A 117883-nucleotide genomic window follows, 5' to 3' on the forward strand; every position below is an offset into this window, starting at 1 on the left:
TAAGTGGTTAAGTGCAGGGACAGCTAATGTATGTATAAGCTCTTAATACAGATACATTTTGACTTTATAAAATTGATAAAATCAGGACTCAGTTCAGAAGGGTATAATCTAATATTTTAAGCTCAAGGAGTTACTGAAGACCTCATGTTGGGATATGGCACATAGCAAGATGAAAGTGTGGTCTGGCTCTGTTAGATACTTAACTCCAATCCTGAGGTTTGTGTGAATGTAGTTATGGTGTCTCGGGGCATTGTCTACGAGAGGGGTTGACATGATAGGAATGTGTTGCAAGGAATACTCATCACCTGTGCGGAAGCCCTGGAATACATGGGAAATGATCACTACTGATAGTTGATCTAAAACCAAGTTTATAGAAAAGTCTAGTTTCCAAACAAGGATAATTAACATCCACCTTGAATAATTTCCAGTTTTGAGGAAAAAAGATGTTGGCAAGATTCAAATTTAAACTCCACAGTTAATTTTAAGTTAATGCTTTTGCTGGGCCAAGTTTTGCTTTTTGCAGGGAGAAGGAGGTGATGTTTTCATGAATATAAAATCCATTGAAGGCCTGACCAGTGTGATTAAGTGATTAAGCATCGACCCATGAACCAGGAGGTCATGATTTGATTCCTGGTCAGGACATATGCCCAGGTTTTGGGCTCGATCCCCACCTAGCAGGAGATGTGCAGGAGGCAGCCGATTGATGATTGATTCTCATCATTGATGTTTCTAACTCTCCCTCTCCCTTCCTCTCTGAAATCAATAAAAACATTTCTAAAAAATGGAAAAGAAAAAAAAGAAAAAGAAAAACCCCTTGAAATAATGTGTGAAAATATTTTGGGATAATTAGGACATTAACATTTAAACAGTAAGTGTGTGAGATCTTTTTTTTTTTAACTTGAATTTTTGTTTTATTGCTTAAAATATTACGAAGTGTAGTACATATGTCTCCTTTTTTTCCCCCCCGCTTGACCTTCCCCTGGCCTCCCCTACCCCCCAGTGTCTTGTGTCCATTGGTTATGCTTATATGTATGCATACAAGTCCTTCAGTTGGTCTCTAACCCCCCCACCCCCAACCCTCCCCGGCCTTCCTGCTGTAGTTTGACAGTCTGTACAATGCTGCTCTGCCTCTTTATTTTTGTCCATCAGTTTATAATGGTCTTTATTATCCATAAATGAGTGAGATCATGTGGTATTTTTCTTTCATTGACTGGCTTATTTTACTTAGCATAATGCTCTCCAGTTCCATCCATGCTGTTGCAAATGGTAAGAATTCCTTCTTTTTTAAGTGTGTTAGATTTTCTTTTTTTTAAATATATTTTATTGATTTTTTACAGAGAGGAAGGGAGAGGGACAGAGAGTTAGAAGCATCGATGAGAGAGAAACATCGACCAGCTGCCTCCTGCACACCTCCCACTGGGGATGTGCCCACAACCAAGGTATATGCCCCTGACCGGAATCGAACCCGGGACCCTTCAGTCCGCAGGCCGATGCTCTATCCACTGAGCCAAACCGGTTTTGGCTAGATCTTGATATGCATTTTATTAGCGAGTACACAAATACATAGCTGCTGACATAAGTATGTGCCGAGAGTACAAGAATAGAGATTCAACTAGTTCTATGTGGTTATGGGATTTTAGGACATCATACAATTCTAGAACATTTTCAGATGATAAATTATCATATTGCTAGAAGGATTCAAATCCAGGTTAGGTTTAAGAAAATTATGTTTTGCCCTAGCTGGTTTGCTTCAGTGGCTAGAGCATTGGCCTGTGGACTGAAGGGTCTGGGGTTTGATTCCAATCAAGGGCACATTGCCCAGCTTGCTTCGAGCTGGAGCCCCTGGTAGGGGGCATGCCGGAGGTGGCCAAGCAGTGATTTTTCATCATTGATGTTTCTATCTCTCTCCCTTTCTGAAATCAATAAAAATATATTAAAAAAAGAAAATTATGTTTTTAAATGTAACATCTATTATTTATAGTACAACTATAATAGTTTCTAAAGTTAAAAAGTTTTAAAATTAATAAAGAATTTATTTAAAGACTTTATATTGAGCCCTGGCTAGTTTGGCTCAGTGGATAGAGCATCAGCCTGCGGTCTGAAGGGTGCCCATTTGATTCCGTTCAAGGGTGTGTATCACAGTTGCAGACTTGATTCCTGGAGCCATGTGGGGAAGGCAACCAATCTATGTGACATTGATGTTTGTCTCTCCCCCTCCCTTCCATTCTCTCAAAATCAATGGAAAAAATTCCTGGGGTGTGGACTTGCAACAACAAAAAAAGACTATGTGGAACTAGAAACTAATCACAAGGAAGTTGTATCTAGAAAAGTTAATTAAGGGATGTTTATAGTTTGATGTGAGCATTGCTTTGGATATAAATTGGAAAGTTGATACATTTGTATTGAACAACTATCTTACAACTTAGATGAATGGGAGTTGAAAAGTATATCACCTCTGTATTTTCAAAAATTAATTTCTTAGGCCTGGCTGGTATGGCTCAGTGGTTGAGTATCATCCCATGAACTAGGAGGTCAGTTTCGATTCCTGGTCAGGTCACATTCCCAGGTTTCTGGGCTCGATCCCCAGTAGGGGGCATGCAGGAGGTAGCCAAACAATGACTCTCACTGATATTGCTCTCCCTTCCTCTCTGAAATCAATAAAAACAAGTTTTTAAAAGTTATTTTCTTAGGAGAAAGGCACTTGTCCCAAAGACACTTGTCCTTTTTCTTAAAATAGAGTTGGATGTATTTTGCATCTTATGTGCAATAACGTCCAATTACTAATCCAAAGGAAAGTCCGTATGTGCTATTAAAAGTCCTGCCTGGGTAGCTTGGATTCCTGCTAGAGCTGTTTTATGGAAGTACAGAGGTTCACAGAACCATAGGTTTGCATATTCTTAAATTGGCCTTGTATCGTTATTGCTGGAGGAAACTTTACTACTATATCCCTCTTGATAATAAAAAACATGCACAGTCTGGGTTTTGTTTCTGATGCAAAAATTTACTAGAGACAATTTTTTTTTCAACCAGTAAACAGAATTCTCACATGTTACTTGGAAACAAAATTTTCCCAAATGGTATTAAGATATCTTCAAAAAAAGTATATCATGGCAATACTATTTTTAGTAATTGTTGCTTGATGCCAAGTTTTTTTGAGAAGGAGAAACTGAGGTGTTTTGTTTTTTTTTAAAGAACAGTTGAGAAAACCTCATTCCATTAAAAGGAACTCTTAGAAAACGGGAAACTAGTGTTTAAGATTCACCCATAATGAAGGTCCTATAATTCACATCACTTCAGCAATGAAAACCCAAAACAAATAATGCTCTTGACTTACACCAATGGCATTGTGATGATCAATGTAGCTTTCTCTTTGATAAATTTTGCTGTAGTCATTTCAGTATCCACAGATTCTGGAAGATTCAGATGCAATCTGTACTTCTCAGAGACCTCAATCAATAAATCATTCTAAGAATAATAAACCAAGAGAGATGTTAAAAGATAAAAATAGGAAAGCATTTCCTGATTAAAATGAGTGTTGTTGGATTTCTGTTCTCCGTTATTTACTCCTTTTCCATAAGAAGAGGATCCCAACTTATTGCCATTAACTTGCAGTGGGCAATAACGTTACTGTTGTAAATCCCTGAGCTTTTGAGATTTGTTATTGCTGTCGAATACATCAAAAGTTAACTGAGCAATACCAGAAGATGGGTGTTGTCATCCCAAATTACATGAATTTATTTTGGGGCAGACAGCAAACAGCAAGGAAACATGAGACTGGAAAGATGGTTGACCCATGTTTTATAGTGATAAAGCCCTTAGTAAAACTATCACTGTAATTTGGAAGACAAATTACCTAGTAAATTTGTGACTTTAGGTAAAGAAGTGGTAAAATAAAATTTTGGTGGCATGCATTGGTTTTATGGGCTACGTTTAACAAGGTATGACAAAAAGAGATGAACTTAAGACTAGAATTCACCAGTTTGCAGAGTTGAAAGGGAATATACAGAGCCAAGAAGTTCTAAGACTTGACAGAAATGCAAATAATTTTTTTTTCAACCAGTAAAGGATAAAATTGAGGTTATTATTATTATTATTATTTTTTAACCAATGAAGGCTGATTAAAATGCCTAGAGGCAAAGACTAAATCACAAATCTTTACACTTTTGTTAAAATTTCTACCTGGGTTAAGGTGGATCTCAATAAATCCTTACATTTGACTCAAATGACAGCTATTAAGTAAAAAAGGACAAGCCATTGGGAAATGGACATGTCTAAAAAAGACTTGTTGGGTATAGCACTGAGTGGAATTAAATATTACCAACCTGGACTAAAATTAATTAAAAATAATCTTTGGGCCCCAAACATTCTATGGGTATGAAGCAGGCTGAGTAAATTGCTCAGTATCTAAGGACGGCATATTCTACACTGTCCATTCTACATGAACCTCCCAAATAATGGAACTGAAGGTAATGGAAAACAATGGGGCTAGGCCAGTGGTCGGCAAACTCATTAGTCAGCGGAGCCAAATATCAACAGTACAACAGTTGAAATTCCTTTTGAGAGCCAAATTTTTTAAACTTAAATTATATAGGTAGGTACATTGTTATTAACTTAATTAGGGTATCCTAAGGCTTAGGAAGAGCCACACTCAAGGGGCCAAAGAGCCACATGTGGGTCGTGAGCCGCAGTTTGCCGACCACAGGGCTAGGCAATACAGGTATCCGTAATGGCCCTAAAGCGAGAACATCCTCTACATGCAGATAAAGAGACCCTCAAAATACCTTCTACCAGGATGTCAGCATTGCTGTGTACCAGTAACTGCTGTGGGCCTCATATTTTTACCATTCCTGAATTGAGACTGTTAATAGTGGCTATCTTCTCCCCATTTAACTTTGTATGGGATTATGGGAACAGATAACGTGCTTGCAATTCATAGGTCTGGTTCAAGAGGCGCAAAATGCAGACTATGATGGCAAAATCCTGTACTTTGGAGTCTGATACTAAAATTGGAGGTGTCTTTCTTGGGGAAAGATAGACATATTTGTGAGGAAGTGAGTGGACTGTGGTAGACTATGGGATTGTTGCCAATTATTTGAACTCTGAAAGGGGATTATATGGATATCCCTGTGACGACTCTTGAGAATAGTCTTCCCTGCCCTATCAATGTAGGACTTGGCCGAGTGACTTACTTTAGCCAATAGGATGTGAATAAAAGTGATATGTACCATGTCTGAGAGGAAGTTTTAGGATCCATTGCATGGTTTGGCCATTTCTCTTTTCCTCTGCCAGGAGAATGAAATAGGCCAGATAGGAATTGCTTCTTCATCTGTATCTTAAAATGTGTAAGATCTATCAAGCAGAGCCCTAGCCAGTTTCACTCAGTGGATAGAGTGTTAGCCCTCGGACTGAACGATCCCAGGTTCGATTCTGGTTAAGGGCACCTGCTGCTGTTGCAGGCTCCATCCCCAGCCCTGGTCAGGGCGCATGCGGAGGCAACCAATCCATGTGTCTCTCTTACATCAATGTTTCTCCCTGTCTCCCCCTCCTTTTCACTCTCTCTAAAAAAATCAATGGAAAAATATCCTTGGGTGAGGATTAACAACAACAAAAAAAAAGGTTGTTGAGCAGAGCAGGCCTACCTGACATGTAACCTGAGCAAATTACTGTAAGTTCCTGCGATTGTGGAGTTAGCTACTACAGCATAACGTAGTGACTTGACTGATAAACATTTACAATAGTATCTATGCAACTTACCTCAGAAACACTAAGGTCACAGAGAGATACTGAATTAATACCAGGTAATTCAACTTTTAATTCAATTTTCAGTGGTTTCTCATTCTGATCTGCCACAATTTTTAATTCATAGGCTGGTCTCTTCATCTCCACCTGGATCTCTGTACTGGAAATCTCTTCTATCAGGCACCCCTTTTTGCTTGAAACTTGGTCTTTTGGTAGTAAAAGTTGAGGGAAGTGATCTGAATCGCTCAGAGTACTGCTTCTTATCTGCTCAAGGGTTGGTTCTTTATGGAACAAAAAGGGGGGGATAAAATCACAAAATTAATCAACAACATAAACAACTATCAGTACTATCAGGGTACTAGCTGCAATATATGTAGTGCTAGCCAAGATGGCAGATAAAGCTGCAGCTAATTGAGTTTGGGAATCTTAAAAGAATCTTAAACCAAAAAGATTTAAAAGTTTGCAGGATTTAAAAATCTTTAAGGACATGCTAATATTTCTAATATCTAATCTTTATCTTTTTCTATTTTAAGTTATTCATCTTTTAAAATTGAGATTTCCAGTTTGCAAAATGCACACAGGATACAAAAATTTTAAATCAGTATAATTTTCCATTTACATTCATTAACTTACCTTTTCTCATTTTCTCTTTTAAATCTGTGGGGCCAGTTTGGATTCCCATCAGGTTTTGTTTCATCCTTTGAATGCTTCCTTTTATTTTAAATTTGGTAATATGGTAAACGTGTGAGAGAGTGACCTGGAGTTGTTCCTCAATGCATTTCATGGCCATCTGTATTAACTGATCTTTTTTCACTTGGTCCTTTTCTGCTGCCTGGAGAACATCAGGATTGTAGGCAACATCGATGACCGTGTAAACATCTGCATGTGTAAAAAAGAAAAGAAAAAAAGATAAACATTTGTGCGTGAGATTCAGAGGGTGTGAAATGAAGACAACCTGTTTCACTAATGATATTGTCAGGTAATATATTAAGCCATAATCCTGATAAACCTAGAAGGTATAAATTCTATTCTTAAAGTTTTCAGAAGCAATCATAAAGATGCTATGTACAAAATTTCAATGAGGGCATTTCTTGGCATTTTATATGGGTTAAAAACAGTTTATATTATTAGGCAAACAGTAATAAAAACTTTTTAAATGAGTAGCTTTGTTTTTTTCTAAATATATTTTTATTGATTTCAAAGAGGAAGGAAGTGGGAGAGACATATATAAACATCAGTGATGAGAGAGAATCATTGATCAGCTGCCTCCTTCACACCCCACACTGGGGATTGAGCCTGCAACCCAGGCATGTGCCCTGACCGGAATGGAACCATGACCTCCTGGTTCATAGGTCAATGCTCAACCACTGAGCTATGCTGGCCAGGCAACAGTATTCATTTTATATAAAGGTATATTTATTAGTCATTAGCTACATTATAACCAAATAAAATATTTTACATGTATTGTCTTTTACCAAGTAAAATCTGGTTCATGCCATTCCCAATAATATTTTTTAAATGTGTTTTCTGTCCCATAATTCTATGTACCTGATGTTTCAGACATATCTTCTGGTCTGCCAACACTCAGAGGTACTGGATGAGTGACTGATTGGGGAGCTGGAATCCTTTTCCATTGACATAGGTTGATAAAAAGTGTTTTTTCTTTAGGTTTCTAGAAATCAAATAATTTTGCATATCAAATATATTTCAAAATAATTTCCTAAAAGCAACACCTCACAGAATTTGAAGAGTGATAATTTTAGGCTCCAAGTAAGTTATTACTTGTATTAAAACTGTGTTTGAGAAATTATACTGTTACCTGATTTTCCCAAAGCTCTTCATCAAGAATCCAGTTACTACTCCCAGAGGAATTGGGAGAAGGTAGGGGGAATTGATCTAAGCAGCTGTTCCTTTTTTTTTCTACCGTCTTTCACCACTTTCTCCCCCGCCAAGCTCTCTTTATTTGAAAAATCTCCAATTCTATGATTCTGTATTAAATCATTACATTACTTTTATTTTCATTCTAGCCAAAAAATGGCTCATTTTGATATCTCCAAAATATATAAAATATGAACTTCCCATTTTTACTCCTTCAATGCAATCTTCTGCATTACATTTCACTTTCCATTTAGAGTGGCAGTTTCCGTCAGTGTTAAAGTAACAATAGCTAGAGGCAAGCTATTCTCTGGTTATTGCAGGATCATTTCATTCAGGACCTTCCATCCAAGGGCACCAACTCTACGTACCAGGATTCTTGTTTGTAGACAGAGCTGTGGTTCTGGGGCAGCACAAAGCTGTTTGCCCTCTTTCAGCTGCTGTTGAATGAAGTTCTTGTAGCTCTCAGGGTTACTTTCAGCCAGATCATCTAGTAGGTTCCAGAATTGAGTAATTTGGGTAAGCAGACCGTTTGAGGATGACTCCATGATTGAGGTGAATAGGCCTCTTAAGTCTGAGGAAAGACATGACTTAAGTAAAAATAATCTGTGTAGCTGTTGATTCATTTCTTCTTTTGGGAGTGGAGGAGCAGGTCAGGAATTGTTTTGGTGGAGTTAGCTGTTATCCTTAACTGTTCCTAAAACACCGTGGATCAGCGCCACTTTATCTTTTCCTTATTCTTGAATTACCTAGTATCACTTTTTAGAATTTATCTCAAGCTGTCCTCTCAGATCATACGGCCTTACCTCCCCTAGACCCTTACAAGCCCTGAGGAGCCAGAGTACTCACTGAAGTCTGTGTGTCTAGGTAGTTTCCCTTTTCCAGCACCTGGGTTTTGGTTGACTGGTGCCGGAACCAGTCTGGAAATTGCCAGACTTCCTCAATCCTCAGCATAGCTTAGTAGTTAAAAGCATGGACTTGCCCTGGCTGGCGTGCGTCAGTTGATTGAGTAGTGTCCCAGGCACCAAAAGGTTGCAGGGCCCTAGCTGGGTTGGCTCAGTGGATAGAGCCTCGGCCTGTGGACTCAAGGGTCTCGGGTTCGGTTCCAGTCAAAGGGCACATGCCCGGGTTGCTGGCTCGATCCCCAGTAGGGGGCGTGCGGGCGGCAGCCCATCGATGATTCTCTCTCATAATGTTTCTATCTCTCCTCCCGTCCCCTCTGAAATCAATAAAAATATATTTTTAAAAAACCCTCAAAAAACCAAAAGGTTGTAGGTTCGATTCTCCGTTAGTACACAGGCAGGAGGCGGCTGATAAACATTTCTCTCTCACGTCGATGGTTCTCTCCCTCCCTCCTCCTTCCTGTCTCTCTGAAATCAATAAAAACATAAAAAAAAAAAAAAAAAAGGCATGGACTCTGCCTAGATTCCAATCTTAGCTCTCTCACTAACTGGCTGTGTGACCATGAGCAATTAATGTATGTCTGTGCCTCAGTTTATTCTCCTCAAGATGAAGACGATAGCACCAATCTCCTGGGGTTACGGTGAGGATTAAGGAAGCTAATGTAGAGAGGCTGGAACACTCGGTCAGTGCTATGTGACAGTAATAATATCCTCTCTGTCTTCAGACAAGTTCCCTCGCACCTTCCTCCCCAACTAAAAGGAGTCCCAGAGCACCCACCGAGTGAGGAGGAGGAGGTTTGGCTTCTTCGAACACTACATTAGGGTGAGACTAAAGGGAAACTTAACGAATGGGCAACCAGTCCAGAGGTCTGCGAACCCACCTCTCCGTTTCTTGACAAACCGCGACTCCTGTTACCAGGGTAACCAGACTGGGTAGCACCTAATTGAGTCCGGAGAGCTCCCGGCAGAAGGTCCTTCCACTTCCAGTTCCGGAGTCTCCCCGTTCCGCCGCGGACCTCGCTTCCCAGCGGAGCCCGACCCCCTTCTCCAGGAAGGCGCCCGCCGCCCTTCGGCACCGGTCGACCTCTGGAGAGGCCTGGAAACCCTCCCTGTGGACGTCTCCGAGCTCCTGTGGGTGGGAAGGATTTCCCGGGAGCACGACTTCCGGCCTGAACGGGAAGCTCGCTCCCTATTCTCCCAGTCCTCTTCCTTCCCCCACCCCCGCCACGCGAGGCCGCGGTGCACGGTATGGGTGTGTTTGTGTGTGTTTGTGTGGGGAGGGCGTGTGGAGGGAAGGTTACCGGGAGCTTTTTGGCCGCTGGGGAGCGGGGGTCCCGGTGACAAAGATGGGGGTGTTTTCTCTGTCTTCCCCTTGGAAGCCTCAGCTCCCCCTTGAGGCACTTTAGATACTTCTTGGGGCCCAGCCCACAGCGTCCCCCTTGGGAGCGAGACCCCGTCCCCGGGCCCACCCCCGAGGAGCGTGAGCGGGGAATGCCCCAGCCGCCCCGGGCGCCCGGCCTCCGCGCCGGCGCAGCCCCGGCCTCCGGCCGCACGGGTCCCGGGCGTGGGTCCGGCCCGAGCGAAAGGCCGCCGGGGCCCGGGGCGCGGGCGAGGGCAGAATAACCGGTGGGAAGGCTGCGTTTTCACCAAGGACTCGGGTGAAGCTGCAGAGCTGCCTTTGAGCCCTGACTCCTGGGCCGCCTGGGTCGGAGGAGATCTTGTAATGGAGTGGTTCTTCGTCTCACACTAACAAGATGCCCGATTTCCTCAGGATCGAGGGGTGAGTGAGCGGTGGGGTGGTCGCACAAAGCCCCTGCTAGCCACACAGGGAGTAGCCCTGTCGTCTGTTTTTTTGGAGGCTTCTCTACAAAGTAGAAAGTAAACTTTCCCCGAGTGGAGGAATTAGGGCGTCTCTGTATTGGATGTTTTTGTTACTGTTGACATTTGTGGCCCCCGATAGTCTCACATCCAGATAATAGCTTCATCGCCAACTAACTGTGAGATTGGAGAGTTGATTTTTAACCTGGACCTCGTTTGCATTGGACTGTGTGGCCTGAGATAAGTTACGGCTTTAAGGGAATTTTATCTACTAATTAGAAATGAAGATACTCACATACAACACAGAGTTATTTTGAGGAGTAAATAGTGTCATTCCAAAGAATTCCATTGTGCACTATCTCCTTTCATCCTCCTATTTCTGTGATCAGGAATTTCCCCCTTTTGATGCTGAAGAAAAAACTATTACCCAAGACTTCTGAGTTCTAAGTGATCTTTTCTTTACCTCATGCTTCTTTATAGTATTATAATAAAAATATAAGGTAATAAAGGGAATTTTTATTTTTAAATGTGTATTGATTCATTTCAGATTGAAGAATGTCCCGGGTTCCACTGGGGAAAGTCCTCCTAAGGAATGTCATCCGGCATACAGATGCTCACAATAAGGTGAGAGGGACAACCCTGTTACCCCTCAACACTTAATGAGGGCACACAGCGTGGCAGGCGTCATTTTGGTACTGTTGGGAGATACAAAGATGAATAAAATAGATAATTGCCATATAGTTTGATAATTACTAAACAGAGACATGTAAAATGTTTTAGTGCACTAAGGAAGGAATAATGAAATCTGCCTTGGGGAATTAGGAAAGGCTTCTCAGAATGGGTGGTATTTGAGGCACTGATATTTGAACTAGTTCTTTTTTTTTTTTTTTAAATATATTTTATTGATTTTTTGCATGCATAGAAGCATAACCAGTGGACATAAGACATTGGGGGATAGGGGAGGCTAGGGGACTGTCTAGGGCGGGGGGATAAAATGGACACATATGTAATACCCTTTGTAATACTTTAAGCAATAAAAAAAAAATATTTTATTGATTTTTTACAGAGAGGAAGGGAGAGAGATAGAGAGTTAGAAACATCGATGAGAGAGAAACATCGATCAGTTGCCTCCTGCACATCTCCTACTGGGGATGTGCCCGCAACCCAGGTCCATGCCCTTGACTGGAATCGAACCTGGGACCTTTCAGTCCGCAGGCCGACGCTCTATCCACTGAGCCAAACCGGTTTCGGCTTGAACTAGTTCTTGATGAACAGGTTCAAGATTTCCAGGTGTAAAAAATCATTCTGTACAGAGAGAAAATCATGTGCTAACATATGGCAGTAAGAAAGTGCATGGAGAATGGCAAGAAGTTGTGTGCATCCAGAAAGTAGTGAATGTGGGGGCTAGTGACAGAAGATGAGGCCAGTGTGGATTATGGTGGTTGGAGATTAGATTTCTTTCCTCTAGGCAATAAATAAACCATCAAATATATTTTTATTTTTAAAATACGTTTTTATTGATTTCAGAGGAAGGAAGGGAGAAGGAGAGCTAAAAACATCTATGGGAAACATGGATGGGCTGACTCTTGCACCCCTCCTGCTGGGGATTGAGCCTGCAACTTGGGCAGGTGCCCTGACTGGGAATTGAACAGGTGACCTGGTGCATGGGACAACGCTCAACCAACTGAGTCACACTGGCTGGGAAACCATCAAATGTTTTTAAGCTGAGTGTGACTTGATTATATTTTAGAAATATGATTTTTTAATTGGATAGGTGATAGATCAAATGGGGTGAACAGTAGAGAGACCAATTAGAAAGCAATTGCAGTTTTCCAGGTGAGAGATGATGAGGGGGGTTCATATGAAAGCACTGACAGTAGGGATGAAGATGAGGAATTTAGGAGATAGAATCCAAAGAACTTGGTGACTGATTGGATGGTGGTGATAATTATGGAATCAAATATTACTATCTTGGGTGATTAGGAGAATGATGATGATAGGAAACAAAAGAAAGGGACAAGTAAGCAGGTGGAAGTTGGCAGGTGGGGAGGCAGGTTGGGAGGGGCAGTGAGGGGGAGGAGGCGGAAGAGCTGTCGGAGCAGGAGGAAGAGAGAACTGGGCAGAGCAGAGCATTGAGCCAAAGGGGAGATGAGTTTGTCCTGGGATGAGGCTTCGGCCTGGCCTAAGGACCTGGGAGCTCGGGTTGGAGCGACACCCACACCCGTGGAAGTGGGAGGAGGTGGCTCTGGGACCTTAACCCCTTGTGAGCTCTGCGGCAGGGGATTTAACCCTTTGTGGGTCCAGCCCCTCAGAGGCAGCATCATCGGGTAGTTTTAACCCCTTTGGGGCTGGGTTTAACCCACTGGACTTAACCTCATCTAGCCCACCAATTCCTCCATCGTGGGGGGCGCTCTGCGGGGAGGCTTGAGGCGACCCCCTGCGTACATTCCGGGCTGTTCCTGCTGCTGCACCCCTTTGGACCTGCTTAGCTGATCCCCGTGGCGGCACTTAACCCTTTACTGACTTGAGCTCCCCCAAGTTGCAATTGGAGTTTGCTGACAGGACCGGCTGAAGGCATCACTGTAGGAATTACCGAGGTGGAATCTGTTGGGCATTTTTTTTCTTCAAGAAAAGAAAGACCTTTTTTCTTCAAGGACTTGCAGTCAAAATTTTCCAAACTTTGAGGACTCTTGTTGCCATGGCCGAGCCAGTCGTTTCAGCACCAGCCTCAAACTGGCAACTGTGCAGGTGCTGATGCTGTCCACGAAGAGCGGAACCCCGCCCCGCCCCTGGGCGCAGAGGAGCCCGTGCCCGAGGACGACAGTAGGTGGCAAGCAAGAGCGCTCCCCCAGCCGGGGGGCCGTCCAGGGCCAGAGGGGAAGGGAGCCTGGACCCCCAGCCGTCTCCTTTGCCAACCCAGGTCTGTCCAGAACCTCGCTGCCTGGAAGCGGACGAAATGGGCCAGAATGGAGATGACTTGTCCGCTGGCGGAACCGCCCCGTCGCCAGCGGGAGGGGAACAGAGGCCCGAGACCGAGCCGCTCACCCAACCGTGTCATGGCTCCGAAGCCAACAAGTTGGGGGCTCCTGCCGCTGGAGGCGAGGAGTTCTGGAAACAGCAGCAGAGACAGCTGGGCAAGAAGAAACACAGGCGACGCCCTTCCAAGGAGAAGCCGCACTGGAAGCCGTACTGCAAGCTGACTTGGGAGGAGAAGAGAAAGTTCGACGAGAAACAGCGTCTTCGAGCTTCGAGGGTTCGAGCCGAGATGTTCGCCAAGGGCCAGCCGGTGGCGCCCTATAACACCACGCAGTTCCTCATGGATGATCACGACCAGGAGGAGCCGGACCTCAAAACCGGCTTCTACCCCAAGCGGGCTGCGGCCAAGTCGGACACCAGCGACGAAGAGTTTATGGAAGAGGCGGGTGGGGAGGATGGGGGCAGCGACGGGATGGGCGGCGACGGCAGCGAGTTTCTGCAGCGGGACTTCTCAGAGAGGGACGAGCGGTTCCACGCGGAAAGCCTGCAGAACATGAGCAAGCAGGAGCTCATCAGGGAGTACCTGGAGCTGGAGACGTGTCTCTCTCACATGGAGGACGAGAACAACCGGTTGCGGCTGGAAAGCAAGCAGCTGGGCGCGGCGATGACGGCGCGCGTCCGGGAGCTGGAGCTGGAGCTAGACCGGCTGCGCGCCGAGAACCTGCAGCAGCTGATGGAGAACGGGCGCCGCCGTCCAAGTTTGGGGACTAGACTGAAACTTTCTGGAGGGGAGGCACAAAGGGGACTTTTTACAGTGATGGAATGTAACATTATATACATGTGTGTATAAGACAGGGGACGTTTTTATGACACATAATCAGAAGAGAAAAATCCCCCCGGCTTTGGTTGGTTTGGTAAATTTAGCTATGCTGTAGCTTGCATGCTTTCTCCTGTTCTTTAATTATGTGAAACTGAGGGATGCATTACTTTTCTTTATAGTTTTTTTTTATGTGTAATTTGACCAAGTTACAATGCATTTTCTGTTAAAAATCCTCTCAAACTGATCTATAAGGTGGCCAAATCTGAGAACCATTAAATTCATTCTAATTATAATAAATTTAATATTTGTAAATGTAAAAAAAAAAAAAAAAAGAAAGGGACAAGTATGATGGGAAATGTAGTTAGTTTGGTTTGAAGATGTTGACGGTGAGGAGCTTATAGGATGTCCAAACAGTTGGGAATTCAGACTTGGAGCAAAGGAGAAATGTTGATTCTTGGTTTGAGGATTATTGGTATATAGGGAATGACATAGGTCATGAGAGTAGGTAGATGAGGTCACCTAGGAGAACACATATAATGAAAAGAGGGCCAAGGACCCCTGTTTGGTTTTCTTTGGTGAACTGTGTAATTCCTAGTTTGATCTTAAAAGGTATTACTCTAATGTCACCTGATAATTTGATTGTGAGTGAGGTTATAACTTATCTAAGTGGCCTCTGCAATTGCCTTAAATCACCCCTAGTTGAAAGGTGAACTTAGATTTGAAAGTGGTGGCTAAAAAAGATAATGTAGCACAGATTTAACAAAATATTATAGGAGGATTACTTATTTTTAAATACTTTGTTAAGGCAATTTATGAAACTTTATTTATTATTATTATTTTTAATTCTCATCTCTGAGGATATTTTTCCATTGATTTTCAGAGAGAGTGGAAGAGAGAGAGAAAGACAGAGAGAAATATTGATGTGAGAGAAACACATTGATTGGTTGCCTCCTGCTCGTGCCCTGACCAGGGCTGGGACTGGGGAGGAGCTATAGCCAAGGTATATGCCTGAGAATGGAATCAAACCTGGGACCCTTTGGTCCGCAGGCCATTGCTCTATGCATTGAGCCAAACTGGCTAGGGCAATAGGAGGATTTAGAAATAAAACATATTCTTATTTTTTGGTCAGTTGTAATCTGACTCTCTAGAAATTCCCTAGCAATTCTCATGTCTTTTTATTTTGTTTTTAGTAAAAATTAGAATGTTGTGAAAAGGAACTTAGCCTGAAAGTTTAAAGGCCTGTCTTTACTAGCTTTTTGACTTTGGTAAAATTTCTGAGCTTTTGTTTCTTCTCAGTAGAATATAATAATGGCATCTTGCTTTGCTTTCCTCATAAGATTGCTTAACGTTCAATTGAGATGATACATTTAAAATGATAAAGCATTTTAGAAACATAAAGGATTATCATTTGGTAATTGCAACATAATTATAAAATTGATAAGATTCTAAGTGTGTCTATGCAAGGGTTAAAAAATTCTGTTGTTGCAGAATTCTACATATTTGATTTACTGGGTTGGATTGTTTAATCACATTGAAAAACCAGAATTTCCCAGGTTCTTGATCATAACCCAGTCTAAAATCCCATAATTAGTGCAGTCTATATTTTTAGTTACTTTTTTGTGATGTAAAGTGTTATTTTCAGTAACTTATTTTAATTTCTTTCTTTTAAAAAAAAAATCTAGATTCAGGAGGAATCAGATATGTGGAAAATAAGAGAACTGGAGAAACAGATGGAAGATGCTTACCGGGGGAACAAAAGGAAAATGTTGCCCAGCAGTTCAAGGTGAAGTGGAGCTCTGAGAACCAAAATAATTCTCATCTTATTCAAAATCATCAACTTTTTGTTTAAAATCATTTTGGTATGCTAAAGATACATGGATTCAGTTTTGTGAGTCCTTAAGCATTCCCTCTTTCATAAACCTAGACCCAAGTATAAAGGTAATAATGGCTATCATACATATGGTCCCACTTTTTGTACTCATTTGCAATAGAGAATTTTAAAAGTCTACCTTGAACAATTGTAAACATTAAGGATTCTATGGATTCTGACCTTATCTGATACCTTTTAATCTTAGATTTTCTACTTGTATCTATGGTCGCTTAGCTGATCATATACTCCTTTCCATTATTAGTCTTTCATTCTCTCTCCCAGCCTTTTTTTAATTTTTAAACTTTTTTCTCTAAGCCTCCTCTTTACCCCATCTACTCTCTATCTTCGCCAAATCACAGTCTTTCACATTACCTTCTTATTAATTTGAGAGTTAATATAAGGGATTGTGCAGGCTTAATTGTCATACCTGTAGTGGTATAGGAATGTCTGAGTATTATGAACATCTGTTGGGCCTCCTGTGCCTATTGGTGTACAGCTGTGTGTATGAAAAATGACTCAAAGTAGTAATGCTGATTCTAAAGCCACCATGGGAATAGTTACCACATTGCGGATGGATCACGAGAATTCTCGTGTTTTCTGTTCTAAGGCTTGTGGCCAATCACGTTATTAAAAAGATATTAGCTTGTAAGAACCTTTAATTAATAACTTCAAAATGCAATGGGTATTTAATTTTAAAGTGTGCCTTTAACATTTATGTAAAATGTTTTTTTTTGTACTTGTTCAAGAGAAACTTATCTGGCCACTGGGTAAAGCTAGCAATAAAACTACTGGTCCGCAATGTGTTAATAGTGAGATATTTAAGGAGAGTGAATGTGTCTGCAGAGTACGTGGAGTTTGTGGCTTTGTGTAAATGGCTTTAGACAAGAAAGTATGCAGAGTATCCATGGTAAAGAAAGCAGAGTTTCAACATAAAAATAAATGTATTTTTCAGTTTGTTTTTTCTCTGATGGTTCTTTGAGAATTTAGAAGTACTGTTAGTGCAGATGATGACTTATTTTGTGTTGGTTGGTCAGTTTCCAGTGGTACCTCCAGGAACAAAATATTGTTCTTTTTTGTTTTTTGTTAATCCTCACCCCAAGGATATTTTTTCCATTGATTTATAGAGAGTGGAAGGGAGGGGGAGAGACACACAGAGAGAAACAGCGATGTGAGAGAGACACATTGGTTGCGTCCCCCACACACCCTAACCAATGCTGGGGATCGAACCTGCAATCAAGGTACTTGCCCTTGACCGGAATTGAACCAACCACCCTTGTCTGTGGGTCAGTGATCTAACCACAGACCAACCGGCCAGGGCCAGAATATTGTTCTTTTTTGAAAAAATTAAAAAATACATATATTTTTATTGATTTCAGAGAGGAAGGGAGAGGGAGAGAGAGAGAGAAACATCAATGATGAGAGAGAATCATTGATCGGCTGCCTCCTCCATGCCCCCTACTGGGGATCAAGTCCACAACCCGGGCATGTACCCTTGACTGGAAGCGAACCCTGGACCCTTCCATCTGCCCCTTCCATCTGCAGGCTGATGCTCTATTCACTGAGCCAAACCAGCCAGAGCTTGTTTTTCTTGAGTGGACTATTATTAATACCTTTCATGGTGAGTAAATCTTCAAACACAATCTCTTTAAGGGCAGGGATTCTGATTGTCTCATTTGCATTATATTCTCAGTGGCTAGAACAGTACCTGACACATAGGAACCCTGAAACATTTTTGATAACCAATTAGCTAGCTTTAGTGACTGGTTAGTGGATATTGTAAGTACGGGCTGAGTCAATTGTTTTCAACTGATTTTCTACCCCAACGTACTCATGGGTTAGGGACTTATTCCCATTGTTACTGTGACCTCACTACAGCAAGGTGCTGGTTCTCCAGGAAGGGAGTGTATATATAGAATCTAGGATAGTTTGCAATGTCCCCAGCTGTGATTATGCTCTGCTTCCCACTTTGCATGCCCTCCTAGTTGAGAATTAGTGAGTGAGCTACAGCGTACCACAGTCCAGAAGTTCAATAGGGTGGGTAATAATGGTCAAATTTTCATTGGACAACTGTACAAATTTACAGAGAGGAATAGATCATGTCTTTTTACATGATTTAAAAAAATAGTATCAGGTTGTTTTCTCCCTCTTGCCAGTAGCTTGTTCAATGAGATTTGTGCATGATGTTTCATAAAGTAGCTTCACAGATTGCTTCTAAATCTAAAAATCCTTCTGTTTCCTCATCTAGCCGGATGCGTAGTGACGGTTTTGATGAAGAAAGTCAAAGAGACAATTGGAGGCCAAGGAATGAAATTTCTGAGGCACTGGAAGATGATTTTCTTAAGGCTAAATCCTGGAACAAGAAGTTATATGATTATGAAGCTAACATGCCAGACAGGTTTGTGACTAAATTCTTGTGGCCATTAATGATATTTGGCATGAGAATGTGAACTTTACAAACTTAATTATCTCTACAAAAACTTGTACACAAATGTTCACAGCATAATTATTCAGTGTGGCAAAAAAAGTGGAAACCCAAATGTCTATTAGCTGACGAATGAATAAACAAAATGTGGTATATGGAACAAGTAATGGAATGTTATCTGGCTGTAAAAGGCATAAAGTACTGAAAACATACTACAATATGGATGAACCTTGAAAATATGATGGTAGGTGAAAAGAGCCAGACATAAAAGGCCATTTGTTATATGATCCTATTTATATATGTCTAGAATAGGCAAAGCCATAGAGACAGAAAGTAGATAAGTGGTTGTTATGAGCTACAGGAGAGGGAGGAATGGAGAGTGACTGCTAATGCAGTTTCTTTTTGGGGTGATGAAAATGTTCTGAAGGAAGATAATGGTGATGGTTGTACAACTCTGATTATACTAAAAGCCACTGACTTGCACACTTTATGAATTATATTTCAATAGTTATTACTATTTTTTAAAGATATATTTTTATTGATTTCAGAGAATAAGGGAGAGATAGAAACATCAATGATGAGAATTATTTATCGGCTGCCTCCTGCACGCCCCCTACTGGGGATCGAGCCCACAACCTGGGCATGTGCCCTTGACCGGAATTGAACCTGGGACCTTTCAGTCCACAGGCCGATGCTCTATCCACTGAGCCAAACCAGCTAGGGCTCAATAGTTATTTTTAAAAAATTGTATCAGGGTAGACATTATGTTATGAAGTGTTTTTGGAGAAGTACTCCACAGCTAAAGAGAGCAGATTCTAAGTTTTCTTAAGGAAGAGAATGGCAAGTTTTCTTACAAATGGACAAAGGAATTCTTTGTGTCTGAAATAATAGTGTGCAGCACAGAAAAATAGCCAGCTAAGATTACTGGGCTGTGTGGGGTTGGCTTTACCATATCTCTATTTTTTTTGTTCTGTGTGTATGTCTGTGTGCATGCATTCCTAAGTCTGTCTGATTTAATTTTCAAAAGCATATGCACTGCTTTAACAATATGTATAATAAAATGTCATCTTACAGATGGGGTCACAGTGGTTATAAAGAGTTATACCCTGAAGAATTTGAAACAGACAGGTAAGACAAATAGGCTTTCTGGAAAAGTTAGAAACTAAGCTTAGTACAAAGTCTGAACTGTAATTTGAGTTTAAGCGCAGTTTTTACAAAGCATGTAACATTTGCCATTAAAAATGTAACCAAAGAATAATTGGCAATTTAGATGGAAGGTGATAGGTATTTTGCCTTTCCCTGATTGATGTTTGACATATCTATAGCACTTGTTTTTTTTAAAAATATGTTTTTATTGATTTGAGAGAGAGAGGAAGGGAAAGGAGAGAAACATCCATCAGCTGCCTCCTGCATGCCCTGTACTGGGGATCAAGCCCGCAACCCTGGGCATGTGCCCTGACTGGGAATCAAACCGGTAACCTCTTGGTGCATGAGAGGGCGCCCAACCAACTGAGTCACACTGGCCAGGAGTATAGCTCTTAGGTCTTTATATCTAGTGTCCCATACAGTAATTCAGTATGGCAGATTAGAATTTTTTCAAATTAAAAATTCTTATATAATTTTAAACAAAAGTTTTCTACCTATCGGATTGGCAAAAAAATATTTTTTATAATGCCCAGTGTTGCTAATACTAGTGATAAGCAGATCTTAATATGCTCTTTTTTTTCCCTGAGTCCAGTGATTTTTAATGGTTTTAGTGTTGTTTTACAGATTAGAATTTTTATCTTCATTTTAAAGATGAGGAAAAACTCAGAGTTATTAAGTCTCATAGTAACCCTATGTCAAAGCTGTTTTAAAATTTAGATGTTAACCATAACTTTTTATCTGGAATGTAGAATATTAAAATATTTTTATTTTCTATAGTAAAGGTGTTTCTCTTTTTTATTAGTGATCATCAAGATATTACCAATGGGAAAAAAAGATCTCCCCAGGTAAAATCATCTACCCATGAATCTCACAAACACAAGAAATCAAAGAAATCTCACAAAAAAAAGCAGAAAAAGAAGTCACACAAAAAACAGAAGAAAAGCAAAAAGGAAGTCACAGATATAACAGCAGATTCCTCAAACGAGTTCTCAGAAGAAACTGGGGCTTCTAGTACCAGGAAACAACCACATAAGCGTAAGAAAAAATCAAGGAAAAAGTCTCTCAAAAAGTCTGCTCTAGTTTTAGAGGCAGAAAGTGACACTTCTCAGTCTGATGACTCAGCATCCAGCAGTTCTGAGGAAAGAGACACTAAGAAAACCAAAAGGGAAAAAAAAGATAAAGTCAGTATCCCTGTAGTTAGCAATGAAATACAGGAGAGGACAAAAACAAACAAACGCACAAATTGGAAAGTGGCTACAGATGAAAGGTCTGCTGAGAGTTCGGAGGATGACTAAATGAGAAACAGTCTTCAGTTCCCACTGACTTGGATGTTGACAGCTCTTGCACCTTGGGGCTTTGACGATGACTCGAGCAGCACAGGGGGCCTGAGGGTGGAGTTGTCCTTTGCCGTCTGTGTACATCTGACAGACTTGTCTTCTATTTTGGCCTGTTAAACTTGATCCTCTTATTGTTAATAGGGAATCTGGTATTTTGTTATGAAGGTTTCTTGAAGAGATTATTTTTTGCAGTTAATTACATTTAGCCTAGAGTGTATATACAGCAAATTAAAGGACCCAGGAGGCAGAATCCAATGACCTGGGTATACCAGTTAGAATGTTGAGTTTGGGGAAAGTGAAGGCTAGGATCACGAGGTAGATTGGAACCAGTGCTGTGCGGAATGTACGCTAAGGGAACATCCAGTTGCTCTTGTTTGGTTTATATTGCAGGTGCCACTTTGTCTCAGCCTTGGTGCTTTGATCTTTCTGTATTTTGGCCCCATTGGTCTGGTCTTTTATTTAATGGGGAAATGAGCATAAGAACCAATATTTCACCAACACCCACAGACAGCTGTTATCAGCAGAGACTAGCGTTTTTTGTTAAGTTTTCCTGCTGGACAGGGACTGTAGCTATATTCAGTATACCCATAAACATGGTAATTGGATAGTAAATGCCTTTTTTCTTTTTAAATTCTTTATGGATAGTAAATGGTTTTCTAGTTCCATTGCTGTATATTGCCTAAATGGACTTGTGTTCAAAAATTACTTCTTTTCGGTTACATCCTTAACAAATGGGGAAGAATTAGGAGTCAGTCACTTAATGGTGCTCTGAACGGGCTTCAGAGCAGCATCTGCCATTTAAGTGTCTTCCTTGTTCATTTTGAAATCTATTAATGAACTTTAGATTTTCCCTGAAACTAGGTTGAATCAAATCCAAAATGAAAGACTTCTCAGGGACATATCTACTTCTTTTCCAGCTTGCCTTTGGATTAAAGCACTAAGCAGAGACCATATTATTCCCTTTTGCTATATGTGTAATCCCCATGTTAATTCATGAGAAAATAACACTGAAAGGCTGGCAGAACACATTGATTTTTTCATTATGGCAGAAGATTAAGTGACATATTGTTTTTCCTAGTTGTCACTTCATGGGCTGAGTAAAAAGCTTGAAAACTCGTCTTGGTTCTGCCACTAATTGGTTGTGTGGTCTGGAGAAGGTAAGTTAACCTCTCTGGCCTTCCTTTGAACCCCATATGTAATATGCAAATACTTCATGGCGATATGACATTATAGGACACCAGCAATAGAATATAACTATGACATCATTCCACGAGGTGGTAAATTTTATAGTTCTGCTAAATCTGTCTTTACAGACAGTTGCTCACAAAATATTTAGTCATGAAGTACATGGTTGGCTAGAGGTTCCTGATCCCAATTACAAGCAGGTGCTACCTTTGGGGCTATTTATTTGAAATATTAACACTTTGGTACTCAACTGTCAATGTTCAATGGTGTATATTTTTACCTTTGGGATTAGTAGGGACCCAAGAGAGGAAGAGCAGTCTATAATTACTACCTCTTAACCTAAAGCAGTTTTGTTCTTGGAGCAAGTGAAATCTTTGTTGGAGGGAGTGTTCACTTTTTTTTTTGGTTTTAAACATTGTTTCTGTGCTATAAAAGTACTGAGTCTCAGCAGACTCAGGAGAATGGGTGAGTGGGACAAGGCATCTCCAGGAAGTTGGTTCTGTTTGGGTCTTGACCTTCCCTTCCTCCCACAGTAGCAGACTTCTCTTTCCCAATGAATACACATCTTGCTTGTTTTGTTTTTTGCCATGTTTACCTTTTCTTGGTCATGTATAAGCAATAAAGCTGTTTTCTGTTCTTCACCTTTCTCAACCCTAAATTTTCTTCTCTGCCTTAGGCTAAGGCTCTGATGTTTCTTCCAGCCCCTTAAATACCATTTGCACTACTAGCCCTGGAACATATTCAGTCCTAGTGTTTCTGCCAATCAGAGATCTTATTAAATCCTAAAATGGGATTTTAAAAATAGAGTCGGAGAACTCACATTTATTGAATAATTGTTGTGATACAATGTGGAGTTTCTGAATTCCAAATAAATAAATTTCACTTTTGAATTTTCGATCTGTTACTTTTTAGCACCAACATGCTTGATAATAGCCTGAAGTTGACCTGACAGTGGGTTGACAACTTTCCCTTACTGGCCCTTCAATCTGCTTAATAACAAGTCCTTTGCTGCTTCTGTCATTCTCCTAGGGAATGGCCTACTGCCCTCCTTTCTGTACAATCTGGGCAAAACGACTGGTGATGGCGAGAGTAGTGTCAATGAAGCGGTCCACACAGCTAGAGAGACAATTTTCAGTACGAGAGTCTAGGCGATTCCCTGGCTTTTCCACACATTTATCCCAACATAGCTCCATGAAGTGGTGCACCTGAGAGGAAAGAAAAGCAGTAACCATTAGGGCCTGTATATAGGTCTACCTGCCAATTTTCTTATTTCCTTCCCATTTTCATTTTCTGTCACCTAATTAAAACATTCTTTCAATCAACAAACCATGGGCTCTCCTCTTTCCTCACTTCCTACTGTCCCCAATATGGTCCAGACCCTCAGCCCTACATTGCAACAATTTTTTTATCCTCTCTTTTTCTATTTTTCTCTTCAGTAATTACAAAATACTTTCCATCAAGTCACCTGTGTTTGCTTAATCATCAGTTTCTCTGTTAGCTACTCAGAGCACTCCCTTATTTAACCCCCACCCCTACGGTTTCAATGAGGCCCACACAGTATACCCAACTTGACTCTTTTTTTGTTGTTAATCCTCACCTGACGATATTTTTTTCCATTAGAGAGACTGGAAGTGGGGGTTGCCTCCCCCACTATTCCCGACTGGGCTGGGGATCAAACCTACAACCCAGGTACCAGGAATCGAACGTTCTGTGTGAGGGCTGAGGCTCTGAGCTACACTGGCTAGGGCTCAACTTGACTCAATATTCTTGAAGGCCCTCCCTAAAGATTTCACCAATTCTTCAAAACAGTTCGCACTCTTACTTGCCTGAAGGCCACTGTCTATTATTTTCTACTTGTGTCAAGTCCTCAATCAGAATGTAAATTTTCAGGCAGGATTACTTACCTTTTTTTTTTAAAAAAATCCCAAACTAGCACCAGTGTAAGCTGAGAAGGTATGGTACCAATTAATTCCCCAAACCACTGCACCCGTACCATTCTAAATCTATCCCTTCTTGGGTTCTTAACCTTTCTGAGAATCCAATGGATCCACTCTCCAGAAAAATGCACATACAGGCACAGAAGATGTATGCACTTTCATAACGTTCAGGACTCAAAGATTTCTAACCAGGGTGGTGGTGGGGGGGTGGCGGAGAGGAGAGGAAAATACCATTTACCAAGAGTTCACTATTTGGGGAGGCTGAGAACTAGGCACTCAGTCAATCCTTTCTGCGGTAATAGAAGATGACTTGTCACCTTCGCTGAAGAGGCGGTAGGTAATCAGCCCTAAGTAACGCGGCTAATGCGGCACCGGGCCGGGTTCCGGGCCGAACGAGCTCCACAGCTCTTGCAGGCTGATTACCCCCCAATAAGGTTCTGCCGTTTCCAAATACATTATCGCGCCTGGTCCTCACAGTGCAGTAAGGGACCGGGCGACCGCGAAACCGAGACGCGCAGTGGCTGGGTGTCCGCCTGGAGGCACGTGGCGCGTCAGCGGCAGAGGCACGATTAGAACCTGCATCTCCCGAACGTCAGCCCAGGGGGCTCGCCGCCCAGCTCGGCTCCCGGACCCTCGCGCCGCCCAAACCTTTCTTTTCTGCTTCACACCTACTTTCCCCAACGGGGCTTGCTTAACGGCCCCTGGGCACCGCCGCGCCCCAGCGGCAGGGGTGCCGCGACTCGTTTCTCTTGCGAGGGAACCGGGCCTGGCAGGGACATCGGGCGACCTCCCCGCGGCCGCCTGGCCTGGACTGCAGCCGCGTTTCTCTTCACCCTGGTCCCTGTCCCGCACCTGTGCGGTGAACTGCGCCTTCTGCTGCTCGGCCGCCACCAGGCGCTGCAATTCCGCTTCGTCGGCCTCTCCCAGCTCCGCCATTGTCCGCCTCTGGGCTCCGGACTTCCGGTCACGTGTGCGCGCATGTGCGGCGGCCGCACACTGACTCCCGGCTCCCAATTCCCGACTTCCGGTTCACCAAGCATTTTCCTTTTCCTTGTTCCCCTTCGTGTGGTGTGGTGGGCGGTGCCTGTGACTGTTTCCGGGTTACTGCATGACCTTGAACCTCCAGGAGCGAGATGGCGAGCGTGTGGAGGCTGAGTGTCCTCTGTGGTGCCCGAGGAGGCCGAGGTGAGGGTCCGGCGGCCGGGGCTCCCAGCGCGGCTTCCCGCTGGGCAGGGAGGCGGGAGGAGTCCTCTGCGGGTGGCGTGGCCTCTGGAGCGCGGCGGTCCTCCTCTCCTCCTTCCCAATGGCCGCTCTGGCTCCGGTCGAAACCACAGCAGCGACCCCCGCGCTGCGGGCCCAGCTATTCCCGGAGCGCGTCTCTCCCGGCCTGGGCCGACGTGGTGAGCGGGCACATCTGCAAGATCTATCTGCCTCTGGGAGCCAGCCCCGCCGAGGCTGCTCAGAGGAGCTCGCCCCCTCCGCACCGCTGTCCTACCCGAGCTCCCACCCCGACTCCGAAAAGAGGATCCGAATTCCCGTGCCGGGTCTTGCTCCTCGAGGGGGTGTACGGGACCGCTCCGGTAGACATCGAACGGGGCATGTGTGTTATGCCCGGCACTGCAGTAAGCTTGGGATTCAGGTGTGAATAAAACACAGTTCTTGCCCGCAAAGACTTTTCCTTTTTATAGGGAAACACGTGTAAGCATAATTTAACACCAAACAACGGTTGTGCCGTCCACACGTTGTCCCAGCAGTCCAGAGGGAGGATGTACTCAGCGCCCGGGTTGGAAGGATTACTTTGTCTCCGTTCCCGAAGGAGGTGTGCCTGACCCGCAAGGCCACGGGATAAGGTCATTACAGTTAGGGCTCCTGGGGTGAACAGGTGCAGCGATGAAGGAAGGAGTAGAGAGTAGAGACTGGTTGTTAGGTGAGGAAACAAAACAAATCGGTTGTTATTAAAGCTGAAGCTCGAGGTCAGGAATGAGCACTGAACCTGGGAAGGGGATCTGGAGTCAAATCATACAAGAACTTGCCTTGATAAGGGGTATGCATTTTACCTGGTGTGAAGGGGAGTCATTGAAAAATTTGACATAGATTTGCAGTTTATTTATTTTTTAAATATGTTTTTATTGATTTCAGAGAGGAAGGAAGAGAGAGATAGAAACATTCATGATGAGAGAGAATCATGGATTGGCTGCCTCCTGCAAATCTCCCACTGGGGATGAACCTAAAACCCTGGCATGTGCCCTTGACTGGAATTGAACCTGGGACCTTTCAGTTCTCAGGCCAACGCTCTATCCAATGAGCAAAACCGGCTAGGGCTAGATTGCAGTTTAGATGGACCACTTTGGTAGCAGGGTGGCAGATGGGCCATCAGGGGAGATGGTCGGGCTAAGACACAAGTCAGGGAGATGAGGTAGGGCACTGGTACAGGCAAGGATGATGAGGTCCTGAACTTGAAGAGAAGTACAGAAAACATTGTCTCAAGAGATGTTTGGGTACATCAGCGCGATTTGGCAATTGACTGAATTTAGGGAGAAAATCCTACATGACTTCCAGGTTTCTGGGTTAGGCTGGGATGTCCTTAAAGTGGGGAACATGCAAATGGGAGACAGTTTTGAATGAGAAAGTGAGTTGAAGGATGATTTTAGTTTTTGGCATGGTGAGTGTGAAGACCATGTAGGATATGTCAGGGGAGAGGCCCAGCAGGCACTTAAACTTCTGAAACTGGAGAGATATCAGGGCTGGAGATACAGAATTGGGGTGTCGTCAACTTAGTAGAAGCTGAATAGACAGAATGACCAGGGGTGGGCAGAGGAAGGGAGGAGAGCAATGGGCAGATGATGGAGTCTGGGAAAACATTTAAGAGTGAATGCAGGAGGTCTGGCCCATGTGGCTCAGCGGTTGAGTGTGGACTCAGGAACCAAGAGGTCGCTGGTTCGATTTCCAGTCAAGGCACAGGCCTGGGTTGCGGGCTCGATCCCCAATAGGGGGTGTGCAGGAGGCAGCTGATCGATGATGCTCCCCTGTTTCTATCCATCTCCCTCTCTCTAAAAATCAATTAAAAGTGTATTTTTAAAAAAAGAATGGATGCAGGAGGAGACTAACATAGAATAATCAGAGAATCAAAGAGAGAATTAGAAGAGAGTTCTGTCAGGAAAGAAGGGAGGAAAGAGCATGATGCCAGGTGGTGACGAAAGGCCCAATAAGATGAAGACTGACAGTACCTGTTGGATATGGCTACTTGAGACCATTGGCAACTTAACAAAGCAGCTTTGGTGGGGATAAAAATAAGTTTCTGAGTTAAAGAATCATAGGGAAGCTGAGATGATTTATTTTTTTTTAAATTTTACTTTATTGATTTTAGAGAGAGGAAAAGAAACATCGATGTGAGAGAGAAACATCAATCGGTTGCCTCCTGTACGTGGCCCCACCAGGATCAAACCTGAAACCTGGGTATGTGCCCTGACCAGGAATCGAACCTGTCACTTTTTGGTGTATGGGATGATGCTTCAACCCACTGAGCCACACCAGCCAGGATGATTTAAATAACACTTTAAAGAAGCATGGGTGGAAGGAGGAGAAAGAGAACAGGGAAGAGCACATGGGCCTTGTAGGAATTAGTATCAAGGGAAGTATGTTACATCAGTGGGGGGAAAGTGGCCAATTGGAAGGAGAGGTTAAAGATACAGGAGAAAAATGACCTTTTATTGACTGCTTATAACTTCCTGGAGTTATACTGAACACTTTGCATATATTATTTAAATTTTCAACAGTATTATAAAGTAAGTGCTATTATTTACTTTCTACAGTTGAGGACATTGAGGTTAGGAGGCCTGTCTTACTTAATTGCTGATGGTCTCACAGCTCGTAAGTAGTGGAGTTGGGTTTACTAAGGTCTGCCTATTTTTTAAAAAATATATTTTATTGATTTTTCACAGAGAGGAAGAGAGGGTGATAAAGAGTTAGAAACATCGATGAGAGAGAAGCATCGATCAGCTGCCTCCTGCACACCCACTACTGGGGATGTGCCTGCAACCAAGGTACATGCCCTTGACCGGAATTGAACCTGGGACCCTTCAGTCCCCAGGTGATGCTCTATCCAGTGAGCCAAACCAGCTAGGGCAGGTCTGCCTATTTTTTAACCAAGATACAGGATCCCAAACAGGACAGAAAGAGATGGGTTCAGGGGTACAAGTGGAGAAATTGATCTTGAAAAGGAGGATGCTAATAGATGAACTTGCCAAACTAGACTGAATTCCTTGAGAACAAAGACTGTATCTTGTATCTCTTACTCCACTGCCAGGCGGATGAGTAAATGGAAGGAGAAAACTATAATTTACTTTTTAAAATTAGTAAAAGTGAAGCCTTTTTATGTAAGTGGTTTGTTGATTTTTCAGTCTTCCAGTGGTTACTCAGTCTGACCTCACAGCAACCCAGTGAAATAGATGTTATCTTTTTATTTTTTATTTGTGTTGATTTCAGAGAAGAAAGTAGAGGGAGACAGAGATAGAAACATCAATGATGAGAGAGAATCACTGATCGGCTGCATACCCCTCACTGGAGATCAAGCCCATACCCAGGCATGTGCCCTGACCAGGAATTGAAACGTGACCTCTTGGTTCATAGGTCGATACTCAACCACTGAGCCAAGCCGGCCGGGCAAAGTAGATGCTATCTTTTTTTTATAGATGAGATGTTATCCTCTTTTAGGGTTGAAGTAGCTTACCTATGGTCATTTAGAAAGTCTGTCAATCCTGTTACAAGAGAGGTGCTTATGATCCTCCTAATGTCTCTTTCCTTAGCTCTCTTCCTCCGAACCCCAGTGGTCAGACCTCAAATCTCGGCATTTCTCCAGGACCAACCTACCCCAGGATGGTGTGGAATACAGCACATTCACCTGTCACCCAGCCACCATTGTATGTTTTCTCCATTGCTGCTGCTTTCTGGGCTCTGGCCATCTTCATCTTAGCTAATTACCATGTCTTTGGGAGGACTTGTTGTCTGTGGGGGGAGCTTTTGTGTCCAGCTCTGTCAAATGAAGACCTAGCCTACACCTTTGGGCAGACAACACCACCATGGTTGAATGATGCCATTTACACTCAGAGAATCTTCTGGTATAAGTCTTTTTCAAAATGTTTAATTTTTTAAACAAGAATATAGCTTTAGGAAGAGTCTGTTCAGTAGTTTAGTTATTCTTATTTAGTTTATGGAGAGGAGCCAAATATGAATAACTTAAAATAGTGGACAGTTTTTGAGAAGTTATGCATATTTATAGTTGTAATTAACTTGTTTGTTTTTATATAGATTGATACTAAAATCATGGCATTTCTTGGATGAATACTGTTTAGACATTATTAAAGTTAGTCTTAGAAAGCCTGTAGGTGAATAATGAGTTGACTGTAATTCCATTTTTGAAGCCTGGAAAGATCAAATAAAGACTTCTCTTGACTCTTAGATCAGCCACTTAGATATAGTTGCATCTGAGTTATGAGAAATTATACAGTGTAATCTTTTGCTTTTTAGACTAACTTTATGTTTGAAAAGTTTTTGTTTCTGCATTTTGTTGCTTAGTTAGATTTAGAAGAGTAGTTTTAACTTGGGATGCATGGGACTGAAAATCCTGAAGTTGTATACATAGTTTTAATGTATGTGTTTGTGTGCATTTTTTCTGGAAAATCGCTCTATCGTTTTATTAGATTCTCAAAGGGGGTCTGTAACAAAAAAAAGATAGAGGCTCTCAAGGAAATGTTTATAGCCCATTTGGTTTTTCACTTGCTTATTGTTCCATTTCTGTTTATGAGCAATGGGACAGAACAAGGACCATGGTCCTAAAAGTTGAAATCAGAACTTTGCTTCTCTGAGTTGGCTGTTTTCATTTAAAAAAAAAAAAAATGTTTTAAAGGAATTTCTCAAGTATCCCTAACTTGTATTCATTAGGTATTTGTCCATTATACTGAAGTCCAAGGTTGGTAATTCTGCAAATATATTTTGTCCATTTCTTGCCTATAAGTAAAGTGGATCTGTCTTCTAATCAACATGTGTAGGTGTTGAGACAACCTGTACTAAAAAAGGGCAGGGGGGTGGGGGGGCAGGAAGCATCTCTTTCAATTACCTCCTTTATCTTACCCTCTTTTATGCTCAGTGTTAAGTCTTATATGCATATTGTTTGCTCTTCTGTCAATTTGAGTTATTGTGTGGCAGATACTGAATGTGAGAGATAGGTTTACCCTTTCAACTCTTATGAATCTGGTTCCTCCTTTCTATAGCTGGCTCCAAGGCTGCGTCTCTCCACTGGACTGGTGAGAGGGTTGTCAGTGTTTTGCTCTTGGGCCTACTTCCAGCTGCGTATTTGAATCCTTCTTCTGCGATGGACTACTCCCTGGCTGCGGTCCTCTCTCTCCATAGTCATTGGTAAGTACAGCAGTGCATTCAGTATTATGTTGTTAGTTCAGCTTGTTTCCTGCGAGCTTGTTTCATTATCTATATTATAAAAATCCAGTGGCCCTAAGGCTGTAACGACCGAAGACTGGTCACCAGGAGGCTGCGTGCGCGGCAAGGCGCACATGCAGGTGGGTGGGACTTGACTCTGGGTCTCGCAGCATGGTGGGACTCGGGGGAGTCCCGCAATGCTGCGGGGTCTGGTCTCACATGATTTTGTGCGCTGGGTCACTAGTTGCATATAAGGGAGAAATTGAAATACTCAAGACCTGTAGAAAACATAATGTAAGGTATTTCTATGCCCAGATTTATATATTCACATGCTCATTCGATGTCTTCATTCCCATATCTAATAGACTTTTTAAAAAATATATTTGTATTGATTTTAGAGAAAAAGGGAGAGGGAGATAGAAACATCAATGATGAGAGAGAATCACCGATTGGCTGCCTTCTGCACCCCCCATGCTGGGGATTGAGCTGGCAACTCAGGCATGTGCCCTGACTGGGAATAGAACCATGACCTCCTGGTTCATAGGTCGACGCTCAACCCCTAGCCACGTCAACTGGGATCTAATAGACATTTTTCATGTAGCATGCTATAGAACTAAGTTGCTGATGTCCCCCCAGATCGCTTCCTCTAGCACTCTCACCCACCTGAATTAATAGCATTTCTGTTCTGTTTGTTCAAGCCCCAAACTTGGTCATTATCTTCTATTCCAGTAGTAGTCTCTTAACTGGTCCTCCTTCTGTCTATTCCCAACACAGCTGCCCCCTGATTCTGTTAAAATATTAAGTCAGGTCAAGACATTCCCCTTCTCAAAACTCTTTGTTGTATCAGCTGATGAATAGCTAAACAAAATGTGCTATATGTGACTATAGGCACACCTCGGGGATAGTACGGGGTTCAGTTCCAGACCACTGCAATAAAACAAGTATTGCAATAAAGTGAGCCACAGGAGTTCTTTGCTTTCCCAGTGCATATAAAAGTTATTTACACTGTATATACTATAGTCTATTAAGTGTGCAGTAGCGTTATGTCTAAAAAAAGTCTAGTGTTAGCCGTTTTGGCTCAGTGCATAGAGTGTCGGCCTGTGGACCAAAGGTTCCCAGGTTTGATTCCGGTCAAGGGCATGAACCTTAGTTGCAGGCTCCTCCGTAGCCCAGGCCCTGGTTGGGGCATGTGCAGGAGGCAACTAGTCCGTGTGTTTCTCTCACATCGATATTTCTCTCTGTCATTCCCCTCTCTCTCCCACTCTCCCTAAAAATTAATGGGAAAATATATCTTTGGGTGATGATTAAAAAAAAAATTAAAAATTAGAAAAGTACATACCTTAATTTAAAAATACATTTTGCTGGAAAATTCTAACCATCATCTGAGCCTTCAGCAAGTCATAATTTTTTTTCTGGTGAAGGGTTTTTCCCAAGTAATATAAAAAATCACTATAATAAATATAATAGTAATAGAATGTTTGAAATATTTTGAGAATTATCAAAATGTGACGGAGATGCCCAGCTGGCATAGCTGAGTTGTTGAGCGTTGACGTATGATGCAGGAGGTCATGGTTTGATTCCCGGTCAGGGCATATGCCTTGGTTGTGGGCTCGATCCCCAGTAGGGGGTGTGCAGGAGGCAGCTGATCAATGATTTTCTCTATCTCTCACCCTTGTTCTCTGAAATCAATAAAAATATATTTTTAAAAAATGTGACAGAGAGATGAAGTGAGCAAATGCTGTTGGAAAAATGTCACCAATATACATGCTCGATGCAGGGTTGCCACAGACTGCAATATCTGCAAAATGTAGTGAAGTGCAATAAAATGAGGTATGCCTGTGTTATTTGGCCAAAGAATGGAAGCACTGATACAAGTCACAACATGGATGAACCTTGAAAACATTAAGCTAAGTGAAAGAAACTGGACACAAAAGGCCACATGTATGATTGCATTTATATAAAATGTCCAGAATAGGCAAATCCATTGAGATGGAAAACAAATTAGTGGTTGCATAATAGGCTGTTAGGTACAGGTTTGTTTTTTGTTTTGTTTTTGTTTTTTAATATATTTTTATTGATTTCAGAGAGGAAGGGAGAGGGAGAGAGAAACATCAATGATGAGAATCATTGATTGGTTGCCTCCTGCAACCCAAAGAGGATCACACCAAGACACATCATAATTAAAATGCCAAGGGCTAAAGACAAAGAGAATCTTAAAAGCAGCAAGAGAAAAACAGCTAGTTATCTACAAGGGAGCGCCCATACAATTGTCAGCTGATTTCTCAACAGAAACTTTACAGGTCAGAAGGGAGTGGCAAGAAATATTCAAAGTAATGAATAGCAAGGACCTAAAACCAAGATTACCCAGCAAAGCTCTCATTTAGAATTGAGGGTCAGATAAAGGGTTTCACAGACAAAGCTAAAGGAGTTCATCACCAAACATTTCAGTATTACATGAAATGTGGAAGGTATTCTTTAAGAAGAGAAAGAAGAAGAAGAAGATAAAAAATAAAAACAATAAAGTAATAAATACATATCTATCAACAATTGAATCTAAAAATCAAAATAAATGAACAAGAAATCTAATGAACAAAATAAACTGTAGAATAAAATAGAATCAGAGGCATGGAAACTGGAACAGATTGGTGAATCTCAGAGGGAAGCGGGATGGGAGCAGGAAGAGATTAACCAAAGGTCTTACCTATGGACTGTAGGGTGGTGAAGGCCTGGGGTGGGGTGGGAACCGGGTGGAGGGGGGCAATGGGAAAAAAGGGGGACATCTGTAATACTCTCGACATTAAAGATTTTAAAAAATGAAGTAAAATTAGGTCGCTTCCCACTTAAAGCACATCTGTGGTTTCTCATTATCCTATCTAATAATAGAGAAACATGGTAATTAACCGTAACTTCGCTACCCTTCCCATTGGCTAATCAGCGAGATATGCAAATTAACTGCCAACCAAGATGGTGGCCAGGCAGCTGAAGCGAACAGGAGGCTTGCTTGCTCCAGTGAAGGAGGAAGCCAAGGTTTCCCGCCTGCCACTGCTGGCCTCTGAGCTTGCACTCTAAGCAACTATGTTGCAGTTATAGAACCTAAACAAACCCCAGAAAACCCAGAAACCTGCTTTCAGCCGTCAGAGCTGGAGCGAGCAGGACCACAAGTGTGTTACAATTATAGAACCCAAACAAACCCAGATACCTGCTTTCAGCAGCCGAGGTCTCAGAGCTGGAGCCGAGCCTCAGAGCTAAAGCCGGCTCTCAGCTCCAATGACAGCCATAGAAGGTAAATAAATCCCAGAATAAAAGAAAAAAAAGGAGTGGTTGGGAGCTTCAGTCACCCGCCAGCCTGTAAACAGCTCTCCTCCCCTCATCCAGGCTGGCCAGGCACCCAAGCGGGACCCCCACCCTGATCCGGGACACCCTTCAGGGCAAACCAGCTGGCCCCCACCCGTGCACCAGGCCTCTATCCTATATAGTAAAAGGGTAATATGCGAACTGACCCTAACAGCAGAATGACTGGTCACTATGACACACACTGACCACCAGGGGGCAGACTCTCAATGCAGGAGCTGCCCTCTGGTGGTCAGGTCGCTCTCACATGGGAGGAGCTCTGTTCAGCCACAAGCCAGGCTGATGGCTGCCAGTACAGCGGTGGTGGTGGGAGCCTCTCCTGCTTCCTCAGCAGCGCTAAGGATGTCCGACTGCAATTTAGGCCTGCTCCCCGCTGGCAAGTGGACATCCCCCGAGGGCTGCTGGGCTGCTAGAGGGATGTCTGATTGCCATCTTAGGCCCAATCCCCCGGGGAGCAGGCCTAAGCCAGCAGGTGGTCATTTCCCGAGGGGTCCCAGACTGTGAGAGAGCACAGGCCGGGCTGAGGGACCCGCCTCTCCTCCTGAGTGCACAAATTTTTGTGCACTGGGCCTCTAGTCCTATCTAATAATAGAGAAACATGGTAATTAGCGTACGACCGCTACCCTTCCCATTGGCTAATCGAGGAGATATGCAAATTAACTGCCAACTAAGATGGCGGTTAACCGCCAACAAAGATGGCGGTTAATTTGCATATGTAGGCACAATGCTGGGAGGCGAAAGGGGAAGGACGGAAGAAGCCCCCTGCCACTGACGGTGATCCGAAACCCAGGGGGAGCTAAGAGCCCTGCCCCCCAGCCGTGATCAGAGAACCGGGCGCCTTTGTCATCCCCGACCAGTGATCGCGGGAAGCAGGGGTGGAGCCCGCAATGGGAGCTGGGCAGGGGCGGAGCCGGCAGTCCGGGGAGCTAGGGGTCCCTTGCCCAGGCCTAAAGCCTTGGCCAAAGACGTTAGGCCTGGGCAGGGGTGGAGCCTGCAATCCGGGGAGCTGGGGGTCCCCTGCACAGACCTAAGCCTTGGCCAGAGGCATTAGGCCTGGGCAGAGGCGGAGCCTGCAACCGCGGGGAGCTGGGGGTCCCCTGCCCAGGCCTAATGCCTCAGCCAGAAGTGTTAGGCCTGGGCAGGGGCAGAACCAGCCATCGCGGGGCAGAGTCAGCGATCCTGGGCAGCTGGGGGTCCCCTGCCCAGGCCTAATGCCTTGGCCAGAGGCATTAGGTCTAGGCCGGGGCAGAGCAGGAGATCGCGGAGAGCTGGGGGTCTCCTTCCCAGGACTAATGCCTCCACCAGAGGCCTTAGGTCTGGGCAGGGGCGGTGCCAGAGATCGTAGGAAGCAGGGGAGGAGCCGGGGATGGTGGGAGCTGGGGGTCCCCTGCCCAGGCCTGACACCTCTGCCGGAGGCCTCAGGCCTGGGCAAGGGGCCGATCCGGGGATCGGAGGGTGATGAGGGTCAACTCCTCTGGCAGAGGCATCAGGCCTGGGCGGGGGGCGGAGCCAGCAATCGGAAGGGGCTGGGGGTCCCCTGCCCAGGTCTGAATCCTGGGCCAGAGGCATCAGGCCTGGGCGGGGGGCAGAGCCAGTGATGGGGGGAAATGAGGGTCCAATGCCCAGGCCTGACGCCTCTGGCAGAGGCGTCAGGCCTGGGCAAGGGGCTGATCCTGAATTGGAGGGTGATGGGGGTCAACGCCTTTGGCCCAGGCGTCAGGCCTGGGCGGGGGGTGGAGCTGTCAATCGGAGGGGTGTGCAGGTCCCCTGCTCAGGCCTGATACCTGGGCCAGAGGCGTCAAGCCTGGGCGGGGGTGGGTGGAGTGCCAAGCCGCAGATTGGTGTGAACTACAGAGGAAGCACCTTTTCTGACCGCTCATTGGTTAAGCTCCCTGTATGCCACTGGTAATATTCTTAGTAATTTGGGTAATAAGAATCCAAAACTGTGATCTAGGGTTTCTCACCACACTCCTGGTGAAAAAAACGAAGGTCCGCTGCTGGAGGGCTAAGAAATGTCATATCCTGCCCTAGCCACTTTGGCTCAGTGGATAATGCCTTGGCCTGCCGATGGCAGGGTCTGGGTTCAATTCTGACCAAGGGCATGTACCTAGGTTGCAGGCTCCTCCCTGGCCGGGGCCCAGGTCAGGGCTCATGCAGGTGGCAACCAATCAAAGTGTTCCTCTCATTTTGATGTTTCTCTCTGTCTTTCCTTTTCTCGTCCACATTCTTTAAAAATCAATGGAAACATATCCTCAGGTGAGGATAAAAAAATAATAAAGAAATTATTATTATATGAAAGACACATCTTGAAAATGCCTAAAAAAAGTTGTCATTTTTTCATGGTGACGGGACTGGAGTCCGCGTTGATGAAAAAACCTTGCTGGCTGCGGTGACTGGCAGTAGCTGCAGCAGCGGGGCGATGGGGCTGGTGCCTTCCCCTGATCAGCCCGGTCACCTCCCACAAAGGGAGGCCAGACTGCGGCTTGGGCCCGCTCCCCAAGGGGAGCTGGGAGCGGGCCTAAGCCGTCAATAGGACATCCCCTGAGGGCTCCCAGTATGTGAGAGGGGGCAGGCTGGGCTGAGGGACACTCCCCCCCCCCCCCCCCGTGCACGAATTTCGTGCACCGGGCCCCTAGTATTTCACATAAAATTCAAACTGTTTTTCATGACCTTCAAGGCCCTATGTGATCTGTCTTTGCTTTCTAATCTCCCCGTTTTCCAGCCATACTAACCTTTTTACTGTTCTTCAAAGATGCCAAGGTCATTGTCACTTCTGCTTGGATTATTCTTCTCATTCAGGTCATCCTTTCTAGAATATTACTTCATAGCACAAAGGTTCTCTTTCCTTCTCCTTCACTAGAGTGAATAATCCGTATGGGGAGGGATGTGGTCTTATTTGCTGTGCTCTCAATGTCTATAACAGGTTCTGACATATCACATCTGTTTAATACATTCTTTTTGAATTAATGAAAAACTGTAGAACATTGCTTTAATTTAAAAAAACACACCAAAATTTTGTAGGTAGTAATTAATTACTGTTTCTGATATAAGTAACTCTGGAAAATTGAATCTGAAGAATAGGAAGATGTCTTTATTATATTATTAGGAAACACTTGATTCCTTTACTTTGGTTTTTGACTGGTTGTGTTTTGAACCTGATTGTCTTTTTGCAACCAAGTTATCTGTGTGGCCTTCTAGTGTCATTTGTGATGTTTCATTTGTGCTGTGATTTTTTTTTCCTTAGGGGCCTTGGACAAGTTGTTACTGACTATGTTCAAAAGGATGCATTGCAGAAAGCTGCCAAGGCAGGCCTCTTGGCACTCTCGGCTTTCACCTTTGCTGGGCTTTGTTATTTCAACCATCACAATGTGGACATCTGCAAAGCTGTTGCCATGCTGTGGAACCTCTGACCTTGACTTACTACCTTGAAAATTGATTGTACACCTCTTTGCCTCTGCTTTGTCATGCCATTCATCTCACAATAAGGAGGAAATAACAGATAAGTCCACTGGTGAGATAAATCTCTTCTAATCATCTGGCTAGTTTTAGAATTTAATCTGTGAGGAAAAGGTTTGAGAGGAATTGTATCCAAGAAATTGTGAGACAGAATTCCACATTCTGGCGAGTGAATGAGGTTGTCCTCCAGCTTCTCAAGACTCACAATGTAACTGAACATTATATATGAGCTTTCGCATTATAATTTACCGAACTCTTAAAGGGAATTCTGCTTTATTACTATCAATACCTAATCAAACTGCTATATTTGTCCTAGGAGTTAAGGAGAACGGAAGAACTATTAATTCATAAGTAAAGACTGCAGAAACTTATGCATCACTTAATGTTTGAAAACTTTCCCCCTTTATTTAGTTGATACCAGTCACTGATGGTTATATGTCTTTGGGAAACTTAAAGTTAGGAAATGCTCATATTTCACATTACTAATTTCTAAAGCCTGGATAAAAGAGCCTGAAGAACTTCTGAATATAGAGAAGTTCCATGCAGGGAAGAGGTACCCTTGTAGAGGTATCAAAATATTACATGTTCTAAACTGAGACTTAACTCCTCAAATACGTTCATTTTACTTGTCCCAAAATAATATCCACAAATATAAAGCTTTAAATAACAAATTGTTATTTTTCTCCCTGTGAGAATCTTTAATGTGAAATGTATTCTGTGAAAATAAAGATTTTTTTAAAATAAAATTCTGAATAATAAAAATGTATTTTGCTCTTTTATGTATTATCTGTCCCTAGTTTTATTTATTAGAACCGAGTGTCCATTGCATCTATAGCAATAAAACAGGATTGAGTCTTTAAATTTCCTTCTGGGGCTTAGCAGTTAGGTAAATCGGACACAAAGCACTGTAACACAGAAAGATGTAATAGGCAGAAATATACTGAGTATAAGTAGTTTGGTATGAGGAGAGTATTAGAAAGAATTAGAATTAGGTCCAGATTATGGTGTTTTGTGAATATCAGCCTTTGGAATTCAAACTATATTCTGTATGCTGTTAGCCTGGTCTGCAGGATGAGTATAAGGCACGATGGTTAGTTAGTTTCTCCTAGCAGCATAGAGGGACTGGGACTTGGCTCATTTCACTTATGAAGTACCTTACTGGGCAGCTGAGGCCAACTGTTGATGGGAAGCTGGCCAGAAGGGGGCGTGTGTTCATCAATGTCCATACTGGTTACTAGTAAAGATAAGCTCCCCTTAACATGCTATGGCCTTGCAGGAGATTCAGATGTGCATTAAGGGTTTAGGAAAAGGTGCTTAATTCAGTTTTACATGGGTTAAAGGTTTCAAAAGGGAATGGTGCCTGAATAGCAGTGGTTTACTAAGGAGTGGTGGTGCTGGGCCAGGCCTCCCTGGCAGGGGGGAGAATTTTATTACTGACATTATTTAGAATTGCTGTTATGTGGTGGTGAATAAAAAGTAGACTCACCCTTAGTCAATTTCATTATTGTTTTAAAATTCTCTAGACAGTGGTCCCCTTAGTGTTGTTCATCCCCTCACAGCAGCCCTCAGTGCACCATTACTGTAAAACTGAGTGATGAAGTAGAGTTTTCCCTGTAGTCCAAATAGGGAAGGCTGCCACTGGGTAATACGGGAATGCTATAGCTATCACCAGTACCATCAGATTCTAGTTGGGATTTGGAAGGGTATCTAATGCTAGTAAGCTTTATCAGACGGTGACTGAGACATTTAAGTGGAGGCTGGCTGGGTGCTGTCTGACTCCTTATTGGTTTTGTAATTAGGATAGAGCTGAGCTGTCACTTTGGAAAAATTGGTTTGCTGTGAGCTGCTAGAGGAGCAGGGAAAGTAAGGCAGGAAGGAGCGAACAGCAGAGGGAGGCTTCTGAGGTTAAGCAGGGCATGATCAGAATTGTGCTTCAGAAAGAATTTAGGAATTAGGAAGGTTGATAAACTGGAGGCAGAAGGACTTGTAAGAGGATAGAGGCAGAAGGAAAGGCTTGGACTTTGATAGTGGCAATTTTATAAACTCTTGAGGGAGTCATAAACATTCATTCATTGATAGGTATTAAGTACCTCATGTAATTGGCACTGTGCCTAAGTATCGTGGGTGGCGATAATAACTACTTGGCCTTTAAAAGGAATTTATAGTCTAATTGGAACAGCAGGTATATGATTGCAATTCAGTGTGGTAAGTGCAATAATAGTTAAGCACATCAATCAGTGATGTCACAAAGGGTGGAGTAAGGATTTGCTTGCAAGTTTCCTGGAAGAGAGGAGTCTTGACCTGGGTTCTGAAAGATAAGGAGCTGACAGTTGGCCAAGGAAGCTGGGGTGAGGTGTGAGGCTGACTGGAGTATGCTAGGTCAAGCAGAAGATTGCACATAGTTTGGTATGAATGCAGCACAGAAAGGGCTGATTGTAGAGGACCTTATATGCCATGATAAGTAATGGAGACTATTTTCATGGCAATGAGGAGTCACTGAAGATTGCTAATTATGCAAATAACATGGTCAGATGTTTATTTTAAATAGATTATGCTGGGCTGTGTGAAGTATGGATTTGAAGGAGGCAAGCATGGAAACATTATTTCAATGATCCAGAAAAGAAATGATGAATCCTGAAGGAATAATAGCCAGAATGAAGAAGAGAACAAATGCAAGAGATATTTAGAACTTAGAGTCAATAAGATCGTGTGAAAGATTAAAAGAGGAGGGGAGGTATGTTCAAATTATATATATATATATATATATATATATATAGAGAGAGAGAGAGAGAGAGAGAGAGAGAGAGAGAGAGAGAGAGAGAGTCATAAATAGGTGAGAAGTAGTGTCATTAAATTTTAACGGAAAATTAGAGATGATAGTAGAGAGGTCACTACCAACGTTTTGTATTTGAGATATCCAGGAAGAGAGAATTTATAGACATTTTTGGCAATGTGACAGACTAAATTTTAGAAATTACTTTGCTCTGACATATCTAAGAATGTTAAACAAGAACACCTTTTAAAACGTGTGCCTGAACTTGGAAAAGGAAATCCTCTGAGGCCAGAACAAAATGAGCATACATTCAGGGAAGTAAGCAAATGCTGAGGCCATCGAGGGCCCTGGGAGCATTTGCTAATCTCAGGTGGCCTGGAGTTCTTGTTTTAAGAAGGTGACGGTCCAGGAGCAAAGCTTTGGGCTCAGGTGGGAGTTGGATTGGAGACTCTCTTAGAACTACAAAGAGTTTTACCCTCAGAGAAAGGGCAAATTAGAAAATAATTTTACCTGAAAAAGCAGAGCAGAAAAACTTGTCTGCCTTGTCTTGGTTCTGGTTGGAGGCAAGAAAGTCTCCTCTGAGAATATGTGGCTAAGGGCCAGCCCTCATGCCATCTTGTATCCTAAGTTTAGACTATCTGCATGCCTATAAAGACTACACACTGCGCCCTGACCAGTTTGGCTCAGTGGATAGAGCGTCGGCCTGTGGACTCAAGGGTCCCGGGTTCGATTCTGGTCAGGGGCATGTACCTTGGTTGCGGGCACATCCCCAGTGGGGAGTGTGCAGGAGGCAGCTGATCGATGTTTCTCTCTCATCGATGTTTCTTACTCTCTATCCCTCTCCCTTCCTCTCTGTAAAAAATCAATAAAAATATATTAAAAAAAAAAAAAAAAGACTACACACTGCAAATTTAGCACTTATCTAGGCTTGTAGTACTGGATGCCGGTAGAAGTGAACCAATCCTCCCTGGAGGAAGGCTCCTCCAACACAAGCCTCAGATATCCTACCAAGTTCCAGTGAATGTGACCTTCCAGCAATAAATCACAACCTTACAAGAACACCCTGAGCAGAGTCAGCACAGATAACAAGCAGAACTATGCCCACAAAGAATTCAGACCCTGGCAGAATTTTCAGACCCAGAATGTAAACAAAATGAGATGAAAGTCTAAATATAACTCAGTTGTCAGATCAGGGATCAGAAGGTCTTTGGAGAAAGTGGTCTACCCCTGAAGTTATCTTCTTGATCCATAAACTCTTGGGAAGTAGATGTCTACTTGGGAAAGTTGCCTGCTTCACTGGAGTCCTTATGATGAATGTCACAGGGAATTCTTGGGTTTGGATATCCAGGTTATAGGATTGTAAGCACCTTTACATTACACAGAGGGCCTGGAGTTTCAGAGCTGTATTTGAAGCTAGAAGTATCCCAAATGGTCACTTGCAGTGTGGTTCTCAGGCTGACATTTATTGGTTTCGCTTATAATAAACCTAGTTTCCCAATTGTGTATCATACAACTAGAGGCCAAATGCACGAAATTCGTGCACGGGTAGAGTCCCTAGGCCTGGCCGGTGATCAGGGCCAATCAGATTCCCCGCCTACCAGCCTCCTCTTCCCCTGCCACCTGCACCACCACCTGTGCGGTTCCCCACCTCCTGCTTCCCTCCCTCAGCGCCCCACCAGCACCGCTGGTCACCTGCCATGTTCCGCGCCACTCCCTGATGGTCAGCACACGTCATAGTGAGCGAGCGAACTCCCAGTCTCCTGGTGGAACTCCCGAGGGGACACTTTGCATATTAGCCTTATATATATACTAGAGGCCCGGTGCACAAAAATTTGTGCACTGGCGGGGGTGGAGGGGTGTCCCTCAGTCCCACTTGTGCCCTCTCACAGTCTGGGACCCCACGGGAGATAACAACCTGCTGGCTTAGGCCTGCTCCCGGGTGGCAGAGGGCAGGCCCAATCCCTAGGTGCCTACCCCGCAGTCCCTGGTCGGGCTCAGAGCAGGGCCGATTGGGGAGTTGGGGCACCTCCCTCTGTCATCCACAGAGCAGGGCGGATCGGGAGGTTGTGATGCCACCCCTAGTCATGCTCAGGGTAGGGCCGATTGGGGGGTTGGGTCGCCGCCCCCTGTCACACTCAAGGCAGGGTCGATGGGGAGGTTGCGGCGCTACCCCCTGTCATGCACAGAGCAGGATGGATCAGGGGGTTGTGGTGCCACCCCTGTCACATACAGAGCCGGCTGATCATAGGGTTGGGGCGCTGCCCCCTGTCACGCACAGAGCAGGGCCCATCAGGGGTTTGGGGCTCCGTACCCTGTCACACACAGAGCAGGGCCAATCAGGGGTTTGGGGAGCTCCCCCCTGTCATGCACAGAGCAGGGCCGATCAGGGGGTTGGGGAGCTCCCCCCTGTCATGCAGAGAGTGGGGTCGATAGGGAAGTTGGGGCACTGCCCCCTGTCACACACAGAGCAGGGCTGATCAGGGGGTTGGGGAGCTCCCCCCTATCAGGCGCAGAGCAGGGCCGATCAGGGGGTTGGGGCGCCTTCCCCTGTCATGAACAGAGCAGGGCAGATAGGGAGGTTGTGGCCCCGTCCCCTGTCACACACACAGCTCTGCAGGGCAATCAGGGGGTTTGGGCGCTGCCCCCTGTCACGCTGCTCCAGGGGCCAAGAGGCCTCGCTGCTCTGCTGATCCTGGTGCTGGGAGGCCTCGCGGCTCTGCTTGACACCGGGGCAGTGAGGCCTCGCGGCTCTGCTGATCCCCGTGCTGGGAGGCATATTACCCTTTTACTATATAGGATAGAGGCCTGGTGCATGGGTGGGTGCCAGCTGGTTTGCCCTGAAGGGTGTCCTGGATCAGGGTGGGGGTCCCTACTGGGGTGCCTGGCCAGCCTGGATGAGGGGATGATGGTTGTTTGCAGCTGGTCACACCCCCTTCAGGGTGGGGGTCCCCACTGGGGTGCCTGGCCAGTCTGGGTTAAGGGCTGAGGGCCGTTTTTAGGCTGGCGGGTGACTGAAGCTCCCAACCTCTCCTTTTTTTCTTCTTTTTAATTCTGGGATTTATTTACCTTCTATGGCTGTCACTGGAGCTGAGAGCCAGCTTTAGCTCTGAGGCTCGGCTCCAGCTCTGAGACCTCGGCTGCTGAAAGCAGGTATCTGGGCTTTGTTTAGCTTCTATAATTGAAACTCTGTTGCAACTCCAGCTCTGAGGCCCGGCTGGCTGAAAGCAGGTTTCTGGGGATTGTTTAGCTTCTATAATTGCAATGTAGTTGCTTAGACTGCAGCTCAGAGGCTGGTAGCGGCAGGCGGGGAACCTTGGCTTCCTCCATCACTGGAGCAAGCAAGCCTCCTGTTCACTTCAGCTGCCTGGCTGCTGGCCGCCATCTTGGTTGGCAGTTAATTTGCATATTGCCCTGATTAGCCAATAGGAAGTGCGTCGGAGGTATGGTTAATTACCATGTTTGTCTATTATTAGATAGGCTAGATGGTGATGATGGAGGACACTATGTCTGATGATATGCCTTTCAGAAATATAGCTCGTATGGGAAGAGATTAACCAAAGACCTTGTATGTATATATGCATAATCCATGGACACAGACAATAGTTTGGTGAAGACTTGGGGATGGGAGGACAGGGTATGGGCTAGAACAGGTCAATAGGAAATAAAGGGGTCATCTGTAATACTTTCAATAATAAAGATTAAAAAAAAAGAAATATAGCTTGTACATTGGACATAAGACTGTGTATATGAGATTCATTTAAATAAAAGGTAACAATTGCAACATACCAAGGATGGAATCTGTTAGAGGTTGGGTCAAGCCCAATGTCATGGGATTTTTCTAACTGTTTCATCTGAGAGCTTATGAAGACGTTAAAATGGAAATTGCAATATCATTAGGCCTAGGAATAAAATTCAGAACTAAGGGAAAATTTCAGTCAAACCAGAAAAGTTATAAACTTATTTAAAAGTACTTAATCAATTATCACTTGGTCAACTGAATTAAATGCATTTATAAATGTTCAAATGCTCTTTGATGTGGGGATTTTTTCAGTTTTATGGGCTATAATTTAAGTGAGTAAATTTTTTTCCTCTTTTTTGTTAATTCTTACCGGAGGATACTTTTTTCATGATGTGGCGGGAGAGTGAGGGAGAGAGAGAGAAAGAGAAGACATTAATTAATTGGTTGTCACCCGTGTATGCGCCAAGAATTAAACCTGCAATGCAGGTATGTGCCCTTGACTGGGAATCAAACCCACGACCCTTTGGTGAGGGGCCGGCACTGTCCAAGGCAAAATGAGTAGAATTTTTATCACTTGTTGAGCCTTCTAGGACTTTTTCCCCCCCACTAATTTTGTAAAGTTTGAGCCACTTTGTTCCTGTAATTGGGTTATTTATTATTATTTTCAGCATAAAAATTATCAGTCTGAGGTACTTTGGAAGACACCAAGCAACACAAAACAGTCTTGACAAAGCCAGTGTCTTTTCCCTTATCCACTCTCCCATCCCAAAGAGGGCAGAGTGTTAAAGTTTATTTTATTTAAAAAAAATCTTTACTGTTGCCCTAGCTGGTTTGGCTCAGTGGATAGTGTGCCAGCCTGCAGACTGAAGGGTTCCAGGTTTGATTCTGGTCAAGGGCACATCCCCAGTAGGGGGTGTGCAGGAGGCAGCCAACCATTGATTTTCATCATTGATGTTTCTATCTCTCCCTCTCCCTTCCTCTCTGAAATCAATAAAAATATTTTTTTTAAAATATCTTTATTATTGAAAGTATTACACATGTCCCCTTTGTCCCCCATTGACCTCTCCCAGCCCTCTCCTGCCTTTTTCAAAGTCCTGTAGTTTTCCGAGTACAGGTCTTTTACCTCCTTGGTTAAATTTATTCCTAAGTATCTTAATTTTTTTGTTGCAATGGTAAATGGGATTTTTTTTAGTTTCTCTTTCCAAGAGTTCATTATCCTATATAATAAAGAACTAATGCCGAAACCGGTTTGGCTCAGTGGATAGAGCGTCGGCCTGCGGACTGAAGGGTCCCAGGTTCGATTCCGGTCAAGGGCATGTACCTTGGTTGCGGCACATCACCAGTAGGGGGCGTGCGGGAGGCAGCTGATCAATGTTTCTCTCTCATTGATGTTTCTAACTATCTCTTTCTCCCTTCCTCTCTGTAAAAAATCAATAAAATATATTTAAAAAAAAAGAACTAATATATTAATTAGATCAGACGGCAAAATGACCTTCTGGAAAGACTAGTGGGCGGGGGGTGGGGCCAGCGCTAAGGAGCAGGGAGCCCAGCTTCTGGTTGAGCGGTGCTCCCTCCTGCTCAGGCAGAAGCTGGGCTCATGGCTGGCGAGCACAATGGTGGTGGTGGGAGCCTCTCCCACCTCCATGGCAGGCGGGTGGTAAGGGGCAAGAGGTCCTGGATTGTGAGAGCCTCAGACTGCGAGAGGGATGTCTGTGTGCTGGCTTAGCAGGTGGACATCCCCCGAGGGGTCCTGGACTGTGAGAGGGCACAGGCCAGGCTGAGGGACGCCCCCTTCCCCAGTGCATGAATTTCATGCACTGGGCCTCTAGTTGGTGTATAAAAAAGCCATCAATTTTTGGGTGTTGATTTTGTATCCTGCTACATTGTCAAATTCATTTATTAAATCTAATAATTTTTTGGTGGAGTCTTTAGTGTTTTCTATGTACATTATCTTGTCACATATGAATAATGAGAGTTTTACTTCCTTCTTTCCAGTTTGGATACCTTCTATTTCTTTTTGTTTGATCACTGTGGCTAGGACTTTCAGTTCTATGTTGAATAAAAGTGGTGAAAGCGGACATCTCTTTCTTGTTCCTGTTCTTAGGGGAAATGATTTTAGTTTTTGCCATTGAGTATGATGTTCGCTGTAGGTTTATCATATATGGCATTTATCATGTTGAGATATGCTCCCTCTGTTCCCACTTTGCTGAGAATTTTTATAAAAAATGGGTGTTGGATTTTGTTGAATGCTTTTTCTGCATCTATTGATGTGACCAGATGATTTTTGTTTTTCAATTTCTTTATGTGATGTGTGACATTTATTGATTTGCAAATATTGTACCAGCCTTGCATCCCTGGAATAAATCCCACTTGGTCATGGTGTATAATCTTTTTAATGTATTGCTGGATCAGATTTGCTAATATTTTGTTGAGGATTTTAGCATCTGTGTTCATCAGGGATATTGGCCTGCAATTCTCTTTCTTTGTAGTGTCTTTATCTGGTTTTGGAATTAGGGTATTGCTGGCCTCATAAAAAGAGCTTGGATTTTTTTGGAATAGTTTGAGAAGGATAGGTATTAGTTCTTCTTTGAATGTTTGGTAAAACTTCCCTTTGAATCTGTCCGGACCTGGGCTTCTGTTTGTTGGGAGTATTTTGATTACTGCATCTCTTTTCTCAGTTGTTATTGCCCTGTTCAGGTTTTCTGGTTCTTCCTGATTCAGTTTTGGGAGATTGTATTTTTCTAGGAATTTGTCCATTTCATCCACATTATCCAGTGTGTTGGCATATAGTTGTTCATAGTATTTTCTTATAATCCTTTGTATTTCTATGGTATCAGTGGTTACTTCTCTGCTTTCATTTCTGATTTTATTTATTTGGGTCTTCCCTCTGTTTCTTGATGAATCTGGCTAAGTGTTCATCAATTTTGTTTATCTTTTCAAAGAACCAGCTCTTGGTTTCATTGGTTTTTTGTATTGTTTTTTTTTTTAGTCTCTATGTTATTTATTTCTGTTCTAATCTTTATTATTTCCTTCCTTCTACTTACTCTGGGCTTTTCTTGTTGTTCTCTTTCTAGTTCTTTAAGTTGTAGGGTTAAATAGTTTATTGCTGATTTTTCTTGTTTTTGAGATATGCCTGTGGTGTTATGAACTTCCCTCTCAGGACTGCTTTTGCTTTGTCCCAGTGATTTGGGGTTGTTGGGTGTCCATTTTCACTTGTTTCCAGGATGTGTTTGATTTCTTTATTGATCTCATTGGTAACCCATTCATTATTTAATAACATGCTGTTTAGTCTCCATCTGTTTAAATGTTTTTGGGTGTTTTTACTGTAATTGATTTCTAATTTCATTCCACTGTGATTTGAGAAGATGCTTGATATGATTTCAATCTTCTTGAATTTGTAGAGACTTGTTTTGTGTCCTAACATGTGGTCTATCTTTGTGAATAATCCATATGCGCTTGAGAAGAATGTATATATTTTGCAGCTTTGGGGTGAAATGTTCTATAAATGTCAATTAAATCCATCTGATCCAGTGTATCTTTGCAGCAGTTCTCAACCTGTGGGTCGTGACCCCTGAAAATACATCCTGCATATCAGATATTTACATTACGATTCATAACAGTAGCAAAATTACAGTTATGAAGTAGCAACAAAAATAATTTTATGGTTGGGGGTCACCACAACATGAGGAACTATATTAAAGGGTCACGGCATTAGGAAGGTTGTGAACCACTGAGAGTCACTGTTTCCTTGTTAAGTTTTTTCTGGAAGATCTATCCAGTGAAGTCAGCAGGGTGTTAAATTCCCCTACTATCATTATACTGTTTCCTATCTCTCCCTTAAAGTCCTCTAGAAGTTTTATATATTTAGGTGCTCCTCTATTGGATGCATATATGTTTACCACCAGGGTCATATCCTCTTGTTGGATAGATCTCTTTAGTATTATGTGGTGACCTTCGTAGTCTCTTGTGTGGCCTTCATTTTAAAGTTCATTTTGTTGGATATGAGTGTTGCTACTCCAGCTTTTTTTTTCTTTTCCATTTGCATGGAAAATTTTTTCCATCTCTTCACTCTCATCCCCTGTGTGTCTTTTGTTTTGAGGTGGGTCCCTTGAAGACAGCATATAGTTGGGTCATGTTTTCATATCCATTCAGCTACCCTATGCCTTTTGATTGAAGCATTTAATCCATTTACATTTAGGGTTATTATTGATAGGTACTTATTGATTGCCATTTTAATTCTGTATGCCTAGGTTTCTCTCTCTCTTTCTTTTTCTCATTGCAGTAGTCCCTTTAGCATTTCTTGTAATGCTGGCTTGGTGGTGATGAACTCCTTTAGCCTTTTTATTTTTTCCTGGGAGGCTCTTTATTTGACTGTCTATTTTGAATGATAGCCTTGCTGAACATAGTAATCTTGGTTTCAGATCCTTGCTTTTCTTTACTTTGAATACTTCATGCCATTCCCTTCTGGTCTGTAGAGTTTCTGATGAGAAATCAGGTGTCAGCCTTATGGGAACTCCTTTGTAAGTAACAATCTTCTTTCCCCTTGCTGCCTTTAATATTCTCTCTATGTCTTTAATTTTTGGCATTTTAATTATGATGTGTCTGGGCATGGGCCTGTTTGGGTTCTTCTTGCTTGGGGTTCTCTGTGTCACCTGGACTTGTGTGACTTTTTCCTTTACCAGGTTAGGGAAGTTTTCTGCCATTATTTCTTCAAACACATTCTGTATCCCTTTCTGCCTCTTTTGGCACACTTGCTATTCAAATATTGTTATGTTTTACATTGTCCACAGATCCCTTAAGCTGTCCTCCTGTTTTTTAAAAAAAATATATTTTATTGATTTTTTACAGAGAGGAAGGGAGAGGGATAGAGAGTTAGAAACATCGATGAGAGAGAAACATTGATCAGCTGCCTCCTGCATGCCTCCTACTGGGGATGTGCCCAAGGTACATGCCCTTGACTGGAATCGAACCTGGGACCCTTCAGTCCCCAGGCTGACGCTCTATCCACTGAGCCAAACCGGTTAGGGCTGTCCTCCTGTTTTTTAATTTTTTCTTTTTAGTTATCTGAGTGATTTTTTCAATCCTGTTTTCTAATTCACTGATTTGATCTTCAGCTTCCCCTAACCTGCTGTTTATTCCTTCCAATGTGTTCTGTATTTGTGCTCTGTCATACTTTATTTTTGTTTTATTATATCTTTTCTCATGCTGCTGAGCATCTTTAACATCAGTAATCTGAACTCTGTATCAGATAAATTTCTTATTTCCATTTCATTTATCTCTTCTGCAGAATTCTCTTGTTTTTTCATTTGAGGGTTGTTTCTTTGTCTCCTCATTTGGGCTGCCTGTTTGGATTTGTGACTATATATTATGTAGATCTGCTACACCTTTCAATCTCTAGTGCAAGACAGTGTCAAATGCTGTTTCTGACTAATTAGATCAGGCAAAGATTCAAAGCTCCCAGAGACTGCCTCTGTCTACAGACTGATAGGATTTTGTCTTGAATTGCTCTCACACAATCATACACAGGTGTGGCAAGAGTTTTTTCAACATGGTGGGGCAATTGCTTCTACCTGGAGGCTAATTGTTATTCTCAGTCTCTTATTGGGCCAGAGCAACTCCACACCATGGGGCAAGGTGTTTTCCAACAGGGTAGCTCAACTGTTTTCCCCTGAGACAAGTTTGCCTTTATAGCAAATGTCTACATGAGAAAGATGACCTCTGCATCATGAGGAAATGACTCAGCACATGAAACTGGGGTGTCTGCCTTCTGAGTTCTAACCCTAGAGCCCTCTATCCTGGCTTCTGCTCACACAGCTCCATACCGACGGAGCACAAGGTGGGTGGTTCGACAGAGAATTTTGTGTGTTGGCCCTTTAAGAGTGTGCCTAAATTTCCAGCCATCTCTCCCTACCAGACACCAACCCTATTGCTTTTCACAGCCAGTTGTTATGTGGGTACCCTTCTCAGTTCTGGTGCTCTCTGCTGCAGGGCTGAGCTTGGGGATTAGACCCCAGAGTTCTCAGTGGCAACCCCCCACAGCTGAGATATCTCTCAAGAACATTGGTTGCTGTCTGTTGGAGCCCGGCCAGCCCTTTCGAGCCTCAGCCTCTCCTACCAGTCTTTGTGTGGTCTCCACTTTTGGTCCTCGGTTATCAGGGTTCTCTCCAGCGAGTCTTCTGTTGATTGTTCAGGAAGTTTTTCTGTATTTTAATTGTAATTTCAGTTTGGTCCTGGGAGCATGTCCGCACAGCATCCACTTACTCTGCTGCCATTTTTATTCTCTCTCTCTCTCTTTTTTTAAAAAAATATATTTTATTGATTTTTTACAGAGAGGAAGGGAGAGGGATAGAGAGTTAGAAACATTCATGAGAGAGAAACATCGATCAGCTGCCTCCTGCACACCCCCTACTGGGGATGTGCCCGCAACCCAGGTACATGCCCTTGACTGGAATCGAACCTGGGACTCTTCAGTCCACAGGCCGACGCTCTAGCCAATTAGCCAAACTGGTCAGAGCCATTTTTAATCTCTTAATAGACATCCCCACATAGCATTTTAAAGTTACAGTGTGGGAAAGGATTGATTAAGAGCAAAACTCCCATGCCAGTCCATTGAAAGATGCTTCAATAGTTGTAGTGAAAGTTAAGAGAGGTTTCTGGAATATCCCATCAACAATTTGCTGTAATGGCTATGGCCAGGTGGCTCAGTTGGTTGGGCATCATCTGGAACAACAAAAGCTTTTGGGTTCGATCCCTAGTCCAGGTGTGTGCAGGAGGCAGCTGATCAATGTTTCACTCATAGTCATGTTTCTCTTTCTCCCTTCCTCTTCCTCTCTCTCTAAAAGAGAATACAAATTTTTTAAAAATTTAAAATTTATGCAAGTCCTCATTACTAGCTTCAACAATTACCAACATTTTGCTTATCTTATTTTTTCTATTTTCCTATCCCCATATATTCATGACTTCTTCAATTCCACTTAAGACACCCAACAATTTCCTATAATTTTTTTCTGGCTCCAGATATAAGTCGTTCAGATGCATGTAAAGCTTCTGAATCTCTGGAGTACCGTTTCCTTTCTCTGGTTTATTGTTTTGTTTTTAATTTTTTTATTTAATAATATTTTATGGGGTAAACCTGTGCGTATTACCAATGCTATTATTCCCAAAAGTAGAGCATTATTTTAGAAAATAAATTGCTGGTTTTTAATGTTCTTTGCATTTTAAAATTCAAACAAAAATCTTACCTAAATGTCTCCTGGGGCTTTCCATTAACATTTTTTAAAGCATTCCATAGGTTGAAGGACTGTAGAGTTTAATCATTTTGATTAATTTCTAATTAGCCCTACCTATATTCCAGAGGAGATGGTCACTATCACCACTCTGAAGAGGCCAGGCTAAGACCCAGAAGCACTTCTAGAACAGATGCAATAATTCCTGAGAGTTTCGTTTATGAACCTCACTGGTAAACGCTAGAGCTCTCTCATTCAGTCACAACTCAACATTAGAAAATGCAGAGAGCAAGCCTTTCACCAATTTACCCTTAGACCCTTTTTTGAAAGGAAGCCATACGAATTTTAAAATAGGGAATGTTCAAAATGGTCCAGATCAGTTATTATTGTTAAAACTAATTCTGAACACAAGTAAAGGCAGCTCATACTATATAGATATATATGGAATTTTAAGAAAATTAAATTCTCTTTCAAATTAGTTTTCTAACAAATCCAGGATAGTTAAAAGCAGAGCTGGAATGATTTTGAAATCCAAACTTATTTTGGCTTTAAACAACTTTGAATTTGATTCTCCTGGTAATACAGAACATCTGTTTTGGGGTGTGGTTATACCAAGTATTATCTCACAGATGGAGGGAAGTGGCAGAGAACTAATCAAAATCCCTTTTGTGGGGTACTTTTTAGTAAGGAAAATAAAATAAACTTAGAATAATATTGCATTTTTCCCTACCCCTCAACTTGTAGAATGACATCCTGTATATCTGGTCAACCATTCCAGTTTAACACTTTAGTGTTAGGATCATTTTTATCATTTTTTAATTAAAGGAGAACATAGAAAAGTATCCAGAGTTCTTCCAATTTCATATAGAACTCCAAATAAATGTTCACAGAATGAAAAACATTTCTGTACAAACATTTAAAATGGCCTGCAATAAAAATGCAGACAAGCAGAATTAATCACTCCTTCCATGATCCATTTGGTGACAACCCCTCCAGGAGGGGGTTCAGTTGCATGTTTCTGCAGCAAAGGAAGCTGGAGATGTGACTGGCCGAACTTCTAAAATCCTCAAATCTCCCAACAGGTACCAAAAAGGTTCATTTGTATTGACAGTTCGCTTGCATTTACAACTATATCCTTCTTAAATCATTTCTTTCAGTCCTGCTACCTAAACTTTAATCTTACCAAAAAAGTTAGAATTTCAGTTCTTGTTAACAATGTACATAAATCCAAACGTGTAAAATATTACAAAATTCTTTCAAAAGCTTCAAATACAACACAAAAATTGTCCATCTTTATAAATTGGAAAATTTCCCCCCATGACTAAAATAGTTTCCCCACCCACCTGACAAATCCGGAACTGAAATTTTCTGTTTAGCAAAATGTCCAGTAGAACAGCCCCGCGTACAGCTGGGTGGACTACAAATCAGTCCTGTGTGAAACTTCCCTCCCACCCTCCGTTTCTGAGCCCCCTCAGGGCTCTTGCTTGATGTAGAAGTTGGCAGAGCCATTGCTTTCCGGGTCAGATGCTCCTTGCAGGAAACTATAGTCCTCTCCATCTATCAACTCCTCCTTCAGCTGCAATGTAGTCATTTTCTTATGTCCTTTGTATTGCTGGGACTTAGCCTTTTTCTTCTGTTTTGATGAACCTGATTGGCTTTCTCTTGTTGACTGTGATGCGGGAGGCTGTAGTTGATATCCAGTTAATTGACACCACCCTACAGGATAGAGGTCAGGAGACTCACAGTCTACCCACTGGTCATATTCTTCTTCCCATCCATCAAAGTGTATCCTCAAGAGGCGATGAGTGATTCGAGTTACTGTGGCTACACATATTAAACGTGGCTCCATGAGATCTACTGCTTCTAACTTCATTCCGACACGAAATCCGTGATTTGGAACATCCTTATTAAATAGTTTTACTGGTGCTGCAATGGAGCCAGTTTCCCTGAGGTAGTCAAACCATTTAAAAGGAAGTTTAGTGTAACCTCTAGGTGGAGTAAGCTCAATCATGTTAATTTCACAGACACCAACAGGGAAAATAGAAGGGGAGGTTGCATGATAACAGAACCAGTCAGATCCATCTGCTGCTTCTGAGCCATGGATCCCAATCATTAGGAATCTGTCAGCCAGCACCTTTCTAATGGTTGCCACACATATTGTGGAAAGATTTAATGGGTCTATAGCTTCCAATTTCATTCCTTCCTTGAACCATTCCCCACTCTGGTCCACTTCTTTTACCTTAGCAAATAAATGTGGTGGTGTATCAAAATGTCCATCTTGTTTCTTTGTAATATCAGATCTTTTGAATCGATGGCCTATGCTTCGAGACCAGCCAATATGATGGATTAGTGGGCTGTGCATATGGCACCAGAAGTCATCTGTTTTATCTTCGCTGTCTTCATACACTAGTCTTAATCATCCTCCAATTACACTTTCCACCACTGCCACTCGTGTTCGACACAAATGTCTCTTGTCAACCACTTCTACTCTCATGCAAGGTTTGAAAGGATACTGCATACTTTCTGAAACCTTTTGTGAGAAGTCGGGAGGAAGTGTTTTGGCACCAGTAAGTCGTTTCACTAGAAAAGCTTTCCAGTTCATATACTTATGATGAATAGTTCTAGGAGGGACAAGAGGCTTCCCACTGGCTGCACACCAGCCAACTGGATGGATATCAGAGCTACAGATATTGCACCAGAAGTCCAGAGCTGAATCGTTTTCAAATCCTTCATATCTTAAAAGGGCAATGTAACCTGCTAATTTTACAATCCCAGCAATCCAGAAGACTTTGGAAGGCGGGCTGCAGTCTGTATTGGGAACTTCTACTCTCACATTTTCTGAGATATCACCCCAGCAGGTCCCCATGGGTGCATGTTTAAAGCAGGTAACTGGAGCTGCTATAAAGCTATTGCTATTGATGTAGTTACCCCAGCTGAAACCTTCCATGGAGACTACTGCTTTAGTCTTTGCTTGGTTTTGCAAGGTAGCTTGATACTGAGCATATGCGGCTAGTTTAGCAACTAAAAGTTGTTTCTGAAGAACTTTTGCTTTCTTTGTTGGAGGCTTACCCGTTACCTGAAGTCTGGCCAAAATGCTTGCCTTCTTGGAATTAGACGAATAACTTCTTGAGCACGAAACACTGCAGAAACGTTTTGTTTTGGAGTAAAAAGCATCTCGCACACCAACCATCCCACACATTTCACAGGAAGCCATGCCAGATTTGCCATCTGGGTACGTGTAGACTTGTCCATTGTTTTTGATAATGGGGAGATTAGAAGGAAAGGAGCAACTTCCTCTTCACTCTCCTCAGAGCTGGAGCTGCTGCTTGTGTCCTCCCTGCAGCATCATAACCGCCAAACATCCCGAATGAGTCTCTTCTTTTCCTTTGGGATCATGAAAATGTTCAATCACACAGAAAGGATGTGTGATAAAGTAAATAATTCACATGAATGGACTTTCAGTTCTTCAGAAGAAAGCTATGAATACTTAAGAATGAACCTGAAAAGCACTTGTCAGAGGCTGCAGAGGGGGCGGCGGCTTGGGGTGACCTCTAACGTCCCTTCCAACTCTGAAACGTGAGGATTTTCATTTCACAAAAGAGAACGCAAGGGTCCTAGAGGCTCTGTTTTGTTTTTTAAGAGTCTCCATGATGATTTGTCTTTTTCTGTTTTCAGCTTTGAACATGTGATATCTGTTTAGATTGAGTGATTGTTACCAGGCAGAATAATGAGGATTTATTTCCTTTGGTTCTGTCTTCTGTTTAATGGCATGATGGTTGAATTCTTTAAAACTTGTATCTGGAGGGCATACTAATGTGCACATGGCCCAGCCTCACTCTGTTTCCAAGCAGTTATTCACTTACTATACTTTGCTCTGTCGAAGGTGCATCTCTTTCTTACTCTTATTACCTGGCTTTCTATTACTCTCAGCTAATCTAGTACACGAGGAATCATGATTTTTTAAAAAAATCCTCTCCTACTAAGATTTTCCTGGCTTCCTCCCCTAACTGTGGAATCACATCAGGGTGATATTCAAGGACTAGTTTCCTGAAACTTTCTGCCCAATTGTTTTTTGAGATCCATGTGATTGAAAGATAAATAAAAGCAAAGAACAGAAACATCTAAAGTATTATTTTCTATTTTTTGGGCGGGATGTGTGTTGTGGAGCAGAAAAAGTGACTTTCAGGAAAGGGAGACTGTGGACAAGAAGCAAGAAAATTGCTCCTTTTGGTGGAAAGAAAGGGATATTTTTGCTACTTTAGAACTAGCTTATCCAAATCATTCCTTCCTATCTCAATATTTTACCATACCAAATTTTTATTTTTAAAATAACATACACTTAAAATAAAAGGAAATTAAGATGCTCTGAATAAAGAAGGAAGTGGCACTTTCTGTTGTCTACCAGTTCTCTCCTGCTTCTGGTCTTAATACTCCTCCCTTACGCAGATGGATGTAACTGATGGCTGACAATGAGTTAATGGTGCCTTCTGAACCATGACACAACAGTGTCGGTGGCTCTGCCAAGTCTGTGGCCAGGCACCTTCCCAATTCCACACTATGACCATCACTGGTTCCTCGTCCTCAAGGCTGTGAGGGCAGAATTAACAGCTTATTTGTCATTGGCTTATTTCTTGCTGTAACTTATCACAACGATGATCTCCGACTTTGTACATTTTAACCTCAATATAGTCAACATTTCACCTAAACACAACCCATCTGACCTCCATCTTTTTCTAAGATAAAATGAACCTCATAATATTCTCTGGAAATTTTTCGCTCATTGATTGACCCGCATTTTTATTTTTCCTCATTTCCACCTTCCAAGGTAAAAGAAATGCAAACAGGAAATATTAAACAGTCTTCTATGGAGACGTTGCCCAGCTCCTTACTAGGTATAGAACCTGAGTTTCTGAGTTCATGGACACATGGTACAGGGGAATGAAGTTTCAGTTTTTGAGGTTTCCCTTCTCTCTCTCCACATCCATTCATTCTTATATTTTGATCATCTAAAATACTTCTAAAAATCTCTTTATCTGTCATTTATGTCTCTTACAATGTTATCTAAAAACACTTAATTGACATTAAGACACGAATCTTGCTTTTCTACATGTGCATCTTCACTTGCTTCCCAGGGTTTGCTTTCATGCTTCCATTGCCCCTACTGTGAAGATGAGTACATTGGTCTGTTGTAGCTTAATGACATCATTTCCACTCACAATCATAATTCTTTGTTTACATAGTTCTTTAGAATTTGGAGAGATTTCACATACACTATTATTGTTCATTACTTAGAAATAGTTAAGTGTCTGCTATAGACTAGGCACTGCATTCGGCCTTGGGAATATGAACATGAAAAAGACACAGCTCCTGATTTGCAGGAGCTCACAGGCTCAAAGGGAGGCACATAAGACAATAGACAGGAGACTATATTCAAAAGTAAACTTCTGATAATGGTTTGGTTTCTAAATAGATTTTTTAAAACTGCAAAGTGAATATATTGACTATAAATACTGGAATTTTGTTCCTCTGACAGTTTTATTGCTTGCCAAGTAGCTCAGTTGGTTACTGAGCATCATCCCGATAAGCCAAGGTTGGGAGTTTGATCCCTGATTAGGGCACATACAAGAAATAACCAATGAATGCATAAATAAGTGGAACAACAAATGATTTCTCTCTCTCTCTCTCTCTCTCTCTCTCTCTCTCTCTCTCTCTCTCTCAAAAAAAAAAAAACAACCCCAATAAAACGTTAAAAAAATTTGAATAAATTGTTATTTTGGCTTATGAATTAGTTTCTTAAGAGCATGGTCGGCACTAAATCTCTACTGTATCTGGACAAATGTAAGGATCTAATCCTTGAACTTGAAGTCCTTATCCATGACACTCGGTGACCCCACCAAGTCTCAGACACACAGGGGAGCCCAGTCTGGTCAGTCACCTATCCCCTCTTCACTTCTCAACATTGGTTAATAGTGTCGGATAGAGGAGTCCTGTAACAAGTGAAACTCTTTTCTCTTTTGCTAGCATTCTTGTGGTAACTCACACAGAAGGAGTTGAGCCTTTTCCCATGCTGCTCTGTAACTTTGGCATCATTCGCAGTGGAAATGGATTTGATAGTGTAAGTGTTATTTCCTGGGCAATAAACATCTTAAATAGAGAAGTGAGTCAGCAGAGCCCATGGAACTTATGAACCAAGATTAGTCACATGAGTAGTGGAGCTGCTTAATCTGAATGTAACTTTCTTTTCAAATCATTTCCCTTGAAATTGGGAGGAAATCCCCACAACTCTTGCTCAATTTGGCAGCTGCAAGGATGAGCTATGGCAATACTGTAGTGATAGTTGTAGCTGTTCAAATAATCACAGTCGTTAACCCACTGTAATCGGGACTTTTCCTTAATATGCTTTAAAGAAGTATGAGGTATTATGAATATTGTAATATCCAATCAAAAGTAAAGATGATTCTGGTGGGGGCTGAGAGAGGTCAGTGGGCGGAAAGGGACATATGTAATACTTTCAACAATAAAGATCAAAAATAAAAATATAATAAAAATTAAAGAAGTAAAGATGATTAAGAAAAGTGCTCAGAACCATAGTTAAAACAAATTGCTCTTTTACTTCTAATTTGGGTGTTTTGGAATGAAGCAGTTCTGTGCTTTTAAAATCTAATACAGATCATGTGTCATAGAAATGTACATTTGAAACCTATATGATCTTCTTAAGTAAAAAAAGGTGGGTGGCCCTAACTGGTTTGGCTCAGTGGGTAGAGCGTTGGACTGCGGACTGAAGGGTCCTAGGTTCGATTCTGGTCAAGGGCATGTACCTTGCTTGTGGACACATCCCCAGTAGCGGGTATACAGGAGGCAGCTGATCGATGTTTCTCTCTCATCGATGTTTCTAACTCTCTATCCCTCTCCCTTCCTCTCTGTAAAAAAAAAATCAATAAAATATATTTTTTAAAAAATGTGGGTGGATGGGGTCAGTGTGACTGCTTTTAAATGCCAATAAGACTAGTTAGTAGGCTGATTACCTATTTCAAGGTTTTAAAGTCTATTTATAAAAGCTACCTATTTTATTTCCTCATTGCAAAGGAAAAGTAAACTAATTTCAAACCTGAATTTTTGCATTGAGGATGCAAAAAGGTTATCCTCCAGTTCTAAGCTAACTGGATGCCTGGTAAGGCAGAACTTTAAGATTATGCTGCATCTTGACTTTTCAGTAGAGACAGCAAGTTGCAGCAGAAAGTACCCAAAGAAATCACTTGATTGGCCTTTCCTGACTATGCAGTTGTGACTTTTTTTCTTCATGGCCCAAGGAAGGCAGTAAAAGTGTATCCTCCCTCCCTTCTTACACTTTTTAAAAAATATATATATTTTGTTGATTTTTTACAGAGAGGAAGGGAGAGGGATAGAGAGTTAGAAACATCGATCAGCTGCCTCCTGCACACTCCCTACTGGGGATGTGCCCGCAACCAAGGTACATGCCCTTGACCAAAGTCGAACCTGGGACCCTTGAGTCCACAGGCTGACACTATCCACTGACCCAAATCGGTTAGGGCCCTTCTTACACTTTCAGTAATGTGCATGGCGCTGAGGAGGAGCTGAAACATTTATATAAGGAGCTTAGGGACCTCTAAGAGTCCGACCTCTTGTCCCAACATTCAAGGGTAGGGAGTCTAACAGGAGGGAGACTGCGTGGCCCAGTTCAAGACCTGGCAGGTAAGGCCAGGAGTTCTAGTTCCTTGCTTAGAATCACTGATGGCTGAGATGGAGCCAGTGAGCCGGCTTGTGCTGGTTAAGTGAGGAGGAGAGCACACTGTGAGGTGGCTGCTGCTGGAACCTGGCCTCCCCCAGCTTTCTTGGGACAGACTCACCTCCTGGGGAAGTAGCTGTGTCAAAAGAGCCGTCATCTTGAAACCCTAAGTGACTTCCAACGAGGCACCCGCTTGTCCCCTCTCTAGCGACTCTTGTTTAGACACAGCAAACGGACATGGAGCGTTCCCCAGGCTTCTCTCAGAGCATCGGGGACACTCGTTCCCAGAGGACCCTTCCAGGAACAACTCATCCGGTGGACACAGGCATCCTTCAGCTGTGAATGCCAAGCAGGTTTGAGCCTCTCCTTCTCCCTTTTTGGACACTGTACCCACTTAGGGTTTCTCACACTTCAGGGAGCAGAGGACCTTGGGGAGGCTGACCCGGACTCGCAGGTCGGGGGCTGAGCATTGCATTTGGGGGGCATTGTTCACACCTCCAACTGGGATTGGATACTATGGTTACACAGGTAATGATTTACACACATAAGGGCAAATAAGCATTAATTCTTTCTGTGAAAAGTAAGAGATTGCCCCCCCCCCTTTTCTTAGAACATTTACGTTAGAAAACTTGTTCTTTCACAGTCTCTTTGAAATATATGCAAATACTTTGGAAAGTTAACCATTTGTCAGTTTTATGACTCTGGAATCTTTCTCAAGGACCCGGGCGTGGTCCCTTTGAAATGTAAATATCCAAGGAAGACAGTGCCCCCACCTCCCAGCTTCTGTGGGTGGGAGGTCACCTCTGCAGGCACCTGGTAACCAGCTGCAAAATTACCTCCTGCCATAAAGACAGAAGTTCATTATTTCTTTGTATTAAACCAGTTAACTAACACAGATGGTCACCCCAATTACCAGGTGAGTTGAGGATGAACTATGTGTGATAACCGGTGCTATGAATACTGAAATAAATGTGCAAATGGTGGCAAAACTGGCTTTCCAGAGGGAAGTCAATTGCTCTTCATCTGGACAGGATAGAACTTGCATGTCCATAGACAAGAGTTGCTTTGTGTTGCTAGCAGTTATATGCAACCTACAGAGTGGCAAAATAGCTCCCATAGGTTTGGAATCAGACAGTGGAGGAGTCTCCTTAAGTCCATTAATGGATGAATGGATAATGAAAATGTGGGTTGTATATACAATGGAACATATTCAGCCATAACCAGGAATGAAAGCTTGCCCTTTGTGACAACTTGGATGGACCTTGGAGGGCATTGTGTGAAGTGAAATAAGTCAGACAGAGAAAGACAAAGACCATATGATCTCACCTGTATGTGCAATCAAAAACAAAAACAATAAGCTCATAGATATAGAGAACAGATGGGTAGTTGACAGAGGTGAGGAGTGGAGGGGTGGTGTGGAGAGGGGGTTGGGGAAACAAAGAAATGGGTAAAGGGGGTCAAAAGGCATAAAATTCCAGTTATAAAATAAGTGCGGCAACTATAGTTAATAGTACTGTGTTGCATATTTGCAAGTTGCTAAGAGAGTAGATTTTAAAAGTTCTCATCACAAGAAAAAAATTATGTGCGGTGACAGATATTAGCTAGACTTATTGTGGTGATCATTTTACAAATATACAAATATCAAGTTATTATGCTTTACTCCTGAAATGAATATGTTATTTATCAATTATACCTCAATTTAAAAAGGCAGTGCAGGTTTTCACTGAACACAAAATTTCCCCAACAATCTTATTCTTTTCACTGTAAAGAAACAAAACACATTATGACACTTTTGAGAAGTTGGCAGTGTGTTGTAATTGTTTCCTCATTTCCTCTATCAAAACAAGTCTCTTACCTTAAGTCTGATTAAAAGTCACTTTTTCTCTGGAGAGTTCACCGATTAACCATACATGGCTTATTACCATGATCATTAATAAACATTGTTTGTGTTTAATATTCTGTTGCCGTGTCTGACACTTACCATCAGTATAAGTAATCATAACTCTGTAAGGCCATAAATAATTGCAATAGTTATTAGGATTACTAATAAAGGCAAAAAATGTAAGCAATTGCATTTCTTCAATTGTAAAATGCCAAATAACCTGCCTGACTAATTAAAGCCCCCTCACAAACAAACCGGTTTTGAAAGGTGAATTTACTCTCCCAGCTGGGTGGCTTATTTGGTTGGAGCGTCATTCCCTGCACCAAAAGGTTGTGGGTTCAATTCTTGATCAGGGCACATAACTAGGTTTCGGGTTCAATCCCGGGTTGGGGCATGTATGAGAGGCAACTGATGGATATTTCTCCCACACATCAATGTCTCTCTCTCTCTCTCTCTCTCTCTCTCTCTCTCTCTCTCTCTCTCTAAAAATCAATAAAAACATATCCTCTGGTGAGGATAAATAAATAAAGGTGGATTTACTAGATGGATGGATGATTTTGGCTTGATGTAGACCCAATCTACAGTGTCATTTTTGTTCATTTGCTTTTAATGTTTTTCAAATATATTTGTTTTATTTTCTGTTATAGACAGTCAAATTTCTTTTTTTAAAAAATATATTTTATTGATTTTTTACAGAGAGGAAGGGAGAGAGATAGTTAGAAACATCGATGAGAGAGAAACATCGATCAGCTGCCTCCTGCACATCTCCCACCGGGGATGTGCCCACAATCCAGATACATGCCCTTGACTGGAATCGAACCTGGGACCTTTCAGTCCGCAGGCCGACGCTCCATCCACTGAGCCAAACCGGTTTCGGCCAGTCAAATTTCTTAAAACAGGTGCTGTGTCTGGTTCATCTTTGTAAGTCAAACATCTAGCACAATGCCTGTTGGTGCTTAATAATATTGGCCCAGTGACTAGCGCTTCTGACTCTACATCTCTTGAGGGCAGGGATCTTGCCTGCTGTGTCTTAGGCTGCTCAGTCAATGTTGGTGGCTTGAGTGCCTCTACTAAGGTCTCAATTAATCTCTTTATTTTGAACTTCATTTTTCTTCTCTCCTTGGGGCCCAGGGACGTTCAATAAGTAGTGTAATGGTTTATGGGAAAACCTACGGCATCGTGGAAACAGCATCGGATTGACTAAGGGCCAGGAGGTCTGGCACTACCAGGGACTAGTTGGTGATCTTTGGGCAAAATATTTCACTTCCTGAGCTTTCATCTTTTATTTCCTCTGCACCTCAGTTTAGTCTTCTGTACAATAGGGATAACAGCCTTCATCTTTATTTTTTTAATTTTTTTTATTGCTTAAAGTATTACAAAGAGTATTACATATGTCTCCTTCTTTTCCCCCCTTTGACATTTCCCCGGCCTCCCCTACCCCCCAGTGTCTTATGTCCATTGGTTATGCTTATATGCATGCATACAAGTCCTTTGGTTGATCTCTTACCCCCCCCTTCTTAATCTTTATTTTTAATTGGGACATTGTGATGACAAACAAGACTTGTTCTGTATGTTAAACTCTATGGAAGCAATGAAAGGATCCGGTAAAATATAGGCTGCAATTTAATTTTTGGTCCCAAATGATTTTTAAAAACACAGGTATGCATGTTGGTTGTGTATGTGATTATGAATACACGTACAATAGGTTTATCTCTCAGCTGATACACTTCCTTTTTAGTTATTATTTCAAACATGTGACAATTCGATAATATCAGGCCTCTCTGGAGGTCTTTCTGAAGATGTCTGTCCGTGTGTGATTTTGCCCATGGACAACTCCATTGCAAATGTACTGGGACAGTTTTTTGTAGAGAAACAGGTAGTACATGAACTATACCCTTTAGGTTTTCAGCTTGCTTGAGAGATAAAGTCAGATAAGCCATTTGTCTGTGAGCACAGTGATGTCAGACCCCAAACTAGGGATCACTACTCTTACCCTCATGTCCAATCCACCAGTAATTCCTGCTGCCTCTGAGCCCAAACACAAGTGAACCTGAGAGTTCTCTCTGTCTCCACTGGTATGTCCTCATCCACTATCACCATCCCTCACCTGGGCGAATGCATTGCCTCCTGCCTCCCTTCTTCCGCCTTTACCCACTAAAATCCATTTTCCTAGCGTCCAGAATGATCTTTTAGAAACATAAATTAGATGACATCACCCCCCTGCTTAGAGCTCTCTATTAGCATTTAGGTAAAATCCTCATTTCCTTACCCAAGTCCACAAAGCCTCTGAACAAGCCGCAACTACCTCTCCCACCCCACACACCCATGGCCACTCTCTCTTCTGCCAACTCCCCTCCGCCCACAGTGACCTCTTTCTTTGTCTGCCACACCCCAAGCTCACTCCAGCCTCAGGACCTTTGCACTAACTGCTTTCTTTGCCTAGAATGTACTTCCTCATAATCTTAGCATGAGAACTTTTGTCTTGGTCTTGAGGTCTTAGTTTAACTGTCACCTCTTCAGAGAGGTTCTGAATTCTCCAGATAGCATTTCCCACTATCTGATATTTTGATTTGTAAGGAAAAATTATCTAATTATCTAGTCTCATCTCCCCTCTACTAGAATGTATGCTCCTGGGAACAGGGATATGTTTCTCTTATTTGATGCATTGTTAGTGCTTATAAAATACCTTGGCTGATCGTGGGTGCTCAATAAATATTTGCCAGATATGTGAAAGGCACTCAGATAATTATTAAATTGGTTTGTCTTCCTCTACTTGTGGGCAAAACTAACATATGAGGTTTTGGGATGCAACACATGGCTTCCAACCTTGATGGGTTGGCCAGAAAGCAATGCAGTGATGTGGTAAGGTGGCATAGCAAAGGCTAATAGTCATACTAGAAGAGGGAAGGGGCCAGGAAAGCAGGCTCTTGTCTTCATGGAACCACCCACTGACAAAGCTTGTGACTTTGGCAGGCAGCCCAAGTGTAATTACTACTTAGAGAAACAGGGAGATCCTACCCTACTCCCCAACACTTCAGGTTGTTGTTGCTTCTTGAAGCAATTTGTGAGCACCTGCCATAGACCATACCAGCCTTCGGAGCCTCTGCATTAGGAACTTGATTCATGGGCATCTGTGTAGTTAAGTGAAATAATGTCTGGCACATGATAGGCATTCCATAGGGTGAAGTTTTATTACCTTGTGCCCGGGTGTAACCATCCCTGTCAAGGTCCCAGGAGGGAAGGGTGGAGCCTTTCTGGATATTGGGAAGGTGAGGGTATGAGGTGTCAACAAGGTGGGAAAGGAATGCTGACCAGCCAGGCCACTGCATTAGTTTTGTACATTGTGCACCATCTGCGCAGCTCTCCTCAGTGCCCTGGGCCAGCAGGTGTTGCTGTTCTCTCTTCTCTTGTAAGTATTTAACCATGTAAGATGCTGAGGCTACCAGCCACTGCTGAGTGACAGGCAAAAATCACAAGTCATAGATGTTGCCCTCTGCTCCTCAGCTCAGGAAGCTGAAACTATGACCTAGGTCTTCAATACTTAAGAGAACTTGGAAGTTTGTGCATTTGATAAGCTGACCTGCTCGGTGTGTAGCAAAGTATTAAGCCCCAGAATGTGTACTTTTCCTTCTTTATTCATTCATATATGTTCATATACTGAGTACCTGCTGTATGCCAGGTTCTGCACTAGGTGCTTAGGATACACCAGTGAATAAAACAGACGAAGTCTCTGCTCTCAGGAGCCTACATTCTCCTAAATTGGAGAATTTCACAGTAAACATTAGCATTGTGTATAAGTTAATTATATAGTATATTAGAAGGTGATGGGCCTATAGATGAAAAGTAATGAGGTATAGGGGGGACCAGTAGTGCCTGGAGGTGGGATAGGGTAGGTTATGGTATTAAATAGAGTAGTCAGGATAAGCCTCATTGAGAAGGAGAGATTGTATCAAAGTCTTGAAGGAGGTGGGAAATTTTGCAATGGACATCTGGAGGGACAGAATTCCAGGCAAAGAAAACCAGTAGACCCTAAGGTGGAAGTTTGCTTGGTGTATTTGGGGAACAGAATGGCCAGTGTGGCTGGTGCAGAAAGAATGAGAAGAGAAGAAGGAGATGAAATTGGAGAGGTAAGTGGGGACCAGAGGCGGTAGGGCCTTGTAAGCCATCCTAAGAACCTTGGCTTTTAGTCTGATGGAATGGGAAAGCTGTGTAGAATTTTGAGCAGAGATGTTTTATGATATGATTTACACTTTCAAAAGGACCACTTGTAGCTGCTATATTGAGAGTAGATTGTAAGGAAGCCAAGGGAAGGAGCTCAGGGACAAGGTAGGATGGTGTTCTTAGATACATTATGTTCTGTATTAATCTTTTTTTTTTTTAAATCTTTATGGTTGAGAGTATTATAAATGTTCCCCCTCCCCCCCATTGATCCTCTCTACCCTGTTCCCACCCCACCCCACCCCAAGCCTTCACCACCCTGTTGTCTGTATACATAGGTAATACATATCTAATCTAATAATAGACAAACATGGTAATTAACCGTACCTCTGACATGCTTCCCATTGGCTAATCAGGGCGATATGCAAATTAACTGCCAACCAAGATGGCGGCCGGCAGCCAGGCAGCTGAAGCGAACAGGAGGCTTGGTTGCCCCGGCGATGGAGGAAGCCAAGGTTCCCCGCCTGTCACTGTCTGGCTCTGAGCTCCTGAAGCAACAGCTCCAAAAGATACAATGTTTCAATTATAGAAGCTAAAAGATGGCGGTTAATTTGCATACGCAGGCTCTAAGCGGTGAAGCGAAGCCAAACAGCCCTGAAGCGGCAGAGCAGCGAGACTTCACCGCCCCGGGATCAGCAGAGCTGAGAGGCCTCCTGGCCCCTGGAGCAGCGTCATGGGGGCAGCACTGCAACCCCCAGATAGGCCCTGCTCTGTGGGTGACAGGGAGCGTACCCCAACCCCCTGATCGGCCCTGCTCTGTGCATGTCAGGGGGTGGCGCCCTAACTCCTGGATCAGCCCTACTCTGTGCGTGACAGGGGGGAGCGCCCCAACCCCCTGATCCACCCTGCTCTGGGCATGTCAGGGGGTGGTGCCCCAACTCCCAGATTGGCCCTGCTCTGTGTGTGACAGGGTGTGGTGCCCCAACCCCCCATGGGCCCTGCTGTGTGTGTGACAGGGGGCAGCGCCCCAACCCTCCGATTGGTCCTGCTCTGTGAGTGACAGGAGGTGGTGCCCAAACCACCCCCCCCCCCATCGGCCCTGCTCTGTGCGTGACAGGGTGGGGGCGCCACAACCTCCTGATCAGCCCTGCCCTGAGTGTGACAGGAGGCTGCGCCCCAACACCCCCCATCGGTCCTGCTCTGTTCCTGACAGGGGCAGCGCCCCAACCCCCTGATCGGCCGGCTCTGTGTGTGACAGGGGGTGGCTCCACAACCTCCCGATCCGCCCTGCTCTGTGTGTGACAGGGGAAGGCGCCCCAACCTCCCCATCAGCCCTACCCTGAGCGTGACTGGGGGTGGCATCGCAACCTCCCAATCCGCCCTGCTCTGTGCATGACAAGGGGCAGCGCCCCAGCTTCCCAATTGGCCCTGCTCTGAGCCCGACCAGGGACTGCGGGGCAGGCACCTAGGGATTGGGCCTGCCCTCTGCCACCCGGAAGCATGCCTAAACCAGCAGGTCGTTATCCCCAGAGGGGTCCTAGACTGTGAGAGGGCACAAGTGGGGCTGAGGGACACCCCCCCCCCCGCCAGTGCACAAATTTTTGTGCACCGGGCCTCTAGTCCTATATAATAAAAGCCTAATATGCTAAGTGTCCGGTCGTCAGTTCAACCAATCAAAGCATAATATGCTAATGATATGCTAAGGCCACTCAACTGCTCACTATGACATGCACTGACTACTAGGGGGCAGATGCTCCAACCAGTAGGTTAGCTTGCTGCTGGGGTCTGGCTGATTGGGACAGAACGAGATGGGATGGACACACCCTGGAGCCCTCCTGCGGTCCTTCCCCAGCTGGCCAACCTCCTGCATCCCTCCATGGCCTTGATTGTGCACCGGTGGGGTCCCTCAGCCTGGCCTGTGCCCTCTCGCAATCCAGGACACCTTGGGGGATGTCAGAGAGCCAGTTTCAGCCATATCCCGCAGGCCAGGCCGAGGGACCCCACTGGTGCACGAATTTGTGCACTGGGCCTCTAGTATGCATATAAGTTCTTTGGTTAATCTCTTCCTGCTCTCCTTTCCCCCTTCCCTCTGAGATTTGCTAGTCTGTTCCATGTTTCCATGACCCTGGCTCTATTTTATCAGTCAGTTTTATTTTGTTCATCAGATTCCTTGTTTATTTATTTTGATTTTTAGATTCAATTGTTGTTAGATATGTATTTATTGCCATTTTATTGTTCATATTTTAATCTTTTTCTTCTTTTTACTAACTGCTTTTCTCTTCCTGCTTCTAAGATTCTCTTTGTCTTTAACCTTTGGCATTTTAATTATGATGTGTCTTGGTTTGGGCCTCTCTGTACTCCTCCTGTCTGGGGCTCTCTGTGCTTCCTGGACTTGTAAGTCTATTTCTTTCACCAGGTAGGGGAAGTTTTCTGTCATTATTTCTTCAAATGGGTTTTCAACATCTTTCTCTCTCTCTTCTCCCCCTGCAACCCCTACAATGTGAATATTGGTATGCTTGAAGTTGTCCCAGAAGCTCCCCACACCATCTTGATGTTTTTGGATTCTTTTTTCCCTCTGCTCTTCTGATTGGGTGTTTTCCGCCCCCTCATACTCCAGATCATTGATCTGATTCTCGGAATCCTCTACTCTACTGTTGAATTCCTGTAAATTATTCTTTATTTCAGTTAGTGTATACTTAATTCCTTACTGGTCCTTTTCATGTCTTTGAAATTCTCACTAAGATCCTTGAAAGTCTCACTAAGTCCCTTGAAACTCTCATTAAGATCCTTGAGCAACCTTATAACCATTGTTTTGAACTCTGTATCTAGTAGTTTGCTTGCTTCTATTTTATCCAGTTCTTTTTCTGGAGATTTCTTCTGTTCTTTCATTTATGACATTTCTTTGTCTCTGAATCCTGGCTGCTTCCTTGTATCTACTTCTATGTATTAGGTAGAGCTGCTATGTCTCCTGGAATTAGCAGTGGCCATTTGTAGTAGGTGTCCTTTAGGACCCAGTGGCTCAGACTCTCCTGTCACCTGAGCTGGACATTCTAGATGCACCCCTGTGTAGGCTATGTGCACAGTCTTGTTATAGTTGAGCCTTGATGGATGTTGGTGTCACTGGGAGGAATTAACCCTCAGGCTAAACTGGATGTGAAGACCAGATGTGACAATAGTTGGAAGAGTTTCTCTACAGGAGATTCCCACATGGAGCAGAACCTGTGGGGCTTTGGTGCTTATTGAGTCTGTCCTTGAGTGTGTCGCTTGTGGATATGTAAAGTGGTAATCTGATATGGTCTGAAGTTGTCCACCAGGTGCACTGGCCCTTCCAGGAGGTGTAGAGTCAGCCATCACTTGGGGCCACTCGGCAGGAACCATAGAGAGATCTGCAGATGGCTGCCACCTATGTTGGCTTGGAAGTGCCCAAGCAAGGCCAAGCTGTCTTGAGCCTCTTATTGATAGGTATGGGTCATGCTAATGCCAGCTGCTGCTTGTTTGAGAGATTTTAGGAAAGTCTGAAGCCTGAGCCAGGACAGGACTTTCATATGGAAAAGCCGCTGCAAACAGCTTGGGTAGGGCTGCAAATTGGATGGGGTGGGGTCTCAGGGAGTCACCAGGGTGAGCAAACAGTGTGAACCAGGCTGTTGGAAACTTAGATATGGCTGTCAGTGAGCTCTGCGATGGGGGAGGTCTCAGCATAGGAACAATGACCCCTGTGAACACCTCTGTATGGGAGAAAGCCACCTCTGAGTTCTTGCTCCAATGCCAGACAATCCAGTTCCTCCACATATGTCCCTGGATCCCCCCAAACCATTGCCCCATCCCTGGAGCTCAGAGGGAATGAATCTGTATAAGTTCATGTGCCCTGACCAGGAATCGAACCATGATCTCCTGGTTCATAGGTTGACACTCAACCACTGAACCACACTGGCTGGGAAATCCTATTTTCTTTAACAAGACAACAGATCAAAAACATAAGTCATGCAGCTGATGTGTGTGCAGAGGAGAGAACTTTGACAACCAGTTGCACCCACAATCAAAGTTTCACCCCGTCCCTGCCAAGGAACCATAGACTTGGACATAACTTGCCGTTGGACATACAGTGGGGCCTTGACTTACGAGTTTAATTTGTTTCGTGACGGAGCTCATAACTCAGATTACTTGTATTTCAAATCACTGTGACGTTCGCTGTGCCAACTAGCAGTGGGGTATCTGAAGCTGGCTCGTAACCTGAATTTTTTTGAGCTTGCAACTCAAAGCAAAAAATCGGCCGAGAGACGGCTCGTATATCAAATAAACTCGTTAGTCAGGACACTCGTAAGTAAAGGCCCCACTGTACCAGGAACCCTTTCAAAAGCAAAGGGTCTCTTGTCCAGGAACATCTGGTGCTGATGCCCCTTTTCCATAAATGACCAAGCTCCAAGGTCCTCCAATTAAAACTTTCCCCGGCAGCACTTCTGCATATCTGTTCCCCCAAACCCTTTAAAAACCCGCCAGAACCCTGGAGTTTGGGGTTTTGAGCATTAGTCTCCTGTTCTTCCGATTGGCATCATTGATAATAAAATTTTCAATCTTTCTCCACTTCAATTCTTGGTATTTAGTATTTGTCTCTGCTAGTGCTGGATGGATGAACTCTTTCTGTTTGGTAACACAAGCACAGCTCAAAAGTGTGGGGGTTAACATTCCTAAGGGCAACGTTCCATTAATGGGTGCCAGGAGCGGGTGGGTAAGTGCCCCTACCTCCAGGGTGATAATTTGCGGGAATTTTATATGCTTCTCGGGGGGTTCTGGACAAATCAGGCCCACAGTGGCAACCTTGATAACATACCTGATACTAGGTTTTGCACCTTCCCTTTCTCACCCTCTTAGCTTTCTCACTCCTGCTCTCTGGGGTCACATTTCAAATAAAGTACCTGCACCCAAATCATTGTTTCAGGCTTTGCTGTGGTTTTGTTTATTTATTTATTTTTAATTTATCTTTATTGTTGAAAGTATTACAGATATCCCCCCTTTAGTTCCCCATTGACCCCTTCCACCTCACTTTTTGTGGGAAGGAACTCAAGTTAGAACTGCTTTTGTACCCTCCCTCTCAGAGCCCCCTCTTTCCTCGTGCAGAACCATCAGCTCTTTCCAAACCTTATGCCCAGACTCAGATCAGGCCCTCTATTTGCATATCCAAGATTTCAACTGCAGCTTTAAAAGGTATACCAGATTCTGTCAAGGGCAAGAGGTAAAGAGTGTTTTAGCTCTGGCTTGGTGGCTCAGTCATTTGGAGTGTCGTTTCATACACCAGAAAGGTTGTGTGCAGGTTCAATTCCCAGTCAGGGCACATACCTGGTTGGGGAGTGTATGAGAGGCAACTGATGGATGTTTCTCTCTCTTCTCCCCTTCCTCTCTAAAGTCAATAAAAACACATCCTTGGGTGAGGATTAAAAAGAAAAGAGTGTTTTAATTTTTCAGCCTAAATTGCTAAAGAAAGGAAAGTTGTAAGGACCTATATACCAAAATGTCAAAAATGGTCATCTGAAGATAGAAAAATGGGTGGTTTAAATTTTCTTCTTTTCTTCTGTTAAAAAAAGAGACAATGTTTTAGGCCCACATCACCAAACCAAGACTTATTACCTAACTTGCAGCTTCAGCCTCTCCTAGTCCATCTGGAATTTCCTAGTCAGCAGTAGTTAGGTAATCCATCTGATAGACCCCAAAGAAAAGTGAGGTATCTACTCTTTCCTTGTTCCTGCACCCTCTGCCTATAAAAGCATTCAAATTTTATACAGCTTCTTGGGACTCCTATCTGCTAGATGGGATGCTACCTGATTCATGAATCATTGAGTACAGCCAATTATATTCTCAAATTTACCGATTTTTGTTTTTTAACAGTTTCTTTGTATTTTCTAAAACTTCTGTGACAAATATATCTTAATTTTATAGTAAAAAAGTATGTCTTATCTACACTAATAAAAGACAAATATGCTAATTGACTGTACCTTCACTATGCCCTAAGCCACGCCCACCAGCCAATCAGAGCGACTATATGCAAATTAACCCAGCCAAGATGGTGGCCGGCAGCCATGGAGCTGGAGCAAGCAGGAGGCTTGGTTGCCTGGGTGATGGAGGAAGCCAAGCTTCCTGCCTGCCCTGAGCCAGCTGTGGCCTCTGCTCATGGCAACAAAGTTTCAATTATAGAAGACAAATAAATCCCAGATATCTGCTTCCAGCCAGCCTCCACTGGGAGCTTGGGTGGCTGGGAGCCGTGGCCAGCCTGTAAACAGCCATCAGTCCCTCACCCAGGCTGGCAATACCCTCATGGGGTGAGGGTCCCCACTGGGGGGCTTAGCCATCCTGAAAATGGCCCTCAGCCCCTCACCCAGACTGGCCAGGCACCCCAGCAGGACCTCCCACCCTGAAGGGGCCGTGGCCAGCCTGCAAACAGCCCTCAGCCCCTCACCCAGGATGGCCAGGCACCCCAGTGGGGACCCTAACACTGAAGGGGCTGTGGCCAGCCTGCAAAGAGCCATCAGCCCTTCACCCAGGCTGGCCAGACACTCCTATATAATAAAAGGGTAATATACAAATTGAGCCTAACAGCAGAACGACTGGGAATGACTGGTCACTATGACACACACTGACCACCAGAGGGCAGATGCTCAATGCAGGGGCTGCCCCCTGGTGGTCAGTGCGCTCCCACAGGGGGAGCTCTGCTCAGCCACAAGTCAGGCTGATGGCTGCCAGTACAGCGGTGGTGGTGGGAGCCTCTCCTGCCTCCTCAGCAGCGCTAAGGATGTCTGACTGCAGCTTAGGCCTGTTCCCTGCTGGCAAGTGGACATCCCCCGAAGGCTCCCAGACTGCGAGAGGGCACAGGCCAGGCTGAGGGACCCCCCGAGTGCACAAATTTTTGTGCACTGAGCCTCTAGTTTTATATAAAACAATAAAAGTTAATATAAGAATTTGATCTTTTCTTTTTTTAAATAACTTTATAATTCATATACCACATATTCACCCATTTTAAGTATACAATTCAATGATTTTTTAGTACATTTACCTTGTTGTACAAACATCACCATACCCAGTTTTAGAACATTTTCTTTTCTCCAATAGATCTTTCATATCTGTTTACAATTAATCCCCATTCCCAACACAAACCTAGGCAAACATGAATTTACTTTTCTGTCATCATTGATTTTCCTTTTCTGGACATCCTATATAATAAAAGCCCAGCTACTGAAACAGCAGAAGACCAGAACGACCAGTGACTAGAACCACCAGGGCCCCTGGCCAGGACTGGCCCACCCCCCTGCATCCCCAGTAAATGGTTAGGGGTTGATCAGGCAGGCAGATGAGTGGTTTGGGGCGATCAGGTAGGCAGGAGTGGTTAGGGGTGATGAGGCAGGCAGGCAGAGCCCTGCAATTGATCGCCTCAAAGAGGGAGACCCAGGCTGCCAGCCACAACCTGTGGGAGGGACGCTCTGTGGCTGTGATGGGAGGTGCTGGTGGCAGTAGATACTGCAGGGCAGGGCTGGCGCCATGGCTGCTCCTGAGTGGGCATGGCGCCTGCAGCCTGGCCCAGGCCCTGGGGTCGCAGCCTCTGCCCATGGCTTCTGCAGGGCTGGACTGCCACTCCTCCTGCTATAATGCTTAGGCAGATCCCGGACCCTTCCATGACTGGGGGCTCTCTGCCAGGGCTTGGCCCCTTGACCGGACTCCCCAGCTCGGCCCTGACTGCAGAGGAGCTGAAATACGCTGACATCCACAACACTGGGGCCATGATCACCCCCTTGCACTTCCTGGAGGTGAAACTAGGCAAGAGGCCTCAACCTGTGAAAATTGAGCTAGATGAGGAAGAAAAGGCTCCGGGAAAAGAACAAAGTGGTGGCAGCCTGAGGCCGGAACAAGAAGGAGCAGTCGGAGTTTCTGCAGGGGAATCTGAGTGGCTAGAGCTCATGAATGCAGAGCTGAAAACCCAGATGGAGAAACTGACCCAGGAGTGGCAGCAGCTCATCCTGATGCTCAACTGGCATCGCCCCACCTGCATCGTCAGGACCAACAGTGTTAAGACCCCCCTACTCAGAAGGCAACCCACTGCTGGAGCAGCTGGAGAAGAAGTGACCATGGGCTTTGAGGAGGAAGAGGAGGAGGAGGAGGGTTCCAGAGGGCTCTTCCTTGATGCATGAAAAGCTCTTCAATGAAGCTCAGCACAGCCAGCATTGGCCAGGCTTTTTTGTGAAACTCAGATCAGCCACACCAGGGGAAGAAACCCAGGCTGATGAAACCCAGGACCAAGCGCTGAGACCAAAGTAGTCCTGAGGGTGGCCTGTTCTGCCTGGGGCCAGGCTTGCAGGAGGCAGGACAGAGGCTCTGGGCCAGAGAGGCGCCCAACCAGGCAGCTGTGGGCACTTCTCCGGCCTCTCCGCCAGGGCACCCACCCAAAGGACCTCTGAGCAGCCAGGAAAAGCCATGAATTGCAACTAAAATTAGGCTGAGTATGGAACTCAGAGTGAAACTGCAATTTGCCTGCCCCCAGTCCTGACCCTGACCCTGACCCTGACCCTGATGCAAGGCTGGAGAAGGGCACAGTTCCAGGCCCTGCTGTACCCACTCACCGTGGTCCAGCTCAGTCCTGCCTGGAGTGGCATCAGGGGCACACCCTCGCCGGCACTGCTGGAGTTGCTGTGGGCACGAGGCACGGGCGCCCTGACAAAGCACATACTCACTGAATGTTTATAGACTGGCTGTCCTGGCAGGGCTTTCAACTGCACATGTTTTTTATGCTTTCTTTCTTCTTTTTAAAATATATTTTTTACAAAAAAAAAGATTTTTTAAAAAAAATATATTTTATTGCTTTTTACAGAGAGGAAAGGAGAGGGATAGAGAGTTAGAAACATCTATGAGAGAGAAACATCGATCAGCTGCCTCCTGAACACCCCCCACTGGGGTTGTGCCCGCAACCAAGGCACATGCCCCTAGCCGGAATCGAACCTGGTACCCTTGAGTCTGCAGGCTGATGCTCTATCCATTGAGCCAAAGCGGTTAGGGCCAAAAAGAGATTTTATACAAGCAATATATAAATGGATTTCTATAATCACTTGTTGTGATACAGTATAAATACGCTATGGTTTGTTTGTTACAAACAGATATTCAATAGTTATGGCCATTGCATGTAACTTCTAAGTACTGTAGTCTCTGGGTGTTGGGGGTGGCAGGGGTGGGGGTATGGGGCATTTACACCCTGGTAAACCCTTCATAGTACTCAGTTCTGTATCGTTCAGTAAACATTGCTCTTACTTAAAAAAAAAAAAAGAAAGAAAGAGGGTGGCCCAGGCTACCCGGTGGCGCTGCAGCAGGTGGGTGGGGCCTCCCTCTGGGGGGTGATCAATCTGGGGACCCTGCCATCGATCACCCCACAGAGGGAGGCCCAAGTCACCGGCCAGCAACGCTGTGCAAGTGTGCGGGGCTGGCCAGCAATTGCCCCGCAGAGGGAGGCCCAGGCCAGCCAAGCAATTGCACCCCACGCCTGTAGCCTGCAGAGGGAGGCCACCGGTGGCAGGGGAGGGGGAGCAGCGCTGCACAGATGGCAAGCAGTGGCAGCAGCAGGGGCAGGAACAGCTGCCAGCAGCCGGGGGAAGAAAAGCCCCATAGGCCCTGATCTCAGGCCAGGCCTAGGGACCCTACCCGAGGGGTCCCTGATTGCGAGAGGGTGCAGGCCAGTCTGAGACCCCCCCCCCCCACCCCCATGAGTGCATGAATTTTCGTGCACCGGGCCTCTAGTTTCATATAAATGGAATCATATAACATGTAATCTTTTGTATTTGGCTTCTTTAATTTAGTATCTGTTTAAAGTTCATTCATGTTGTAGTCTGTATCTGTATTTTACACTTTTTTGTTGGTATTTATGGACATACTGATATACCACATTTTGTTTTTCCCTTCACCAGCTGATCAGTATTTGGGCTTGCTCCACTTTTTGACTATTAGGAGTAATGCTGATATAAACATTACTGTGTGAATCTTTGTGTGAACATGTATTTTATTACTTTTGAATAGATATGTAGGAATGGAATTGCTGGTTCATATAAAAAATTTATATTTAACCTTCTAAGAAACTGAAAAGCTATTCTGAAGTGGCTGTACTTTTCCACATTTCCAACAGCAATGTGTGAGAATTCCTGTTTCTTAACATTTTTGCCACTTGTTATTGTCTATCTTTCTGATAATAACCATCCTGGTGGCTATGAAGTGGTAACTTGGTGGTTTTAATTGCATTTCTCTAATGACTAATGATGTTAAGCATCTTTTCATGTGCTTATAAGCCACTTATACATTATTTTGAGATATATCTATCAATTTCTTTTGCCCATTAAAAAATTGGATTTTCTTGCCTTGGCTGGTTTGGCTCAGTGGATACAGCGTCGGCTTGTGGGGGCCCGAGTTTGATTCCAGTCAAGGGCAGCACCTCGGTTGCAGACTCAATCCCTGACCCTGATCAGGGCATGTGTGGGAGACAACCAACTGATGTGTCTCTCTTACATTGATGTTTCTCTCTCTATCTCCCCCCTCCCTTCCACTCTCTCTGAAAATCAATGGAAAAATATTCTCAGGTGAGGATTAACAACAACAAAAAATTGGATTGTCTTCTTATTGAGTTGTGAGAATTCTTTGTATATCCTAGATACATTTTTCTTTGCCATATATGTGATTTATAAATATTTTATCCAGTCTGTGGGTTGTCTTTTCAGTTTCTTAATGATTCCTTTTGAGTGCAAAGTTGTTTCTAAGAAAATTTTAATTTTGAAATAAAGATTCACAGGATGTTGCAAAGATAGTATAGAGAGGTATTATGTACACTTAACCCAGTTGCACTCCCAAATTTTGAATTTTTATTAAGTCCAATTTATCAGTTTTTTCTTTTATAGATCATACTTCCTGGTTGGGTCTTAAAAATTTTTGCCTAACCCAAGTTCTTAATTTCTCCTGTCTTATTCTAAGGTTTTATAGCTTTAGCTTACATTACTGTCACTGACCCATTTTTAATTAATTTTTGTATAGTGTGAGATAAGGGTCTACATTCATTCTTTTGGAATATGGATTTCCAGTTGACTTAGGACCATTTGTTAAAAATTCTCCTTTCCATCAAGCTGTCCTTGTAAAAAAATCAACTGGGAATATAAGGATTTATTACTAAACTTTCAAATCTGTCCCATTGATCTATGTTTATTCTTATGTCAGTACCAAACAGTTCTGATAACTTATATTAAGTTTTAAGAGTAGGAAATGAAAGTTTACGAAGTTTTTTTTTTTTAATTTTTTTTGGCTATTCTGTCTTTTTGATTTCCATGTACATCTTAGGTACAGCTTGTCAATTATTTCTGCAAAAAATCCTGCTGGAATTTTGATGGAGATTGAGTTGAATCTATTGATCAATTTGGGGAGAACTGTCATCTTAACAATATTGAGTCTTCCAATCAGTGAATGTGGTGTCTCTTCATTTATTTAAATCAGACTTAATTTCTCTCAGAAATGTTTTTAAAACTTTATTGTACAAATCTTGCACTTCTTTTGCTAAATTTATTTTTATATATCTTTTTAGCACTGTTGTGAATGGAATTGTTTTATATTTATTTTCAGGTTGTTCATTCTCATATATAGAAATACAATTTATTTCCATATATTAATCTTGTATTCTGCAACCCTGCTGACCTTGTTTAATTTTTTTAGAATACATTTTATTGATTTTTTTACAGAGAGGAAGGGAGAAGCATAGAGAGTTAGAAACATTGATGAGAGAGAAACATAGATCAGCCGCCTCCTGCACACCCCCAACTGGGGATGTGCCCACAACCAAGGCACATGACCTTGACCGGAATCGAACCGGGGACCCTTCAGTCCACAGGCCGATGATCCATACACTGAGCTAAACTGGTTAGGGACCTTGTTTAATTTTAATAGGGGTTTGTCTGCATGCACACGTGTATTCTGATCTTCTACATACAGAATCATGTTGTCTTCAAATAAAGACAATTTTACTTTTTCCTTTCTAATCTAGATGCCTTTTCTTTTTCTTGTGATTGTCAATCACTAGAACCTCCAGTACACTGAGTAGAAGAGCTGATATTCTTGCATTATTTTTCCACCATTAAATATGATGTTAGTGGTAGAGTTTTCACAGATGCCCTTTAACAGAAAGTTCTCTTCTCTTTCAAGTTTGTTGACAATTTTTATTATGAATTGGCTTTTGTCAAATGCTTTCCTGCATCTATTGAGATGATTGTGTGGTTTTTACCCTTTATTAATATGCTATATTACATTAATTGATTTAGGAATATTAAAGCATTTGCATTCCTGGGTTGAATGCCACTTGCTCAGTGTGTATAATCCTTTTTCTATGTTGCAGGATCAATTTGACTTTTGAAAGTATTCTGACTTTGGAGGAAATGAGAAATTAGTCAACTGAAGTGGTCTCTTTATAAAATTTTGATGGTTTTAATGACATTCTTAATAATTAGAAAATTCAAATATCAGTATCTTTCATCATAACCCAAAAGATTCAAAACACTTTTATTGAGTATAATCTATATTCCAATGTCAACAATGTAGACTATGTTTTCAAACTATGCATCTTTTTACATTATACAAATGATTTATTCATCTGCATAAAAGGGCATCAATTCAATTTTGTGAAAGCTTACTATTCATTTCTTAGTGGTATCTTTTGAGATCATTATTCATTTTATTTCATCATTACAATTATAGACTCAAACTTAACTTTTCTGGAAGACAAAAACTCAGAAAGTTCAAACTATGAAATTTTAATATTTAGCTCTTTGTCGTCAACAGTGAACATTACAGAGTCATCCCAATCTATGTCCTTTTCTTTCAAAATGAGTTTAAAAAGATCCCCCTCCTTTTTACAAGCTAGAAAATATCCTTCATACAATGAAGACTCAAATCGCATCTTATTGTAAGATCCTGGAACACTTCTCATAAAGAATATGATGTCACTTTTTTCATCATTGATATCAGCAGGAGGACTCATTTTCTGTAGAGAAAAAAATATTAATTTTTAGGGCACGAATAATCAGAATGTGTGCAGTTTATTTTGAAGTATATTATTGCACAGAAGTAAAGAAGTTTTTATTTTCACAAGTTAAGATTGAAAACAAATCTCAGCATATAGGAACACTGATTTCCTCTTCCTCTGAATTCTAATTTCCTATTCTCCTTGTCCACTTTGGCTGTTCCCACCATGGAATGCACATTCAGGTCTAGCTCTCTAGTTTTTCCCAATTTATTTAATCATATAGCTTTCTTCTCTTTCTCCCATTGCTCAAGATGGAGTCGATTTCTAGCAAAGACCACCACCTTTTATGGGCTAATGTCATTTCCTGTCTTTTCCAACCATTCAGAGCTAAAGACATTGATGACCTCCAGCCATAGCCTAGCCTAGCCTAGCTCTAGTTCAGTGGTTCTCAACCTTGGCTGCACATTAGAATCACCTGGGAATCTTTTTAAAATCCTGATTTCTGGGCCTCATCTCCTACTTTTCTTTTTGTTAAAAAATATATTTTATTGGTTTATTTTATTTTATTTACTTTTAATTTTTAAAATATATCTTTATTGATTTCAGAGAGGAAGAGAGAGGGAGAGATAGAAATGTCAATGATGAGAGAGAATCACTGATTGGCTGCTTCCTGCACACCCCTACTGGGGATTGAGCCCGAAACCCAGGCACGTGCCCTTGACCTTGACCAGAACCAAACCTGGGATCCTTCAGTCTGCAAGCCAATGCTCTATCCCCTGAGCCAAACCAGCTAGGTCTGGTTTGTTGACCATACCTACTTTTCAAGATGAACTAGAAATTCTGAGGACCACCCAAGGTTCTTTCCATGTTAATCCCAGAACTGTAGATATTTGAACTTAATTTTAACCCCATGGCAGCAAAAATTCTCATGATCCTAACTAAGGACTAACAGAGAAAGCTCCAGATCCAAAATAACATTCCAGCATCTTTCTAAGATGCCCGAAAGAAGTTTGGTTACCTCCCAACTTTTCAACCAATTACGGAATTTATAGTCATAACTCTTAACTTTGTCTTTTATCAATAAGAGGGGGTCCTAAATTGTTGACAGTTTAAACCAGTTCTCCCACTGACATATATTTCTGTAGCTGACTACAGTACCCCAGAATTTAGGAAGAGACCTTAAAATGGGGAATGAATTTGGGACTAAGCTACTCTAATGTATAAGTGAGAAATAATCCTTAGCCAAAACTTCAAAAGCTCTAGAAATATTAGAAGGAGATGAACCTGTTAGTTCAAACCTGGCATGGAAAGTTGTGGTTGAAAGTGGGAGTATGGATAGGTAGAACAGGTGATCTCTAATCGTAGTTCAATGTGACATTTCAGAACAGGGGCAAGGAAATCCTAGGGCAGTAGCTCTCCTTGGTTTTGGTGTTGATTATTCATAGCCATCATAGGGAAGGTGCACAGTAAGTGGATATGGAAACAGCTTTACATAATGAAACTTGAGTGCTCCAAGGACCTATGGGATTGTTTACATCAGGAGGGGTTGAATCTAGACCCAGAGAAAGTTAAGCCGGAGCTAACATCTGTTTTTTTTTTTTTAAATATATTCCATTGATTTCTTACAGAGAGGAAGGGAGAGAGATAGAGAGTTAGAAACATCGATGAGAGAGAAACATCGATCAGCTGCCTCCTGCACATCCCCCACTAGGGATGTGCCCGCAACCAACGTACATGCCCTTGACCGGAATCGAACCTGGGACCTTTCAGTCCGCAGGCCGACGCTCTATCCACTGAGCCAAACCGGTTTCGGCTGGTTTTTTTTTTTTTTTTTTTTTTTTTTTTTTTTTTTTTGTGTGTGTGTGTGTGTGTGTGTGTGTGTGTGTGTGTTTGCCCTTTCCCAAGTGCATTAGCACACTTGAGAGAATCCTGACTGCCCAAATGTCTATATAAGAAACAGGCACTAATAGTAACTTCTTGAACAAATCCCTCTTGGTGTCATGAAGGTTCTTACCTAAAGGCAGCAGGTATCCATAAGCACTAGGACTTTATAGCTAGTAACCAACACAGAAAGGTGAGCACATAATGGCAGCAAGTTGTGTCTTATTATCTAGTAGAACATAGTCTATATTTATAATCACTGCTAAGATCCTTTTTAGTGGGGGTAAAAGGGTTAAAGAGCATGAGCTAAAACTAGCTTCCTTCCTTCCTTTCTTTCTTTCTTCCTTCCTTCCTTCCTTCCTTCCTTCCTTCCTTCCTTCCTTCCTTCCTTCCTCCCTCCCTCCTTCCTTCCTCCTTCCTTCCTCCTTCCTCCTTCCTCTCACCCTCTCTTTCTCCCTCCCTCTAACTAATATTTAATGAGTTCCTTCAGAAGCAGATTTGCTATGAAGCTAATGAAGCTTAAATGTCAGAGCCCTCCACTTGCACAGATCTCTTCTAAGGCCCCTTCTTTTCTTATTCTAAATAAAACTTGATGCTTTTGGTAATTTTATATTCTCTTTCATTAAAAGGCCTGCCCAAATTGTATAAGTTTCAGGATCCCCTAAATCTGATTTGCTCCAGTTCCTAGTGTATACCAAGCATCCTTCCCTTCCCTTCACTTCCCTTCCCTTCCCTTCTCTTGTCTTTTCTTTTTTTTCTTTTCTTTTGCCAAGCATTATTTCCACCCCTTTCAACACTCCCCAGTTTCTCTCAATAATAATCCACTTAGAGCTTAGGCTTATCCCAGTTTCTGAATCTGCTTCTGCAACTGAATTAGTTTTTCTTTACCACACATAGTTTGAGCTTGGCCATCTCCCTCCTCCCCTTTTGATTTTGTTGTTAGATAACAACACGCTTAATCCTCTCCACCCACCCTGTCTATCCCAGGCCTCTAAAGCCATTATGGTAACTAAGCTTCCTGCTTGTCAGGCCTGAGAATGGGAAGTCTAAATTGCCACCCAAAAGGGTGGCCCTCTGGTTGGAAGGGGATGGTTAAGGGATTTGTTTGGAGGTTGTATTTGTGGCATACACACTGATTTTACTTGGATTATATTTTAGAGTGGCTTTTTCCTTCCTTCCAAGTTGCCCCTCAACATGTCCACTAGGTCATATTCTAAACTTCAGTTCCCATTGCTCAAGTATTTTACTGGCAAACCCCCAATCAGAAACTCTTCAAGAGAAAAAAAAATGGAGAATAGAGAAAAAAAGCAGTGGCCAGAAATAATTTATACTTGGCTTTGAGATACATTATACCATTGCTTTCACAGCTAATCTTGTTAATTTTATTCACTTAGCTTTACATTAAAAATAATATATATCAACTGAAAGCTGAAGGATGCAGGAATAAAACAATTAGGTTTCTCACACCTGTCAGAATGGCTATCATCAACAAATCAACAAATGACAAGTGCTGGCGAGGATGTGGAGAAAAAGGAACCCTCCTGCACTGCTGGTGGGGATGCAGACTGGTGCAGCCACTGTGGGAAACAGTATGGAGTTTTCTCAAAAAATTAAAAATGGAACTCCAATTTGACCCAGTGATCCCGCTGCTAGGAATATATCAGAAGAAATCAGAAACACCAATCAGAAAGGATATATGCACCCCTATGTTCATAGCAGCACAATTTATAATAGCAAAGATTTGGAAACAGCCTAAGTGCCCATCAACAGATGAGTGGATTAAAAAATGGTGGTACATCTACGCAATGGAACACTATGCTGCTGTAAAAAAGAAGGAACTCTTACCATTTGCATCAGCATGGATGGATCTGGAGAGCATATGCTAAGCAAAATAAGCCAGTCGGAGAAAGATAAATACCACATGATCTCACTCATTTGTGGAATATAATGAACAGAATAAACTGATGAACTAAAATAGATCCAGAGACATAGAAGCATTGAACAGACTGTCGAGCCTCAGCGGGAAGGCAGGGGAGGGTGGGAGAGGGGGGCAAGAGATCAACCAAAGGACTTGTATGCATGCATATAAGCATAACCAATGGATACAGACAGTAGTGGGGCAGGGACATGTGCTGGGGGCGGGAGTGGGGGAAGCGGCCGGATAGAGGTCAATGGGGGCAAAAAGGAGACATATGTAATACTTTCAACAATAAAGAATTTAGAATAAAAAACAATTAGGATTAAAATATTATCATCATAATTCACAAAGTACATAGAAGGCTTACAGAAGGATAATTGGCTTCATTCCATTTAACAAGACATTTTGGAAAGTCATGCAATTCTCAAATAAATATAATAATTCATGTATGTCTTCTATATTATTATTTACCTTTAGATAGATTATTCAGAAGACCCAGGCTGTGAAACAAGTGTTGTACCCCTTCCTCCCTATGGCAGACTTAGAAAAAGCATGATGGGTTAAAGAGTTGAACTATTTTAATGGTTCTCTGCTTCCTGCCATTCTTGTTCTAGATAAAAAGTTGGACTGAGGATATTTAGGTTTTCTAAATTTCCATATATATAAATATATATCTATCAAATATAGGTTTAGTCTTACCTTAAAGGAAATATCTTTGTTCATACAGGAGAGAGTAAGCATATCTGGACACTTCACAGAGAGGCTTACCGCCATACCTCTAGGGTAGCTATCTTTATATGTATATATTATAATTTTAGTCAGGGATGCATTTTCTGAAATAAATATTAACAAATGAGAACACTAGTTAGAAGAATTTTTGCAAATCAATATTTATAGAAATTAGCCAAAGGATAATCCTTAATAGACCCATTACACATCCCACACACTGTGATTCAGCCAGTGAGTGGAGATGATACACAGTTGCTCAGACATTCTTTAAAACACATTCAAATATGTATCACACACAAAAGCAGTAACATTTTGAGTGTTTAAGAGATATTCTGAATTCTGAAAGATTGTCTTAAACTTTTACTTTAAAAAATTGTATTTTTATTGATTTCAGAGAAGAAGGGAGAGAGAGATAGAAACATCAATGATGAAGGGATTCATTGATCAGCTGCCTCCTGCACACTCCCCACTGGAGGTCAAACCCACAACCTGGGCATATGCCATGACCAGAATCGAATGAAGACCTCCTGGTTCACAGGTCGACCCTCAACCACTGAGCCACGCCAGTAGGGCTGTCTTTAACTTTTAAATGCTAAATACAATATTAAAAATCTACCTGTTAAGGTAAAAATTGAGGATTTTTCAAGGGTGCACATTCACTGTTTCAACTCTGCCTAAACTTTGGTATTTGGAATTTATACCTTGGAAAGCACAGTAAACTTATTCATTTCCTAAGCACTCTAAATTTCTGATGGGAGACAGACTTATTTGAAATGCTTGATATTTATTTTTAATTTTGAGTTTTGAAAATGCTATCAGCAATTTCAGCTATAGCCAGCAGGTATGAAGGATCCAACTCTATAGAAATCTTGTACAGTTCATGCAGTTGCAATGAAGGAACTCATGATCCAAATGTAGGCCCAGAGTAACATGACCCCTAGATATATCTTAAAAAATTTTTAAATTAAATTTATTGGGGTAACATTGATTAATAACATTATATAAATTTCAGATGTACAATTTTAGGATACAATATCTGTATACTCTGCTGTGTGCCCACCACCTGAAACCTGCTTTTCCATCAGCACGTATTTGATTCCCTTTACCCTCTTCGTCCTCCTCCCAACCTCTGGCAATATCTTCATTGTATCAATTTTTCATCTCAACTACAATATTTGGATACTCTATAAAGTTTCTTGTAAGTGAAATTATTACTATTGCTATTACTTTTCATTTAAGGACTAGGTCTATAATAGAAAAAAGTAGGCAGTAAAAGGGAATAAGAAGTAGCTTGTCATTTCTATGTTTGTAAATATATTTTAAAAATACCTTCACACTCAGAATCAGTCATATCTTCAAACACAGCTTGGCTTCTCTGGGAAACGAAGAGAACTTGGTCGTTCAGATTTCGTATGACTGACAATCTAGGTTCAAATCTGCTAAAGTAGTCTGATTCCAGGTTTTCTAGGATGGACATTAAATTGCATTAAAAATAAGTTTTTTTTCCAAAATTTACAAACAAGCATACTATATATTTAAGTTTTCAATAGATACTGATCACAATCTTCTGCTACAGAAGCAGCTAAGATAAAGTTGCACAATGTTTTTTCATCCATTTCCAAAGACAACTCTGCTTCTTCTTATCACCCAGAACTACTCTGCCTCTGAAATGTTAAATTCAAACACTCTGCTTTCTGATCACAATCTCCTATCCTAGTTGTTTTATACTTTTCCTCTGCTTCACTGAGTCCTCCTGATTTTAAAATAGGCATTTCCTCTCACCCTAACCTTCCTGTCTTCCTTTCATTTTCTATGCAGTCTGGACCTTATGGTTCGTTCATCATTTTGTCTACCCTTTGCCAGCCGTTCCAATCCCAAACTCATTTGTTCATTTGTCTTTCTACTACAAAACTCCAAACCTGGCTGCTGAGTGTCACTGGTAATTATACAAATGCACAACCTGGTGCCATTGCAAGCATATAAATTGTCAGTACCTTTTTTTTTTTTTTTTTTAACAGTTCAGCACCCTCTTTCATAATCCATAGCTATCATTTCAGATCTTCCCTACCCTCCTCAGGATCTCGACATCATCATCTCTGCTTTCACTTTCAATAAATGATTTCCTGCTACTCCACTTACAAATTTAACTGTGGCACCACCAGTCATTTCCTTATTCCTCTTGTCCCAAGGGAAATGTAGAAAAGGTGCCCCTTCTGATATCTAAGGCTAACCCTACCTGTGCTCTGATGTATATTCTCCTGAAACCTTGATTTACCAATCATCCCCTCTTCTATATCAACCCAGCAATTCTATTTCCTTGATTTTTTCCTAAAGGAACAATCAGAAAAATGTGTAAATATTTCTCTGCTATAATGCTTATGGGAGCACTGGAAACAATTTAAATGTTTATCAATTGGGGACTGAGCAAATAAATTTTGGAATATCATGAATTTAATATAACTGTAATTATTCTTTGCCATGTAAGGATGTCCATGTGTATTAAACTAGAAAAAGAAACTTAGGTATAATATTACACACACACAAAAACACACACACACACACACACACATGTGGGCAAAAGTAGGTTTACAGTTGTAATACAAATAATACAATAATACATAATAATATAATAATAAGATGTGCTGCACATGCTCACAACTGTAAACCTACTTTTACTCACATATATTTAAAGAAGTACAGAAATAATATACCAAATGATACTGATTATTAGGATTCCTAGGTTTTTTCATGTTTTTCTTTTTTAATTGCCTGAATCATTTATAATAAACACATTATTTTTATAATTAAAAAGCCCACAAAACTCTTTTCATTTTGAGATTTAAAACTCCTCCATCAATCATATCCTATTCGGTAGCTAGCCTTGTTTCTTCTTTTAATAGTGGAGCTTCTGGTAAGAACTGTGTCATTCCCTTACTTTCCATTCACTCTTCTACTCATTGCAATCTCTCTCTGCCTCTATTTCTCCACCAAACTTCTTTCAGCGAGATCACCAAACTCCCTGTTGCTAAATGTAATAAATGCTTTCCTATCCTTGGTTTTCAAGGCTGTAAAATTCAACACAGTGACTGTTACCTCCATCTTGAAAATCTCTCCTGGGATTCTGTGGCATTCTCTTGGTTTTTCTTCTTCCTCTTTGGTTACTCTTTTGTTTATTAGCTTCTCTTTCTACTGCATCCTCAAACATAGGTATTCCCCTGACTTAGTCCTTGGCTTTTACTTTCTCACTTCACACATTTCCTCTGTTTTGTCTTTTTATTCCTATAGTTTCAGCTGTCATTTCTACACATAAGCCTCCTATAGGTTTATCTTCAGCCCAAATTTTCATCCCGAGCTTAGAACTATTATGTCCAAGAATCTACTGGACATGTCCACTAGGATGTCCCACAGACAAGATACAAAACTAAATTCATCATCTATCTTCCTCTTTGCTCTGCATACCACTTTACCCTGCTCTTCCCCTTGTGCTTCCTATTTCACTAATAGTACAAATTTCCTAAGTGAGAAAATATAGGCACCATCTTTCTCTCTATCCCCTCCCTAGGCTAACCTCAAAATACTTGGATTCTTCCAAGTATTTATAAAATCCATTCATTGCTTTTTATCGGCACCCTGTTATCCCTGCCTAATTCATGTTCCCATCATTTTTTACAAGGACAATAGCTTCTTAATTGTCATCCCCCCTTTTTTGTCCCCACACCAATCTATATATATAGAAGTCCAGCGACCAGAACGGTGGAACGACCAGTACAACTGGAATGACCGGTGGCTATGATGTGCACTGTGGCAGCCAACCAGCCTGATCCAGGCCCTAATCAGCCCCCGTTCCCCTGCTGGCCCAGCCCCTGATTGGCCCCCAACACCCTGATCAGGGGCAGGGCCAGCCAAATGTCCACGGCCCCTCCCCCCCACCCGCCCAACCCGATGGGGGCCCATAACACCCATGTACAAATTCATGCACTGGGCCTCTAGCTCTTTATACTGAAGCCAGAAAGAATTTTTGAATTTTAGATAAAATTATCTCTGAATTTTAATGAGGCACATGACCACTCAGAATAAAGTCAATGGAAAATGAGTATAATTGATGTGTATGACTTCCATCTAGAACCTTTAAAAGGAATAGGCCATCTTCCTCTTATTTTGAACCCTTTCTTGCTAGCTGGGATATGGACCCAGGAAGTGTGGTGATGATTTTCAAGTATGTGAGTGAATTAAACAACTAGGGCATAATGGAATAACAAGACAGAACATCTTAAGATCCCAATAACATCAGGCTGCATCCTTAATCTTGAATTGTCTACTTGGACTTATTTTTGAGAGAAATATTTTCTATCTTATTCTATCACTATATTTTTGGATCTCTTTTTGCAGCAAACCAATTTCCATTCTAGATCATGCATATGTTGCTTAATGAATCCCCATTACCCAAAGATAAGGCCCAAATTCCATATCTTGAAAGAAGAGAACCTTCTTGATCTGCATCCTATTTATCATTCTTTCATCATTCTCCTACTCTCATTCTGAAGTACTCTTGATTCCTTGTACATGCTATGCTTTCTTTCATATCTTGGCCTTTCATGTGGCCTTCTCTATGCTCAGAATACTTTCCCTTGGCTAACTTCTATACCCTCTTCAAAAATGTCCCTCCTTCAAAGTGTCCTCCCAGAATCTACTGGACTGAAATAGGTGCCCTTTCTATAAGTTCCCATAGCATCCTGTGCCTTAACAGACCATGTTCCAATTGCCTTCCTTAAGTGCCTGTTTCTCCCTATAGGAACTGTGATTTGCTTACCACTGTATCCTAGTGCCTAACAGTACCTGAGATACAGATGTCAACACAGGGTGGCAAAAGCAGGTTTACAATTGAGAGTACTCAAAACAGAGTTTATTTTTGTGTTATTATTTATTAATTATTGTATTGTTTTCCATACGAACAACTGTAAACCTACTTTTACCCCCATATATATTGAATTAATAAATGGAGAGTAGGGCAATCTTTAAAAAACATGAGGAGTTACATGTCATTATATCTCAATGAAGCTGGAAAACAAAAAAAAACATGAATAGTATTTTTAAGTTACTTTTTTCACTTATAGTTCAGTAATGATCACCTTAAAAATGTGGAAAGTGCTATTTTTAAGGAAAAGGATGAGAAATAATGACCTTTAATAATCTGGACATCTGTTAAAGGCTCACAGACCAGATAGGGTATGATCCTCTCTGAATGCCAGAAGGACAGGGCTGGGTACATCCACTTCTTGCAGACTTAATGACTCCACCTCATAGTTCTTGCTTGCTCCCACCTTCCCCATCTCCTCTACTTTGAAAATATTTTTTCCCTGGTAGCCTCCCAGGCTTTTTTCCAAAGCATTTCTGAGAGAGAGGGTTAAAGAACAAAGATGTTATTGATTTTGGACTACAATTTTCAGGCTTCAAATCTCCTTTTCCCATGTCCTCTAGAGAATCCATGACTTCCTGCTAATCTCACAATCTGTGTAGCAGGCAAAGTCTGTTTTGTAGATTCTAAGAATTGCCTGAAGTGTAAATAAGCAGTTTTGTTGGAGGTTTTCTTTTGTATCCTTTATGGACAGCTTTATTCCAAGGCTGTGCTACTGGGTCCACATTGCTTTGAGGGAAGATTAGCTTCTCAAATAGATTGGTACTAGTTTCTCTCAGATAAGAATGGTGATATGGTGTGTCTGTGGGATGCTTAAGTAGCTCTTTTTACTTTAGCAAAGAAAAAGAAATAAATTTATACTTTACCATCATTTTCACCTAAAGGGGAAAAAAGAGAAACAAAATGTTAAATTCTATATTTCAACTCAGAATCTCCTCTCACCCTACCTTTTGTTACTCTTTTCTGCCACTCCCCATTATTTAACTGCTATCTTACTGTTGTTGGCCCTATTGGAAATCTATACTAATAATAGAGGAATATGCAAATTGTCTGGGACACCATCACAGTAACAGTAATGACCAGCAGGCTGCCTGGGGCAACAAGGCTGGCGGGGGGGTTAGTGAGGGATGACCAAACAACTGAACAGCAGGCTGCGTGGGGCGACCAGGCTGGCGGGGGCGGGGGGGGGGAGTTAGGGGCAATCAGGCAGGCAGGCAGGTGAGCAGTTAGGAGCCAGTGGTCCCGGATTGTGAGAGGGATGTCCGACTGCTGGTTTAGGTCTGATCCCTGGGATCAGGCCTAAACTAGCAGTCGGACATCCCCCAAGGGGTCCCAGATTGGAGAGGGTGCAGGCAAGGCTGAGGGACACCCCCCCCCCCCCGAATCCCCCATGCATGAATTTCGTGCACCGGGCCTCTAGTATTATATAATCATCCACAAGGTCCCATAAAACAAAGCTCATTAGATAGACTTAGTGTGTTCTCTGGTAAATTAGATATAAAACCTAAATCCAGGGTTTATACTAGTAAATGTAAATTTGTAACTAAAAAGAAATTTTATAAAGTGATAGATTTTACTCTTAAATTTGTTGGTTCATTGGAAGGTTGCCTCAGGACTTTCTATGAAGCTTTCAAATGAAGCCAAATGGCCCATGGAAGACTAATCTTAAGAATCTGTTTTTATTTGCCAGATATATTTACGTTATATGGTACAGCTCACTCACAGATTTAAGGTATCCTATCTAATAATAGACAAACATGGTAATTAACCATACCTCCGACACGCTTCCCATTGGCTAATCAGGGTGATATGCAAATTAACTGCCAACCAAGATGGCGGCCGGCAGCCAGGCAGCTGAAGTGAACAGGAGGCTTGCTTGCTCCAGTGATGGAGGAAGCCAAGGTTCCCCGCCTGCTGCCACCCAGCTCTGAGCTGCACTATAAGCAACTATGTTGCAATTATAGAAGCTAAACAATCCCCAGAAACCTGCTTTCAGCCAGTGGGGCCTCAGAGCTGGAGTTGCAACAGTGTTTCAATTATAGAAGCTAAACAAAGCCCAGATACCTGCTTTCACCAGCCGAGGTCTCAGAGCTGGAGCTGAGCCTCAGAGCTAAAGCCGGCTCTCAGCTCCAGTGACAGCCATAGAAGGTAAATAAATCCCAGAATAAAAAGAAAAGAAAAAAAGGAGAGGTTGGGAGCTTCAGTCACCCGCCAGCCTGAAAACAGCCCTCAGCCCCTCACCCAGAATGGCCAGGCACCCCAGTGGGGACCCCCACCCTGAAGGAGGTGCGACCAGCTGCAAACAGCCATCATCCCCTCATCCAGACTGGCCAGGCACCCAAGCGGGACCCCCACCCTGATCCGGGACACCCTTCAGGGCAAACCAACTGGCCCTCACCTGTGCACCAGGCCTCTATCCTATATAGTAAAAGGGTAATATGCAAACTGACCCTAACAGCAGAAAGACTGGGAATGACTGGTCACTATGACACACACTGACCACCAGGGAGCAGACGCTCAATGCAGGAGCTTCCCTCTGGTGGTCAGGGCGCTCTCAAATGGGAGAAGCTCTGCTTAGCCACAAGCCAGGCTGATGGCTGCCAATACAGCGGTGGTGGTGGGAGCCTCTCCTGCCTCCTCAGCAGCACTAAGGATGTCCGACTGCAGTTTAGGCCTGCTCCCCGCTGGCAAGTGGACATCCCCCTAGGGCTGCTGGGCTGCCAGAGGGATGTCTGACTGCCATCTTAGGCCCAATCCCCCGGGGAACGGGCCTAAGCCAGCAGGTGGTCATCCCCTGATGGGTCCCAGACTGCGAGAGGGCACAGGGTGGGCTGAAGAACCCTCCCCACCCCGAGTGCAGAAATTGTGCACCGGGCCTCTAGTCTCTTATATAATCTGCCAGTTGGCTTAGGAAATTGTATTCCTTGAATGTACCCAATTTTGTGGAATTATCATGATGTGCACTAGCTTTCACCTTGTAAATGGGCTACTGCTTAACTGAAGTGCCAGGTCATGTGATGGACAAGGTGCTAGGACCATGGATATATTATGGTTAACTTCCAGAAGCCCAATTTTCCTTTTTCCAGAGAAGTATATCATTAGCATTGCAGTGGAATTTGATGACAGTAAGGAGTCACTTAATAGTTCATCTCACAATGCCTTTTCTAGTTGAATACATTGATCTGAAACCTGTATTTGGCCTATTGCTTTAGACTTACCTACAAAATAAAGTGTGTTGTCAATAAATTTCATTCCCACAAAATTGAGGCAATTGTTTTCTACTGCTTCAACAGCCATCTTTATTCCTAATGAAAGCAAAGAGCCGTCTGTTAAAAGGTAGTGATTGTTCCTTTTTCACAAAAGGGATCTTTTACTCCTTATTGCCTTGTACTACCTCCAAGCTCAGAAGTCAGTGTATCACCCAGTATGCTGACCAACACTCTGGACATTTAAAAGATGCCGGAGTCTTCCGCTTATGCATACACGTGTTCACAAATTCTTTGCAAACCATCAGATATTTGGAATCTAGAAAGCATTTTCTCATTAAACACTGTTACAAAGGGTGGCTAAGTGCCCCACTATGAAACGGAATTATATTATCATCAATATAAATATAAGATGCCAGAAATACACCTAATCTTGTCCTTTAACTACAGATTGGTTCTATCTTTCTTACAACCAGTGGGTTCCTGTGCCTGAGAGACTGAAAGTTTATCCAAGTGCTAAAGGTGAGGGAATGAGAAAATGACGTTTCCACCTGGGAGTGAGGCAGAGGGAGAGGAGGCTGAAGGCTCTAGTATCTGACGGCCTTCTTCCTCCTTGAGCAGCAGCAGTTTTTTATCTGGAATCTGGATATTATGCTTTTTATACAAGTAATACATAAATACAATCTTTCTGTAAAAAAATCAAATAATATAGGATATGAAAATGTCAAAAATTTTGTTTTGCTTTTCTCTCCTGCCCCAGCCTACTCCACCCTACTCCAATATGGTGTGTATATTTTCAGGTCTTTGTGGAACAGGGGTTCTAAATCTGGGAAATCTGTGAAGTTGGATGGGAAAAAAACTAATTTTACCATTGTTTGTATGGAAAATAATACAATAATTAATAAATAACAATACAAGAATAAACCATGTTTCATATACTCACAACTGTAAGTATATTTACTTTTGCACCACTCTGTATTTATTTTCACCAATTTAGGTTTATATGGCCTATTGCCAAAATTTAGAAGTTCCTTCCATTACGTTATAGGAGACAAATCACAGCATTATTGGAACTGGCACTGACAGAAATACAGATTTCCTATTGTGTTGTTATTGTTGCAGAGATCTTGAAATATATGGTTTAAATTCATTACTACTTTGAAATATATGGAAGTTATAAGTCCCATCAGCAGATCTTATTATTAATGTGTTAATATGTGTTAATAAAGAAGCACATATGTACTATATTAAAATTTGTTAAAAAATTTTTGACACTGTTTTAATATAATGAGTTTCCTTTATAATCCCAAGTATGTATGTAATTATTTATTTAATATATTTTTATTGATTTCAGAGAGAAGGAAGAGAGAGAGAGAGAGAGAGAGAGAGAGAGAGAGAGAGAGAGAAACATCAATGATGAGAATCATCGATCAGCTGCCTCCTGCACTTCCCCTACTGGGAATTGAGCCTGCAACCCGTGCATGTGCTCTTTTTTTAAAAATATATTTTATTGATTTTTTACAGAGAGGAAGGAAGATAGTTAGAAACATCGATGAGAGAGAAACATCAATCAGTTGCCTCCTGCACACCTCCTACTGGGGATGTGCCCGAAACCAAGGTACATGCCCTTGACCGGAATCGAACCTGGGACCCTTCAGTCCGCAGGCCGACGCTCTATCCACTGAGCCACCGAGCCAAACCGGCTAGGGCTGTGGTTGCCAAACTGCGTCTCGGGAAACAGCGGCTCACAAGCCACATGCAGCTCTTTGGCACCTTCAGTGTGGCTCTTCCACAAAATACCGGCTCTTCCACAAAATACCGACTTATGTACATGGGCCATGAAGTTTCAATTGCACTGTATGTGCACGCCCGTACGTGGTATTTTGTGGAAGAGCCACACTGAAGGGGCCAAAGAGCTGCATGTGGCTTGCGAGCTGTGGTTTGCCGACCACGGGGCTAGGGCAATCCCACGTATTTAATTGCATGCAGGTAAAAACATTACCTGAGAAGAGGTCCAGAGATTTTACTAGATTGCCTATGGAGATCTTTGCCACAGAAATGATTAAAATGCTCTACTCTAGAGTTTAGGAGTATCTTGGGTCCGAGAGCAGTTACGGTTGGGGCTCCAAAGAAGGTAGTTGAGTCACAATTGTTGTTGATATGTATAGGGGTGTTTATAAATCTATGCTCATAGGTACAGAACTGACTCGATTTTTTTCTAGCATAGTCTACTAAGGCCAAACATACATGGTAGAGGAATCAGGAAATTAAAACCCAGTTGCAAAAACTTAATCCAAATTAAGATAACCCCAAATACTTTCTAGTTGGTGACTATTTAACAGTTTTATCTAGGTGCGGTTTCTTATACACATACAAGTGTGGATAGTTATTAAATTGTGTGGGTAGTTATTAAATTGTAGATATATTATATACAAATATATATATTTGTATATATATATACATATACATATATATGTACATATACATATACATACATATACATATATATATTTGTATATATATATACACAATATATATATATATAGCATATATATAGCATATATATACTATATATATATAGCATATATATATATATGCTAGAGGTCTGGTGCACAAAATTTGTGCATGGGTAGGGTCCCTAGGCCTGGCCAGTGACCAGGATGCTGGCCGGGGCCTTCCTTCTGGCTTCCAGCTGCTGGCTGGGGCCTTCCTTCCCCAGCTGCTGGCTGCTGGCCTGGGCCTTCCTTTGCTCTGTGCTGCCCCCTGGTGGTCAGCACATGTCATAGAGAGCAATCAAATTCCTGGTCTCCCAGTAGAACTCCTGAGGAGACACTTTGCATATTAGCCATATATATCTCTATCTCTATATCTCTATATATCTCTCTCTATATGATAGTGGCTAGGGTTGTCTTCTCTACAAATTTTAATATGTAATGCATACATATTTTATGAAAGTAATTCACCTAAAAAGTACTAAGTAGTATGTGTAGAAATTGGATGAAACTACTAGTGTTTGCTACAGTTTTTTGGTTAGTCAGTGAGTAAATGGATTTAGAGAAGGACACAAATACTTTAAAAATAATAATACTACTACACAATTTTTGAATTCATTCATCTATTAATTGTTGAGTATCTACCATGTGTTAAGCATGGGGCTAGAAAGCTGACAAACACACATGCAGGAAACTTCATTCCTACCCTTTGATTACTCAGAATCTAGTGGGAGAGACAAATATATAAACAACTACAAAATAGTATAATAAATGTTGTAATAACTGGATTTACAAGAGATCTTCTCTGCCTGGTGGTGTTGAAGAAGGCTTCTTAGAGGAAAAGATGATTGTGCTGCCTTGAAAGAGAGGCAGGCATTTTCAAGGCTGGGGAAGAGCATTCCACAAAGAGAGAAGACTGTGAGCAAAAGCCAGGAAGTAGGGAGGCTGAGAGAATATGGCTTGTTTGGAGCCCCATCATTCCCCCTGCAATTAATGCAAATGCAGTCACGTTTTACAGGAAGAATGCATTTCTGAAGATCTCACATAGTTCAAGATTAACTTTTCCTTGGGAATAAGTATAAAAGTATGTGAGGAGGTATCTTTAGAGTCCATAAATTTACAACAACCAAAGTAGATTCTTGCTTCCTTTCTTTCTTCATCTTTCTCATCATTATTACTAATGTTTTGCAGTGTGCTCTCTCTACACAGGCTATCATGGTGGTACTTAGACTTTTTAATATTGTTTACTTGCATCTAAATTTTGTCCCACTTTATTTCTTTGTTTTTCAGCACAAGCAGTAATCATACTCCTTAGCACTCTGATAACATCATTATCAGATATAAAAATATTTTAAATGATAATAGTAGTGAATGTTAAAAAAATAATAGCACAACAATAGCTGTATGTCTCAAGAATTTCTGAGATAAAGAACAGTCTCACTTACATAATACTGACATGGAAGCAGATAATTTACCAGGTATAAGAGACACTTCCATGTGGCAGTAGTGTTAACAGTGCACAACTCACTTTGCTACCATTTTGAGATTATGTCATTTTAGATAAACTAATTTGGAGCTCACATATTTCCACTTTGCCTATAAAGTGAGACTATTATTATTATTTTTGTCAATCCTAACCCAAGGACATTTTTTCCATTGCTTTTTAGATAGAATGCGAGGGAGGGAGGAAAGGCAGGGAAGAGATGAGAGAGAGAGAGAGAGAGAGAGAGAGAGAGAGAGAGAGAGAGAGAGAGAGAGAGAGAAACATCAATGTGAGAGAAACACATTGATTGGTTGCCTCCCTCACATGCCCTGACCAGGCTGGGGTTCAAACTTGCAACCAGGTAAGTTCCCTTGACAGGGAATTGAGCCTGAGACCCTTTGGTGTGCTCGTCAACACTCCAACTACTGAGCTACATTGGCCAGGGTGAGACTATTATTATTTTTTAAAACATGTTTTTATTTAGTTGAAGGAGAGAGAGAGAAAGGGTGAGGAATATATATAGAGAAACACTGATGAGGGAGACATGGACAGGCTGCTTCCTGAACACCCCTTACTGGGGATTGAGCTGGAAACCTGGACACATGCCTTGACTGGACTTGAACTGGACTGGAACCAGCGACCTCTTGACCTCTTGTACACGGGACAATGCTCAAACAACTGAGCCACACTGGCCAGGGTGCAATTATTATTATTATTTTTTAAATGTTTTTATTAGAGAGAGAGAAAGAGAGGGGAATATATAGAGAGAAACACTGACGAGAGAGACATGGGTAGGCTGCCTCCCAAACACCCTTTACTGGGGATCAAGCCCAGAACCTGGCATGTGCCCTAACTGGGAATTGAACTGGCTACCTCTTGACCTGTTGTGCATGGGACAATGTTCAAATAGCGGAGTAACACTGGCCGGTGTGAGACTATTATTTTTATATTACATTCGTTGATTCTGCCTAATTCAAGTCACATAAAATTCAACTTGCAGCCGAAACCGGTTTGGCTCAGTGGATAGAGCGTCGGCCTGTGGACTGAAAGATCTCAGGTTTGATTCTGGTCAAGGGCATGTACCTTGGTTGTGGGCACATCACCAGTGGGAGATGTGCAGGAGGCAGCTGGTCGATGTTTCTCTCTCATCGATATTTCTAACTCTCTATCTCTCTCCCTTCCTCTCTGTAAAAAATCAATAAAATATATTAAAAAAAAAATTCAACTTGCAATGAAGTTTGGTTTGACTAAAGCTTGTAAAGGAGAGTCAGATTATAGAGACCTGTTTAACTAAACTAAAGAATTTGCAATTTTTTTTTTCTGAAAAAATACTGCCTTACTTCAAGTAGGAGAAAGATGTGTTCAGATGTATGTTTTAAAAAGTCAATAATCTGGCAGCAGTGTAGAGAATGGATTTGATGGGTAACACTGGACAAAAGTTAGAAAACAACCTTAGAGGCAATTTTAACAGTTAAGGGAAGAGTTGATGAGCCTGTATAAACTAAGGTAGTACCTGTGGGGGATGAAAGGAAGAGGATGGACTGATGAGAGGTTAATAGCAGGATTTTTTAAAAAAAATATATTTTATTGATTTTTTACAGAGAGGAAGGGAGAGAGATAGAGAGTTAGAAACATCGATGAGAGAGAAACATCGATCAGCTGCCTCCTGCACATCTCCCACTGGGGATGTGCCCGCAACCCAGGTACATGCCCCCGACCGGAATCGAACCTGCGACCTTTCAGTCCGCAGGCCGACGCTCTATCCACAGAGCCAAACCGGTTTCGGCTAATAGCAGGATTTTTTTTAGCTGATCGGTTGTGGGTCGAATGGAAGAAGGAACTGAGGATGACTTTAAAGTTTCTGACTTGAGCAATTTGTTGAGTGTTACCTCATTAACTAAGAAAAAGAATAAAAGAGAGGCTTGAGTGGAAAATAATTCGTTCAGTTTTGCAAATCTAAGAGAGAAGTGTCATAGGAATCCAAGAAGAAAGGAGCTCCCGGGAGGCGCTGCTTGAAATTAGATACTGCAAAGCCCATAATTTAGATACAAGTTTAAACTTGTTCATTGAATTTGACAATTAGGAAATTTTGGGAAAAGAACAGTTTGAGGAAAGTGAGGGTACAAAAGGCAGGTTGACAAAAATCTAGGACAGAATGGGATGGGAAAAAAGTACAGACAGTGAATACAAACTATTCTTTTAGGAAGTTTGGCTATAAAGTGAAGAGAGAGGGTGGTAGCTATTGGGGGATATATAAGTTGCAAATTTCAATTTCTGGCTCCAGATGCATTGTCCCAACTGTAAGATATACTAATGAATTACTTTCCCAAACATGTTCAAATGATCTGTTCAAAACTAAACCTGGAAGTCCTTCTTGACTCCTTTGCCTAATCTTTTTTGAAAAAATGTTTATATTACTTTTTTTAGAGAGAGAGGAAGGGAGAGGGAGAGAGATAGAAACATTGATGAGAGAGAAACATCAACATTGATTGGCTGCTTCCTGCACTCCCCCTACTGGGGATCAAGCTGCTGCAACCATGGCATGTGCTCTGACTGGGAATTGAATTGGTGACCTCTTGGTGCCTGGGTCTACTATGCTCAACCATTAAGCTGCCTAATCTTTTCTCTGTCTCATAACTACTGTAGATTATAACTCAGAAATGGATTTATAATTTGGCATCACCCCTCCATCTCCATCCACACTGTTTTGTTTTATTTATTTAATTTTAAAATATATATTTTTTGATTTTACAGAGGAAGGGAGAGGGAGAGAGAGAGAGATAGAAATATCAATGATAAGAGAGAAATATTGATTGGCTGCCTCCTACACGCCCTACACTGGGGATCGAACCTGCAACCTGGGCATGTGACCTGACCAGATATCAAACCGTGACCTCTTGGTTCTTAGGTTGATGGTCAACCACTGAGCAACACCGGCCAGGCCACACTGGAACTGTTTTAAATCAAGCCCTCAACACTCCTTGAACTTTCTATTTTAATACTACTCTTCTTGGTTTTCTTGCTTCCAGACTTTCCCCCACTACATACTGTTGCCTGAGTTATCCCTGCCTTTACCCTGCCTCCGTCAAGCCCTCTTCCTTTAAGTCCCAACTCAAACATCTCCTCTAGGAAAACTTCCCTAACTCCTACATTCCTAGCTAATCATTCTCTTCTCAGTACCCACCTTCCCCAATCCTCCCTCCTCCAGGCATCTGAAATAGCTCTTACATTGAATTAAGATTATTTTGGCCGTAATTGGTTTGGCTCAGTGGATAGAGTGTCAGCCTTCGGACTGAAGGGTCCCAGGTTCGATTCTGGTCAAGGGCATGTACTTTGGTTGCAGGCACATCCCCAGTAGGGGGCATGCAGCAGGCAGCTGATCGATGTTTTTCTCTCATTGATGTTTCTAACTCTCTATCCCTCTCCCTTCCTCTCTGTAAAAAATCAATAAGATGCATTTTAAAAAAAAAGAGTAGGGAGAAGACCTTTCATAAATGAAAAAAAAAAAAAAGATTATTTTGATGACAAATAGTTCTGCCCAGCTTTAGCCTGAATTTCTTTAAGATAACAAGTTATTCTCTTTTAAAAAATCTTCAACACCAGAAAAGAACTTACACGCAGTAAATAAATGTTTGCTATGATAAAACTTGTCACCATGACAACAATGGATAAAGGGTTGGTAGAATTTTTATTTTTTACAATTTTTTTCTTTATTGATTTTTAGAGAGAGGAAAGAAGAGGGAGCAAGAGAGGGAAACATGATGTGAAATCACATGGATTGGCTGTCTCCTGCAGGCCCCTGACTGGGTGCAATGCAGGCATGTGCCCTGATCTGGAATAGAACTGGCAACCTCTCAGAGCATGGTATGACACACAACCAACCTGGCCACACCAGCCAGGGCTTGACATTTTTTCTGTCTTAAAACTTTCACTCCATCTTAAAGCCAATAAGAAAAAGAAAATGGGGGAAGTCTAAAAGCAGGTTTTAAGATAGGATACTTTCTCTAATGTTCTTCCTCTTCTTTTGTTCCCTGGTAGTTAGTTTATCTTTACTTCATGCGAGTTTATTTTGAATTCTTTATTCTCTTGCCACTCTTTTTGTTAGATCTTGTACATCTATGATTACAAGAATAGTGTTCCTTTCCTCTTCCCCCAACTTTCCTTTTCCTTTCTCATCTGTGCTTCTTTGCTTTTTAACTAAGCTATAAAAATTATAGTTTCTATTGGATAAAAATGTTTAAAAATATTTCATCTAAGATACTCAGATTATTGACTTTTTTTTTAAAAAAAGAGTTATAAACCATCTTCGAAAGATCTTCTCAGGGAGATGCAGCGACAATTAGTTTTTTGAAACAAAAACAGTTTTAGTTATGCAAGCTTTGGAAACGAGCTAGATTCTAGCAAATGGTAGAAAATTATGATGGAAATTAGGCCAAATGTGTTCCAAACTTGTCTGGGGCCAGTCATTTAATGAGGAGGGTCTCAGTTTTCTCATTTGGATAAACAGGGAGTTGAATGGTCAATCTCTAAGGTTTTTTCCAGCTCCAGTATTTTGTAATTCTTGATTCTACATAAGTCTCAAGAAAAAAACACCCCATTTATTTGTGGCAAATGCCCTATTAACCACTTCCTTATAATTCTAAAACAACATGTATTGATTGAATATTTATTAGATAGTCAGCATTGTTAAGCTAGTAGGAGTTTAAAAACATACTATTAGATTAAAAGTAAAAATGTTCCAATGCTGCAGAATAGTATGGGATAAAATGAGGAGCATATTACCTAACAAATTCCCTGAAATCAGGTGTGTAGTCATCTTGCCAGCAACAAGATTCAAAACCCAACTTTTCAGTTCTGTAAATCACTTTGTCCTTGAAAATTTTGCCATCTTATTAATGTCTGTATGTTGGTGTGGGAGTAGACCTAGGTAAAGATTTAAGTAAAGAATTAATGATAAGAGATATAGAATTAACTGCTAAATACAGACTAAAAGCCAAAATGGAACAGATGTAGTTGGGATGGCCTTGTGTGAGAAGGAAAATGGAATTTAATCTGCAAGGATGCTTAAAAGTTAAACAGATGGAAGAGCATTTATGTGATAATTAAAACAACAACGCTGTGGTGGTGGTGCGGGACTGAATGAGGCCGTACTTTTTATGCTAGAGGACACTCCGCCTGCCCTGCGGGGAACACAGGGTAGGGTGGGGTTGAATCATGGAGGGCTTTGGAAGTCTTGCAGAGCATTTGAATTTAATTTCACAGGCAATAGGGAAGCAGGTTACTGAGCTGACAGTGCTTTCTGAATGAGATTAGAGACAGGTTATGAAACTACTATAAGAATTGATGTAGAAATTCAAGTAAGAATTCATAATATTCATGGAGGGATAATATGAACAAATCAGATTTAAAAGGATATTTTAAAGGAAGATTTAATTGAACCCGAAATAGCTGCATATAGGCAAAAAGAAAAGAGGATTTTTAAGGGTGTCCTAATTTTTGTTATACATACTTCAAAATAGATATTTATTCAGCCCCTTTGTTACTGTAAAATAAACCTCTTCTGGGGAATTGTATATTGTCCAACTGTTGCCCAGCCTAAAGGTGCTGGGGCAGCTTCCATCAAGATGCTCAACCTTTGGCAAATTTTGTGTTTGCTTTTAAAATAATTGATCCAGAGCTGAGACTCCCTTTAAAGAAAAGCTTATCTATGTTGTCATTCTAAAGCAGCAGCTCTCAGGTGGTTCATGAGGTCAAAGTTATTACCACAGTAATTCTAACATGTAATTTGTCTTTTTCATCGCCATTCTCTCAGGAGTATACAATGGAGTCTACCAGGAGCTACATTCTGTCTGATATTACAGAGATTGCACCAGAAGCAGATGAGAATGCAGCTGTCTTCGATTAAGGCAGACATTAAAGAGATTTGTAAAAATAAAAAACAATGTCACTCTTGATAGTAATTTTTTTTAGTGATCTAAAATTTAAAATGTTATTTATGCTAACATGTGATGGCTTTTTGTTATTTTAAAATAAATTAATAGGTCACTATTTTTAAAATTTCTCAGTTTTAATTGAAAGACTGTAAATGACAGTAATACAGTAAATGACCTAGAGAAAGAAAAATACTTCAGGGTCCTTAAGAATTTATAGATATGTAAAGAAATCAGGAGACCAAAAAGTTTGAGAATATTTGCTCTAAAGTGGTACTCTCCACTGCTTGCTAAAAGAGAGAGAAAAAGTTTCAACTCTGGCTTTGCTATATTCCTTGTGTTGTTACTGACTGCCCATCAAAACAATGTCAGAACACTTAAATTTCTCTCTATCGCTTTCCTAGCTTATTTACCCCTAATCGCCCTGCCTGGGTTTCCAAAGAAAGAGGAATGATTATTGCTTACCTGTGCTCAATCCTTTCCTGGACGAAGAAGTGGTCTGGACGGTTTCAGGTCTCTCTCTTTTCAGGAGGCTGTGTAGAAAGTGATAGCCTCTTCAGCAGGCAGCGGGGGAATGCAAAAAGCATTGAGAACCACACGCCTCGCTGCTCATTCGTGCCAGCGCTTCAGAGGAAGAGGGAGGAACGAGGAAGAAAATTGGAGGGAGGAGACTTGGCACGTCTTGGACCCGCCTTTAACTGTGGGCTCTCTCTTAGGGCAATAGAACTTGAAATAAATTGTCAAAGAATGTGGGTATTTTTTTTTAATGTACCACCATTATTTTAATGAAATAATTTCTTCTGTAAAAATTGGAGTTCTGACTGCTTAAAGTTTGTCCCTCTTTCTGAAGTATATATCCAACTAACTTTAGAAAAACCATCTGTCAATTGAAAGCATCTTTTTCACTTAATCTGTTTGAGACTTTCTTCTCGTACTTCAGCACAAAACTTTCTTAAACAGTGCTGAATAATTAGCCCTATTAGAATAATTCATGTAATGTAATTATAGCACCTAAAACATAACTTTTGAGAAGCAAAATGTAAATATCACAGTCTTGGAAATAATTAGTAGAAACAAAGCTTTTTAGACAATTTTTTTTTTCTTGAACATATGCTAAATCATACTACCTTGCTAGCAAGGAATTTAGCAAAGTGACTTTTGGTTTTTGCTTTTTTGCCAGTACAGAGACTATAAGGAAACAGAGGGGTTCTAGAGTTAGGAAAAAAAAAATGCTTACATTAGCAGCTAGTTTTATATTTTGTTTGTTGGTTTGGTTTTCAACAAGAGTGTTTTAATTTTATAAGATCATAAAAACATCATGCCCACAGTAGTGATTACAAAATAAGTCTATGGCAGGATGATGGGAGGTACTTGGTGTGGTGGTTATCAGAAGAAAAAAGTGCACATTTAAGAAGTGTATGATAAAAAAAGAGAGGAGTGTATGATAAGAATGCACATATGATTGACATTGAGATAACGAGTTTTCATCCTCCAACTGTAATGTCCAATTGGGCCAGTCAACATGAAAGTATGAAGTGGAGTCAAACAATGATCAGTAGCAGAGGACCAAACAAGTTAATTTTAAATGACTTATTGCCAATTACCTTTCTCCAACTGTAACAATGTAGAATGCATAACAACCTATTTCTTAGTTTTGGGACACACATTTTTTAAAAATTTTTATATTTTACAGAGTAACCCAAATGTTCTACCTACTTCATAGGGTTGTTTGTGAAGATTAAATGAGATGATGGTAGCCCTTTGAATATTTTAAACCACTGGAAAACTATAACCCTCCACACCCTCTCACTTATTTGTACTCATTTAGCTTATGCAATGGAGACAAGATTTTAAAAGTAAAATAAAATGTCCATAGTGTTCTCTTAATCTGATGTAGACATTTATGTATTAGGTAGAATAATTTTTTCCTGGAAATATTTTAAGAACTAGCTAACTACCTGTTTAGAGATCATACACTGTGAAAGCTGGGAGAGGAATTAGATCAGTATTTTCCACACTTTGGGATTTAATGGACCATAATAATAATAATAACAATAATTATAATAATGAAGAAGAGATAAATGCTGAGTGCATAAGTTTATATTTTAAATAAGGACATTAAATTTTATTAAGTTTAAGATTAGTTCATGAAAGGACACTTTTTAAAAATATATATATTTTATTGATTTTTTACAGAGAGGAAGGGAGAGAGATAGAGAGTTAGAAACATCGATGAGAGAGAAACATCGATCAGCTGCCTCCTGCACATCTCCCACTGGGGATGTGCCCGCAACCCAAGTACATGCCCTTGACCGGAATCGAACCTGGGACCCTTCAGTCCGCAGGCCAACGCTCTACCCACTGAGCCAAACCGGTTTTGGCTGAAAGGACACTTTAACACCAAAAAACATTAGGAAGGACATAGTGTTAGAATAAATGGCAATTCTTTAAAGTAAATACATTGGCTTTATGGGATTTTCATTACTTTTTTCCTCACTTTACCACAGATGGGGAAAATTTCAACGTAGGTGGTTATCAGCTCTCAGACGATGATTGGGATCCTTTCAAGACTGTCAGTGACTGCACCACCCTTATGTAGCCTAGTTTTACTGAGTGACTGATATTTCACAATATTAGCAAATAAAGTTAGACACATTGAGTGTGTGTGTTCTAGGAACTTATTTAAAACAACTGGCTTTCCCACAGACAGCCAACAAACAAACATACACGTAATACTGACAAGTCTGTATGACAACTACCATTTAAATAAGCCAAAGGGGGAAAACATGAAAATGTATGTGTTAAATATAATTTGCCAAGGTGTGTCAATTATTAACAAAAGTCGGGTCGGTATCCCCTCACAGAAAAGTATTTATTCAGGAAAAAGAAAGGTCACAATCCCAAACGCGCAGCCATGGCTCACCACGGAGCTTGTCGCCCGGATGAAGAAGAGGAGATAGCCCTAGCCGGTTTGGCTCAGTGGATAGAGCCTCCGCCTGCGGACTGAAGGGTCCCAGGTTCGATTCCGACCAAGGGCACATGCCCAGGTTGTGGGCTTGATCCCCAGTAGGGGGCGTGCAGGAGGCAGCCAATCAATGATTCTCTCTTATCATTGATGTTTCTATGTCTCTCTCCTTCTTCCTTCCTCTCTGAAATCCATAAAGAAATATATATATATTTTTTTTTTAAAAGAAGAGGAGGTACTTGACCGAGGGGAAGAGGAAGTCACGCGAGGGGCTGCCAGTGCCATGGAGTTCTGCGGTAAACAAACACAGCTCTTCCTGCAGGGCTTGTTGAAGACACAGGAGGCGAGGACTCCTCCTGCAAGTCCTCCCTGCCAGTCCAGGGTAAAGCGTGGGCCATAAATTTTGACAGGTGTAAGATCGGGCACCCGGAATTTATGGGGGGGGAGGTTGTCAGTGACCTTTGTTTTACGAGCTGATATCCTTTTTTCCCCTTCCACATCAGCTAACTGGGCATGTTTAGAATGCCTATCTTTGAAATTGCAGGGCAAAGTCGCCACATTAAAGCGCCCAATAGACTAAGCTTCAAGGATGTGGGTCATGCATGCTACAAAATATATATTTTTGAAAGCTGTCAATTAAGTGAACTAAACTCGTTTACACACCAAGAAAGTGATTTCCGAAGATCCCGTGATTCTCGAAGTTCTGTTGCCCCAAAGAAAAAGGGGTCAAGGGATGAAGGCTCTGGTCAAGAAGTCTTGCTCGCAGCCAGGGGAACTCAGTATAAACCCTTCCGTCACCCCAACCACCTGGAATCGGATGTGAACGTGGCGGTGGGTGTCCTGTTTTGTGCTCCTTTACTGCGACTCAGGCGGCTGGGCACAGTCTGGCCTGGTTCTGACAATTCTTCCATGTTCTTTTAGGGGAGAACAGTCTCAGATTTGTCTCTTCTTCCTCACAGTGGAAAGCGGGCAGAGATCTTCGTTTTATGGAGATTCCATGTCGAAGGGATGAGTGGGAGAGGAGCGGAGGGAAAAAGCCTCTTTCGGTGACTGAGCGCCCTGCTAGCCGGGCTCCAGAGGCGGTGGCTGCCGGTCACGTGACTGGCACGCGCTGACTGCCGGGAACGCCCAGCTCCCACCGCCCACGGAGTCTGCGCACTCGCGACCGGGGCTCTGTTTCCCGTGGTCTGGCAGCTGCTGGCGGGAGAGCAGCTGGCGCGGAGAGGTCCTGGGCACCCGGTGGACTGGTTTGGGCGGGGCTGGCGGGATGGCGGCCTGTGCTTGTGGGAGGGCAGGGGAGAGGGTGCGGCCTCCCGGGGGTCTCGCCAGGAGGGAGGGGAGAGGGGCGGGAAGTGAAGCAGGAGGCTGAGAGGCGGCCTGAGGAGAAGAGGAGGCCGGGAAGACAGGGCGTGTGAGGCGGCCTTAGACTGCACAGCGGGCCCAGGCCTCGAACGCCTGTCACCCGCCGAGGCCGTCCCTGTGTGGTGACAGGACATTCATTTTCTCCAGAAGGAGAATGACCTAGTTGTAAAGTTTTCAGTTGACAAGCGTGCGCGTGCAGTTACTCTGAGGGAGGAGAGAAGAGGTGGAAGAGGAAAGGGAGGATAAAGGGGAAGGAGGAGGAGAACCACTGTCAGTGGGCTTCTGGGAGTCCTCAGACTCCCGGGCGGAGCCTGCGGGGCCGGTGGTATTTTCTGCGTGTTGCTGAGGTGGCACCGAGGCCTGTTAGCGGGAAGCTGGCAGGAAGCGGTGCCCCGGTGGTATTTTTTGCGTGTTGCTGAGGTGGCGCTGAGGCGAGGCTGGCAGGAACCGGAAGCTGGCAGGAAGCGGGGCTCGGTGGTATTTTCTGCGTGTTATTGTGGTGGCACCGAGGCCTGTTGACCGGAGACTGACAGGAACCGGGGCCCAGTGGTATTTTCTGCGTGTTGCTGAGGTGGCACCGAGGCCTGTTAGCGGGAAGCTGGCAGGAAGCGGTGCCCCGGTGGTATTTTTTGCGTGTTGCTGAGGTGGCGCTGAGGCGAGGCTGGCAGGAACCGGAAGCTGGCAGGAAGCGGGGCTCAGTGGTATTTTCTGCGTGTTGCTGTGGTGGCGCCGAGGCCTGTTGACTGGAGGCTGGCAGGAAGGCGGCAGCATTGTAGGGAATTCACCGAACAGACATATTTATTACTAGTTGTTGCTGGCTTATATAAATGAAGATTATATGTGACTAGTCAAGCCGATTACAGTTATCCACATCAGCATACTTTCTCGAAATCAAGCTAAATGCTGTACATTGATGACTTGAGATGTAGGGACTATACCATTTTAGGCTTCAACAGTTTTTCTTTAGTCAACATAATCTTTCGGATACATAGGGAAATTATCTTCAGAACTAGTAGAAAAGTTACTTAGAGGTAAAATTTGATGCTCTATGAAAACAGAAGAAGACCATGGAAGTGACCTCAGGCTAGAAGAGATCTGGTCCAGTCCCAGTTTTACCTGGTTGAGGTTGGTCAGCTGTCTTCGCCCCGGTTTTCATGTCTGTCAGAGATGAGATAGACTCAGATGAGCAATGATATCTGCTTGGACACTGAGACATTGTGAAGGTAGAAGCATCTTAGATGAATCCGGAAACGAGGCGGAAGTGCCAGACACCAGTTTGGCTGACTGTACACAGAGGGAGTCAACGAAAATCAGGGGAATGGTAGGTTAGCCCCAGGTGATGTAGGACTTTGGATGGAATTTGAACTTATTCTGGAGCAATGAGTACGCAAGGACACGTTTTTTGAGATAAGGGAATGCAGTAATTACCGTTTTGAAAGTTCAGGGAGTATGGTAATCAGTTTTGAAAGACTGCCCAAACAGCAGTTGGTAGGATGACTTAGAGAAAGGAGAGATTGTGAAGTTTAGGTAAGTGACCGGTAATGAGAGCCTAAATGAACAGTGGCAGTGGGTGGGAAGATTCAAGAGATCTGTGTGTGTAGCTTGGAGTTTGTACTTAAGTTTGGTGTTGCTCAAAATTTTGCAGCTCTTGCCTCCAGGTTATGATGGCAAATCACCTTGTAAAACCTGATACTAGAAATTGCAAGAGACCAAGAGAGTTGGAGGTAATCTCTATGCTCCCAGAGCCTTAATACTTTATTTTATATACTTCTCAAATATCTTCCATTTAAGAAAGTTCTGTTGATAAATGGAATTTAAGTTTTCGTATTCCCAGAGCTGGGATTGTCCCAGCAGGAACTATATTGACTCCAGCTGCTTTTTTACTAAGTATATGGGGAAACCTCCAAGAAACTATCAGGAGATTTCTTCGTGGTAATTTGTATCTAGAGGCACAAGTGGGTTCATATCTTTATGATATCTAGGACTTCAAATACTTATTTTGCTGGAGTTGCTGATCTTTTAAAATTAGAACACTATTCTGCCTTTCTTCACTACTGTTTCCACCAATTGATGTTTGCATTTGGGACATTGTTATCTTGCAAAAATTTTCAAGCATTTGGCTATTGTCTAAATGGAAAGTTTACTATATAGCTATGGAAACATCTACTGGTTCAAGGTACAGGAAACTTTTTCATCAGGGGGTTAATAACATATTCAAAAAAGTAAAAATAAAATTTAGTATATTGAACCAGGTGCTTGTTGGGACTAAAAGTTTCCTTGGTAATAAAATTTCAAACTAATTAGCATTTAATTTCAAATATAATTAACAAATGACAAGAGCATATAGTTTCTAGCATGTTTCCTTTTTTTATGAAAGGTGTTTTATTTGCTTTTAAAAAAATAGAATGTATATATCCTAAGGATCCTGTTAACTGTTTACCTATTTTCTTTTACTTTCTTGTATTAGCCTCAAATGCCAGATAGTCCACAACTGTCTTCTCTTGGAAAATCAGATTCCTCTTTCTCTGAAAGCTCTGGACTATTTGATAAAGATGAATCCCTGGAGAAAGATTTGAATGGTGTTGTATAAAATGCTTATATTTCTATATACTTATTTTTATAATACAGAAGCTTTGTTATATTTCATAACTCAGTGTTTTTTTAATAGATATGAGCAAGGAAATTAATCTAATGTTGTCTACATATGCAAAGATTTTAAGGTAAGTACTTATATTTTTGAGTCTTGATCTTAGAAGTTTTCTTCAGGAAATTCCATATGGGAACTTTATGTTCAGTGACTGCAGAACCTATCCAGTTACTATAATTTTGGAATTTTTAAATTCGACCTCAATTTCTTATAATAATTTAGTTTGTTATTTTCAAAGAATAACCCCAACTTTTTTGTTGTCCTTAGTTCTCACCCAAGGGTATTTTTTCCATTGATTTTTAGAGAGAGTGGAAGAGAGGGAGAGAGGGGAGAGAAATAAGTGAGAAAAGAGAAACATTGATGTGAGAGAGATTCATGGATTGGTTGCTTCCCGCATACGCCCTGACAGGCTGGGGGATCTAACCTGCAACCGAGGTGCGTGCATTGACCAGGAATCAAACCCTGAGACCCTTCAGTGCATGGGCTGACACTCTAACCACTGAGGACACTGGCAGGAGCCTAACTTTTTCACTAAGTATCCTGTTTTGCTATTACCACTACGAATACTAGGCTGGATATATTTTGGTTTCTAATTAAATGATATAACATTTAAAATTTTATGATAAAACCTCTTTGAGAAAACTACCATTTGGTGAAGTTAATGATAAAAATGGAGTGATATTAAAGATAAATAAATATATTTATGAAATATTTAAATATCCATATGTATTTGAAGGATGAATTTTAATATTTTATTGATCTGAGATTATCATGTTTTATAAGGTATTTTTAAATTTATGTATTTATTCTTTTTTAAAAGATTTTTTAGAAAGCAAGGAAGGGAGAGGGAGAGAGAGAGAGAGGGGAATGTCGATGTGAGAGCAAAACATCAATCAACTGCCTCCTGTATGACCCCTACCAGGGATCAAGCCCGAAACCCTGGGCATGTGGCCTGACTGGGAATAGAACTGGCAACCCTTCACTGCATGGGATGGTGCCCAACCAACTGAGCCACACCAGCCAGGGCTGTAAGGTGTTTTTTTAAAAAACTACGGGACAGTCATTGTATTTAAATAATGGTTGTGTGGCTGTTAAAATAATGTGTAATCATGTACCATATAATGTTTCGGTCAACAATAGATCATAAGTACGACAATGGTCCCATAAAATTCTAATGGAGCAGAATTTCCTGTAAGAAATGAAAGAATATGTGGCTCAGGAGGGATTATTTTTCCTCAGATGGGCCCAGTATCTGTGGGGCTTGGCAATAGATTCCCTGTCACTGACAGAACCTCAATTAAAAAAAAAAATCAATCACTTTTTATTGATTAATTATGTGGAGAGAGATTGAGAGAGAGAGAGAAGAGAGAGGAGAGAAACATCGATTTGCTGTTCCACTTAGTTATGGTGATTCTTGTATATGCCCTGACTGGGGATCAAACCCACAACCTTGGTGTATGATCTAACCAGCTGAGCTACCAGGCCAGGGCCATGGCACCTCAATTTTGAGTGCACAGAGTATATCCCAATCAGTCAGGCACTGCCTGATTCAGCACAGAGGAGCCTGTTCCCCCTGTTCCAGCGCTACATATTCAGAGGGTGCTATAGTCCTCCCAGATGTAGGTTTATAGTCTTCAGAGTACTTTGCTGTAAATTCTTTGTTGGAAACCTAAGATCCTATAAAATGACACAGTTCTCTGGGAGCCATCTTAAATATTAAGTGCCACTGTCACGTTAGTGAAAATTTTCTGTGGCAGTATGGAGGCAGCCTATCCCTGTACTTTGGGAATATTTTCAGGTTATAATGATGTAAACATAGATAAACTTTGTCTTCCATCAATTCAGTGCCAAAGAGAGTTCTTTATGTCAGAAGAAGTCAATGGAACTAAAAATATTGAGTCCTCAGTTCTATATCCTCTCCATATTAAACATGCTCTTTTTTTTTTTTTTTTTTTTTTTAATATAGTTCACTGAACCTTTACAGAGAGGAAGGGAGAGAGATAGAGAGCTAGAAACATCGATGAGAGAGAAACATCGATCAGCTGCCTCCTGCACATCTCCCACTGGGGATGTGCCCGCAACCCAGGTACATGCCCCTGACCGGAATCGAACCTGGGACCCTTCAGTCCGCAGGCCGATGCTCTATCCACTGAGCCAAACCGGCTTCGGCTAAACATGCTCTTTTAAAAACAAACAGAGTATCACAGAGTTCCTTAATATGACCACTACTCCAACATGCAGTTGCCATGACTATCCCCTGTGCTCCTGTATCATTCCATCTTGATTTTTTATTCCTGCTGACCCTCAGGCCACCTTTCAGTCCCTCCTGGTAGTCACTATTATGGTGATTTACACCTTGCCAAGCCAGTTTCTCCTTGATAATTTCAGTCAATCCAGCCCACATTCCTGTTCATGGAGTAGCACTGGCAGCTTCCTTGTTCTGTTCCTGATCAGTAGCGGGGAGGGCTTGTGGGACAGTGTTTATAAAGCCTATAGTAGTGAATGCCCTAGGCCTCACATTCACTCACCACCACGCACGAGAGCAACTTTCAGTTCTGTAAACTCTGTTCATGGTAAGTGCTCTATACAGGTGTACCATTTAAAAATTTTTTATATGGTGTATTTACCTTTTTAATGTTTAGATAAATGCTTACCTTTGTGTCATAATTCCCTATAGTATTCAGTACAGTAATATGCTGTACAGGCTTGTAGAGTAGGAGCAATAGAATATACTGCATAGCCTAGGTGTGTACTAGGCTATCTATTGTCTAGGTTTGTATAAGTGTACTCTGTGATGTTCACACATGATCAAATCACCTGAAGACACATTTCTGAAAACATATACCTGTCGTTAAGTGAAGCATGACTGCATATAGTTTGATATTAGAATTATAATGTATAAGGTACACATTCTGCTGTGTCAGGAGAATTTGAGTAGTCAAAAATATTTGTGAGATTAATATAACTTGTATCAAAGTGTTTGTAAATTATTGAAGCTTTCTGATGTTCAAAGCTATTTAAATGAAATAGCTAAAAAATATAGCATAAAAGAGAACATCACTATGATAGTGTTTTTGATGTTATAACTATTTAGTCTAACATTAACCTTTTTTCCCCATTAGTGAGAGAGCAGCAGTAGATGCTTCTTATATCGACGAGATAGAAGGACTCTTCAAAGAAGCCAATACTATTGAAAACTTTCTAGTACAAAAAAGAGAGCTCCTGAGACAGAGATTTACAGTTATTGCAAATACACTACACAGTTAAAAGTTGTGTACTTAAAATAAGCTGATAATTTAAACCCATTATTGTTGTAAGGAAAGAATGACATTTGTGCTCTGAAAGCTGTGGAAAATGTATACCTTAAACATAGAAGGGGAAACACCTTGAATTTCTTTTCTAGACTTAAAGGGAGCTTTAAACTGGATATTAATATGTTTTCTTTTGAGGGTCAACTCTTTGGTGTAGTGTATAAAAGTGTAAGTTATTTAAATTATTATTAATTCTTTTTTTTAAAAAACTAGTCTTCAACTTCTAAAAGAGGATGCAATGAGTTAATTTGATAATGTTTAACAATATTGTACTTTTTTGGGGAATATTTTAATTAAGTAGAAGATGGCATTGGAGATAGTTTTAAAATGTTTTTCATGGTTAGTATTATAAAAAAAATTAAAACCTAAATGTGATTTGTCCAGTTTCTCAGTATGTAGAAAACTATATGTGCTCTTGCTATTTAAAATAATCATTTGATTATTTCACTATTAGTTATTATACATGATTAATAAAAGTTTTTTTGTTTAAAATTATTTTCTTGTGCTAAAATAAAAACCAGAAATAACCAGACCTTATATGAGTTGGCTTTTTAAGAAAAGTAATTTTATTGATTTTTTACAGAGAGGAAGGAAGAGGGATAGAGAGTAAGAAACATCGATCAGCTGCCTCCTGCACACTCCCTACTGGGGATGTGCCCACAACCAAGGTACATGCCCTTGACAGGAATCGAACCTGGGACCCTTGAGTCCGCAGGCTGACACTCTATCCACTGAGCCAAACCGGTTAGGGCAAGTTGGCTTTTTTTATACAACCATATTGATGAATTGTACTTAGTAGAAGCATTAGCAATTGTGTGGTATGGGATAAAATTAGTGATCCAAATGTAAAGAGATTGGGTAAACAACAAGGTGACTGTTGAGTCATTTCAATCCTATTATAATTCAGAAATTGAATTTGGACTAGCAGATCTCTAATACTTATCTAGCTAAAATAATTTCTCCCTTTATTGGAAGGTACTGCTGTGATTTTATTACAAATTTCTAATATGTTATATAATTATATGTCATGACTATATTAATCAGATTTTTAATAATCATAGCATATATTTTAAAAACATAGATAATTTAATCTATTGTATATATACTTTGCTGATATAAGCAATCACAAATTTGGACATATTTATAAACAATACCACAAGGAATTTGATATTTTTTAGGTGGTTAGCATGTTTACCTTGCTGCCTTGTAAATGTTAAAATAAACTCTCATTTCATGAAATGACTATTTGAAGGTATATATACTTACCATATAGCATAAATACTCATACAAGGAAGGATTAAAAACAGTAAGAACATTTTCTAAAAATATTGTTTATTATGAAGTGGGAAAATTATTAGGTTTCTATAGGGGTACACTAATGGAGGTCAATGAAGTAACTAATAGAAATGGGATTTTTAAATATTAAATGCAGCCAGAAGACTGTATTTGAATTGATATGCCTTATCACCTGGATTTTGAGTTATTCTGTTACCTTATAGAGTTCTTGAATGTTCTAAATACAAAGATGACTATACTGGCCCATCATTAGAAGTCTTGAGTTATTTCTTTCCTAAGCATTTATTATTAATGTGAAAGCCAAGGCTAACAGAATGTTTCAGAACAGATTTCATAATATACTTGTTATATCTTGATGGTGTTACCATTCTTCAGCATCTGATTCTTCCCTGTGCAGGTTCAGAGTATTGATTTGATTATTTGGTATGATTAAGACTGAAACTGTAAGGACACATATGTAATACCCTAATAAAGAAAAAAAATAAAACTGGGGGGAAAAAAAGACTGAAACTGATTTTTAGTGAAAAAATGTGTTTACTGGTCAGAACAAAAGGCAAAAGTTCCTGAATGCCTAATTAAGGCTTATTTTTTTAAATCAAATTTTGATGTCTTTGGTACCATCCACATAAACAAGAATAATTATCTCACCTCTGGAGATATGCTTTTGTAGGCATACCATTGCCCTTTAATTTACACTTCTAATATTTCAATAAAATTTTCAAGTTTATACTTTTCACTGATTATAAGCCAAAATATATATTGAATATCTTTGTGCATCATATTGTGCTAGGCACTGTGGGAAATACAGAATAGTTTAAGATACTTTTTTTTCTCCCTTCTGACAATTTTAACCACTCCTTTCTTGAAATACACTTACATACCTTTGCTGGGAAAACATGATATGTAAATGTTAAAAGTATCTCTGTGGCAGTGGTAGTAACTCCTAGTGGGAGCAGAGGGTCAGAGGGGTAGGTTTTGAAATGGGTTTTTGTAAAGGAAAGAAGGAGGATATTTCAGGCAGGGAAAAGTTTGTTCAAAGGCCCAGAAGAACAAAAATGTGGTATATTTAGAGTTATTTTTATTGGACTGAGAATTTACAAAGGGGAATAAAGTAGAAACTGCTAGAGAGTAGGGATTAAATTCTGTTTCTTGGTATCCTCAATTTGTAGCACAGTATTTGATACATTGGTGCTCAAAAATGTTTGTCAAATCAACAAAATTATGTATGGTTATAACTTTTTAAAAGGACATACCTTCACAGGGCTTTATTTATACTAGATCATGAGAAAATGCTTTGTAAATTAAATGAATACAAAAGAAAAGGAAGAATGAAATGCTAGAAAGGCAGAGAGACAAAGGATTAAAGGTAGGTTGTGGCCAGATTGTAGAGTCCCTTGTTGACAGATTACATTTGGACTTTATTCTCTAAGGAAAGAGGAGATCTGAATCTTTCAGAGGAGAGGAGTGGCTTAATGAAATCCATTCCTGGATCAACTGCTTAATTATAGTGCAAGGACAGATTTGAAAAGGAGAGTTAGGGAGGGAGACCAGTATTTCAAACAGCTGCTTAGTATAGATAGGTTGTTGGGAAACTTGTCTTGGAATTGAGCGGAAGAGAGATTGCCTGTGTTTTGAAGCCTTGCCTCTGTCCCCTCCCCCCAACTTTCCCTCCTGTTCTGTCAGTGAGCCAGGGACAGTCCAGGAAGTATATTTTGCCACACTGCTAATGAGAGAGGATTTGGAAACCACAGGATCTGCTGCTACTTAACAATATAAAAATATTTTTTCAACTCTCCGTTTCGTCAGCAATCTTCCATTGCAGTGGGTTTCAGATCTGTGATAGTACATTGGAACCCAGGTAGGAGATTTACTGCCCCCTCCTCTTCCTTCCAGCAGGAACGTAGAATTCTGTGCCTTTTCTGAAGAATACTGGCAGCTTCTAAAGTTTTCCACTCTTTTTGGAGCAGATACAGGCAGCAAGTGCAGAGCTGGGAGTTAAGACAGAGTCAGGATTTGTTTACTTGTCAGGGAAACAGCCTTTCCATTTGTATGTTTTATACGACATATAGGGACAAGATTCAGGGTTTCAGGATTCTCTTGAATCTGTAATAGGAAGAGTATTCACTATTTAGACCTTTCTCAATTGAAAATCACTGCTATATCCTCTAATGTAAATGTCTGGTTCTTTTATTTGCATTCTGGGGAATCCCTTAAAACCTTTGTTGTTGTTTTTTCTAGCTTTCTATTATAGCTACTATTGTTACATGCTTTTATTTATTGAAATTGGCTGATATGGAGCTATGAGAAATATTACTGATGTGCACTATACATTTTAAAATTATTTAATTCAATAATTTAATGCAAGGCAATGTGTTAGGTGTGAGGGTGAAGGCAAAACCAAGACCCTATACCAGGGTGGGCAACCCCTGGCACGCGTGCCAAACTGACACACCAGTAACTTTAGCTGGCACGTGAAACCCTCTCATAATCTTCCATTTACAATTTTTGTGAACATTTGAATGACTTAAATGTTAAATTACAAGGAACTGGCAAGACACTTGATGTTATGTTTGGTTACATAAAGGCTTTTGAAAAGAAATTGGAAGTCTTTAAGAGGGATGTGGATGGTGAGAGATTTAGATATTTCCCAAACCTCAAGAGGCACATCAAAGACCTCCCAAAAGATGACAGAACAGATTGTCAAAGCCTTCAAAAGCTGTTTTTAAACATCATCGAGTCAACTATTGAGCAGTTCTTCTCAAGATTTGCAAAATTCAGAGAACTGGAAGAGACAGCAAAATTCATGAGGTTTCCAGACAGTATGAAACTGCAGGAACTAAACTTACAAATGTTTTCATGCATGGACATGGCTGACTTCGAAATGCAGTTGATTGAATTTCAGAGTAGCTCAATTTGGAAGCAGAAATTTATTGACCTTAGAGTTGACTTGGAAAACATTGAAAAAAAACGATTAGAGACAGGAGTACCAGAGAGAAGTGTCGAAAATGAACTATTGAGGACTTGGAATGCCATTCCAGAAAATTTTTTCTGTTTAAAAAACTTTGCAACAGGGTTACTCTCCATGTTTTCATCCATATATGCTTGTGAATCTTTGTTCTCAGTGATGAATTTTGTTAAGTCTCGTAATAGGAGTAGCCTGATGGATGAAAGTAATAGCTCGTGCATATCTCTGAAGGTCACGAAATATCTGTCATCAGTGATGCAGCAGCAAAAGTCCCACTGATAATATCAAACAGAGTCAGAAAGTTTTCTGTCAGACTATCAGTGTACATGTATACATTAAAAAATAAATGTATTTTTCATCATCATATACTGTGTTTTTGTCGCTCGGATGAATTTTATTATTTCTTCAAGGTTCTTCACATAAGTACACCTTAAGAGATATCAAGTAGGCGTAGCATGTTCTCAAAAAGTTAGGGTTGGCACGCAGAAGAATTTTGAGTCAGAGATTTTGCTGGTTTTGGCATGCACTCACAAAAAGGTTGCCCACCCCTGCCCTGTACTCAAGGAGTACTGGCAGTAGAGGTTATAAAGTATGTTCATCTTTATTGCACAAAATAGGATATGATAGGTGCCATAAGAGCTAAAACAGATGGGATGTGAGGCCAGACTAAGGAGAATCAGTTCTTGCTATAGGAAATAAGAACGTTGTATTTATAAAACAGGTGACATGGGCCCTGGATCATGAAGGATGAGTGAGGCAAGTGAATTTCACGTGAAGGATATGGGAAATACCCTAGGTGAAGAGAAGGGTACAGTTATGATGAGAAGAGAATGGGGAATGGTCCAGATTGGCTGGGGTGGAAGGCATTAGTGAGAGGCAGAACTGGACAGGTAGGTTGCTCTGAGAGTATACAGTGCCTTCATCACAGTTTAGACTTTACTTGGTAGACAATGAGGAGTCATTTGTGAAAGTTTTATGGAACAATATGTGCTATAATAAAATCTGTATTTAGGAAGATTAAGTAGCAGTGCTTCCCAACCTTTCCCCCATCACAGCACACAGAAAATGATAAAATTTTTCTCACACTAGCGTAAATTGGATGGGAACTGCTTAGAGCAGGAGGCTACTGGCCTGGGGCCTTGGGCCATCCCAATAGATAAAGCAGCGGTTCTCAACCTGTGGGTCGCGACCCCTTTGGCAGTTGAATGACCCTTTCACAGGGGTCGCCTAAGACCATCCTGCATATCAGATATTTACATTATGATTCATGACAGTAGCAACATTACAGTTATGAAGTAGCAACGAAAATAATTTTATTATTGGGTCACAACATGAGGAACTCTATTTAAAGGACCAGAAGGTTGAGAACCACTGGCTTAAAGGGATCAAAAGGCCCACACATTAGGAAGCTCTGGTTTAGAAGATAGCTTCCTTATCTAGTTTCTCCTTTCAAGTAGGAGGCTGTGATAATATCCACCTAACAGGTGTGAGGGCCTAAATTAGGATAGTAAAGAAAGGAACTGACTGATAGGCAAGAAGAGTTGAAGCATCAGTGCTGATGAAGACAGGTTCAAGCCAGAAGAAAAATGTGTGAGGTTGCCCATGACGGCTGGACTGGTAAAAATTTTTGCGAAAGATTTGCTTCATGCACCTTGCAAACTTCTGAACCCTAGTAATTTATACTGACTACCCTATATCATCCCCTTAGCATCCTCTTTCTAGCCCTATGTGGGTATAGTCAGCAGAATTTAACCACTTAGTGAATGTGAAAAGGAATTCAAGGCCCACAGAAAGTTTGCAGCTAGGTGATTTAGCAGATGGGAAATTGATTTGGTAGGAGGAAAGTGAAGAATTCTCTTTTGACATGTTGGGCCACTTGCAAAAAGTAATTGGTAAAATTAAGGGTCTAGATGAGACTTCCAAGGAAGACTGGTGAGATTAAAGAGTAAAGGTCCAAGATCAGACCTTAGGAATACATTCATGAGGTGATAAGGGGGAAAGGAGCTAATGAAGGGAATTAACATTTGAAAATTAGGACTGTCATTATATTTGGTTATGATTATAGACATGAATGGGAGGTATTATTTTCCATTTATCCCCATTATCCTTGTTTATCATTAAAAATCCTATGGTTCAAAGTGATGAGTAACTTGTCCAAAGTGTCAGCTAGTGGTTATAAAGCTGGCATAAAGCAAACAAGAGGAAACAGGAATGTTTGAAAAGTGCAATGTCTGGGAAGGCAACATTTTAGAAAGGGGTTCATGGAGGTGTTGACCACAATAGCAAGTACCTAGCAAGTTTGAAGAGCATGCTATAGAATACAGAACATATAGACATTTAATATTTTCTAAAACATAAAATGTTTTAAATTCATGAATCTCTATTCAGACAAATGCCCTATCAGGGTATTCAATTTAATTCTACTTAAATACTAGGAGTAAAATACCTGATCTCAGGGAATTTATTTTAATCTAAGAGGAGAATAAGACAAGTATACATATATTAATAAAAATAGTAAGACAAATACTTGAGGGTTTCTTCCTCTAAGTTTTCAAAGCATCCTCTTTATACCTCTAATTTTGTGGTTCTCAAATTTTAGTATGCCTAAGATACCTGCTTACGCTACCCCAAAAATTCTGATTTGTTAGGTCCAAAGTGGAGTCCATGAATCTGCATGTTAGCCATAGAACCAGATATTTCTGTTTCAAATAGGCCTCAGATTATACTTTGAGAAATAGTGTTCAAACAAAACACTGATTGCAGTGTAAACGACCTCTTTGTATGTCTGTTTACTAGGTGGTGAGTTCCTTTGCATCAGGGCTCTAGTATTTTTTTATCTCTCAGCAGTGCCCAACACTTTGCTGATTGATCATTAAAAGTTACATGAATAGGGAGAAACTAAGATGGCGGCATAGATAAACACCGGGAAATTGCTGCTTCCCACAACAATCGATAAATGCATCAAAAACACAAGGTG

General features: G+C 41.9%; 8 protein-coding genes and 1 pseudogene across 18 annotated transcripts; 5 read left to right on the forward strand and 4 right to left on the reverse strand.

Moving 5' to 3' along the window:
- Positions 1–2721: 2721 nt before the first annotated feature.
- On the reverse strand, positions 2722–9535 carry PIH1D2 (PIH1 domain containing 2). Its single transcript, XM_036324359.1, has 6 exons — positions 9398–9535; positions 7986–8188; positions 7288–7411; positions 6373–6618; positions 5755–6020; positions 2722–3465 (listed from the first exon to the last, which is right to left on the reverse strand). Exons 2-6 carry the CDS (start codon positions 8160–8162, stop codon positions 3331–3333), a joined length of 948 nt encoding a protein of 315 aa, XP_036180252.1. The 5' UTR covers positions 8163–8188; positions 9398–9535; the 3' UTR covers positions 2722–3330.
- An 87-nt stretch (positions 9536–9622) lies between these two features.
- NKAPD1 (NKAP domain containing 1) lies at positions 9623–22736 on the forward strand. 5 transcript variants are annotated; one of them, XM_036324362.1, is made up of 7 exons: positions 9631–9762; positions 10288–10296; positions 10882–10958; positions 15813–15913; positions 18246–18395; positions 19497–19550; positions 20371–22736. In XM_036324362.1, exons 3-7 carry the CDS (start codon positions 10890–10892, stop codon positions 20861–20863), a joined length of 867 nt encoding a protein of 288 aa, XP_036180255.1. In that variant the 5' UTR covers positions 9631–9762; positions 10288–10296; positions 10882–10889; the 3' UTR covers positions 20864–22736. The 5 variants fall into 5 exon arrangements, with proteins under 5 accessions (XP_036180254.1, XP_036180255.1, XP_036180253.1 ...); XM_036324360.1 differs by having other exon boundaries at positions 9666–9762; positions 10168–10296; XM_036324364.1 differs by lacking the exon at positions 10288–10296 and adding an exon at positions 11862–11986 and having other exon boundaries at positions 9704–9762.
- On the forward strand, positions 11730–14427 carry LOC118664071 (protein HEXIM1-like). The gene is given in 3 exon segments (XM_036323964.1): positions 11730–11775; positions 13020–13202; positions 13205–14427. Coding segments are annotated over 3 exon segments (1185 nt in total). The 3' UTR covers positions 14161–14427.
- A 156-nt stretch (positions 22737–22892) lies between the features above and the next one.
- Positions 22893–25034, reverse strand: TIMM8B (translocase of inner mitochondrial membrane 8 homolog B). The gene is made up of 2 exons (XM_036324367.1): positions 24880–25034; positions 22893–23295 (listed from the first exon to the last, which is right to left on the reverse strand). The coding sequence occupies exons 1-2, from the start codon at positions 24961–24963 to the stop codon at positions 23128–23130; spliced, it is 252 nt and encodes an 83-aa protein (XP_036180260.1). The 5' UTR covers positions 24964–25034; the 3' UTR covers positions 22893–23127.
- A 23-nt stretch (positions 25035–25057) lies between these two features.
- On the forward strand, positions 25058–38043 carry SDHD (succinate dehydrogenase complex subunit D). 2 transcript variants are annotated; one of them, XM_036324365.1, is made up of 4 exons: positions 25058–25212; positions 28833–28946; positions 30297–30441; positions 37055–38028. In XM_036324365.1, the coding sequence occupies exons 1-4, from the start codon at positions 25161–25163 to the stop codon at positions 37218–37220; spliced, it is 477 nt and encodes a 158-aa protein (XP_036180258.1). In that variant the 5' UTR covers positions 25058–25160; the 3' UTR covers positions 37221–38028. The 2 variants fall into 2 exon arrangements, with proteins under 2 accessions (XP_036180258.1, XP_036180259.1); XM_036324366.1 differs by lacking the exon at positions 30297–30441 and having other exon boundaries at positions 37055–38043.
- A 14354-nt stretch (positions 38044–52397) lies between these two features.
- On the reverse strand, positions 52398–54390 carry LOC118664353 (MBT domain-containing protein 1-like). The gene is given in 3 exon segments (XM_036324368.1): positions 52398–54286; positions 54289–54348; positions 54351–54390. Coding segments are annotated over 3 exon segments (1887 nt in total). The 5' UTR covers positions 54367–54390; the 3' UTR covers positions 52398–52475.
- Positions 54391–72422: 18032 nt separating this feature from the next.
- Positions 72423–72897, forward strand: LOC118662626 (annotated as a pseudogene).
- Positions 72898–77326: 4429 nt separating this feature from the next.
- On the reverse strand, positions 77327–100997 carry IL18 (interleukin 18). Of its 6 annotated transcripts, XM_036324370.1 has the most exons (7): positions 100826–100997; positions 99213–99353; positions 90468–90554; positions 88116–88127; positions 83664–83798; positions 82305–82438; positions 77327–77824 (listed from the first exon to the last, which is right to left on the reverse strand). In XM_036324370.1, exons 2-7 carry the CDS (start codon positions 99244–99246, stop codon positions 77585–77587), a joined length of 642 nt encoding a protein of 213 aa, XP_036180263.1. In that variant the 5' UTR covers positions 99247–99353; positions 100826–100997; the 3' UTR covers positions 77327–77584. The 6 variants fall into 6 exon arrangements, with proteins under 6 accessions (XP_036180263.1, XP_036180267.1, XP_036180265.1 ...); XM_036324374.1 differs by lacking the exons at positions 90468–90554; positions 99213–99353 and adding an exon at positions 87516–87725; XM_036324372.1 differs by lacking the exon at positions 99213–99353.
- Positions 100998–104988: 3991 nt separating this feature from the next.
- TEX12 (testis expressed 12) lies at positions 104989–114491 on the forward strand. Its single transcript, XM_036324379.1, has 4 exons — positions 104989–106411; positions 107155–107266; positions 107356–107407; positions 110457–114491. Exons 1-4 carry the CDS (start codon positions 106349–106351, stop codon positions 110599–110601), a joined length of 372 nt encoding a protein of 123 aa, XP_036180272.1. The 5' UTR covers positions 104989–106348; the 3' UTR covers positions 110602–114491.
- Positions 114492–117883: the final 3392 nt, after the last annotated feature.

Source organism: Myotis myotis, unplaced genomic scaffold, assembly GCF_014108235.1.
Source record: "Myotis myotis isolate mMyoMyo1 unplaced genomic scaffold, mMyoMyo1.p scaffold_m19_p_10, whole genome shotgun sequence".
In the NCBI taxonomy this organism is placed as follows: domain Eukaryota; kingdom Metazoa; phylum Chordata; class Mammalia; order Chiroptera; family Vespertilionidae; genus Myotis; species Myotis myotis.

Excerpts from the sequence above, each read along its gene's own strand:
- PIH1D2 (XM_036324359.1), bottom strand. The coding sequence starts at position 8,162 with ATGGAGTCATCCTCAAACGGTCTGCTTACCCAAATTACTCAATTCTGG. Across the intron at positions 6,619-7,287 it reads AGATATGTCTGAAACATCAG|ATGTTTACACGGTCATCGAT; the intron begins GTACATAGAATT and ends TTACACATGCAG. Across the intron at positions 3,466-5,754 it reads GTGACCTTAGTGTTTCTGAG|AATGATTTATTGATTGAGGT; the intron begins GTAAGTTGCATA and ends TATTATTCTTAG.
- SDHD (XM_036324365.1), top strand. The coding sequence starts at position 25,161 with ATGGCGAGCGTGTGGAGGCTGAGTGTCCTCTGTGGTGCCCGAGGAGGC. Across the intron at positions 28,947-30,296 it reads CCTGTCACCCAGCCACCATT|CTGGCTCCAAGGCTGCGTCT; the intron begins GTATGTTTTCTC and ends TCCTTTCTATAG. Across the intron at positions 30,442-37,054 it reads CTCTCTCTCCATAGTCATTG|GGGCCTTGGACAAGTTGTTA; the intron begins GTAAGTACAGCA and ends TTTTTTCCTTAG.
- TEX12 (XM_036324379.1), top strand. The coding sequence starts at position 106,349 with ATGATGGCAAATCACCTTGTAAAACCTGATACTAGAAATTGCAAGAGA. Across the intron at positions 107,267-107,355 it reads CCTGGAGAAAGATTTGAATG|ATATGAGCAAGGAAATTAAT; the intron begins GTGTTGTATAAA and ends TTTTTTTAATAG. Across the intron at positions 107,408-110,456 it reads ACATATGCAAAGATTTTAAG|TGAGAGAGCAGCAGTAGATG; the intron begins GTAAGTACTTAT and ends TTTCCCCATTAG.
- TIMM8B (XM_036324367.1), bottom strand. The coding sequence starts at position 24,963 with ATGGCGGAGCTGGGAGAGGCCGACGAAGCGGAATTGCAGCGCCTGGTG. Across the intron at positions 23,296-24,879 it reads AGGCGCAGTTCACCGCACAG|GTGCACCACTTCATGGAGCT; the intron begins GTGCGGGACAGG and ends CTTTCCTCTCAG.
- IL18 (XM_036324370.1), bottom strand. The coding sequence starts at position 99,246 with ATGACTACACACCTGATTTCAGGGAATTTGTTAG. Across the intron at positions 90,555-99,212 it reads GATTTCAGGGAATTTGTTAG|GAATAAAGATGGCTGTTGAA; the intron begins GTAATATGCTCC and ends TGCTTTCATTAG. Across the intron at positions 77,825-82,304 it reads ACAAAGATATTTCCTTTAAG|AAAATGAGTCCTCCTGCTGA; the intron begins GTAAGACTAAAC and ends TTTTCTCTACAG.
- NKAPD1 (XM_036324361.1), top strand. The coding sequence starts at position 10,890 with ATGTCCCGGGTTCCACTGGGGAAAGTCCTCCTAAGGAATGTCATCCGG. Across the intron at positions 15,914-18,245 it reads ATGTTGCCCAGCAGTTCAAG|CCGGATGCGTAGTGACGGTT; the intron begins GTGAAGTGGAGC and ends TTCCTCATCTAG. Across the intron at positions 19,551-20,370 it reads GAAGAATTTGAAACAGACAG|TGATCATCAAGATATTACCA; the intron begins GTAAGACAAATA and ends CTTTTTTATTAG.